Source organism: Xyrauchen texanus, chromosome 45 (assembly GCF_025860055.1).
Source record: "Xyrauchen texanus isolate HMW12.3.18 chromosome 45, RBS_HiC_50CHRs, whole genome shotgun sequence".
NCBI lineage: Eukaryota > Metazoa > Chordata > Actinopteri > Cypriniformes > Catostomidae > Xyrauchen > Xyrauchen texanus.
Window position 1 is genome coordinate 1,320,075 of NC_068320.1, and position 144,179 is coordinate 1,464,253.

Consider the following 144,179-nt stretch of genomic DNA (forward strand, 5'->3'; position numbering starts at 1 on the left):
TCGCCTTTTGAATAGAGCCTTTTCTCTAAGTCTTCAGCGTAAACTGCTGAAGTCGCCATGGAGACCTACGGGGGTTAATTTTAATAATCTGGCAGTCTTGCGTGAGGAGGCTGCACCAGCCTCGGCTGCACCGGTACGATTGCTGGAATCTGCACTGATAAATGTGCGCTCAATTAATAACAAAGCCTTGACTGTATGTGATCTAATTATGGATCAAAACTGGGATCTCATATGCTTAACAGAAACCTGGCATTAAGAGTCTGATGGTCTACTCCTTAATGAACTGTCTCCTGAGGGATATGGATTATGCGATCTTCCACGTTCAACTGGAAGAGGAGGTGGTATCATTGTGCTGTTTAAACAGCATTTAGGACTGTGTTCTGTGGATATCCCTTCGTTTACATCATTTCAGTGCCTTGCCTTGAGTGTTTCTGCTTCATCATCTACGGTCATTGTGACTGTGTACAGACCTCCCAAGGGTAACAAAGAATTTATATCTGATTTTGCTGAACTACTGTCTGTGTTGGTTTTAAAATTTCAGAAAATTTTAATTCTTGGTGATTTTAATATACACATGGACAAAAAAGATATTTCATCAACTAGAGACTTTACATCTTTATTAGACTGTTTTGAGTTACATCAAGTTGTGGATTGTCCTACACACAATAAAGGCCACATTTTGGATCTTGTGATTCAAAATGGTACACTTGTGTCTGGGTTGTCTGTATCTGATTTTGGGCTATCTGATCACTTAGCCATTCTTTTCAAGTTGGAGTTACCTGATTTACTTACTACTACTTCCCGTATTATTTATTACCGTAAGTGGAGATCTATTGCACCCACCGACTTCTCAGACTTTATTGACTCTGCTATTAGCTGTATTGTACCATCTGATGCATTGGATGATAAAGTAAATCGGTTGTACACAATTCTTTCATCTAGCCTGGACACGTTTGCACCTCTGATGTCACGTGCTGTATCTTTTAAACGATCTGCCCCGTGGTATAACGATGATCTGCGCGCAATGAAAACTCGGTGTCGCAAAATGGAGCGCAGATGGCGCTCTACCGGTCTAACTGTGTATCATCTGGCTTGGAAATGAAAGTTTGGGAGAATATAGGACTGAAATTGTATCGAGAAGGTCTGCTCATTTCTCCCAGATCATTGCAAGTAATCAAGATAACCCAAGAAAATTGTTTAAATCTATTAACAATCTTTTAAACAGAAATAGCATTCCCAATGTCCCTCCTTCTGTTCAATTATGCGATAAGTTTCTTGAGTTTTTTGGCAATAAGATTGAGGGGATAAGAGATCAGATTACTACCACTAATACAACTGTTACCCCAAAAATAAGTAACATGGAATTTTCTGGTGTTTGTTTTTCAGAATTCTCCATGTTAGATTCTCAATCCCTGTGTAATGTGGTTCTAAAAATGAGGGCTGCCACCTCAAGTGTTGATCCCATACCAGCTGGGTTGTTTCAGTCATGCTTTTCTTCTTTGTGTCCGGCTGTATTGAGTATTATAAATGACTCACTGTCTTCTGGTGTCATGCCATCTGCACTTAAAATTGCTGCTGTAACCCCTGTCCCAAAAACAAATAGCCATGACTGTGAGAATCTAGCAAATTTTCGTCCCATCTCTGGTCTCCCTTTTATTGCTAAAATCCTGGAACGTATTGTTGCTTCACAACTGCTTTCTCATTTGTCTGCAAATAACCTTTTTGAGCCTCTTCAATCTGGCTTTCGAAAAATGCATAGCACTGAGACAGCATTAGTCAAAGTCACAAATGACTTATTGATGGCTTCCGATGCTGGTTGCTTATCAATACTGATTCTGCTTGATCTCAGTGCTGCTTTCGACACTATTGATCATAGCACTTTACTCTCGCGCTTAGAGTCTGTCTTTGGTGTATCTGACTCTGCTCTGAGCTGGTTTAAGTCTTATTTTTCGGATCGCAAACAATTTGTTGTGCTGGGTGGCTGCAGATCTGAGGCTGGTATGGTAAAATTTGGTGTTCCTCAGGGTTCAATTTTGGGTCCCTTACTTTTCACTCTTTATATTTTTCCTCTTGGCCAACTCTTGAGGTCTCTAGGTCTTGATTTTCATTTTTATGCGGACGACACCCAGATATATGTTCACTCAAAATCTGATGTAAATGTGGCCATATTACATCTCTCTAACTGTATCACAGTTATTAAAAATTGGATGTCTGCTAATTTTTTATGCTTAAATAGTGATAAGACTGAGGTGATGCTTATTGGTTCGCCCCACCAGTTACGCAGAGTGCAACCTGTAGCGTTACAAGTGGACAGCTCTGTAATCCAGTTCCAATCAAAATTAAAAAACTTGGGAGTAATTTTCGATTCTAATTTAACATTCGATCTTCACGTATGTAATACTGTTAGAGTTTCTTTTTTTTTCATCTTAGAAATATATCCAGATTACGGACCATGCTGTCCTTTCCTGTAGCTGAAAAATTAATTAATACTCTGGTTTTTTCTTGAATTGATTATTGTAATGCCTTGTTAGCAGGAGCATCAAAATCTATTCTGAACAAACTTCAGTGGGTACGTATTCTGACTAGGACAAGACAAAGAGATCATATAAAACCCATTTTAGAGATCTTGCATTGGTTACCGGTTAAATTTCGTGTTGATTTTAAGATTCTGATGTTGACGTACAAGGCATTGAATGGACTCGCTCCTAAATATCTCGCCGAGCTTTTAATGCCCTACATCCCAACACGTAATCTTCGCTCTGCTGATGCCGGTCTTTTAGCTGTTCCGGTAATGAAGCTAAAAACAATGGGTGATAGGGCATACTCTTCAGTCACCCCAAAGTTATGGAACTCCTTGCCTTCCGAAATAAGATTTGCACCATCTTTGAAAAGGTTTAAAACATCCCTTAAAACTCATTATTTTACGGAAGCATTTGGGTAGAGGTGATATTGGTGGCTGTTAATGAGATGTATATTATGGTCTTAATCTGTCTTGATATTTATTTATAATTTGTTTTTAGGTTTGTAATCATGTGTGAAATATTTTGTATTGTGTGATCATGCCTTTTTATGTGTTTTTTTACTTTTAATTCTGCTTATGTAACTCGCTCTGAGAATTAACTTTTAAAAGCGCTATACAAAATATAGTTATTATTATTATTATTACATCAACTCCTAGAAACATCTGGGTAAACAGCCATGTCCCCATCAAATACTTTTTATCTTTGTCCTACATTTTCAGCGCATTCCCACAATGAGGCAGCCTTGTTTGACCATACACATTATCATTTGAAAGAAAACACCAGCTGCAAAGATATCATACATTCAGCTTATTAGAACGACACCATTCATTTATATGTAACTGATTAAAAGTATCTTTGAAAAGATACATGCCAGCACAAAGGAAACACACCAAGGACTCACATCAGAATACTATTAATTAACAGAACCACATTTTGTTTTTGAAGAAATACATATTTTGTTTTTGAAGAAATACACCTGTTTTTCAAGGTTATATACCATAACTGTCGGGGCGTTTACCATTTGCCTTGATCGTCTCAGCACATTAGCGTATGAATGGCACGCTCTGCCGGTGGGAGTGATAACATTAGCTATAATTAGATGAACCGTAAAAACTGTACATCGCTTTGTTTCATACAGTTTACACTGCAGGAGAATATTTGTTTGAATATTTGTATTGAATTGTTTTATTTAAAAGTACACATTTTAAGCTTTCTTTAGACATATGTTTCATGTTTGTGTGAGGAGTTTCAGTTCATTTTTGTGACGTGTTTCTGAAATATGCTTGTGAACACAGAGACTGCTGAAAGCTCAGCCTTTTTATTTTCTTTATTTTACAAAAGCACAAGATTTTGTTGTTATTGTGAGTGTACACAAATAAAAGTAGACCCTTTATAGTCTCTAATGATGTCTTACATTTATCTGTATGCCCCAAAATGACTGAGTATTTAAAGTTGTGACGAAAGTATCCAGCAGGACGTGCCTGCACCGGCGTCAGGTTCGAGTGGAACCCTCCGCTCTCCCCTGAACCCTCGTGGCTCGATGATTGGTTCCTGGGCCCGCGGCACCGCTTACAGCCATGCCCCACCTGTAGTAGTTTTTTCTGCCAATTTTGTGAAAAATCACTCAACATCTTTGGGGTTTTGATTTCAGAAGAATAGACTTTATTCATACCACAAAGCCGAGTTGCCTGCAGTAAAACCACAGCAACAACTGAAGCATCTCTGGGTTTGGTTTCACCTAAATACATCTCCTCAAACAAGGTGGGGCTTACACTTTTTTAAACATACATTATCTAGCATGCTTTTCATTGACTCTGGTCTGACCATATTAAGAAGTAACAGAACCACCTTTGGAAGAGATCAATTCTCCCAGTGGTCATGAGAGCACACATGTAAAGCTATTCCTGTTTCTGCACACACCTTCAAATAGTCACACATATGTTGAGCACACATTCCATCACGTCCACAGGCCTTTACACACACACAGTAAACTGCATGTTTGCCCGTCAGACATAACTGTGGTACAAATCAACAATGTTTTCATTGATTACACCTGATTAACTTGCTAAAAATATACTACATATCTCTCCTATGTGATTTTATAGTCACAAATTAACATATTTAAGCATGTGCTCCTGGTTCGGCCTTGTTTTTGGTTGTCACAGTTATGTAAAGTGTATCAAACAAAATATTCATCTTAATTTTAAGAGTTCTTGCTTGTAGTGTAGATGTCTTCAACCCAGATACTTTGCGCATCATAGAGGGTCACCCTTTGGGGAGAGGTTAGCCAGCACTTACACCCAGGGCGTGGTTCTTCATATCTTCTTATATATTCATTGAAGGAATCAATTTCCTCCCAAGTTGGTTTTTCTGTCCATTCAGGGTAGTTGCCATTGCCTTGGGCCATTCACATTAATCAAAGTCATCTGCTTTACTGTTGCTTGAATCCAAAATTATTTTATCAATGATCACACACAACAGAATTTTATTCCTTCCACAATGTTGTTATCCAAATATTATATTAATTTTAGTTAATTGTGCACCCCATTTCTTTTGGCAATCAGGGCATGCTAATTTTTAGTCACCACCATGTTTTCTTTTTCCCTTCTTCATTATTATTAAAATGTACATGAGTTCAATAACAGCATAAACAAAAATAATTTTCCAATCGTAATTCTTCATCATGCAAACAGTCCCAGATTTGCTTAATACTTCTTTTTAATTTAGGCACTTCTTTGTATGCATGCTTTACCTACAAAATCAATCTATAATTGGTCTTCTACACGGGGTGTGATTCCCTGATAACACAGTGATAGAATGCTTGTTATTCATTGCTGTGATAAAATATTTTAATAAAGCGGTTATTAAGACACAGTTGGGTTGAGTGGAACTCACAACTTCTGGCAGGTTTCTTCTAGACCTCCCTTTTGATGCTTCTTTCCTAAAAGCATCCATCCACTTCCTTAAACCCAGTTCACCCTTCTTGGGCATGTTTCCAGGGTGGTGGAACCCTGTCTTAGGCAGCTCTCATTTTGCAATTGTAGAGTCTTTACCCGTCATTGGTTCGTCGCCTCTTGCCACTGGAGAATTTTACCCATCATTGGGTTATCATCTCTTGCCTCTGGTCTCGATACCGCTCAGTCTTATTATCTAATCTTTAATAATTTGGTATCCGTAAACAGACATTTTCTTTTGTTGAGCATCACCTGAGAACCGTCACAGCCAATGGAGCCATCTACAACTGCTCAAACATTGAGACAGTCCAAAACAAGGTTAAATTCACAAAGCATTTATTCTTCCAGATGTACATTCAACTAATCTCTTATCTTTAGTATGAACACTTCACTTCAAATTGCCCTCTGAATATAACAAATCTTTAATCATGATGAGGAAAGCTGTTTGAACCTTTCCTTCATATTACTGTGTCTAACATTATAGTCAAATCACATCATTTTCCATATAAAAAAAATAAAATCAAAAGAAAATAAAACAATTTAGAGATATGGTTTTAGCCCACTTAAAAAACTGAGAGGGAAAGAATTTGGACAGAGAGATTCCACTCCTTCACACTGTTGTTGTTATGAATGTGGCAGCGAAGGCAGACGAGGAGATGCGGTTCCAAATGCAGTTCAACTTTTATTGATAACAAAACAAACAAGGCAGGTCCACGGAAAATACGGGAACAAATGAAAAACCCTCAATGGGGAAATAAACACAAGACTGAGGAAAAACACGGGCAGGGGAAACATTCCAGGCTAACAACAACATTCAACGACAGACAAGGACTGAACCAAAAACCAGGATATAAATACAAAACATAGGACAAAGGGGCCAATGAACAAACAGAACTCAAACTAGGTAACAAGGTGATTAACAGAAGCAAATGACAAATTAACAAGGGCAGGTGAAAACAATGAACAGTGAACACGAGGGAAAACAAGACTATGGAGTTACAAGGGTGCCAAAAGTGAAAACTAAGGAACTACAAAGGTGACAAAAATGACAAACAAAGGGCAACGGAAAAACAAGACAAGGTAACCGTTACAGAGCCCCCCTCAAGGATCGGATTCCAGACGATCAACAGAACAAAACAAGAAACAGGAAGAACAAATGACCAATGACTGGGGGAACAAAGGGCAAACAGGCAGTCCAGGGGGCAACGAGGGGCAGACAGGCAGTCCAAGGGGGCACAAAGGGCACTGGGTCAGGGGGCCTGGGAGGTGGCCACAGGACAGGGACCGGTTCAGGAGGCCTGGGAGCTGGCCACAGGGCAAGGACAGGTTCAGGTGGCCTGGGAGCTGGCCACAGGGCAAGGATAGGTTCAGGAGGCCTGGGAACTGGCCACAGGGCAAGGACAGGTTCAGGTGGTCTGGGAGCTGGCCACAGGGCAAGGACAGGTTCAGGATGCCTGCGAACTGGCCATAAGGTAAGGACTGGGTCAGGGAGCCCGGGAGGAGGCCACAGAACAGGGGCCGGGTCAGGGGGCCTGGGAGGAGGCCACAGGACGGGAACTGGGTCAGGGGCCCTGGGAGGAGGCCTCAGGTCAGGAACAGGGTCAGGAGGCCTGGGAGGAGGCCACAGGACTGGGACTGGGTCAGGGGGCCCAGGAGGAGGCCACAGAACAGGGGCCAGGTCAGGAGGCCTGGGAGGAGGCCACAGGACAGGGACTGGGTCAGAAGGCCCGGGAGGAGGCCACAGGACAGGGGCCGGGTCAGGAGGCCTGGGAGGAGGCCACAGGACAGGGACTGGGTCAGGGGGCCCGGGAGGAGGCCACAGGACAGAGGCCGGGTCTGGAGGCCTGGGAGGAGGCCACAGGTCAGGAACAGGGTCAGGGGCCCTGGGAGGAGGCCCTAGAGGCAGTGACCTGGAAGGCTCTGGCGGCGGGGCCGATGGAGGTGGCGCCATAGGAGGCTCTAGACGCGGAGGCCTGGAAGGCTCTGAAGTCTCTGGGGCCTGAGCCGTAGGAGGCTCTGGAGGCGGAGCCATAGGAGGCTCAGGAGGCTCTGGGGGCGGAGCTGTAGGAGGCTCAGGAGGCTCTGGGGGCGGAGCCGTAGGAGGCTCTGGAGGCGGAGCCGTAGGAGGCTCGGGAGGCTCTGGGGGCGGAGCCGTAGGAGGCTCAGGAAGCTCTGGGGGCGGAGCCGTAGGAGGCTCAGGAGGCGGAGCCGTGGGAAGTTCTGGAGGCTCAGGAGGCGGAGCCGTGGGAGGCTCAGGAGGCAGAGCCGTGGGAGGCTCAGGAGGCAGAGCCGTGGGAGGCTCAGCTGAGGAGGCTCAGGAGGCGAAGCCCTGGGAATCTCGGGAGGAGGAGCCCTGGCAGACTTGAGAGACTTGAGAGATGGAGCCCTGGGAGGCTCGAGAGGCTGGAGGGGCAGAGCCCTGGGAGGCTCGAGAGGCTTGAGAGGCGAAGCTCTGGAAAGCTCGGAAGGCGGAGCTCTGGAAAGCTCGGGAGGCTCGGAAGGCAGAGCTCTAAGAATCTCGGAAGGCGGAGCTCAGGAAAGCTCGGAAGGCGGAGCTCTGGAAAGCTCGGGAGGCTCGGAAGGCGGAGCTCTAGGAAGCTCGGAAGGCGGAGCTCTGGAAAGCTCGGAAGGCGGAGCTCTGGAAAGCTCGGAAGGCGGAGCTCTGGAAAGCTCGGGAGGCGGAGCTCTGGAAAGCTCGGGAGGCTCTGACTCTTGGACGGGGGTGACCACTGGCGCTGGCCTTTGGACGGTCATGGCTACTGGCGCTAGCTCTTGGATGGTCGTGGCTACTGGTGCTGGCTCTTGGGCGGTCATGGCTACTGCACTGCAAAAAATGATTTTCTAGACAAGTATTTTTGTCTTGTATTCCTGTCAAATTATCTAAACTTTCTTAAAACACGATTTATTTACTTGTCAAGCAAAATGGGATAAGATATTAAGTCTTGTTTTAAGATAAATCTAACTAAATTTAGTGAACTTTAGACTCAAAACAAGAAAAAAATCTGCCAATGGGATAAGCAAAATAAACTTGTTTTCCTTTTAAATTAAGTTTATTTTGCTTACCACATTGGCAGATTTTTTTTCTTGTTTTGAGTCTAAAGTTCACTAAATTTAGTCAGATTTATCTTAAAACAAGACTTAATATCTTATCCCATTTTGCTTGACAAGTAAATAAATCGTGTTTTAAGAAAGTTTAGATAATTTGACAGGAATACAAGACAAAAATACTTGTCAAGAAAATAATTTTTTGCAGTGTGGCGCTGGCTCTTGGGCGGTCATGGCTACTGGCGCTGGCTCTTGGACGGTCATGGCTACTGGCGCTGGCTCAGGGACGGTCATGGCTACTGGCGCTGGCTCACGGACTTCTGAGGCGACAGGCACGCTCACTGTGACATGCGTAGGCGCAGGCTCGCTCACTGTTACATGCGTGGATGCAGGCTCGCTCACAGTGACATGCGTGGGCGCTGGCTCGCTGACCGTGACAGGTGTGGGCGCTGGCTCGCTCACCGTGACAGGCGTGGGCGCTGGCTCGCTCACCGTGGAAGGCGTGGTCTCTGGCTCGAAGACCGGGGCAGGCGTGGCCCGGAAGGCGGAAGCCCATCTTCTCTCCCTCCTCTGGGCAGACGAAGAGGGCCGCGCTGGCTCATGGAAGGCGACTGACGTGAGGGTGACCTCGTTGACAGGTGGAGTTGGTGTTACAGGGGGCGTCGGGGGTGGCTGAAAAGATACCACTGTGGACGGTGAGGCAGGGTCCTTCTCAGCAACGCCCACCGCGAGCGGTGAGTCGCACACCAGTAGGGTCGCCACGCGTCCAGCCACGCGTCGCCTGTGGCAGCCGCTCCTTCAGTGCAGGGTGCAGATTGCCCCTGAAGAAGACCACCAGAGAGTAGTCCGGGAAATCCGAAATACTCGCCAGCTTAAGGAAGTCGTGGATGTGGTCCTCTATAGGGCGGTCTTCTTGCCTCAAGCAAAGCAGGTGGTAATTTGCTTGTTGAACCGCTGGATCCATGGTGGTCTGTCGTTCTGTTATGAATGAGGCAGCGAAGGCAGACGAGGAGATGCGGTTCCAAATGCAGTTCAACTTTTATTGATAATAAAACAAACAAGGCAGGTCCATGGAAAATACGGGAACAAATGAAAAACCCTCAATGGGGAAATAAACACAAGACTGGGGAAAAACACGGGCAGGGGAAACATTCCAGGCTAACAACAACATTCAACGACAGACGAGGACTGAACCAAAACCAGGATATAAATACAAAACATAGGACAAAGGGGCCAATGAACAAACAGAACTCAAACTAGGTAACAAGGTGATTAACAGAAGCAAATGACAAATTAACAAGGGCAGGTGAAAACAATGAACAGTGAACACGAGGGAAAACAAGACTATGGAGTTACAAGGGTGCCAAAAGTGAAAACTAAGGAACTACAAAGGTGACAAAAATGACAAACAAAGGGCAACGGAAAAACAAGACAAGGTAACCGTTACAGTTGTTACAGTTATTCCTTTTTTTTCTTCTCATTTTAGAATCTCGCAATAACACATTTGTAATTCTACAACAGTGAGAACAGTGATAAATGTAATCCAATGAAATAATATAATCAAATATATTTCATTATATTATCTGCTTTTAACCTTTCCCATTTTAAACCATCTTCAAGAAAACCTCTATAATTTTTACTTCTCGTATCTCTTCCCCCCTCACGCAATAAAAATAATGCGCATTTGTATTCAGACCATTGAGAAATGTACGTTTTTGTTTTTAAATCAATAAACTTTCTTACGATTACTTTCTCCCTTTTCTTACTCTTTCTCAGGAGAAGGAACTTTCATTATGTCAAATAAACCAACATAACTTTTTTAAATTAACAGAAAATAAATTTAAGATTTTAAACAAAATAAAATAGTAAAGTGGCACAATGGAAGTTCAGACAAATGTTTTGTGTTTTGCAATAATTGATCAGTAAAATACATGAAATCCTTTGAATTTCTTACAAGTCTCATTTTTTTTATATCCTAATGTTATCATCATTTAATAATATGATTTTTCAGTTATTATCCTCTTATACTTATCAGCATTTTCTGACAAATCATTTAGTTAAATAGCAGAGACAGATGTCACTGTGCATAAACTGTATACCTCTAAAATTGTATTTTCATGGATTTAACTAAAAATAAAAATAGCTTACTAGAAATAGACACTTAATTAACTCCTTGCAGCACTCATTAATCTTTTTCTTTAAAGCGATGGTAGTATTTGGAAAATTTAGGGGAGTAAACAATCCAAAATGTAACTCTTTGCCATTAAGTTTTAATATTTAACCTTCACATCAACAAATTAGCAATTAGATGCTGGATTTAAATTTAGACCCTCAGAACAATTTAGACATGGATATTGAACCCATGGATGGCAGTTGGAGAATCAAACATCCAATTAGTCATATATGACTGAAATCAACGTATCAAGAGAAATTTGAATCCACAATTGAAATGTCAATTCAGTAATGATTACCAGCATTCATGATATTAGGAGGGCCAATCATATAACAGCCCACATACTGTATTTCTCAGTCTTTTTTCTTTTCTCTGGACTTTCTCCTGCCATATAAGCTTCTTCAATAAATCAACTGGCCCAGCAATCTGCAATGGTGAGAGACTGGTCCCAGAATGAGTTATTGAAATGATTTACACAATGCTGACAACAGAGAGGGTACAACATAGTTAGCATCAATTTCACACAGAATAGACACATGAACATCAAGTTTTTATGATAATCAATTTAATCTTAATGTTTCTCCATGGGTTTCACCTAGTACCAATTACCAGTTTTTCTTTAGTATTATCAATATTTTTTCAATCAAATACACCACATATTGGGACTTATTTCAATTTTATCTGGCATGATTAGTCACTGAACAAACCCAAGAAAATACTTCTCTGAGCAAATTTGAACAATAGAGAACATGAAATGATTTAAATTATTCTTAAATTTCCATCCATCTTCAACCGCTTATCCGAAGTCGAGTCGTGGGGGCAGCTGCTCCAGCATGGGGCCCCAAACTTCCCTATCCCGAGCCACATTAACCAGCTCTGACTGGGGGACCCCGAGGCGTTCCCAGGCCAGTTTGGAGATGTAATCTCTCCAACTAATCCTGGGTCTTCCCCGAGGCCTCCTCCCAGTTGGACGTTCCTGAAACACCTCCCTAGGGAGGCGGCCAGGGGGCATCCTTACCAGATGCCCAAACCACCTCAACTGACTCCTTTCGATGCAAATGAGCAGCGGCTCTACTCCGAGCTCCTCACGGATGACTGAGCTCCTCAACCTATCTCTAAGGGAGAAGCCCGCCACCCTTCTGAGGAAGCCCATTTTGGCCGCTTGTACTCGCGACCTAGTTCTTTCGGTCATGACTCAGCCTTCATGACCATAGGTGAGGGTAGGAACAAAAATTGACCGGTAGATCGAGAGCTTTGCCTCTTTTCATGACAACAGTGCGATAGAGCGAGTGCAATAACACCCCCGATTCTCCGGCCAACCTCCCGCTCCATTGTCCCCTCACTCGTGAACAAGACCCCGAGGTACTTGAACTCCTTCACTTGGAGCAATACCTCCTTCCCTACCTGGAGTACGCACTCCATCGGTTTCCTGCTGAGAACCATAGCCTCAGATTTAGAGGTGCTAATCCTCATCCCAGCTGCTTCACACTCGACTGCCAAGCGATCCAGTGAGAGCTGAAGGTCACGGACCGATGATGACATGAAGACAACATCATCTGCAAAAAGCAGCGATGAGATCCCCAGCCCACTGAACCGCACACCTTCCCCACCCCGACTACGCCTCGATATCCTGTCCATGAATATCACAAACAGGATTGGTGACAACGTGCAGCCTTGGCGGAGACCAACCCCCACATGGAATGAACTCGACTTTGTGCCGAGGACCCGGACACAGCTCTCACTTTGGACGTACAGGGACCCCCCACCCCGTACTCCCGCAGCACCTCCCACAGTCTCTCCTGGGGGACCCAGTCATACGCCTTCTCCAGATCCACAAAACACATGTAGTCATGATGGGCATACTAAAGATCTGGTCCGTCGTTCCACAGCCAGGACGAAAACCGCATTGTTCCTCTTCAATCCGAGGTTCGACAATCGGCTGAACCCTCCTCTCCAGCACCTTGGAGTAAACTTTACCAGGGAGGCTGAGAAGTGTGATAGCCCTGTAGTTGGCACACACTCTCTGATCCCCCTTTTTGAAGAGGGGAACCACCACCCCGTTCTGCCACTCCTTAGGCACTGTCCCAGATTTCCACGCAATGTTGAAGAGGCATGTCATCCATGACACCCCCTCCACATCCAAGGCTTTCAGCATTTCTGGTCGGATCTCATCAATCCCCGGGGCTTTGCCACTGTGGAGTTGTTTGACTACCTCAGTGACCTCCCCCAGGGAAATAGAATCTGATCCCTTAAATTTATTTTCTTTAATACTAGTCTCAGTGACAGCTTTTATCCATGATCAACCAATGCCTACACTGTATATATAAAACAAGAAATAAAAGAAAAATATCTAATCTTAAAATAATTTTCTATCTATCTATCTTTTCTAAATTCGGGGCACCCCTATGTTTGAGTGGAGACATCAAGAGAGACACCGGGTTTAACCTCTCTGTTTTTGGATCTGTTTCTAATAAGAGCACTATCAGGTCTCACTCAATCTCTCCATTCAGACATTCCCTAGCAAAAATAATAAACACTATCTGTCTTATTTTTGTTGGTTGATCAAGTTTACACCAATAAAGTTGCACACACATGTACATTGTTCTCCAGACATATTTAAACACATCAAAAATAAAACATATAATCATGGGTTTTCAAATGTATATATCAGGACATTATAGTTTATTTTAATATTGTTAAAAATGTTATTCTCTCATATTGGACTAGACAGAACATAAAACAGACACATGAATGTGAAATTTTCACATTTAAGATTTACTTTTCATATTCCAATTTCAAAATCCTTCTTTTTAATCTCCCTTTCCCATTTTCTGTGGCTTTGATAACTACTGGCCTCACTAAGAGAAATACCATACACATTCTATCTAAAGTATTTGGAGCTGACCTTTGGGAGCTGACCTTTGGGGTCACATAGGGAGGTATTTTTTTTTAAAAAGGACCCTGTCATTTTACCTTCATCTGTATCCCTCAGCTTTTCTGGCCTGCCTCATATTTCTCAGTGAATTTTAAACTTCCTGGACAAAACTCTTACTTTATTCTTTTTAGTTTTCCTGTTTTTAGTTTTTACTCTCATCTTTTCATTTATTTATTTATTAACCTTTTAATCTAAATGTCTTTCTAAATCAATTTCCTTATCTTCTTCTAATATATGAACTATTATACCCCATACATGAATACATTTCCTATATGTTTGTCAATTTACTATTTAGGATCAGTCCTCATCTAGATCTTAGTTTTTATTTCTTCACTGGTTCTTTCTTCATTTTTACTTGGCATATAAAATGAACAATTATTTTAGCACCATTAATTTAGATAAATCAATACATTTAGAGACTAAATGAATCTCTTATTTTTTAAATGTATTTCCTTCTACACTAATCTTTAACGGCAATATTTTGAAACAATTTTTCCAACTTCTTTCACCTTTACTTTTTAATACACAAAGTTCATTCATGTCACTTTATTATTTATTTAGCTTTCTCATTTCTTTGAGATTTTACACAGTGGACTTCTAGATTTTAGTATTTCCACTGAAGCTTTACCTTATGTCATTTACATTTATGGATTTGGCAGACGCTTTTATCCAAAGCAACTTACAGAGCACTTATTACAGAGACAATCCCCCCAGAGCAACCTGGAGTTAAGTGTCTTACTCAAGGACACAATGGTGGTGGCCGTGGGGTTAGAACCAGTGACCTTCTGATTAACAGCCCTGTGCTTTAGCCACTACGCCACCACCACTTATGTAATATAACAACACTTATCTTAAATACAACCTTTGTTTAAATTCCAATTACTTAGTTGACTTCAGTTTAATGCAATACACTGGACTCAAAGCTTTATTATTTGTCCAGATAATGTGATTTCCCAAATGGAATTAAGTCACTTTACAGTTCTTTATCATTTAAATATTCTTACTCGTTACTTTAATATAAACTTTTTCTCTAAGCACAGTTATACCTCTTGAATGTATAGATTCTCTGTATGAAGTCCATTACTTTTATGTTACAGACTAGTTCAGAGGTCTGGCATATTTTTTACAGACAGCTGCCAGTCTATAATAAACCTCACAAACTAAGACTTAACTTTCTGTTTACGCAGTAAAAGCTGAGTCTCTCTATCTTGGTCACACACCCTACAATATCTCTTGAATGTATAGATTCTCTGCATGAAGTCAAATACATTTATATGCTACAGTCTAGTTTAGGAGTTATGTTCTAGCCCATTCCTATCAACAGCTGCCAAGACTAAATGTTTTCCAGCCAGTTGTGAGTTAACTTTTTGATTTCTTTTTCCTAATTTCGTTTTATATCTATATTATCTCACTGTTTTTATTCTTTTTCTTCTTGTTTGTTTATACTCTATTAAATGTATCTTTCTATCTATATATCTTTATCATTGGTTTTATCTCCACTTTACAACCAGAATATTTATTAGGTGCCTTCTCTTCCTGTAATTATCAGCTCTCCTCTGCCTCCATATATTGATGGAAGGTTGAAAATAGCCTAAATATATGTTCTCTGCTGTAAATTGCATATATTCACCTCACCAGTTATGCAGCACAGGCTGATATTTTGGAACATTTTTAGTTTTCTATATTTTAACAAAGTTAATTATTCCAAAGTTTCTCGAGACAGGCTTTCATTCCAATCTTTGTACTGGGCTTATATTTTTATTCAGTCATACTTTTTCACACACATTCACTCTTCACATACTTTCAAACACAGATAGAGATACTCTCACAACCACAGAAATGTCACACTTATTACAAACACAAGGCCTTCATAAACATAGGGCTCTCAAAAAATGCAAAACAATTTTGCAATTATTATTATTCCTATCCTAAGTAACCTGCAGGATTTATTTTTATTTATTTATTTATTTTTTATTCTTTTGCCTATCCGTGTGGACCTCTTCCTAATATAGCAGATCGGTATTGTAGTATTACCCATTCAGTCCTCTTATTGCTGTTCAATAGAGCGTTATCTGTAATACTACCTATTCAGTCCTCTTATTGCTATTCAATAGAGCGGTATCCGTAATATTACCTATTCAGTCCTCTTATTGCTATTCAATAGAGCCATTTGTAGTAGTTTTTTCTGCCAATTTTGTGAAAAATCACTCAACATCTTTGGATAGAATAGACTTTATTATCATACCATAAAGCCGAGTTGTCTGCAGTAAAACCACAGCAAGGTTTTACAGCCCCTACTGCGGTGGGTAAGTCCTTTGGGAAGCACAACCTGATCATCAGGTTCCTGAGAGGTACCAGGAGGTTGAATCCCACCAGACCGTGCCTCGTTCCCTCATGGGACCTCTCTGTAGTCCTTCAGGGACTTTGAGCAACCTTTGAATTTTTGTTGAAGGTTCAGAGTTTTATGTGTGACGTAATGGGCACAAATATTTTATTTATCCCCAGACTCTGAATTTTAGGTGATGGGGTGGTCATTAATATAGGGAATAAACACATCAAAAATTGGGTCCATACCAGTGTTATGATTGCCAGACTAATTGTTTTAAGGGGATGGAAGTAGTCTGGAGCACACCCATTTCAGAAGAGGTGCATGGAGATGGGGAGGGTGGCAGCTTTTGAGGAAGTGTCATCTAGAAGACTGAGGAACTTGGATTACTTTGTTGGGAAATGGGGCAACTATTTGGCATTTTTGGAGGGCTCTCAGGGAGGGGCATTGGAGAGAGATGTATAATTATAATATGTTATACGTAGAGAATGTTGATGTTAACAAATATCATGTCTCACACCGTTTTAAAGATATAAAAGTTCATGATTAAATATTGTCTGTGAAGACTCCCATTTCCCGCTCATAATAAGGAGGAGGGACAGAAATTACCATGTGCCTCTGAAAAGGCACTTCTTATTGTCTCAGGAAACTTTTGGGGTGTGGTCAATCTCAACATAAAACTCTTGTACAAAGGAGGAAGCTCCGAGGAAGCCCTTCTCTTCTCTGTGCTATAACTTACACACGTGATGGGAGTCGCGAGTCTTCCATGCAGAAGGCCTCGCTTCAAAGCCCGCCTCATTATCCATGACACAACAGACAACAGACATCCGTGATCTAAACAGAGGTCCAAAAACAGTTTAGCTTTAGTGTGTCAATAGGAAATATAAATGTTAGACTACTTTCACAAATAGAAAAGATTACAATACAAGAACAGGGAGCCCTGCAAAAAAAAACTTTGTGTCAGTCTGAGATTACATAAATAGACAGAAGCAACTGAGATAGCCTAAATAGATAGAAGAACAGTGGTGAATTCTCCAAGAAGCTTGGAACATCCTATCTGCCAACAATCAAGAAAATCCGTGTTCAGCTGAATCTAGGAGAATTGGTGCTGTTATAAGTCAAAGATGGTCACACGGAATATTGATTTAGCTTTTTTTGATAAATGAAAACTATTTATGTCATTATTTTTGAAGACATCCTCACTATGTAACATTTTCACAAGTGCCTAAAACTTTTGCACAGTACTGTACATCTCCAGGCTTTTTCTGAAAGTGCTGGTGTATTATTTAAATACTTTGGGTTATCCGATTGCAAATCAATCTAGACTCAAAGTATCAATTGTTCTTAAGGCATTGTCTACAGACTCCATAAAGTTCCTTTTCTCTGTATAGATAATTTCCATCAAAGTCACTCTGTTCACGTTACTCACCAATGTGGTTTATGTTTGTATGTGTTAGATTAGTTTTTATGTTTATATTAGCAATAAAGTATTGTTAGTATTCAAGATAATTTGACTGTAGGCCTAGTATATTTTGATAAATAATCTCGCCACTTGATTTAAAAAGAGCTTGCTTTAAAGCTCAGATCTATATCTAAAAGATTTGTGATATTATTTTCAATACGCCATGAGAATAATATTACCCCAATAAGTGAAGTAATAATTTGTAACAGTCTTAGCTGTTACCCTTGTATTTTGTATCATACTCATCACTAGGCTGCGCTTGAGCACTAAAACCTCTGGTATTGTATGATAGAAGAAGTCAGTTTGTTTGGAAGAGGGAAACATGGAATTATCCTTGCACCTCCAGCAAATCTCAATGGAGTCCTGATTGAGAAACTTTGTTTCTTCTTGTGTATGTGTTTTCACTTGATGTATATAGTCTGTGAGCACCCTAGCTAAGGCTAGATTCTTTTTATAGATGGACTCTTTAAATCTTGTTTTATATTTTGCCATCGTGAAACTTTATATGTAGTTGCAAAGGCTGTACATATGTGAATATCAAGTGGTTTCTCCCCAATGGATTGTTCTCACTGCATTGCCTTGTGGCTTATCAAATATCCAGAGTACAAGGATTTAACTCTGTGAACTTGGTTTTTTTGGATTATTGGAAGAGCACTTGAAGGATGATTTTCAATTTTTTGTATGAGTGAATTTTCTTCAACATCAAAGGGATTTGGACATCTTCCTAAGCATTGACCATTTCAAACTTTCATTGTAGTGATTCCATACTTCCCTAAAGAATCACTCATCTACAACTTGAACTGATCTGATAAGCCTTTTTTATCTTTATTGTCATTGCCATTCTTTTTCTATTGGTTACTTTACATTACTTTACAGACCATCTTTTGGTATATTGTTTTGACTGTACTGGTTTCATTTCAATTCATTCTCTTTCTCATGTACATGCATTGTTCTGTTTATTTCTTCTGATTTACCCAAAACCACAATTCATATTAAGGTATAAAAGTTATTTCTTGTCTTTAGTGATTATGACAACACACTGGAAAATGTAATAAGATATTAAATAGCAGCGTTAAGTTAATTGTTGGCAGGCCTCTCCTGTTATTCATATATATGTATATATATATATATATATATATATATATATATATATATATATATATATATATATATAGCTGTGTGCCACTATTGTGTGTGGTGGTTATAAATTTACTTATTAAAGCAAATTCTTTACAATATAAATTGTGAGCTGACACACAAAGACGTATTGCAAGTTTAATTGTGAAGAATTGTATTCAGACAAATAATAGATTTATTTGTCATTTATCTTTCTTATAATGGTTGTTGAACGCGACTAATTCAATTATCAATTCCACACATAATGATTGAGGTATACGGATACCTTAACCCATACCATGTACATTTATGGCATAGACATCCAGACAGTTTATTTTGATTCTTAACACACATACTGTTCCATACAATGATGTGACGGCAGCCATAGTGTGCCTGTACACTCACCACACACCAGCTATTATGGAGAGGAAAGAGTAGAGTGATAGAGCGAATTCATAGATGGGACTTAGGAGGCAGTGAATAATACTGGCAATGAGGGGTCAACAGACCCATAAAGGAGGCCAACAGACGCAAGAAGGAAATCAGGTATCAGAGCACATATGACAGGCAGCATGGTGTCTTTGTGGGCATGGTCTAAAGTGTGAAGCCCAAGAGGATATTTGTGTTCCAGCTGGTGGGCATCGCCTTACACTTTCTCCAGGTTTTATAACTTTGATGTCTCTCCTCTTGCTTCCCAGGTGATGGCTATGAACAGAGACGAGACTCTGTTAGTTCCTTTGTGATTCATGACCCTAACTTGCTGGTTATCACTGTTTTTCTGTGGATGCAAGCAGAAGAATAGCACTGTGCAATACAGTTCTCACAGTGTCAACTACTGACACTGCATCGCAGTCACCATAATGAAAGGGAACGTCTGGGTTTTGTACGCTGGTGGCCAAAAGTGTGGAATAATGCACAGATTTTGCTCTTATGGAAAGTAATTGGTACTTTTATTCACTAAAGTGACATTCAACTGATCACAATGTATAGTCAGGCATTAATAATGTAAAAAATGCACCTGCCAGCAGGCTTTCCCCACCTGGTCCTCGACCACTCCGCCCTCTGGCAGACGGCAGTGAGTCCTCAAACCCCTGGTGGATGGAATGCCCCTCTGTGTTCTGTTGGCCTTCCAAACCTTGCAGCAGCTCCACCACTCCAGGCAGCCGGCAGCAACCCCCTCCTCCCCTCGCAGATGGCGATCATACCTCTGCATCCAGGTGGCCGGCAGCGGCAACTCCGTCCCCCGGCAGACGGCCGCTGCTGCTCGTTTGGGTGGATGGCAGCTGCCGAGGATGACAGGAACCAATTTAACAGGGTTTAGGATGGGCAAGGAGGAGGCGGGAACTGGGCGAACCATCAAAGTAATGTTTAATGAAAACTATAAAAGACACAAACGGCAGCTGAACTGCTGTATTCTGCGTGGCTTTATCCCTCTCCTCGGCTGATTAGCCCAACTGGGGCCCCGCCCTCCTCGTCACATACCAAATTATCAATTTAGCATGATTACTCAAGGATAAGGTGTTGGGGTGATGGCAGCTGGAAGTGGGGTGTGACGTCCCTGAGTCGTGTGATTTAATTGGTTCTCCCCATACTAATTGATAATTAGTAGTGATATAAAATGCTGTGTGTTATTTGCTCAAGGGCTCATTGGGATAGCTCCATGTCTTAGGAGTGGCTGGCCCAGTGAGACCTCTTCGATTTATCCTCATGCTTTTCTTACTGTGTAGCGTAAAGTTTTGATATAGTTATATTATTTGCTAATGCTATGTTTTCCCTTTGTTAAACCCTAGACCCATGTTACCATCCACGGTTGTGGTGGTTTATGCTTACTGACAATAAAACAATTCTCTTTTGAATTTACTAAGACCTGTTGTCAGACTCCCCTTTTTATGTTGCGGCTTGTAACGAGCCAGTCGTGACAGGGGCCTGTGTAGATTTGATCAAAAATGACTTTTTTCAAATAATGATGTGCTGTTTTTTACATCAGTAATGTCCTGACTATACTTTGTGATCAGTTGAATACCACTTTGGTGAATTAAAGTGAATTAAAATTTCCTTCCGAAACAACAAAATCTGTACATTATTCCAAACTTTTGGCTGCCAGTGTATATAATCCTGGTTCCCAGAATAAGGAAACACACTACTGGGTTTCTTGCTACCAGGTACGTTTTCTTCTTCCTGCAGTAGAACATCTAACTCCCCTTTTTATGTTGCGGCTTGTAACGAGCCAGTCGTGACATAAAAATTGGGGGCTCGTCCGGGATTGCTACACGAGTAAGTAAATGCATGTTTTCAGCGTGTTCACCTGTAAATGAGGAGATTTCAGTGAGTTAGTGTGTCTCAGCTGGATTTAAAATCCTTCCATCGTGGCACTATTTGTTATTTTCTTTGTTATTTTGCCTTTCTTATTTTTGAAGGTTATTCTGGATGGAGGTTTTAAATCTCTGTCGGGGGTACGCTTCGAGCTTTTGGTTTGAAATGCCAATTGTCTTCGAGTTCAGCGTTTAATGCCGCCCCGAGTCCGGTACACCTTTGAAGAGCAGGAAGGATTAGTTAGTTCTGATTATAGGTAGGAACTGGAATCTCATTTTCATTTAAGGTGACACTGTGTTCTATTCTCTGTATCTGTGGTTTCTGATACCTGCCGAATAAATAGGTAATTTCGGGAATGACTTGTGGTAAGTCTTTGTTTATCTATTAACTAAGGTGGGGTTCGCACCCGGAGCGCGTATGTGAAGATTCCTGGCGAAGTGGCCGACGGGATTTGTATTTTCTAAGCTCTAGTTTAACAGCGTCTCACGCGTGTCTGTACTGCTGTTGTGTTTGCTCTGTTTGTTTTCGTTTGCAGAAATGTCGTCAGTAATTGAAGATTTCTTCATATTTCCTTCGGAAATCTTAATGGAGAAATGTACGAAGGAAGAGCTGTTGCAGATTGCCGAACACTTTGATGTGGAGGTAACCAGTAGTGATAAGAGACGTAAGGAAACTCTGATGGAAACTGTGAAAAGCGCACTTTCCGAGCGGGGTATTTTAGAGGTAAGGTCTCAACTTATTCATTCTGAAGAGACTGTAGTCTCTCCTCCTTCTGACACGGACAGTTTAAATGCAAAGTTTGGTGAAATGTCTTTGCTAGAGAAACAGTTGTGTGTTGATGCGGATAAACTTCGCGCCCAGCGTGACGCGTGTGCACTGAAGGAGAAAGAGCTAGAAAATGATTTTGAAATAAAGAAGTTACAACAGAATTTAGAACTACGTAAGCTGGAGTTACAGTTTGAGAAGGAAAGGGAAGAAAGATCGTTTCAGCTGAGGAAACTTGAGTTAGAGCTGAATGCACAAACTGTTGAAGTTCCACTTCACGTTGAACCAGTGCTCGCGACACCTGTGTTTGATGTTTACAAAAACATTAGACTAGTGCCGCCGTTCTTGGAGAAGGAAGTAGAGAAATATTTCCAACATTTTGAGCGTGTTGCACAGTGTTTAAAATGGCCTAAAGAATTTTGGACATTGCTGTTGCAATGTGTTTTAGTCGGGAGAGCACAAGAGGTGTATTCAGCGCTGACTATAGAACAGAGTAGTGAGTATGAAGTCGTTAAGTCCACTATTTTACATGCTTATGAATTGGCACCTGAAGCATACCGTCAGAAATTTAGGAGCAATTTTAAACCTGAGCAGTGTTCTTATCTAGAATTCGCTAGAGAGAAAGAGAATCTGTTTGACCGCTGGTGTGCCTCAGTAAAAGTAAACACTAAAGAACAGCTTCGAGAACTAATTCTGTTGGAAGAGTTTAAAAACTGTGTTCCAAGATCCGTCGCCATGTACCTAAATGAACATAAAGTAAGTACATTATCAGATGCTGCTCTAATGGCAGATGAATTTGTCCTCACCCATCACATTTTTGTCAGTCACTCAGATCAGAGTAGGTCTAGATTGAGTGTCTCTGCTAAAAATAAAAAGCTTGTGAATGTTGCGTCAAATTCTGCTGACAATACCTCAGCTACACGCACAAAAGGTGAGTTAGTTTGCTTTTATTGTAAAAAGGCAGGACATAAAATTTCAGACTGTATTATTCTCAAAAAGAAAGAGAAAGCTGCTAAACCTGTTGGTTTAATTTCCACGTCAGGTAGGAAACCTACTGGTCAAGTAAATAAGCAGGTCGAACAGGTGGATGTTGAACAGGTGGATGTGAAGAATGTTAAAAATGACTCTGATTTTTCACCATTCCTCTCTGAAGGGACTGTGTCGTTGCCTAATTCTGAGGAGACTGTGCCGGTACGTATTCTCAGAGATACTGGTGCAGCGCAATCCTTTTTGTCGAAAGGACTTTTGTCTTTGTCAGAACGTACTGCTACAGGGACACATGTATTGGTGAGAGGGCTAGGGATGGGGTTCATGGAAGTTCCTCTACACCGCATTCACTTAAATTCCAAACTAGTCTCAGGCGATGTAGTAGTTGGAGTTCGTGAGATGCTTCCTGTTCCTGGAGTCGCTTTCATTCTCGGAAATGATTTAGCCGGGGGAAAAGTCTGGGAAAAGTCAGATGCTGGTGTTCCACCCATAGTAGGTTCTACTGTAGAGAAGTGGGTTGCGTCTTCTGACCGTCCTGATTTATTTCCCGCCTGTGCAATAACTCGAGCGATGGCGAATAAAAATATGCCAGATGAAGTGGAAAATGTTCTTTGCGATACTTTTATGGTTTCTGAAAATGATTCTCAGCCAGAACTTAGTACAGTGTGTCCTGAAGCTGAAAATGTGGTCTCTAAGAATGAGTTACAGTCTGTTGTGGATCGTAAGATGAATAAGTCCGATTCAATATTTGAAAGTCTGTGTATTGGTGACGACCAAAATGACACTTGTTCTTTGTCTCCACTTTATAGTGTGACTCGAGATGACCTTATTAAAGCGCAGCAGTCAGATGATACACTTCAGGAATTATTCTCTTTAATCCGAGAAGTGGGGGATAAAACGTCATCTCCCTTCTACTTCCTCAAAGATGGTTTGCTGTGTAAACATCAACCTATGAACTCTGATTTTTCACTCGAACCGAGGATCCAAATTGTAGTTCCTCTTAGTTTTCGCCAACCCATCTTACAGCTATCACACCAAGGCATTGCAGGTCACATGGGGGTACGAAAAACCTGTGATAGGGTTCTAAGGAAATTTTATTGGCCTAGAATCAAGAGAGATGTGGTTAACTACGTTCGGTCATGCCATACTTGTCAAATGACTGGAAAGCCGAATCAAAAAGTTCCACCAGCTCCTTTACAGCCTATTGCTGCAGTTACCACCCCTTTCGAACACTTGATTATCGATTGTGTTGGTCCTTTACCACGATCTAAGAGTGGAAATGCTTGTTTACTTACGGTAATGTGTCAGTCTACACGTTATCCTGCAGCTTATCCTCTTAGATCGATTACTACTAGAGCTATTCTAAAGGCTTTATCAAGTTTCATGTCTATTTTTGGCATTCCAAAAATTATACAATCTGATCAAGGCTCGAACTTCATGTCTCGACACTTTTCTAAAGTTATGCGACAACTAAAAATCAAACACAATATCGCCAGTGCTTATCACCCTCAGAGTCAGGGAGCGCTAGAGAGATTTCATCAGACTCTTAAGTCACTTTTGAGATCTTATTGTGTTGAACTGGATTGTGACTGGGAGGAAGGACTTCCGTGGTTGTTACTATCTATTCGTGAGGTCGTGCAAGAGAGCATAGGCTTTAGCCCTAATGAGTTAGTGTTTGGACACATTGTTAAAGGTCCCATTGCTGTCTTGGCAGATGAGTGGACAACTTCCGAGCCTCCCGAGAATGTTTTGGATTACGTAAGTAGTTTTCGTTATCGACTCTATGAAGCCAGAGCTATTGCTCTACGAAAACTAGGTAAGTCTCAAGCGAAAATGCAGAGGTTGTTTGATCGCAAAGTAAAGTCCAGAAAATTTCAAACTGGTGATCAAGTGCTGGCATTGTTACAAGTCCTTTTCAGGCTAGGTTTGCTGGACCTTATACGATTGCGAAGTGCCTCTCCAATAATAATTATGTGTTAAACACGCCAGAACGGCGAAAGAAAATACAGGTTTGTCACATTAATTTATTGAAACCGTACATGAATCCCGTACCTTATTTGTCTGTTGGTATGGTGACAACTATTGAAATGGTTGAGCCAAGTGTTTTAGACACATCGGAAGAGATGGCTGACAGTCCAGAGGAGACGAAAGGTCCTTCTCGTGGAGAAGTGGAAGGACGACTGAATAACTCGGAAATTCTTGCTAACTTTGCTTACCATTTGTCTCATCTGTCCGAATCAGAGAAGACCGATATAATAAAGTTGGTAAGTTCGTTTCTCTCTCTCTTTTCTGATGTTCGACTCGAACTCACGTCGTTGAGCATGACATTGATGTTGGTGTAGCTCAACCAGTAAAGCAACATGCATATCGGGTAAATCCTATCAAAAGAAAATTACTCCAAAAAGAAGTGGAGTATTTACTTGCTCATAACTTCGCAGAGCCCAGTTTTAGTTCTTGGAGCTCTCCGTGTATTTTAGTGAGCAAGCCTGATAATTCATATTGTTTTTGTACTGACTACAGGAAGCTAAATACCTTAACAAAACCGGACTGTTATCCTTTGCCTAGAATCGATGATTGTGTTGACCGTGTTGGCTCTGCACAATTCATCAGCAAATTTGATCTTCTGAAATGATACTGGCAAGTTCCTCTAACATCTCGCGCTAAGGAACTTTCTGCGTTTGTTACACCCGATAACTTCCTGCAATACACAGTTATGCCTTTTGGGGTAAGAAATGCTCCCGCTACGTTTCAGCGGCTGATCAATCACGTATTGGCCGAACTAACAGGATGTGAGGCTTAACTCGATGATGTTGTCCTATATAGTTCTTTGTGGTCTGAACACCTTTGTCAGATAAGAAAACTTTTTGAACGTCTATTGAAAGCCAATCTGACAATAAACCTCGCCAAGTGTGAGTTCGGAAAGGCCACTGTGACTTATTTGGGTAAGGTAATTGGCCGGGGTTGTGTAAAACCGATCCACGCAAAAGTAGAGTCTATCTGTAGTTTTCCCATACCAACTACCCGTCGTGAGTTGCGACGATTTCTTGGGATGGTGGGTTACTATAGAGGCTTCTGTCAGAACTTTGCGGATATAGTTTCCCCGTTGACTGATTTACTAAGCCCCAAGAAACCCTTTAAATGGACAGAACAATGTCAGTATGCCTTCGAGAATGCCAAATCTCTGTTGGCGAATGCACCCGTATTAGTTACTCCGAACTTCGAGAAACCTTTTCTGCTTGCGGTTGACGCTTAGTGCTTATGGTGCTGGCGCTGTTCTGTTACAAAAAGACTCCAACGACATTGAGCATCCGGTCAGTTACTTTTCAAAGAAATTCAATCGACACCAACAAGTATATTCAACGGTAGAAAAAGAGGCTTTAGCTCTTGTTTTAGCCGTTCAACATTTTGAAGTATACTTGAGTTCACTTTATGGTCCCATTACTGTGTACACTGACCATAATCCTTTGACTTTCCTGGATCGGATGCATGGTAAAAACCAAAGAATAATGAGATGGAGCCTTATCTTACAACCTTTTCACTTGGATATTAAACACATCCGTGGCAGAGATAACATCATCGCTGATGCTCTCTCACGGATATAAGAAGACCCATTAGTGGTGGGCGTCTTTTTTTGGTTTGTTCTCTCTTCTCTTCTCTTCTCTCCTTTCCCCTCTCTGATGTCCTAGGGCCCAGGATTCTGGGAGCGAAATGGAGTGGAATGCAAAGAGATAAGTATCGATGTACAATAACATTCGCAATGTTTAACCGTAGGTTTGTATGTGTACAATGATTTTTTTTTTTTGTCGGTTCTCCAGGGGAACCTCCTTTTGGAGTGGGAGGTGTGACGTCCCTGAGTCGTGTGATTTAATTGGTTCTCCCCATACTAATTGATCATTAGTAGAGATATAAAATGCTGTGTGTTATTTGCTCAAGGGCTCATTGGGATAGCTCCATGTCTTAGGAGTGGCTGGCCCAGTGAGACCTCTTCGATTTATCCTCATGCTTTTCTTACTGTGTAGCGTAAAGTTTTGATATAGTTATATTATTTGCTAATGCTATGTTTTCCCTTTGTTAAACCCTAGACCCATGTTACCATCCACGGTTGTGGTGGTTTATGCTTACTGACAATAAAACAATTCTCTTTTGAATTTACTAAGACCTGTTGTCAGACTCCCTTTTTATGTTGCGGCTTGTAACGAGCCAGTCGTGACAGGGGCCTGTGTAGATTTGATCAAAAATGACTTTTTTCAAATAATGATGTGCTGTTTTTTACATCAGTAATGTCCTGACTATACTTTGTGATCAGTTGAATACCACTTTGGTGAATTAAAGTGAATTAAAATTTCCTTCCGAAACAACAAAATCTGTACATTATTCCAAACTTTTGGCTGCCAGTGTATATAATCCTGGTTCCCAGAATAAGGAAACACACTACTGGGTTTCTTGCTACCAGGTACGTTTTCTTCTTCCTGCAGTAGAACATCTAACAAAATGCCCCTGGGCTCTGTTTATAAGCACTGCGAAGAGCATGCTCGAGGCTACTTGAGCGCAATCTACCAATAAATTGCCGTGATTCTATACAGGCTTCAGTAATCGTCACACCTGACAGGTTTTCCTTAGTGTCAGCTAGCGATGCTGCATTTTGTTTTCTAATTCAGCAAACCAAAGTTATATACAGAACTCAGATGGTTTCCTTGGTGTCTAACTTGTATTGGTTGTTTCCTGGTCCCACTGAAATACTGAATATTACATGTACTATTTACTGATTAGAACTAAGAACAGTCTGTCATTGCATTTGAAGCTGATTTAATATTTGTTTGGACATTATATGTACATTTAAGACTATAGATGCTGCATCAACGTGTCAAATTAACTAACAAAATCTTAACCTCACAATCCTATCAGAGGGCCCATGATACAATCTTTATCTTTAATGACAGTAAGTAAACAATGTGACAGTTCGCTGAAGAAATATGCCTTTATTGTAGTTGGATATATAGCGAATATGTAATGTGAATTTAAGGTTAACTCTATTCATGTAAATATTTACAAAAAGAAACTTTTCTAACATGAAAAACCACAGTAACTTCAAAGATGATATCCACTTTCAGCTACAAAAGAATTAACATTTTTAAACAATCATACGTCTTGCAGTGATGTTCAAACATCTAAACATAGTTGACAGTAATGTTTCTGTAGTTTAATAATTGTTTAGCCAAGCAAAAATAACATTCCATCATTGCACACAGGTTAACATATATAGACAGTGTACCTGTATTGAATTGAGCACATTTCATGTCTCATCAGAGTACTAGATTTTCTGATAGATTACCTGCATGTCTAGTTACAACAATCACTTTTCTGTTTAAACATTGAAACTCTCTTGAAATTCTATTTGAAGTCCTACCCTACTCTTTGCTTTGTAATTAAATAATGAATTAATGAATCATTTTCACATGCAAATGAGCTTTGCCGCAAGTTGCCCATGGGTGCCAAAGGTTTTCCGGAGGTTCACCACTACTGGCGAAGCGCTGCAAACTGGCAAACATTTGCATATGAAAATAACGAGAGGCAAATTTGCTGCTAGTTTAGATTTTTTGTAAGGGTGACGTAACCTAAAGCCTACTGGCCATTTAAAAACACAAGGTACGATCCCTTCAACATGGCACGTCGTAACTTTCTGTTTCAATAGTAAATATGTCTGCACTTATTAAGCCACTTCATGAGGTATTGAAAATGTTTCCTTTTGATTTCAATACACCATGCACACAAGCATAAACTACTATCAAACATCTTTAAAAGAAAAAATGCTTTTTCCACCAACAATACAAACTCACTGACTAAATGACTTCTGTTCTGTACATTTTGTTTAGCTGTATGTTTAATAGATGTCTGGATGCTGCTTTGACAGTAGTTTCCAGTGATGTTGATCAGTCACAGTGGCGGTAGAACTGGAAGTGGTAGTCAGTAAAAAAAACCTCGGCATAGTTGGGATCAGTGTCACAATCAGCCAAACCCTGCGTGAGAGAAGCACATGAGTTTCCTACTAATAGTTAAAAGGCTAATCACACCATCAACAAAGTAATGCCTAAAGTCTGTTTACATTCAGGTCAAAGTAGACGTTTAAGATGACACTAACAGGGAAGTGCAGTCACGTGTATTTTCAGTGTTTCATTAGCTAGAAGATCGACAGCCACATGCATGACTCGGTCTTGTTTCTGTTCACATCATATTAAACATGTTCACCTTCAGATCAGACTTTAAGTGCTTTCCTGTTGTTTGTGCAGTGTGCATCAGGCGGTTGGACTGTGTGTATGATGGCTACAGTACCCTGACTAAAGCCTTTAAATAAAGACCTTTACAGATTATCAAAGAAGCAAGTAAGAACTCACAGCGACTGAAGAACGGAAGTTGTAAGAGGCATGATAGTGATTTGCCACCGCTAGTGTCCACATGTGTATGTAGCCCTTTGGAAAAAAGCAATGCAACCAATAACCTTTAATTTTCATAACATTCAATCTAATGCATCATCTTTGCATGTCAATTATTTACAGTGCAAAACGTTCATCACGGATGTGTTTCACATGATTAAGAATTTGTAGCAGCATGCCTATTTTATAAAGCATGACGGACGAGTTGAAATACTTTTTTGTGGTAATCAACGTTATTCCACAAAAGCAGTCAATTGACCTCAACTTGTATGGAACCTGAAACATTCCTTTAAGTTTGAATATTCTACAACAAGTAAAAGTCACATGAAATGTTCTGTTTGTAATCCTTGATGAGTGTAATAATTGTGCAGTACCTGTGTGTTGAGTGCAGTGTGTGACTGTGGGCCGTTGTAATCGAGTACTGAAGAGCACTGCTCTCTCTCATCATATGAACACAAATGAACGACCAGCAGCTCTGTTGTGCTGAAAACACACATTCAATGAGCTCATTTACATGCACACGATGTGCTGATAACTCACAAAAATCTGCTTTTTGAAAGGTGCAGTCATTTTTTCCCTCATTTAAAAGGTTTTACTCCTAAAGATGTGAACCGTCTTTTTGTACATGTATGAAATCATGAGCATCACATTAAAATGAAGACTCCAGTCATATCAGTAATCTTATAAAAGCTGTTTTATTCTACATGGAGAGGATCCGCACATGTTAGAATCACATGACCAGCTGAATACTACTCACTTAATCTAAATAACGTCCTGTTATTTCACTCATTGATTGTAGAAATATTAACAGTCAGTCATGATTACTTTAAAGGCATCTGAAACTGAAAACTATTGATTTTAAATGATGCTGCATCCACATCACGAGGTGTTACTGTAAGTCCAAGATGACACAAAGACAAAAGTTACCAAGTGCACCTTTAACACTGAATTAATCAACTCATGACACTTAATTAATTAATGTTAAGTGTGTCTGTGTCTGTCTCACTTTAGTAACGTCACATTGTTCATTAGCTTAATGTAGAATGACTCAATTCAATTAAATAAGAACAAAAGAGCAGTCCGGCAAAATGATGGGTCGGTGGCAGAAGACATGATCAGTCAAAAAGAACTGACCTAGAGTTCAGTGAAGAATAATCTAGATTGTGTGTAATATTAACAGTACTGAGGTTAGCAGGGTGTCATCCTGTATAAAACATGTGACTCACTTCATTTGAAGGGTTACAGGCATATTTGGTGGGGTGTGTTTACTGAGGGGAATGTGGTAGCTGTAGTTTCCCTTCCTACAAAACACAAACACATATACTTCATATTTACATCACTCAGTCATATACCGTTCATTCATTAATAAACAGCATTCATTGATGACTTAAGTGCTGTAGGCCAAAAACCTCCATTCCACTTGACATGTAACCTTTAATGGATTTACATGAGGGTCTAGCTGATGAATATAGCTCATAGTTCACCAGTAAAACGAGCTAGTGCAGCTAGTTGACCAAGAGGGTCTTGCCGGTTAAGCTAGTTTAGCAGCCTGGTGGGGACACCAGCAAACCGTCGTCCAAAACACAACTGGTTCTGGGTTAGCAACACTTGATGTGGACAACATAATTCATAAGCAAACAGAGATTCAAAATGCTACCTGATAAAATCTTTAAACTATGACATTAGAGATGAATCACACATAAATTAATGTGAATACGATGTTTGACAGGTAAAAGGTTCCAGACGTCTGTGTTAAGGCACGGCCACATTTACCTTTGAACAGTGAAAGTCCCTGGGCACAGAAGACATGGACGGATGTGAAGCGAGTGTGAAACCTGCTAAAACTACTTGCCTAGTAGCCTCTTTTTTTATGCTGAACTTCAATTATAAGTGAAAGTTAAAAAGAAACCAGCTGCATAAATGATAACCTTGTCCATTGTGATTATTCAACACAGCTATACACAAAACACTGACCACACAGAGGTCACTGCCAAAACAAGCAACTTCCTCTTTTGATCAACACTGCTAATTCATGTCAGAATTCACCAAACTTGAACCCCATGCAAAATTTCTCCCCCACTGGAAGTTTGACTGTATTTCACGCAGGATTTTTGCTGTGCAGAAGTCAATGTTACCATGTCTGTAGATGCACAACACACTCTATGCAAGTAAGTGAACGCAAAGGCTTCTACCTACACAACTTTGTACATTATTGCATTCCAAAATGTGTCAGACTGCAATTCATAACACAACTCAAATATGTTATGAATGAATGTTACATTTATATAGCGCTTTTCTGACACTACACTCAAAGCGCTTTTATCAGTGAACAGGGGTTACAGTTAAGTAACCAGAGATGTTCACTGTTTAAAGCTACACTTTGATGCTGCGCTGATTTAGCACTGTGGATGTCCAGACCCCTTACGGTTGTGTAGTTGTGCTCACAAGAGTGCGAGAGGTCTCAGACATGAGCTTGTGATGTAGTCTCAAGGTCATAAGAGCCTGGAGTGGCATGAACATTCAAACTATAGAATCTTATGAATGTATGAGGAGAGGACCAGCCTGCCGCATAACAAAAATGTTGCAGAGGGACACCTCTGGCCAAAGTTGGTACCCTTCAGGGGCCAAACATGAAGGTTCCACAGCTCGGGCCGGGGATGAAATATTGTCCCCTTCGCCTGAGACAGAAAGTCCCTCCTGTCCGGAATCGCCCAAGGTGAGCCGTCAAGGAGAGACATGATCTCCATAGAACCATACCCTGTTCGACCAACGCAGCTCTATCAGTAAGAGACCCTTGCTGGCGAACTCTGGTTTCTCTGCTCCCGGGAGCCTTGGCCAGAGTAACCGCATACAGGTGCATTCTGGGCCATGTGTGTGCCATCGCGTCCAGACCCAGGGGGGCTGGGTGACTCAGAGAGAAGTAGAGGGGACATTGCACTATCTGTTGGGAGGCGAAGAGGTCAACTTCTGCTCTGTAAAATCTCAACCAGATTTGTTCCACTCCCCCATCGGTATTTTCTGTCTGGATAGTAAATCTGCTCCTACATTCAGGCATCCAGGGATATAAACTGCTCTGATTGAGAGGAGCTTGCCCTGGGCCCAAAGGAGAATCTGCCGTGCCAGTCTGTTCAGCTGGCGTGAACGTAGACCTCCTTGATTTTTTATGTAAGAGACTACTGCTGTGTTGTCCACCCTGACATGGAAGCCTCTCAAATACTGGAGGAAGTATTTCAGAGCCAGAAATACAGCCATCAACTCGAGGCAGTTGATGTGCCAATCGAGCTGATAACCCTCCCATTCCTCTTGAGCTGGACGAACACTTAAGACTGCTCACCAGCCCGTCAGGGAGGCGTCTGTTGTTAGCAACTTGCGACGGCAAGATGCACCTAGAGTGGGACCCAAAATGAGGAACCGGGGTCTGAATCACATAGAAAGGGTACGAAGTGCATGGCACGTAACCCTTATCTGCCTTAGAGGACTGGCCCTTGGATGAAATCCCCTAGCTTTGAGGCACAACTGAAATGGTCTCATGTGCAGAAGGCCCAAAGGGATCACCGAGGACGCAGATGCCATGAGACCTAGTATTCGTTGATACTGACAAACAGTGCAACCTTGGCCTAGCCTGACTTTGCTCAGGGTGTCCTGAATGGACACGATTCAACCGGGAGACAATTGTGCCTGTATCATGATCGAATTCCATACAACCCCCAGATACAGTAGGTAATTTCAGAGTGGGAGAGAGAACGCATTTTTTGACATTGAGTCTCAGACCCAGAGAAACCAGATGAGCTAAGATGATATCCCTGTGCTGAAATGCCAGTTCTTGTGACTGTGCTAGTATCAGCCAGTCGTCTATATAATTCAGAATGCGGATGCCCCGGAGTCCCAAAGGAGCCAGTGCTGCATTCATGCACTTCGTGAATGTGCGGGGTGATAGAGCTTGGCCGAATGGAAGAACCCAATATCAAAAGCAAACCTCAGGAACTTCCTGTGTTGTGGCAGAATTTCTATATGAAAGTATGCGTCCATGAGATCGATCGTGACCAACCAATCGTGATGTTGGATTTGAGACACGACTGTCTTGACGGTTTGCATCTTGAACTTGAATGCCCTGATTGAGCGATTCAAGCTTTGAAGGTCTAAAATCGAACGCAACCCCCACCCTTCATGGAACCAGGAAGTATCTGCTGTAATAACCTGACTCTATCTCTGGAAGCGGAACATGTTCTATGGCCCCTTTGACCAAGAGATTTTGCAGTTCTTTCCACAGTAGACATGCTTGTTCCAGTTTCACGGTAGTGGAGACCAAGTGAATTGAATTCTGTAGCCTTTTTCTACTGTTCTTAGAAACCACATAGAAACACCTGGCAGTAGCTTCCACGCTTCCAGGTTCTCTGAGATGGGAATCAATTTTGACACTTCCTGTTGAGGGGATGTCGAGTATTCTGTGTCCTGGACTATGGCAGGAAGCAATGGAACACCCAACATTTTGCTCTCTCCATTCCCCTAACCCTGGGAATGGAGAGGTTTCGTGGGGGTATCGGGAAGGTACAGGTGGATGTTTCACATGCCCTGACCCGGGGGGGCTACCCCCACAAGGCTGGGCGCAAAATTGTCAGGGTTTTCTCTTCTTTGAGATGACTCCCCTGAGGTCCTGCTTTGGGGGCTGCTGAGGGCGACGAACCGGCCCCCAGTCTCTACGAGGGGGAGCACGATTCGCCATGCTTTGTTTTTGAGCCTCCCTTCTAGAAGGACCGGGGTGGGGCTGGGTGGCCGATGGCCCCTCTCCCTGAGTGTGGTGTGGAAGGAATTGCCCACAGGCCTCCTCATGACTCTTCGCTTCCTGGAATCTGGTGATAACTGTGTTCATAGTGTACCAAATAAGCCAGAAGGTGAAACTGGGGCATCGAGGAGGAAAACTTTGTTCTTGTCCATGATACCCGACAGGTTGAGCCATAAGTGTCTCTCCGTGCTGACCAAAGCAGCCATAGACTGGCCAATGGCACAAGCCATCTGTTTGGTCGCATAGAGAGACCGATCCATGGCTCAACGAAGCTCTGAGAAAGCCTCTTCGTCGACCGTGGTGCCCACACTCAGGTCCTTCAACAGGTCAGCCTGGTACGCCTGTAACACTGCCATATTGTGCAGGGCAGCACCAGCCTGACCTGCTGCCTGATAAGCCTTCCCCAAAAGCATAGAGGTGGTCCTGCACGGTTTTGTGGGGAGAGTGGGTCTCTTTAGTGATGATGCCAAGCCAGGCTAGAGATAACCCGCAAGTGTCTCTTCTACCGGCGGCATCACTGAATATACCCGTGCCTCAGCACCCATGATAGTGGAATATGTCGACGTCGAGGGCACGAAGACACGGGGAAGTATAAGGTTTCCTCCATGAATGAGAGAGCTTGTCACGGAGGTCATCAAAGAAAGGAAGGGACTGATGAGGCGTTCCCTTCCCTTTGCCACCAGACAGAAATCTGTCCTCCAGTTTGGAGCGCATGGGGGTCTCTTGTTTGCGTGGCCAGTACAATTGAAGCCTGGCTTGCCTTGTTTATCGGTCATTCTTCTTTTATGTTTTTAGAAAAGAGAAAGGTTTCTGTGCACTGCCTAACAAATTCTAACTTCTAACAGAGGAAAGTAGAAAGTTCTGACAGGTCAAAAAGCACAACACACACAGTGTGATCTGAAGACAAAAGATCTGATGATGCACCTGTGGCGCATCTATTTATAGCCCCTGTACCGGCGCATCCTGATGATGTCACCGGCAGAGGCTATAAATTCTACTCAATTTCAATGTGTTGCACACATATTCAGAGCTGGTCACTCCTAAAGACGTTCCCAAAGGGCTAAATCAGCGCAGCATCAAAATGTAGCTTTTTGATAGGGAACAGGGGGTTCTCCTCAACCACCATAATTGTGCAGCATCCACCTGGATGATACGACGGCAGCCATAGTGCGCCAGTACACTCAGCACACGCCAGAGAGTGGAGTGATACAGCCAATTAGTGGATGGGGATTAATAGGAGGCCATGATAGTGAAGGGCAAATGGGGGGAATTAGATTTTTTTTAATGGTCACAGAGAGTCAGGACCTCGGTTTAACGTCTCATCTGAAAGACAGTGCCTTTTTACAGTATCGTGTCCCAGTCACTATACTGGGGCATTAGGACCCACACAGACCACAGGGTGAGCGCCCCCTGCTGGCCTCCCTAATACCACTTATGTTGCCATAAGTTGTGCTATATTAAGCATTAGTGTAAACCGGGGTGGGGAACCCTGCTCCTGGAGGGCCACTGTCATGCAGAGTTTAGCTCCAACCCTATTCAAACACACCTTCCCTTCATTTGATCAAGTAATCCTGGAGACCATGATTACTTTCCTCATGTTTGTCTGATTAGGGTTGGAGCTAAACTCTGCAGGACAGTGGCCCTCCAGGAGCAGGGTCTTCTTGTCTGGTCAGTTTTCTCTTTCAGGTTAACTATGGTGGAGCAACAGTTTGAAGAGTATCTTGCTTAATGGTGCCCACATCTGAGGTTGACTCTAATGCCCTGTTGAGTACTGTGGATTGTTAATGCCACAGTAACTGAAAAAAACATATTAAATAAATGTAAAGGGACAGCACAATTTCAGTGTGTTGCCTGAGTACCTGCGTCAACTATGTTTCTGGCATTAAAATGTTGAATGAACTTCCTGTTGAATATTAGAGTATGTTAACAGTTTCGTTCCTGTAATCTGATGGCCGCTGATGTTCAGAACAACTCTGTTACATTGCTTAATTGAAGATGCTTGCCGTGAAATACCTACCCACAGTTCTCTCTCTGACAGTATTGCTGGTCTATAACCTGCTGGTTTTGTGTGATGAGGATGGACTGTATACTTGTGTTTGTCCCTGTGAAGAACACATGAACCAAGAGTTAGATCTAACACTGACAGAACTTTCATTAATATAGTTCACATAATCAGTATGAACAGGCCATCAATCAGTCTTTAACTTACAATCAGAAGAATTGATCATTTTCTCTGGCAGTTTATCCAGCCATTTCACTGAAGAGAATGAATGAAAATGACTTTAGATGAAGACAACAACAGAATGTGTTTTTGATCAAAGTATATTTTCAGATTTAAACACACTGCTGCTGTATTTTGGACCTTTAGCTGTATCTCTGGTGTTTACAGGTGACGGAGAGTTAAAGCGGGTGTTTGTGTCCGTCAGTATGGTGCTGTGATTACAATCTACATTTGCAGGACAGCAGTATATGTCATCTGAATAAAAGACATTGGAGAAATCGATGTCTGGAGGCCAGGGAGCAGGAGGTGCAGTGGTGAATCCTGCAAAGCGTTGAGATGAAATTCAAAATACTAAACAAACACCAATTAAAGAATGATCAGAATCCATGAGTATATACTGCCATGTCAATAGTTTTATGTGCACAATAAATATTGTATTGAGAAGTGCTACACAATACCTGTCGACAGTGTAGCTGTTGTTGTGTACAGTGGACTAACATTGGTGTTGTTCAGACTGTATGTGGAGAGAAAACCAGTAAGGAAACAAATGTTCTGACCCTAACTCATTAAACAATTAATATCACAGATTGCTCAACAATTTTTTCATTGTGTATCTGATGGTTACATTATACCTGTTATTGAAGTCCACGTCCTCTCGTACTGTTAACATATAGAGGGCAGTAATAGAAATGACACTGCAAAACAATGTGTACATTTATATTTATGTTTACAGTACATCATTATTATAATTACAACAGAACTGTTTTTTGTTCTGTGTTTGTTATCTTAGATATGCATTTGTCTAAATCATCCCACATTGCAAACATACACAAACACACACTCTTTCTTCAGAGCTCCTTTTTGCTACTTAAAGGGACAGCTCACTCAAAATGAAAATCCTGTCATTATTTACTCACCTTCATGTCATCCCAGATGTGTGTGACTTTCTTTCTTCTGCAGAACACAAATGAAGATTTTTAGATGAATATTTCAGCTCTGTAAGTGAATGTTGACCAGATCTTTGAAGGTCCAAAAAGCACATAAAGGGAGAATAAAAGTGATCCATATGACTCCAGTGGTCAGTGGTCTCCATGTCTTTAGATAAATATTTAAGTCATTTTTACTATAAATTCTCCTTCTTCCCAGTAGGTGGTGATATGCACAAAGAATGTGAATGTGATTTATATTAAAAAAAAAAAAAGACTAAATTATTGATCTGTTTCTCAGACATACCTATCATATCACTTCTGAAGATATGGAATAAACCAATGGAGTCTTCTAGATTACTTTTATGCTGCCTTTATGTGCTTCTTGGAGCTTCAAAGTTCTGGTCACCATTCACTTGCATTTATTGACCGAGATATTCTTCATGTGTGTTCTGCAGAAGAAAGTCAAACACATCTGGGATGACGTGAGGGTGAGTAAATGATGAGAGAATGTCTCTTCAACGTTTACTGTTCAAAGAGTGACGTGCAAAATAAAGCATTGAAGAAAATGTGTATTTGATAACATTATTTAACTTCATTAGGTAACATGAATTAACAAATGAATAACCCTTTTACAGCACTTGTTATTATTGGTTAGTGTTCATTTGAACATTTACTGAAACAAATTTAAAATGTAACCATTTTATTTGTATTAATTAACCTTATTAATAAATGCTGTAAATATTCTTCATTGTTAGTTCATAATACTTCATTCATTTAATAATGTTAACAAATAAATCCATTTTTAATTGATCTGGTGAAATCTCACCTGAGAGCCATAGTAGTTACTAACATGATGACACTAGCTTGGAATACTTTGTGTTGAAGACAGTGGTGATATTTCCCACAGATAGAATTCTGCAACAGAAAGATTCACTGGTCACATTCGGCATGAAATGACTTGTAGAAATGGAAAGTGTTAGTGATGTTCACTGACTGTGCTGGACTGCAGTGGAGATGATGGCTTTGGCTGTTTTGTAGGTGTTTTGTTGTTTTTGTTGATTTTCCTGTGAATGGCACATTTGAAATGACATCATATTTCAAACTGAAGTATCAGACATGGCAGCAAACACTCATGCCAGATCTTTCTCAAAGTAACAAGAGACTTAGTTTGCATTTCCATTTGTAGAATTTAAAAAGAGGAATACCAACAAATAGCAGTTTTGAAGTGGGAAGGGTTTATAAAATAATATTGTAAAAGGTGTCACTATGGGATTTGTTAATCGGGATGAACTGAGGTAAAATGTTTCAAATGACCCAATTGACCTCAATTCACCCCATTCATGTATAATTAATCAACATGCCACAGATTTCATCAGTCCCATTTAGACTGCCAAACATTAAAAACACTGCCAATACGGTGGAAGTGTTACGATTACCAGAATATTCAATGACAGTTTACAACACGTTGGTATGAAATTTGCTGTATTTTACTGAATATGTCCCAATTACATTTGTGTATTTTAGCATTACTGTTCAATGTTCAGCGTATCCAAATCTGGTACTTCCATTGGTTTCGGTTGGACAGCACTGCATACAGAGTGTAAATAATTTTGTGACACACAGAGAGAGAGAGAGAGGAGAGAGAGAGAGAGAGAGATACTCACCCTGGCTCATATCCCTTCGCTGCAGAGCTGCTGTTGGAGCGCATGCTGCCCAGAGTTTTCAGCTTGGCTAAACGACTGTTCCAGACCTCGAGCTCCTGAATACGAGTCTCCAAATTATCTGTAAGTTTACACAGCTGCTTCACAGCTCCCACATTCTCCATAAAGATCTGCTCCTGTAACACAAAACCACCGGTTGAGGAAATAAAGAACACATTACATTCACAACAGTTCAACCAGAGAAACATCTGTAGAATTCATAAAATCACTCATATTTGACAGAATTACTTTGTCCACCATGAGGAAATGATCAATCTTCTCTCCGTTTACACATGTGATGTCACCCATCTCTTTCACCGCAGACGGCAAAAGTTCTTTCACTTCCTGTGCTATGATACCTGAGCAAAGAGAGATGACTTTCATCTGTGAGATGTTCTGACCACGTGTCTTCACAATTTGTTTCAAATATTATTTGCAAATGTATATACTCTGTTAAATGGGTAACGTATGTAAAATGCAGTGTGTGCACTAATTTCACTTGTACCAGTTTCATGAACTTGGTCAATTCCCATCCTTGAGGCAAACTCTGGTTTATAATCATATTCCACGATTCTCATCTGAGTGATTCTCTTCAGCTGCTCCGTCGAGTCCACCTACAACATCAAACACATGATGAATGAACAGCGACACCACAAAAGTATTTGACCACATCAGTCACACTTCAAATGTCTGGATGTCATTCCATTACATGTAAAAACCCCAGCCAGAGTCATTTCATTAACCACAAGTTCACTTTACAGCCAAAATATTTGGCAAAAATACAGTTGTTAGGTTTGAAATGATAAAAATAAAGACAGATAGTATTGTGACATAGAGGTCTTCAACCCAACACAGGCCTGATGGGACCCGAGAACTGGTTCGGGTTTGTAATTAATGAAAAAATAAGATGGCTTACCGAACTTGTTCCACGCACTCTCACTCACAGACATGTACAAAGTTAGGGGCTGTTCACACTGAATGTGTTTTTGCGTGTGTCTGTTCTGTTTTCCCATTGTTTAAACACATTCTGGACAAATGTCATTGAAATTTGCACCGTGTCTCGTGCTGGATCGGCATATTTCAATGTCAAGTTAAATAGAACTTCACATTTTCAAAAACGCACGTTGAGACACCTGCGCTCTGTTTCATTCTTCGCACTGCGTCTAGATTGTTTTTAGTGCAGTTTGTCACAAAGATTCAACAATCTAAGGCTGCATAGAGGGGACTGTTGCAGTGTTTCATATTATTACAGAATGTTCTGCACCAAGTGAAGTTTCAGCAAATAAACGGTAAGTCAATGCTTTTTTCCCCTTCTGCTCAAGTGTCCTGAGGGGCTGCTCTATGTTTACTGTTTCAGTACTGTTACGAATGTTGCCTATATGCTTGCATACAATACAGCCTATTGCAACAGTACTTGCTAGGACAAGAAATTAGATAGAAAGCAATTTCGGTTCGGGAATCAAATCTGACGGTATCATTCGGGCCAAGCCACATGGTCTCGGGTATAGGTCGGGTTTCATTTTAAAGCCCACGCAGACCTCTATTGTGACACTTTTTTTTTGTCAATGTGTGTTAGTGGAACACATTAATAGTTAATGTGCTGCACTCCAACTGTGATTACTCTGCTAAGACCAGCCACATCTCTGCATTAGGGGCAAGTGGGGCTAATCCCTGTTGTGCAAATGATATGGCATAATCATACATTTATTATAAGAAATAATATATTTTCCACAACATAAATGTGTTTTATGTCTATTATACAAGACAAATTATATATTCTTTTGATAAACTCTATTAATATTGAGGTATAATGCATAAAATCCATTTAATCGTTCTCATTCGCTATACATGGGGCTAGCCCTTCCTCCGTTGACTAAACAATGTTAATCAACGGAGATCTGGAGAACGTCCTGTGCATGTGCAACGAGCGTTCAACAATGACCTGAGGGGCTAGTTTGTCTTTGCCCCTGAGCCAATTAAAAGCTTCAATCATATTTATGTCAAGCTGTTGTCATGAGCATCAGAAGTTACCGGTTACGGAGTAGACCTGCGTAGTTTACTTCATTTGTACGTTTTAAAAGCGATTTTCTTCCTAATATGCTGCTGGTTATATTAATTAAAGTGCACCGTTCATCAGTTCAATGAATTGGATGCCATTGCGTTGAGGTGTCGTGTTGTTGGTGCATTGGTTTGTATTAGATATAAATGACTAATCAAAATGACGACAGACTTCCAACATTTATCACTTTTGTTACGCTGTTCATACGAGCTAGTGAGATAATATGTACACTCTTTGATGATTTGCATATTTGTGGTTTACTTTCACGTTCACTTGAGCTTTTTGACGTGGATGTGCACGTCTTAGTGGTGTTTTGTGCTGGGATTAAATCAATAGGGATGTTTATGTGGCATAGTGTTTAGAGGTTGGTATTTGAATTTTGGAATACTGTTCATTTTAATAACATTAACCTTTCCAATCATCAATAAATGTACTGAAGCACACCTGTCCACATCGCTCGAAAACATTTTAATTAAAGGATAAAAATTTGCTCTAACTAAATCACACAAATTTGCTGTGAATAAAATACCCCAAATCTTTAATGTCCTGTTTGGGCCACTGGAAGGCCGTTACTGGACAGTACGCTGTCAGAGCCAAAGTTTCGGATTTAGACCAATTGACTTTGTATCCTGAGAACTTTGAAAAGGAATTAATAATTCTGTGGAGGCAAGGCATATATCTAGTATGGTCAGAGACGAATAATAAAATATAATCTGCGTGAAGTAGAAGCTTATGCACCACACCTCCCACCATTACCCCTGGAAAATCATCATGTTTTCAACCCTACCAGGTGCCCCTATACGGAGTAAAATAATCTGAAATTAATCCTTTTGTTTGTACCGCTGCTAAAGGGTGTCTATAAAGTAATTTAATACAAACAATAAATGTACTGAACCCATACATTTCCAAAATCTTAAAAAGATAATCCCATTCTACCATATCAAATGCCTTTTCAGCGTCATGTTGAGATGGCAGCGACCGGAGACTGATCATTTGCCACTGATCACATGATATTGATGAAATACCTAATGCTATAAGAGCTGTGGCCCTGAATAAACCCCACCTGATCTATATGTATAAGAGATGAATTTTTGAATTTTTTGAATTTTTGACAATATTTTTACATCTAGCTGCTGGATCAGGGAAATGATCTTTCTTTAATGGTTACCGTCTTCTAATTAAAGTTGTGCCTATTCTGTAGCATAAGATCTGAAAAATTCTGAACCATCTGGCCCCGGAGCCTTGCCTGTTGGTTACCTTAATTACCTCACCAAGCTCCTTATCTCAGAATCAAGAGAATTCTTTTGTTCAGTCATCAATTTAGGGGGTTCCAATGGTTCCACAAATTTTCTAATATCTTAATAAGACGACGAAGGCGTGGAACTATAAAGATCAAGATAGAACTCTTTTAAAGGCATTATTAATATCAATAGCTGAAGTAAAAATTTCACCACCAGCAGATTTCAAGCAGATGGAATGTTAGAAAAAACTCTCTCTGCTATATATATATATATATATATATATATATATATATATATATATATATATATTTATATTAGTCAAAAGCTTCCCTGCTTTGTCCCTGACTCAAGTATGCCTGTCTTGCCCTGAATAGCCAAAACCTTCCGTGACAAAATAGTATTATATCTTTATTTCAATCTGGTCAATTCTCTGAGGCCATCAGACATCATTCGGCGCTTCAGCTCTGCCTCTGCACTTTTAATATTCCCTTCCAACTCCACGAGTTCTGGTGCTTTTAATTTTTTGATGAATGAGGCTACTGTATGATCCGACCCCTAAGAAATGCCTTAAATGCCTTCAGTCTTTAACTTTTGTTGGACATCAGGATTTTGCAAAAGGGATATTAAAGTGCCAGCTATATGATTTATTTTTCTCCGTATGTGGCAACATCTCTAAACTCACCAGGGTGTGATCTGAGACTAAAATGTTCCCCTTCTGTCACTCACTCGACATGTCGAATGTCGAATCCTTGGGAGCCTTGCGTACCTCTGAACTTGAGAAAAGGCCAATGTGAAATTGGCAGACAGAATTAGCATGCCCCTCACACGGACATACGGGTATTAAGGGAAGCGGGCGTGTGTCTCTCAGTCAGAGTTTTTCTTCGGAGCCAAGCAGTTGTGCAACAGCAAAGCAGAGTTCACCACTGTTCCACGGGATTGAGGACGACCCGGCTGGTGATGAAGGCGATTTGGGGAGGTCAACGGGCTCGGTTTTGACGGGTAAATCCCCACGAACCACCCGCCCCCCAACACGCTCGTTTGCCTCCGTCCGAGCTCGGGATGAGTTCGGCTCGCTGAGTTGGATGACGACATCGCTGCTGCATCGGAGAACATCCCGACATCTGATGCGGAGGACTCGATTGGGCTCCCGCCTTTGGGTCAGCCCGCCCAGTCTTAAGTGGACACACAGATGGCCGACATGCTTTCCCGGGCTGCCATGAGCGTGGGCTTGGACTGGAACCCTCTGTCCTCCCCACAGCCTTCGTGGCTTGACGACTGGTACTTTTCGGCATTACAGCAGAATCAGCTTAAAATACTCCGTCATTTTTGGGTATACAGATAAGTGTAAGACATCATTAGAGACTATAAAGGGTCTACTTTTATTTTTGTACACTCACAATAACAACAAAATCTTGTGCTTTTGTAAAATAAAGAAAATAAAAAGGGTGAGCTTTCAGCAGTCTCTGTGTTCAGAAACACGTCATTAAAATGAACTGAAACTGCGAATACTTATCACACAAACATGAAACATATGTCTAAAGAAAGCTTAAAATGTCTACTTTTAAATAAAACAATTCAAATTTAAAACAAATATTCTACTGCAATGTAATCTGTTTCCAACAAAGCAATGTACAGTTTTTACTTGGCTATCTAATTATCTGTAATGTGATCACATCCACCAGCAGAGCGTGCCATTCATACGCTAATGTGCTGAGACAATCAATGCAAATGTACACGCCCCCGACTCTGAGGTTTGATTTAAACACATTTCATTCATTTTTCTTCACGTTTGCAATGATACACAGATGAGAAAGCTCCAGGATAGTAAGGAAGAGTTAACATTTTCCTCAGATGAAGAGCGGGACTCTGATGAACATTTGTATTTTGAAGAGAGACTTGATCCAGCCGAGGATACAATTTCAGACGAGTAAGTCATTTAGTTTTCATTAGTTGACATGTTATTTTATATAAACATGTACATATTTTACTAGTGGGACTGTTTCCAGACTTGCCAGCCAGGATTCAGAGTATTGAAAATTTGAAATATGTCCTAATAAGCAAGTTTTATTTAAATTTATGCATTTGGCAGACGCTTTTATCCAAAGCGACTTACAGAGCACTTGTTACAGGGACAATACCCCCGGAGCAACCTGGAGTTAAGTGTCTTACTCAAGGACACAATGGTGGTGGCTGTGGGGCTTGAACCAGTGTCCTTCTGATTACCAGATATGTGCTTAGACCACTACCACCACCACTCCAACATTTAAATGTTGTTTCGGCTAAAGCAGGTATTGAAATTGTATGCTGTATAATATAAATATGATATGTACTATGATATAAAAATAATATGAATTTTTAGATTATATTTTAACTAGCCTCATTATCATCAACAAAGCTTGTGCTTGCAAATATGTGTTCAAGTTAAATGAGTAAAATGCACTTTATAATATGCTGATTTTCTAATATGGGCATATTTAATGATTTCTGAAGGATCATGTGACACTGAAGACTGCAGTAATGATGCTGAAAATTCAGCTTTCATCACACATTGCATTTTACAATATATTTAAATAGAAAACTGTTCTTTTAAATTGTAAAACAAGTTCAGAATATCAATGTTGTGTCTGTATTTTGATCAAATAAATGCAGTCTTGATGAGCAGAAGAGACTTCTTTTAATGGTAATGTAGGTCTAAAATTAAGTAAAGTCTTTATGTAAAGAAAATATATAGTCAGATTACTTCTTAACTCAGATAACTTAAAACTTGATTTTGATCATTAAGTCTCCTCACATTCTCTATCTCTCATTGATAGTCCCAGGGGAGGGTCTTTTTTCTCCTCAGGTGTGAATTACAATCAATATTCATGATAGTTCACTCCTCCTCGCATATGACCTTTCAACACTAAAATTGTCTTACAAAAGTTAAATGACTATATTGTTTTGTATGAATGAGTGATCAGCATGGTTTTCACATAATATTGTAGCACAATCTGTAGGCTACAAGATCCAGTTCTCAAAAGTCTTGTGGACGAGTCTTCCCGTCGGAACATCGTTAGGATGGTTGCATAGTGAGAGAGCTCCCGGTTGAGCCAGAGAAATCTGAGAAATTCCCCCATACAAGCCAACTAAATAATTTCATAAAAAGTGTAGACAAGGGGGCAAGAGCCATAACACCACTTAGAGCAATAAAAATCATCCGAAGATGGGGTGAGAAACACGGAGCGCAGCAACATTAGCAGCTAAACGGTTTAAGATAGCAAACAACGTGGATAAATGGCCGACTTGGATCTGATTCTGCGAGAACTAAGAGAGTTTCGCCAAGAAAATAAGGAACAATTAGAGACAATAAAAGAAGAAATAGTGAAGGTGAATGCCAGACTGGACAAGGCAGAAGGGCGAATTGAGAAAGCAGATCCAAAACACAGAGGAAGTTATCACTGCTATGCTAAAGCTACACACCAAGCTGGAGGACAAGCTGCTGGATCTGGAAAGTCGCTCCAGACACGAAAATATAAGGATTTATGGGGTGCTGGAGGGAGCCAAAAAGGATTCAACAACGATGATCTCATTTGTGGAAAATGTACTCCGTGGGGTCTCGAGTTAACTGAAGACATGCCCGACCTGCAGATTGAAAGAGCTCATCAGTCGGTGGGACCGAAGCCGCCGGTGGATGCGCCGCCACGCTCCATCATAATCAAGTTTTTAAGTTTCAAAACAAAAGAGTTACTGCTCCGCAAGGCATGGCAGAAGAAGGGGTTTACCTGGCAAGAAAACCACATAAACCTGGACCACGACTATCCACCTCTGATACTCAAAAAACGAAGAGAATATTCAGAGATCCACAAAGTGCTGAAGGAAAGTAAAATTCCGTTCCAGACTCTCTTCCCAGCCAGGCTGCGCGTGAGAAACGATGACGAAACAAAACCTATGATACTATAGAGGAGGCATCATAGGACCTACAGAGAAGAGGCTACACTGTGCCAATCATTAGACCCCCGGAGACGCTCATGGAGCAGATGCAGCGGCTATCCTGGAAAGAGTGGACAGAAGAGCGAGGAAGGACACACTAAAAGCCGGGCGAGAGAACTACAGGGAGAAGCTCCGAGCCTTCAGGAGATCATCACCGGCCCCTTCCGGGACCTAAAGGATTCCCAAGCTCGAGGACAGCGGAGTCAATTGTGAAATCTTTTGAACTGTATTGTAATTAATGGTGGATTTCCATTTCAAGACTGGCTGGTTCGTTCGGGTAAAAATTTTCACCTTTAAATTTATTATTATTATTTTTTTATTATTATTTTTTTTTCCCTTTCTTTTTATTATTCCACCATGTGACTGTTGCAGGTAAGGGCCTCTCCCTCCGGAAAGAGGAGGGAAACTTTTCCCTTCGAGCCACCTTGGGAGGCTCAAAAGGGTCAGGTTATCAGAGCCCTACATAGGGAGTCCCACGGACAAATTGTGTTCGGTATTCGGTAAATATGTTAGTCGTTCATTCCCTGCCGGTTCTTGCAGGGAGGGGGAAGCGCACCAGGTTTCTGAGCGGGATGAAAGGGGGAATCATAGATGCAAAACAGGTCTTTAAAGGTAGCATCATTTAATATAAATGGAGTACTCAATGCAATTAAGAGGGGGAAAATCTTATCAAAATTAAAGAAGGATAGAATTCAAGTAGCTTTCTTGCAAGAGTCACATCTTAATGACTCTGAACATGCCAAAATAAATAAATCCGGATTTAAACATGTTTACTTTTCTTCCCATGGATCGGGAAGGAGGAGAGGAGTGGTGGCTCTGATATCCGGTGCTGTAAATTATGAACACATATCAGAACATAAGGATAGCGAAGGCCTCAGAAAAGCAGCGACAATCAGATTGATGCTTTTCTGGCCCAGATTAACCTCCAACAGATCACTGATAAACAAAATGGAAAATTAATATCTAAAATAACAAAAGAAGAAATTCAATTAGCAATCAGGAGAATGAAAGGAGGGAAATCTCCAGGGACAGATGGTTTTCCCACAGAATGGTACAAAACAATGCAAGATCAACTAATTCCAACATTATTAAAAACTTTTAATTCGGTTTTGGAAAATAAGAATAAGTTTGGATGCAGAGAAAGCATTCGATTCAGTGAGGTGGTCATTTTTATATAAAGTACTTTAAAAATTCGGCTTCCATATGACTATAATTGACACATTTGCAGCTCTATATAACAAACCAACGGCTAGAATCAAAATCAATGGAGATCTAACCAGTTCATTCATTCTGGAAAGAGGAATGACACAAGGGTGTTGTGCGTCGCCGCTCCTCTTTGCCCTGTTTATAGAACCCATGAGTCAACTGATTAGGCAAAGGTCGGATATAAAAGGGGTAACAATGAAATCGGGGGAGCAAAAACTGGCCCCATTTGCTGACGATTTATTGATAAGTATAATACAACCTACTCAGACACTCCCAAAACTGATGAAATTATTAGAGGAATTTGGTTCCATTTCGGGTTATAAAATTAATATAAATAAAACTCAAATATAAAAATTTAACTATGACCCACAAGCCTCAATTAAGACCAGGTACAATTGGAAATGGGAGGCTAATTCCATTAAATATTTGGGCATTTTATTACCTAGGGACTTCTCAAAATTGTATGACATCAATTATGGCCCATTAAATTCAAAGATAAAATCTGATATACAAAGATGGAATGTTATTCCCTTCTTAAGTTTAGGTTCCCGGATAGAGTCAATCAGAATGAATATTCTTCCACAGATGTTATCCCTTTTTCAATGTCTGCCAGTCAAAATACCATCTAAGCAGTTCTTAGAATGGGACAGATTAATAGCAAGGTATTTGTGGCAAGGGAAAAGGGCCAGAATTAAATTTAAGACACTGCAACTAAGAAAAGAGAAGGGTGGAATGGGCCTTCCTTGCCTACAGGATTACTACCATGCAGCCCAACTGAGACCTTTAGTCTGCCTGTGTTTACCAACTTACACTGCAGCATGGAAAGAAATAGAACGTACAATGTTAAACGGAATTCCAATGACAGCCCTACTAAGTGATAAAAAATTAATAGAGGAACAGGAAATCCCAGACGATTCTATAACGGATAGCTCTCTGAAGTCCTGGCAGGCAATAGTTAAAATTTGCAGATTAGGAGAAGCATCCAAAATTATGAGATGGTGTGCCTATGATTCAGACTTCGCACCAAACAGAATCGATGGCAGATTCAAGATATGGATCTCAAAAGGCTTAACTACCTATCAATCATTTATCTACAAAGGGGCATTCCAGAGTTTTGAAACCCTACAGAAAGATTATGGACTGGGAAAAGATGATTTCTTTAGGTACCTGCAAGTGAGGCATCACTTAACGAAAATCTTAAAGGGCTGTTAGGAACAAGCTGAACAGGGTTCCTAGAAGTATTTTTTATCAATAACCAAACCCGGACCAAGCAACAAAATTATCTCCAAACTATACAATGCTATACAATTATCTAAACAAGAAAATACAGAATACATAAAGAAGAAATGGGAAAGGGAAGTAAAAGTGATGATCACACGGGAGAGCTGGGGGAAAATATGCCAGTTACAATGGTTATCAACCGGTTCAAACCCATGGCGGGAGTTTTGCTGGAAAAACATTGCAAGATTTTTTATCACACCCATTCAGAAACGATACCAGGGCAGCGGAGATGCCTGTTGGAGACTTTGTGGATCTAATGGAGCCAACCACTTCCATATTTTTTGGGACTGCCAGACAATAAGACCTTACTGGGAAGAGATCCACAAACATATAAACAATGTATTTAATGTAAACATTCCATTTAAATGTGAAACTGTATATTTGGGCAATCTAGGGTATGAAACATGGAACATCAATGATAAAAAACTGCTGGGGATACTATTGGCAACCAGTAAGAAATCTGTTACGAGGAAATGGTTAAAAGTAGACCCACCCACCATTGATGAATGGATTGAAGTTGTCTATGAGATTTATATTATGGAAAAGATATCCTTTTCCCTTAAAGTTGAAAAAGAAAAGTTTTATAAGATTTGGACCAAATGGACTGAGTATGCAGCTTTGTGTAGACCTGCCCTCTTTTTATGTGATGTTTTCATTACCTGAAGTGGTGCGCTACCCGATTCTGTTATGCTTTGTTATTGTTCCCAACTGAATAAGTAGTAGTATGTGCAATAAAATTTCAGAAGGGCAATATGGACAATCTCATGTAAACTTTCTGAATCCACCCTTACATATGTACTTGAACGACCAAAGTTGTAATTAATGTATGATGGGTGTATTTGCTCTTCCAAATAAAAAGAGAATAAAAACATTTAAAAAAAAAAAAAAAAAGTCTTGTGGACAAATGTTTAGTATGTGTTATATGGCCTTATTTCAGTGACTTAAAATTTTAGTTTTTTCAAAAACCATGCATAAAAGTTATTTTCTCAAAAATACAAACCTGTACACACATGTTGCTCACATATTATAGTAGCCCAGTTTGAGCTGAATACAGTGTTATCAGACTTTAGACATTAATGTGTTTTTAAGCAACTGAAAAAAAGCACAAATGTCAAGGCATGTCAAAACTTCTCCAGGGCCCAAAATACCCTCAGACCCCAGAGGGTTAACTCTACAACTCCGGAATTCCAGGCTGAATGTAGGTAAACTCTGCACTTCAGTTGATTATATTTCTGGCCCCCCTTCCCTCTTCCTCCTCATTGCCAGCTTATCTTACCCTGTGGATGTGCTTGTGGCGTGTTGATGTCTACTGCCTATTGCCTTGGTGCTTCTATCACCTTCTCTGACGTAAACCGTCCTCCTATGTCTCTAAACCGGGCCTATTCTACCTATTCTGTTTGGCTCCAGTAACCAGTGACAGTCCTTATTATGTACTAAATAAAAGCTTTTGCGATCTCAAACAAGCTTCAGCTTCATGTTCACAACCCCTTAATAACAAGTTCTTCTCCATCTTGACTTATTTAGGAAAAATCCCCTCTGTATTTTTACATTACTCTATAAGCCTTCATCTCTTTCAAGTGTCTAAAAGCTGTCCTATCCACTGACAGCCAAGTAGATATATCTACCATGGTGAAACGATAAAACAAAATCTCTACCAGTTGACACATTTCTACCATTGCACGGTATATACCATCATACTGCCCAGCCCTTAATCAGGTCACCCATTTGAAAAGGACATTAACAATATTCAGTACATGTAAATCAGTGCCATTGTTATCCTAAGCTTGTATTCATGCAATCATTGTATTGATTATCAGAGTGACGGTCCTGAAGGAGATAAACTTACTTCTTGAATATTGTGTTTGGCTCTCTTGTCTGAGGGATGCATGATGCTTCCCATTATCTTTGCATTCCCACAAACAACCAGTGCCTCATCAGGGCTGTCTGTGTTGATGCCGATCTTCCCATGATGCACCACTGACTCCGGGACATGTCCTCTTTGCCAAAGTACGTCACTGTCATTCTCAAACTGTCCAGGATTGGATGCCTTTAAATGGAGAGATGAAGAAATCTAGTACTCAAACCATTATTAATTCTGATCCATTCAACATAGAGTATACATGTTACAATTAGAAATATACAAATAATTTAAAAGAACTTTGAATGGAGACTTTCCCTCGCTAAAGCTGAAGTCCTTGAGGAAAAAGGGAAATGTTTATATTTGTACAATATATTCATTTGGCATTTTTATCTAAAGTGATTTTATGATATAAAATAAGACTTTATACTGATAATCAACACTAAATAGCAATAATTCTCTACAATGTCATTTTATTCCACTATTTACCACTATTTTCCACAGGGTTATGGTAAAATAGCACTTACCCTGACAATGATTCTCTCTGATACATTGGCAACCAGCAGGAAACTCTCTTCTTTCACTGTAGCATACAGACCAACTACCATCTGAAAGTACCTAACAAACATAAACAGTCAAACTCTAATATACACACTGTCACAGTCAAAATATTCAAACAGAAATGTGGATATTTCTTATTTAAACATTCCAGCCTGTTGTAAAAATAAAGCTAATTATTATTTAACCTCCTGAGACACCACGTCCACCTGTATGGACATTACGTTTTGGCTTTGCTATATGCATTGCATAATTTTGTTTGAACTGAGACTAATTAAATCAGGAGACTCTGGGCTGTCAGTTAAGGGTTAAACCTTCGACGCACAGAGTCATATGATCAAACAATATGGCACCGATCACAGAGGAGCTTGTGCTTGGGAGAAAAGCCAACAAAACTACATCTGGTGAGAAACCTCATTTTTACATTGAAAACTGTTTGAATCTCTAGTTTCATACGATATGCCTTTTTTTGTGATTTATCGTGGAACGGCATGTTGTTAAACACAGTGAGCACATATGTGGACTGTATGCTCAGCTTCAGTTCAAATATCCTATATTTACTGTACATTATAAGATTGAGAATCAATGGATGCATCCAAAAGCTGAATAATGTGTCTTTCAGAGGCTTTAAATGGAATCAGGATAAAAATAAGATGCATTTCAAACTGTTCTGAGACCAGTGCAGGCAGACAGCACAATGGAGGTTAAGTCTTGCACTAAATAGGGAGCAAGGGAGCACCCTATAGCTCTCTATAAATGTTCTGAGACCAGTGCAGACAGACAGCACACTGGAGGTTAAGTCATGCACTAAATAGGGAGCAAGGGAGCATCCTATAGCTCTCTATAACTGTTCTGAGACCAGTGCAGACAGACAGCACACTGGAGGTTAAGTCATGCACTAAATAGGGAGCAAAAGGAGCATCCTATATCTCTCTATAACTGTTCTGAGACCAGTGCAGACAGACAGCACACTGGAGGTTAAGTCATGCACTAAATAGGGAGCAAGGGACCATCCTATATCTCTCTATAACTGTTCTGAGACCAGTGCAGACAGACAGCACACTGGAGGTTAAGTCATGCACTAAATAGGGAGCAAGGGAGCATCCTATATCTCTCTATAACTGTTCTGAGACCAGTGCAGACAGACAGCACACTGGAGGTTAAGTCATGCACTAAATAGGGAGCAAGGGAGCATCCTATAGCTCTCCTATTACTGTTCTGAGACCAGTGCAGACAGACAGCACACTGGAGGTTAAGTCATGCACTAAATAGGGAGCAAGGGAGCATCCTATATCTCTCTATAACTGTTCTGAGACCAGTGCAGACAGACAGCACACTGGAGGTTAAGTCATGCACTAAATAGGGAGCAAGGGAGCATCCTATAGCTCTCCTATAACTGTTCTGAGACCAGTGCAGACAGACAGCACACTGGAGGTTAAGTCATGCACTAAATATGGAGCAAGGGAGCATCCTATAGCTCTTCTATAACTGTTCTGGACTTCCTGTCAGGCAGATGTCAGGTGGTTAGAATGGGCAGCAACACCTCCTCATCACTGACCCTCAACACTGGAGCCCCGCAGGGATGTGTTCTCAGCCCACTCCTGTATTCCCTGTACACACATGACTGTGTGACAACACATAGCTCCAATGCCATCATTAAGTTTGCTGATGATACGAAGGTGGTAGGTCTGATCACTGACAATGATGAAAGAGCCTACAGAGAGGAGGTGCGCACTCTGACACGGTGGTGTCAGGAGCACGACCTCTCCCTCAACGTCAGTACCAAGGAGCTTGTACTTGAGGATCATCAGAGACTCCAGCCACCAGAGTCATGCGCTGCTCCATCACTGCTACCATCAGGCAGGTGGTATCGCAGCATCAGGACCCGCACCAGCCGACTACATGACAGCTTCTTCCCCCAAGCAATCAGACTTTTGAACACTTGATCTATCACGATCAATAATCAGCACTGCACTTTATTAATCTTATATCTCACACTGGACAGTCATAATTATATTCTCCAGAATACATCTACTGTATATATATTTTTAATATACTTTTATTTTATTGTATGTGTATTCTATATCTTGTTTACTGTACATTGTATATTATTATTGTGTAATTATGTGTACATTTGATATGTAAATTGTGTTGTGTAAGTATGTTGTTTATTGTAATTGGTATATGTCTCGTCACTGTCATGACTGCTATGTTGCTCGGAACTGCACACAAGACTTTCACCTACTGTTGCACTTGTGTACATGGTAGTGTGACAATAAAGTGATTTGATTTTGATTTGATAAATGTTTAGGTACTATTTGGTAAAAAAATATGTAAATAGTATCACCTAAGACAGCTGCAAAAAATAATATATATATATATTTTATTTTTGGATCTTTCTTAGGGGATACTATTTACAAATCAAAAAGGGGAATGGGAAAAGCACACATAAGTCACCTAGTGGTCTCAGGAGGTTAAAGGTCAAACTTGCAGGGATGTTGCAATTTTTTAAACATAAGATAAGTAGTGGTTCTCTGGTTTTGCTTCAGGACATAGGTTTTATATTGGACATGAAGTGGCGACCCAACACAATACCAAAATTTTTTATTGCAGTTAAAAATCAAACATTAATTGTATTTTAAATTTCTCTTGAATTTTGATGGTTTCGTGTTCTGTGCATTAATAACTGCAAAAATAATCAGAAAACATTGTGATCAATAAAGTGTTTATTCTCACTGTGCATGAATCTGTATCTAATGTGGTGTGGATTGTATTCCCTTTTACATTGAGCAGTTTTATTCAAGGTTTTGAGGATAAATGCATGTCACACATCTGTTAGATTTGACTAGGTGCTAACTAGTGAAAGATGAATTTGTGTCCAAATACTGTAGATTTTGATTGGAGACACAACATCTGACTTCAGCAAAAAAGATGTGGGAAGTGTTTTCTCTCCCCTTTTAAAAGTTGCTAACTCATTTTTTTGTTTCATTTTGCTATTCTAACAATTATATGCTCCGTTGAATTACATGATTTGCATTTATCATTGTTTGTACTCTGCTGTCTGTTAGAACAGACAAGCAATGCTTTAAATGACCAGTCTTTAAAACAGAATGCCCCCTGGACCCTACACTTCACCAGACACCAGTCACTATGGCATGTCCATCTGCAGAAGTTCCTGTGATTTTCCACTGTGTTGTCAGCCATGTTGCTTAGCTACTAATGCTGTAGCTGCACTACTAACATTACAATAAGTCACAACAATCCCTTAACAGCCATAAATGTGTAACCACCTGAATGATGCAACTACTCCAATGAACTGTCACCAGCCTATTCAACTCTGAGTCTAGGTTTATAGTCTAGGTCTTGGTTATAACATTTGTAAAGGTTAAAATGCTAAAAATAAGAATATGTCTAAAAGTAAAAAATATCTTTGAGATTTAAGAGTGAGAAACCCAAAGAACTTTGACATTGATACAGTTAGTTAGAATCAATATCACATCTGTATGTGGCGATAAAATGGTTTGACTCACCTCTGATCAGGATTGGGTTTGCCCTTCTTCCTCATGTTATTTGAAGTGGTTTCACTGAAGTGTAATCGGCCTAATGTTACCTTGGTGATGTTGTCTCCTGGAAGATTTAATCTAAAAAGAGGAGAATCCTCTGCTTTAAAACCTATTTTTACACAGGACATCACATGATTTGCAAACAACAATTGTTTTGGAACGCTCAAAAGGCGTCATCGATGTGTACGACCATGCGTTTATAACATATCCTGTATTATCTGTCTGACGTCAGAAACTTGCAGACTTTAATGTCAGAAGTGGTTTTTGCAGTCTAGTTTTAATATATGTGCTTTTTGGAAAGGGAAGAAAGTTTCGAGTTCTGAAAATGACTGTGTTTTATCTCCAACCATCCAGGAACATTTTATTCCTCATGATATAAACCCTTTAAATAAATGGAAAACCGAAACAAATGTATTTTTACTAAACTTTAACAGACCACAAAACAGGTCATCACTAGCATGCATTAAGTGTCATGAGACTCACTTGACTGGCAGGAATGGCTTCTTACTGCGGTCTGACTGGGACTGCTCTATGGTAATGAAGTGATTCTGCGCTTCCAGCTAAAAAAAAAAAAAAAAAAAAAAAAAATACAAATTCTGCATTCAGATGTTTTAATACAAAGGCCACAAATGCATACACATTTGTTGTGAAAACTGTGTGATATGTTGGATCTTTGGCCATGTTGTCATACCTTGATCCCAAACACCTTCACATGGAAGTTCTCCACAGGCATGGGTCCAGCTGCTGTTTGGACATATCTGGGATCCCCAACCATTCCGATGTGAACTGTCACCTGGAAGTGGTTCTTCTTCTGACACACAAAGGCTTCATCCGCTGTGGAGAAGCTGAAACCCTTATCTGTGTTCACATGGTAACCTGGAGGTGGTCTGCAGAATGTATGTGAAGGGATAAGCTTCAAACTTGGACTGTGTAGTATATATGAAATAAAACAATGTAAAATGAGAACTTGGTGGTAAATAATGGTAGAAAATACCTTCTAATTATCAAAATGTAGCACATTTTGTGCTACTGTTTTAATGTTTGCTAAAATACATGAATCGAGTTATCCAACACCAATATCACCCATGAGAAAAACGAACTGCCCCCTTAAACTTAATAGCTGGTTGTGCCACCTATAGCAGCAACAATTGTAACCAACCAGCTTCTAATAAATGGAGATCAGTCTTTCACAACGCTGTGGGGGATTGTTGGCCCACTCTTCTTTGCATGAACTGTCCTTTAAGATCCTGCCACAGCATCTTAATCGGGTTCAAGTCAGGACTTACTCCTATGCTTTGGTTCATTGTCTTGCTGCATAATCCAGTTGCGCTTGAGCTTCAACTCACGGACTGATGACCAGATGTTCTCCTTTAGTATTTTCTTGTAGAGAACAGAATGAATGTTTCCCGCACCCCCACATCATCACACTACCACCATCATGCTTGACCGTAGGTATGATGTTCTTTTTGTGGAATTCTGTGTTTGATTAACGCCAGATGTAACAGGACCCCTGTCCTCCAAACAGTTCCACTTTTGACCCATCAGTCCACAGAACATTATCCCAAAAGCACTGAGGATCATCAAGGTGTGTTTTGGCAAAATTCAGACGAGCCTTAATGTTCTTCTGAGTTAGCAGTAGTTTATGTCTCGCCACTCTTCCATAGATGGCATTTTTGGCCAGTGTCTTTCTGATAGTGGAGTCATGAACAGTGACCTTTATTGATGCAAGAGAGGCCTGCAGTTCCTTGGATGTTGTCCTTGGCTTTTTTTGTGACGTCGCTGTGCTCTTGGAGGAATTTTGGAAGGTCGGCCACTTCTGGGAAGGTTCACAACTGTGCCAAGTTTTCTCCATTTAAAGATAATGGCTCTTATTCTGGTTCTTTGGAGTCCTAGAGCCTTTGAAATAACTTTGTGATCCTTCCCAGACTCATGTATTTCAATCCCCTTTTTCCTCATCATTGCTAGAATTTCTCTAGACCTTGGCATAGTGTGCTACTGGGTGAGACCTTTTAGCCAAATTCATGCTGCTGAAAAAGTTTTATTTAGGTGTTGATTTGATTGAACAGGACTGGCAGTAATCAGGTCCAGCTGAACCCCATTATCAAGGCACTTTTATAGATTTGGGGATTTAGTTACTAAGAAGGGAAATACTGTTTCACAAAGGTCCAGTTGTTATTGGATGACTTTTTTTGCTTCAATAAATAACATTATCATTTAAAATCTGTATTTTTTTGTTTACTCATATTGCCTTTGTTTTATGTTATATTTAGTTAAAATTTGTGTTTCAATTTAGTGTGATATATACACAACAAAAGAAGAAATCAGGATGGAGCAAGTACTTTTTCAGAGCACTGCAGGAATCACTGAGAAAGTCTTGGTAACTACTTACAATGTTTCAAATCTGTTATTGTAGAGTGAGCACCAATGACTGGGCTGATATCTGTCCCATGACAGCAGCTGCTGCACACCACCTACTGGACTTCCACTGGGGACATCACTGTCATAAGCTTCACATGTTCCACTGTCTGAACCTGAACACATGAGACAACCGAGGCATACTCATGAGGAAAAATGCAAACTGCTAGCAACAGTTACAGGGCCAAGCACCACAGGAATATTGCCCTGTAACACTGAAGACATTTGTGGAATATATCTGGTAGGGCTGCACAGATCTGTGGTGGTGCTAGCTTAAAACTTTGCATTTTTAATATTTGATCATATTTGTGTGAGAAAAATACACAACATTTAACCAGACATATTCGGCTGCCAAAGACTCCCATTACACCAGAAGCAGCAGATTGATAGGACTACAAATTGTTTTTGGGGAAACTGTCATTATGTTTAATGTAATGGTTTTATTGGTCCTTGTTTTGCTGTTTGTTAATTTCTTCAACTTTGAATGTTCTTGTCGCCTTTTACTGTTGTTGTGTTCTTGATCACTAATTAGTTCTTTAGAAGTAGCCCATGTGTTTCCATTGTTTTACTCAACCTTGTCAGGTAGTTCTTCTACTGTGATTCATTGTCATGTCAGTTATGTACGTTTTATTGTAATAAATTGCAATAAATGTTACATTTGATTTATTTAAAGGAAGAGAAATCAGTGTCTGCTATGAAAGTTTTATAGATCATTTTATGGTGGATTTGACCAATACTGTATTTTGCAGCTTCAACAAACAGCTTGAAAAAATATTTACATAAGTAGTACTCACAGAGTGATGGCTTGACCAAAACTGGCTCAGCCCAACTCTGCTGCTGTGTGTTCCCATCGAAATAGTTTGACCGTCTTCTTTTCTTATTTTCATGTAAGGTATTTCTGTTAAAGCAAATATTACAAAATGTTAATATACTGAATAAGCTGCATAATTATAGTTTCACACAGTTTTGACAAGAGAACAATTTTCAGCATTCCTTATTAATGTGGTACAGGACAATTACTCTAAGCATTTGGTACACTACAAGGCCAAAAGTATGTGGACACCCAAATACCACATCCTTATATGCTTGTTGAACATTTAATTTCAAAAACATGGCCATAGGGAGTTGGTCTTCCCTTTGCTGCTATAAACGCTTCCACTCCTCTGGGAAGACTTTCACTACATGTTGAACATGAATGCAGGGATTTGCTCTCATTTAGACATGAAAGCACCAATGAGTTTAGGCACTGATGTTGGGTGATGATGGAGTTAGAATTAGCGATTGTAAAACTACTGATTTGTAATAGTTGTCTAGACGAGCCTTTTACTTTAGTCGAATTTGACTAGTCGTGACATCATCCTTCGCTAAACCTGGTAGAGCTTTCATTATCAATATGGATTTCATCCTATGCTTTGGAAATCCACCACAAGCTGTATTTCCTATAAACGCATTTTGTAAATTACATTGAAAGCGACTAGTTGACATCAGCATACCATCAGAATTATGTGTTGACTACATTAGTTATAGTCGACTAGTCTTTGCAACCCCTAGTCTGAATCATCTCAAAGGAGTTTATTGGAGTTCTGGTGCAGGACAGTCAGACTCAGTAAATAATTTTACTGGTGGCATCTTATGACAGTGCCAGGTTATATGCCACTGGGCTATTTAGTACACCCCATTCTCTTAAGAAAATGTCTAAGAAGATATTTCGGCTGTATGCTTGACTTTAGCACATATTAGCAATGGATTCAGCTGAAATAGCCAACCTGTTAATAACAAGGTGGTGTCCTCATACTTTTGGCAACATTGTTTGCCAGGGCAATAGGTTTTTAAAGACTTCTCTATCATGGCATAAATAAACAGAACAGAACATACAGCACACACCTATCCTTACCCTAGATGTTGGTCATGCTTTGGGGTCATATACACAGTCTCTGGGCATGTAGCATGGGGAACATTTGGAGAGACAGTAGAAGCATAAACAGGTTTATGCTCCCCTGGAAGACCCATTTGTGGGCCCTGAGACTGCTGCTGGACACCATGGTTAGGTGGATTAATGGATGTGTTAGCTTGTATGTAACTCTCAGTTGTGTTGACACACTGAGGCAGAGTACAAGAATCATAGGAAATGTGAACCAAAGCAGGTGAACTGGCTTTGATGTGATTCTTGTATGTTCTGCCAGCATCATACGTTCGTTCCTGTCCTGTACAACCACAACACTCTTGTTTCATGCCTTGGAAGGGAGAAGATGTACTTAAGGAGGGTTCTGTTTGATTGTATGTGTCCTGGTTAGTATGATCAGTAGACCATCTGGAATCTGCTGAAAAGAAAAATGGTGTAATGACAATACAACAATTTTGTTATAAGTTGGAAATATTTTGTGATATGGGATTTTAAATTGGAGAAGGAAGACGTCACCTGGTATTCGTGGAGGAGAACTACGTTCTGATCCGGAATCTGGCGGTGAGTCAGGTAACATGCTAAGAAAATTAAAAAACATTATGTGCTAAGACAAAAATAAACATTTTGTGTACTAAGAAGTATAGATTCTCATTTAAGAGAGGTATTTCATCCAAAAAAATATATACATAAACCAAAGGTACATGCAATCTTTGATGTGTCCTTGCAAAATTTGAAACTCACAAAGCGGTGTCTGTTTCATTGCTCAGATACTGCTCCAAAATACTGGTATCCACTACAGCACTCTCCAACACACCACTCACATCTTGCCCTAATAAAATAAACATATGTTACACTCTGCTATCTCAGCTTAATGTGCAGGGACATTCTCAAGTAAGCCATTGATAGAATGATTTCCCAAAGAAGTTTAAACACTGTGCTTTGTGTCACTATCAGACCACTGCTCTGTTTGTTTGAATGGCCCAACCCCAAACACTTACCACAAAGACACTATTAACCACGAAACAAACATGAGGACCAGAGAAACCTGCTGAGCCTTCTAAGCATTTGTGTCTGAAAATAGGGGTAACTGAATTGGGAAGAAAGATGTTGTAGGAAAAGGTGGATGTAGGAAAAAATGGGATGAGGACCATTGCCCACTTCTACCATCAAGGTGAGGTTGGAGTTGAGGAAGAGCTCCACTGACAAAGGAATCGACCCAAAAATGCACCTACAACACCAAAACAAATTCCTTGTATGCGTAAAAAACATACTTGGCAATAAAGCTTTTTCTGATCTGATTTTGTTCTGATTCTGATCTAGAAAGGTGTAGCTTGGCAGGTGGATTGTTTGTTTTGCCAATCAGAAGACTTTCTGCCTGTCAATCATTGTGCACGTTCACAAGGCTGTCCATATCTGCTTGAATAAGTGCCCATATGGTGCCCTGCTCCTGTGAAACACTCAGTGTTGGACAGAGAAATGCACAGGGTGGACCCAACATCTGCTCCAACACAACGGTCTCTAGTGCATTTGTGTGTGTATTTGGAGTGCAGGGTTTTGTGTATCTGGACCAGGAATGCCCATAGTTTATTTAACCAGTGACTTATATAGCCTAGCTATTTATAGATTTATTTAAACTAATGACCTAAGATAGTGATGTGTGCCAGTGCCTGATTTGGCCATGGGTTACCTTGATAAAGAAGCGCTTCTATATGTCATGGCCAAAAGCAGACTTTATCGTGCAAGCTGTTAGAAAAAAGCCCCAGCAACCACCTTAGCAAATTGCATTTTCAGAGAAAACTGTCGCAGCATGCTGCAGTAAACATGGCTTACTTGCAAACTTAGCTAATATACATTTTAGGCAAAAAGAGAGTATGCAAATTAATTGGTTAATCAATTGCACAACAAATGACCTATCAGTTAACACCATGTGAGCCGGTATTGTCACATGGCTTGCAGCTACAGGACTGTTTGTCTGAGATAGTAGTTTACAGCCGAGCATGTAAGATAACTTTTTCACAACAATAGATTTCCAATGTTTCCAATTTAACACTACCTTATGATGTCAGCAAAGTTGTCTAATGACTAGGGCTGTCACCATTACATCATAATTTGATTAAAAAAATTATTTGATTACAAAATGGCAGAATCTCAAAATTGACAACAAGGCGGAAGTGTCCACGTTGAGTCCACGGACAAGAGGTGTCAGCTTTGTAAGAGTACTTCACTTTAGATTTAAAAAACTATCTTGTTGTCTGTTGACTAAAATACTGTTGTATTCACTTCAGAAATACAACAGTACAATCTGGAAAGCTTAGAGGTGGTGCTGTCCAACAAGTACCTACGAGTCACATGTACAAACTGAGCAGAAACACCAGGGGTGCTTCTCTTTTCTAAAATTGTGTATCGTCATTTCCTTTCCTTGCTTCCTTTCCTTGCTTCCAAACTCCTTAAGGACGCAAATAAAGGATGCAAGGAAAGGAAATGAGGGCGGAGGAATTTGTAAATTGTGAAAATGTAAAATGTACACTTATTTGTGCTTCAGGTGCTTTGACAAAAAAGACTATCACATAGGATGCTCGACGCTCAAGCATCCTCATGAAACTTGCTCTGTCCTCGGCCTTTGACTCTTTGTTGTGCATTTATAGAATTGATATGTCCTTTATGATGGCAGACTTTAATCGTTTTCTTGGTCGAGGGCTCGAGAACTGAGAAACAAGGAAACGAGGATGCTCTTGGAGCACTCTTCACCAGTGCCCCGCTGAAAAAAACAGCATAGCTTGTCATCATCATGAGATACTAGCATACTGGTTTGCCCCCACAAGGCTGTTTAACCACAGACATCTGGCTTACTTAACATGCCGCTGTTAAACAGTTTTTCCAGAAACACCATGCTGGTCAAACAGCTTCACTAGTCTAAGTTGTCTAAATGTTACTATTGGTGTTAGAAGCTGCTAAAATACAGTTTGAACAAAAGACCAGCTTCCAGTAGCTATATACTAGTCAGAAAAAAGTGGGGCAGGGCTTGGAAAGTGTCAAGGCCCCCATCATAGATAAAACACACCCCAGAGTACTTCAGAGAAATGTTCCCCAGTAATAATGGGACTGAAAAAACTAATTTAAAGAGTAAAAAGGCAAGATGAACATGAGGTGCCTGGACAGGACAACCTTAATGGCACGTACCACAACAGGAATATAAAAGTGTTGATATTGGGTAATCCAAGTAGAATCTGAAATGGACTAAAGAAAAATTTCTTGTAATGGGCCTTGATCTTTTTGCTCTTCTGACTCTTTATGGATCCATGGCCTTGAACTGACGCTGTTAATCTGCACCAGTATGTAGATTACAACATTTTCCAGCAACCTCATACAGCTGTGAGTCTGCTGTGTTATCTTACTGTAAGGTTCTTTAGAAACACTATGAAGACTGTATAATAGACTGTAGAAACTCCATACAACGATATTAATCATAAAACACATGTTTTTTCATAGTCCAATTTGATGCGGGATGCTGTTAGCATATAATAAGAAGTGATGAATATGTATAGATTCTGGGGTTTGTCTTACAATTTGTAAGAATTATTTTAACATCAAATAATTCTGAAAGAAATAATGACTCCTCGCCTCCATGAATTGGAGGAATTAATATGTTCTTCACTGGTCACAGGCTCAAGGACAGAAGAGTGAGGAAACAAGGATGCATCAATTAGGGCAGGGGTACTCAATCGGCTGACTCCGGTACGGAGTGATTTGTAAGCATACGTGTATAAAAGCTTGGTGTGAATGGGCTTTTAAACTAGCATGATAAATATCTGCAACAGAATCATATAGTAAAAATAAAGCTAAGTACTTTCACTTCCCTTCTATTCTTAACATGTGACAACAATGTTAAGAATAGAACCCTTACACTACTGAAGTAAAATTGACTGTCGATCAGCAGTACTTATTGTAATGGTGTGGATGTGCTAACGGCGATCATTCGCCTTGCTTATAAAGTGAACGGGCCATCGACGATTCATCTCTTAATAATGTCTCATCAGTGTAAAAAGGCCTTTCGACAGTTAAAACAGATATATAACATTGTACGAGAATCAGCTAAATCATTTTTCATCAGGTATCTTACCATTGAAGAACTGCTGCAGAGCCTCATTTTCACCAAGAACATCCATTGGATCTTCTCCAGGTCTCCTAAAGTTCATCAAGAACAGGACAGGCTGGATGTTTGATGTGATTAGATAGCATTAACTGACCCAAATACTAATCTGTCAACCTTTCCCCAATTACAGAAACTGAAAGATGAAAAGGACTGATTCAATAGGTTTCTAATGCAATCTAACTGAGAAACACATTGGGAAGAAACACTATTATGATCCCACACATTAAAAGAATTCTATGTGGATCTTTGTTTTACTTTTGACATTTATTATTCATCTAGTGTAGTTTTGGATTAGATTTTTCTATCCACTTTAGGAAATTACACTACTGTGCCATTTTAAGCAATATTGAGTGGTATTATTATGATCGGGTTGCATTTATTCATTTTGTCTTTTGCTGTGGAATTTGCATACGAATGTCAACAATTCTTAAATACTTCTAAATTTGAACTATATTTTGCTTAAACATACATTTTCAAAAAAGTATCAAAAGTAAAAGAAGTGCAAAACAAGCACCCTATCTATACAGGCTCCTGCTCTGTGCTTATGGCCTGGAATTATGGCAGCCATTTTAGTTGATCTAACTGAGATCAAGCTTCATGTACAAATCAAATCAACATAAATGACTACACAAGGGAATATATTGCCCTTTCTTTTAAATCCTTTTTGAAATGTAAATCTAATTTAGGTGCAAAAATGTATAATTAAAGGATCATTGTGCTGCAAAAAAACAAACAAAACGTAGCCAGTGGAATAACAATTGTTTCATCAGAATACCTGAGGGTGAAGGAGGACAGGATTGTGTGAAATTCCTAAATGGGCTCCTTCTGAATCTGCTTGACATAGCAGGCCATAAGCTGGAAATTGAGTGAGTTCAAAAGATTCTGGCTCGGTGATCCGCTGTGGGAGACCGATCAATTCTGGCCAAATTTCTTAGATCATCCGATAAAGATCTCGTGTTACATGAGGTGAGGAGTAAAGGAAGGCTTTCTTGGAAGAACCACAACATTTTCTTGTGAGAAATGTGATCAATTCAAGGAATGCAAGAAACTCTTACATCAACGGAAGGTTGCTTTTGCACTAATGTTCCCAGCATAATTGAGAATAGAAACTAAGGATGGCCATAACAATTTCACGTGTCCCCAGCCATCGATGTCCTTCATAAAGTCAATGGAATGAGTCATTTTGTGGTATTCAAATTGCAGCTGAGTGGACCAGCTCACTGATCATTCACTTGACTGTCCGAGGAAACTGAGAGCATTTTTTTTTTGTGCTGGTTCCGCCTAGCGGCTGGAGTTTGTTTTGTGTAGCAGCACTCTTTCAGGACAGTGTTGTGGATGAATCGGCACTTTCTAAGTGCTTATGCCTCCTATTGGCTGGAGTTTGTTTTGTGGAGTATTTCTTGCAAGTTATTGGAGTGATTAGGTAATTTGTTGCACTCATGTAGCAGCCAAATGTTCCGGCTCACTGAACATTCGTTTGACTGTCCGAGGAAACTGAGCACCCTTTTTTCTTTTTTGTGCTGTTCTGCTTAGCGGCTGTAGTTTGTTTTGTGGAGGAACACACATTCGGGACAGTTATGTGGATTAATCTACACACCCTTTGTGCTTAGATTTTGTTTTATAGATTTTCTTCTGTTGTGTAATTCTGTCTCACTAAATTTGTATAGAAACACCGGACTTGAGCAATCCAATGGCAAATATGTCGCAAGAACTCTTGTAGGCATGCATAGACTGTTTGAGATTAGAGGGATGGATGCCAGCTGACACTGTCGTGCTCGGGTTTAATGTGATTTTTTTTGTTATGGGGAAACCCCATAAAAAGAAGGACGTTTAGGTCTCTTCTTAAGTGTAAGAAATATGATATAGTGTTTCTTTAAGAAACATATCTTTCTCCACAGGAAGCTGAACAATTTGGGAAGATATGGGGTGGACAAGTGTTCTTTAGTGCGGGCTCGAGTAAGAGCAGGGGAGTCATTACATTGATAAGAAAACATCTACGATTCAAATGTCTCAAACAGATTAAAGATAAATTAGGAAGAGTCATTAAAGTTTTAGCAGAAATTCAGGAGCAAAAGTTGATTATTTACACACCTAACGCTGTTGATCAGGTCTTTTTTATAAATCTTAAAGGGATGTTGCAAGACACTGGCATGATATACCCTCATGATATAATATTGGGAGGAGACTTTAATCTTTTGATGAACTCAGTCCTTGATCATAGTTGAAGCAAAAGTGTGCAAGCCCCCTAGAGTAACAGTGACGCTTCACAGGATGTGTAAACATCTTGGTTGGACTTTTGTACCCATCTGGGAGGGACTATACTTTTTTTTCCATCAGTCCATAAGATTTACTCTCAAATAGATTTTTTATATCTAAGTCCCTCATTTCATCTATTGTTGATTGCTCAATTGGAAACATTTTAGTGTGTTTAGAGGTGTTGCCACAAAAACATTTTTTATGTACTTTTTACATTAATGTGCGCTTTAATATACCCCTTTTGTAAAACCCTGAATTCCAACAAATGTTAAAGGTTGAAATCAATGTTTATATGGAGACCAACTGGTCCTCAGTGTCCTCTGTGGGCGTGGCTTGGGAGGCATTTAAGGCGGTTCTTAGGGGTCGGATCATACAGTATGCCTCATTCATCAAAAAATACAAAGCATGAGAACTCGTGGAGTTGGAAGGGAATATTAAAAGTCCCAAAGCAGAGCTGAAGTGCAGAATGTCATATTATGGCTTCAGAGAATTGACCCGATTGAAATACAGATATAATACTATTTTTCCACGGAAGGTGGAGCTTTGACTATTCAGGGCAAAACAGTGATACTTTGAGTCAGGGGACACGCAGGAAAACTTCTGGCTAGATATATAAAACAGAGAGAGTCTTTTTCTACCATTCCCTCAGTGAAATCTGCTGGTGGTGAAATATTTACCTGTGACATTGATATTAGTAATGCTTTTAAAGAATTCTATCTTGATCTCTATAGTGCCACATCTTTGTGGAACCATTAGAACTCCCTAAACTGACAATTGAGCAAAACAATTCTGTTGATTCTGAGATAATCTTGGAGGAGCTTGGAGAGTTAATTAAGGCCTTGCTTACAGGCAAGGCTCTGGGGCCAGATGGCTTTGCTGCAAATTTTTTTAGATCTTATGCTACAGAATTGGCTCCACTTTTGTTAGAAGTTTATACAGAATCATTAAAGAATGGAAAGCTTCCGCCAACCATAACACAAGCCCGGATCAGTCTGATTCTTAAAAAGGACAAAGATCCAAGCGTGTATAAGAGTTACCATCCAATTTCCCTGATCCAGCTAGACGCTAACCGATTAAGTAAGGTTATGACATCTCTTCTACATATAGATCAGGTGGGGGTTATTTTTATGATAACATTAGGCGTCTCATCGATATCATGTGGTTAGTGGCGAATGATCAGACTCCAGTCACTGCTATCTCACTTGATGCCGAAAAGGCATTTGATATGGTAGAATGGGATTATCTTTTTAAGATTTTGGAAATACTTTTATTGGATGGATTAAGTTAGGGTATTGGCTGTACATATTAAAGGATTTATTTCTGATTATTTTACTCTGGATAGGGGCACTGGCAGGGTTGCCCTCTTTCTCCATTATTGTTCTGTCTTGCCCTGGAACCATTAGCAGCCACAATAAGAAAGGAGGATGAATTTCCAGGGGTTGTGGTGGGATGTGTGGCACATAAGCTTTACGCAGATGATATTTTATTATTCGTCTCCGACCCTACTAGATCTATGCCTTGCCTCCACATATTTATTAAATTCCTTTTCTAAGTGCTTGGGATACAGAGTTAATTGGTCAAAATCTTAAGCTTTGGCTATCTTGATCTCTATAGTTCCACATCTTCATCTACTGATGAGGATATTAGAAACATTGTGGAACCATTAGAACTCCCTAAACTGACGACTGAGCAAAAACATTATTTTGATTCTGAAATAACCTGCTCTGACAGCGTTCTGCCCAGTAACGGCTTTCCAGCCAGGTATTTTATTCCCAGCAAATATGTATGATTTAATTAGAGTTATTTTGACCCTTTAATGAAAAAGGTTTTCGAGCAATGTGGGCAGGTTACATTACATGTATCTATGATTGGGAAGGTTAATGTTATTAAAATATATTGTATTCCAAAATTGAACTACCTGCTACAATCTGCCTGTAGATTTCCCTCTCTCTTATTTCAAGCAATTTGATAGTATAGCGAAGTCCTTCACTTGGAATGATAAACGTCCTAGATTACATTTAATTAAATTACACAGGCCGATTGACAACGGTGGGCTAGGCCTACCCAAGATTTGAGTGAAGTGTTGAGATCCTTGGAAAATTTGGTTCAATATTTTGGGATTCCCAGATCTGTTCTTTAGGTATTTACAACTGTGCCACCTGCTCTGTACTATTTTTGGGAGTAGCACACACACCCATAAAACTATACAGATACTCTGGGAGTGGTGATTACTGCTTTTGGAAAAGGTCATGAGGCATCAGTGTATTACTCCCTGTTAATTCAGAGTCTGGGGGATGGAGGTTTAACTTCTCTCAAGAGATTATGGGAGAAAGATTTTAACTTGGTTTTGGAGGAGGGAGTGTGGGCTAGGATTCTAAAAAACGTCTAGTCTACATCTAGAGATGCAAGGGTGCTCCTTATGCAGTTCAAGATTTTACATAGATTCTATTGGACCCCCTCTAGATTGTATAGACTTGGTCTCAAAGACGCACCCACCTGCTGGCGATGCCAATCAGAAGATGGAGACACAACCCATGTTTTTGTTTGGTGTGTTAAGATCCAAGAACTTTGGTTGAAAGTTCAGGGTATATGTGTGATGTATTGGGCACTCAAATTTCATTTTGCCCCAGACTCTGTATTTTAGGTGATGGGGCGGTCATCAATATAGGGGATAAACACATAAAAAATTGGGTCCTCGCCAGTGTTATGATCGGCAGACAGATTGTTCTAATGGGATGGAAGTCGGCTGGAGTGCCCTCATATCATGAGTGGTGCACAGAAATGCAGAGGGTGGTGGCATTCAAGAAAATGTAATGTAGAAGGCTGGGGAACATAGATTTATTTGATAGGAAATGGGGCAGCTGTTTGGCCTTCTTCAAGGGCTCACAGGGAGGGGCAGTGGAGAAAGAAGTATAGTTTTAAATGTGTGTGATTATTAAATATAAATATATATCTTTTTTTATTTTTGTATACTCACGTGTGACCACAGGGATGTTTGTTGAGGGTGGGGTTGGGGATTGGGAGGGGTAATAGTGGGGGTTAAATGTTGATTCTGTGAATATATGTTTTGCTTGTCTTTGTTAATTGTATGAACTAATAAAAACTGTTAATCAGAAAAAGAATGGTTAAATATTTTTACTTTAATCTTTTTTTTGTTTTGCAGTGTACTACTATTCGCTAATAAACATGAAGACAAAATAAATGTATTATACAAATCAAATAGACAAATCTGAGAGATGAATATGTGCTATTCAGTGGATGACTGTTGAAGAGCAATTCATCTGAAAAGCATCACAATCTCATTAAATTCTGCTAAACGTCTTTACAAACATTGAAAATCATAAACGTTTCAAACATTGCAAAAAAAAAAAAAGGATTTTCAAGACAAGTATTTTTGTCTTGTTTTCCAGTAAAATTATCTAAACATTCTTAGAACACGATTTATTTATTGTCAAGCAAACTCTGACAAAATATTGTTTTAAAATGAATCTGACAAAATTGAGTGAACTTTAGACTTGAAACAAGGAAAAAAAAAAATCGGCCAATGAGGTAAGCAAAATAAACTTGTTTTCCCTTTGAATTAAGTTGATTTTTCTTACCCCATTGGCATACAGTTTTTTTCTTGTTTTAAGCATAAATCTCACTAAATGTGATTAGAATTCTCTCAAAACAAAACTTTAAATCTTATGCCAGTTTGCTTGTCAAATAAATCATGTTTTAAGAATGTTTCGATATTTTTACTGGAAAACAAGACCAAAGTACTCAAATAAATTTTGTTGGAGTGAAGATGTCTGATAAATGTCTAATTGACATCTGAGAGTTAATGTTTAATAGACACATTGCAAATCAACATACGACGTTAAAAATACGTCTTCCAGATGTAAACACACACATCAAATAGACTTGATGTACATGTGCTTTCAGGGTAAGGCAGTATATTTTTGTTTTTATTTAAATTCCTGTAAACATTTAAATTTATGTGCAAAACGAAAGTGTATCATAGACAGTTCACTGCTACCATTGGCTAATCAAATAAACATGAACACAATAATATATTATTCAACTCAACTTAAAAGTAACCATCTGCCATTTATTACAGAACTATCAAGTGATTAAAATGACTTTCTTTTTCCAGTTTATACAAATATAAGCTTTAGTTCTACCTTTTCCCCCAAATGTAGATGTGGGTTCTGTTGGTTTCAACCCATTAAAGTGTAGATCTCATGTGCAGTCCATCTGTAACTCCAGTGCAGAACATTCCTCAAACTCCACTTACTTCATATATTCTCTGGTATAGCTCTCTAGATATGCTTACAATAAAACAATCATTAAAAATCTATATCAAAAGATTCTTGTTCTATGAAAATGGCAGTCGCTGTGCCTTCCGGGTGTAACGTGAACTTTGAACACTGACCCAAGAGACAAAATCCAGCCACAGCCCAGCAAACACCTGTGAATATAGATATACAGTATAATGACAGTTTCTGTCCTTGAAGGAAGTCATAAAGCTAGTGTTCTACATGAGGTCATCTTAGAGAAATGCACACACTTCTGAAGCATTTATCTGCCTGTTTCTAAGCAAATAGATCAATAATAACCTGGACACCTGTTATGTAAGACAGGAACAAATAGTTTAGCAAAAATTTATTTACTCGATCTGCATTGTGCATGGGCCAGCATTAATAGAGGCAACATTTCACTACCAGACACAATGAGTGCACAATTAAAGCCCATGAATAAAGATGGTTATATGGCTTTGACATATTGTTTTTATGGTTGTCATAACTGTTATGATGTGTGTGCAACCCTGAGAAACATTTTATTAGTTTATGACATATAACAATGTCTTAATTCATAATTGTTTGAAAAAAAATAAAAACGTTACTAGTGTAACCCCCATTCCCTGATTGAGGGAACGAGATGTTGTGTCGATTGTAGTGACACAAGGGGCTTCTTTCAGGAGCCTCGGACACCTCTGAATACGAAAAAGGCCAATGCCAAATTGGCGAACAGAATTTGCATGTCCCGCCCCCGGACATACGGGTATAAAAGGTGGGGATTGTGCATCTGTTTTGTCAGGTTCTGCACTGAGGAGTCGAGAATAAGGTTCGGCCATTACAGCGGCTTGGTACAGTGTTGTGGCAAGGGGGATACAACGTCTCATTCCCTCCATCAGGGAACGGAGGTTACACTAGTAAGCTAGACATTCCCCATCTGTCACTCACTCGACATTGTGTCGATTGTAGTGACACAAGGGATCCCTATTCATTAGTGCCACCTACACTGAACCATGTTACGTGATCTGCTGATGCTGGTGCAGCAAGCTGTAGTGTGCCAAATGAGCATGGGCATCAGACTGCACATAACCTTCCCCAATGCCCCACTAAGACGTCATATTATTGTTATTAGGTTCCCGGCATCTGTCCAAGGATTTTCCTTAAGGGGGGGAACAAGTGACGTGACAAGCATGGGAGCAGGCCGCACCAGCCGCTGCCCTTTTCTCTCTCTATGTTTCTCCTCATAGAGTGTTAGATGTGGCTGGGGCCATCTAGCTATAACACGCATTGGGGAAGGCTTTCTTTTCCAGTCCTATTCTTTCAGGGGGAAAAGACCCCGCGGAGACCACGTCCTGCCCAGGCTGGGGAGATGAAAATTCAGCAAATACGTCACGTAGGCCTGTTATGCCACACATGGAAGTGGCACGGTGGTAGGTCCTGCCTAATGAGGAAGGAGCTCTACAAACATGGTGACTGGGGCAGAGGGAACTGGCCAAGGGAGACGCGGGTCCACCTGACAGGGGGACCGTACTGCGGAAAATACGTCACAGGGGGTTACCCCTCAATGTGCTATCATTGAGACTGAGTCTAACTCCATGCCAAGATAAGAGATGCTCTGAACCGGGGAGAGCTTGCTGTTTTCCCAGTTGACCTGAAGCCCTAGATGGCTGAGGTGCCTGAGCACCTGGTCCCTGTGAGCGCATAGTGGCTCTCGAGAGTGAGCTAAGATCAGCCAGTCGTCGAGATAGTTGAGTATGCAGATGCCCACTTCCCTTAGCGGGGCAAGGGCGGCCTCTGCGACCTTCATGAAGACGCGAGGGGACAGGGACAGACCGAAGGGGAGGACCTTGTACTGGTACGCCCGGCCCTCGAACGTGAACCGTAGAAAGGGTCAGTGTCTGGGTAAAATTGAGATGTGAAAGTAAGCGTCTACTGCTGCGAACCAATCTTGATGCCAGACGCATGTTAGAATGCATTTTTGCATGAGCATCTTGAATGGGAGTTTGTGCAGAGCCTGGTTGAGAACCCGCAGGTCCAAAATTGGTCTCAACCAACCTCCTTTTTGGGTACAATGACGTAAGGGCTGTATAAACCCTTCTCCATCTTGGCTGGAGGGACAGGCTCTATTGCATCCTTTTGCAAAAGGGTAGCGATTTCTGCACGCAAGGCGCTGGCCCTTTCATCGTGCACCAAAGTAGGGCGGATGCTGCTGAAACGGGGCGTACGCCTGGCAAACTGAATCACTTAGCCGTGTCAGATGGTCCTGGCCAGCCAGCGCAACAGGTTGGAAAGCGTAAGCTACACATCCAAGATCTGTGTGAGGGGCACTAAGGCGACTATCGTTTTTTTACATACCCGGTGGGGCTTCGCAGCGGCGGGGAGCAAGTAGTGTTGCGTTAGGAGGCAAAGCGGCGCCTTGACCCAAGGAACCAATCGTCTAGCTGTGAGGGTTGAGGAGTGGACGGAGGGTTCCCGGGCAAGCGTATCAGACATCTGGATGTCAGCCTTGAACTAGGCGGGCAAACCCGAAGGCAGCAGCCCAGCTGAATCCTCCACGTCAGATGCTGCGATGCTCTCCGATGCAGCAGCAACATCATCATCCTGCTCCATGGTGCCAACGGAGACATCAGACTGGCCATGAGGCAAGCCCGGACGGAAGCAATCGAGCCTTCTGGGGGGGGTGGTTCATGGGGATTTACCTGGCGAAACTGCACCCGTTGAACCCCCATAATCGCCTCCATCGCCAGCCGGGTCATCCTCAATCCTGTGGGAAGAAGGAGCAAAGCGGTGGGTGGCTTGAGTTGCGTTCCCCTTGAGAAAGGAAAGCTGCGACCGCAATGCCATGGTCAAGTTCTCGCAATGAGTACATGAGCCATCCATAAACGCTGCCTCAGTGTGATCGCAACCCAGACACACAAGGCAGCACCTATGACCATCAGAAGCGGTGAGATATCTGCCGCATCCAGGAACAACGCAAAGGCGGAAGGGCATCTTGACAGACACAATGCGTTAACTCTTTTAAAGAAAATACTGCTCGACACAATGCATTCGACACAATGTGAGTTGTTGCTCTTTTAGGAAGCTGTCGAAGCGCCCAGGGGTGTCGACTGCACTGGCGTGCAGAGGAGGGAGAAAGCTGCTGGCAATGCGCCTTCGATCCAACAGCAAAGCTCTCTTAGAGGTGAGTGGAATAGTGAGATTTTCAGCTCGCTAAACACACAACCGCTTGGCTCCGAAGAAAGAATTTGACTGAACAGATGCACGATCCCAGACTTTTATACCCGTATGTCCGAGGGCGGGACATGCGAATTCTGTTCGCCAAATTGGCAATGGCCTTTTTCATATTCAGAGGTGTCCGAGGCTCCCGAAAGAAGCCCCTTGTGTCACTACAATCGACACAACGTCAAGTGAGTGACAGAAGGGGAAACAAATGTGGTTAAAATGGTCAAATCTGATGCTTGTATTATATAATAAATAAATGCAAGTATTTGTGAGAGAAAATATTCTCCTGCTCCTCGCTTGTCAAAAAATTTTCAAAATTCTAAACTTTGCTTATTTCCATGTCTAAATTTTAGATTACGGTTTAGATTTTGAATCCCAGATATCCAATGTGGCCTCAGACTGTATAGCACAGAGAAATCAAACACTGCAGCACTGAGGGTCAAAGGTTAAAAGTTCACCAGGACAAACAGCAGCATTGTTTTCTCATCTAGATGTGTCAAACTTTATTTCAGAAAGGCACTCAAATCAAAATGAAGAAGCGAAATGCATTTGGGGATTTCTGAGGAAATACATTTTTGCACACATACATACACAGAACATTCCCGATACACAAAAACAACACAACACACAACTAGCTAGCATTTAACATTTCATTGTCAGAGACTTTGAGACAGCTTTATTAGTGTGTTTACAACTTTCATTGGTTGAATGAAATTCAGATTCTACAGAAAAAACAATTTTCAGGTACCACTTATGTTTTCGTGTCACTGCTCCATGTTTCATATATGTCATCTGCTACAATACAAATGATGTAATGGTGGAGTTCAGGTGTGGTGGTCCATATGAAGCCACTTTAACAGGACTGGTGAACTCCATTTCAAGTACCAGTTGGTTATAGTTAGATGACACTCCCATGACCCTGAGGGATTGGTTCACAGTTCATCTTTGTAGTAACCCAGCTTGGCATTTGACATCTCCTTCCGTAGCTGCATGACCTCCCAGAACATGTGCTCTGCTTATGAAAACACAACATTTCACACGTGTTATTGAGGAAACATCAACAAGAACAAACATTTATGTGATTATTACTTCAAAATATCCCCTCCCATGACTGTATCTTACAAAATATAAATAATACCCTCATGTATTGTAATTTACATTTTGTGAGGTTTGAGATGGCCATTGACACTGTAATATATTTGAGCAAATCAAACAGTAAATGCCCCAAAAAGACTTAAATGTGTATAAATATATATATATATATATATATATATATATATATATATATATATTACATAAGATGTCCAGTATACAGCAGCTATAAAATCATTCACTTCCTAGGATTTTTCAAATTTTATTGTTACAGCATGAAAGCCAGAATTAGCATTCAGAGATGATATTCTTCTCATCACAATTGTACAGAGCGGTTATCTGAGTTACTGTAGATTTTATCAGTTCAAACCAGTCTGGCCATTCTCTGTTGACCTCTCTCATCAAAAAGACATTTCCATCCACAGAAATGCTGAGTAAATTCTAGAGACTGTTGTGTGTGAAAATCCCAGAAATACTCAAACCAGCCCATCTGACACCAACAATCATGCCACGCTCCAAATCACTGAGACATTTTTCTCCATTCTGATAGTTGATGTGAACATTGACTGAAGCTCCTGACCCGTATCCACATGATTTTATGCACTACAACGCTGCCATATGATTGGCTGATTAGAATTTACCCCATTGGAATAAAGATATAATACTATTTTGTCGCAGAAGCTGGGTTTTTGGCTATTCAGGGCAAGACAGTCATACTTTGAGTCGGGGGACAAAGCAGGGAAGCTTTTGGCTGGTTATATAAAACAGAAAGAGTCTTTTTCTACCATTCCCTCAATTATATCTGCTGGTGGTGAATTATTTACCTTGGCCACTGATTTTAATAATGCTTTTAAAGAATTCTATCCTGATCTCTATAATGCCATGTCTTCATCTACTGATGAAGTATTTAGAAATTCAATGGCATTGGAATGGAAGCTTCTGCCAACCATGACACAAGTCCAGATCAGTGTGTAAGAGTTAACGTCCAATTTCTTTGATCCAGCTAGATGTTAAATTATTGTCCAAAATTTGGCTAATTAAGTAAAGTTATGACATCCCTTACACATATAGATCAGGTGGGGTTTATTCTTCCGATAACATAGTGTTTCATCAATATCATGTGGTCAGTGGCGAATGATCAGACTCCGGTCGCTGCCATCTCACTTGATGCAGAAAAGGTGTTTGATATGGTAGAATAGGATTATTTTTTAAGATTTTGGAAATATACAGGTTTGGGAATACTTTTATTGGATGGATTAAGTTACTTTATAGACACACGGTAGTTGCAAACAAATGGATTTATTTCAGATTATTTTACTGGCAGGGTTGCCATCTTTCCCCATTACTGTTCTGTCTTGCCCTGGAACCATTAGCGGCCACGATAAGAAAGGAAGATGATTTTCCAGGGGTGGTGGCGTGAGGTGTGGTGCATAAGCTTTTGCTTTACGCAGATGATATTTTATTATTCGTCTCTGACCCCGTTAGATCTATGCCTTGCTCTCAGTATAGACCAGGAGTCAATTGGTCTAAATCCGAAGATTTGGCTCTGACAGCGTAACTGCCCAGTAACGATCTGGCCCAAACAGGGCATCGAGTATTTGGGTATTTTTTATTCACAGAACATTTGTGTGATTTAATTCATTTTGACCCCTTAATAAAAAGGTTTTCGAGCGATGTGGGCTTCATTACATTTATCTATGATTGTGATGGTTAATGTTATTAAAATATATTGTATTCCAAAATTCAACTACCTGCTACAATCTCTGCCTGTAGATGTCCTCCTCTCTTATTTCAAGCAATTTGATAGTATAGCGAAGTCCTTCATTTGGTATGGTAAATTACTCAGATTACATTTCAACAAATTACAAAATTAGATTGACAATGGTGGGCTAGTCCTACCCAAGATTTGGTTTTATTATTATGCATTCAGACATTTGGTTCATTGGTCGCTTCCACCTGAGAGAGCCCCTCCCCTGGTTTTGTATTGAACAGGAAGTTCTTGACCCTATTTCGCCATTGCAAAGCCTTTCTATCAAACTAATCTGAGACGTTATACCCAGTTATCTCGCATTTGCAAATGGAATGGACAAGTGTCTAGAGTGTTTAATTTGTATATTTATTTAAATGTTGCCTCGACCTTATGACTGAACCCAAAATTACATTTGAATAAGTCCCCTTTCTGCTGGTCAGAGTGGATTGTGAGGGGGGTTATTACACTCTGTGAGTGGGGTGTTGAGATCTTTTGAAAATTTGGTTCAACATTTTGGGATTTTCAGATCTCAGTTTTATGGGTATTTACAGCTGCGCCACCTGCTCTGTACTATTTTTGGGAGTAGTTTACACCCCCCTAAAGTGGCAGATACTCTGGGAGAGGTGATTACTGCTTTTGGAAAAGGTCATGAGGCATCAGTGTACTTACTACTCCCTGCTAATTCAGAATCTGTGGGACGGAGCTTCATTAATATAGGGGAGATATATAAAAAGTTGGGATATATATAGGGGTAGATATTTGGTCTTTTTGCAGGGTTCTTGGAGAGGGGCAGTGGAGAGGGATTTGTGGTTTTAAATGTGTATATGTATTCTTATTGTTTTTTGAAAGCACACTTTTATGTTTTTTTATGTTCTAATTAATTATGACCACTGGAGTGCATGTTTGTGTCGGGTGAGGGATGGGAGTGTTCAGGGGGAAGGGCTTATTGTATATCATTTTATTCCATATTTTCTGCTATGCTTATTTATTTTGTGAATGGAATCAATAAAAATAGATTTTAACAAAAGAATATAGCTGAGCTGAAGCCATTCTGTCAAGAAGAATGGTACAAAATTCCTTCTGAATGTTGGCAAGTCTAATCCACAGTTGCTGGAAATGCTTGGTTGAGATTATTGATGCCATATGAGGATCAACAAGTCATTAAATGCAAGGGTTCACTTACTTTCTCCACAGCACTGTGAATTTTTGGATTTGCTAATGTTTGCCCATTTCATGGCATATAATCTTAAATAGCAATACTGTATGTAATAATTAAGGCTGTCGATTTAACTCGTTAATAACGTGCGATTAATTTGACAAAAAATAACACGTTAAAAAAATTAACGCATTTAATCACAATGCTTAACTGAGAAATGCAAGCTTGTAGTACCACCTGTTTACTCCAGAGGGCAGTAATTGAAATTTCAGCTGTGTGAGCAACACACAGTTTATACAGTGAAGAAAACAATTTCTTGCGTTCAAAACACTTGATGGAGCGCAAATGCAAACTAAAGGATCTCAAGATGCATTTAAAGATTGAGTATTTAACTATATTTAACTCGACACAGTGACCTAAACATTTAATATTTATGACGCAACACACCCGAGACGCAACACAAGCATGTCCTTTAAACTGTTACACCATTTTTACCCAGTCAATCTTTATTTAAGAAACATGCTCCCTGAAAAAGATCCACTTTGCACCTTCTGTAATGCTGTAGATGAAAAGTTTGTTTGTTTGTACGTACCTCTATTTTAACTAGTTATTCTTTGCTTAATAAAGACGTTTTATTTGGTTTTCACAGTTTTGATAACTTAAGTTAATATTTTCTGATGAATCTGTTTATTTTGCTTGCCAAGTTTTTTTTTTATACATAAGTGTAAATGTATGTCTATAAAGCCCCTATTTGCACTTTTTTTTGTAAAGACTTGACATATTATTTAAATACTCTTTGTACCTCCAACAACTCCAAAGCATTGAAAACCATTGCACTATGTAATGAATATAATGTCTTGGCATTATTGTAAAATATATCTGTAGTATTGTGTACTATGTGGCTTGTTTCTAAAAAAAAAAAAAAAAATGTCTGACACAGGTGTAGATTGACGGGCTCTTAAACAAGCCCTCATAATAAATCTCCAACTGATTGACAAATTCACTTGTGAAATGGATTGCTGTGAACTGTATGTCAATGATTGACTTATGATCAATAATATGGTAGTAAACAATACATTGTATTCTAAAACTGCTTTTTATATTGTCTTATCAATGATTAACTCTTCTGCCACTAGAATGTAATGCATTGTAATTATCTGAATATCTTTTATTATATAATTTTTTTATATTTCAAAGAGAACTATGTATAATTATTTCATTAATATATATATTGAATTATTGTTATATGAGGGGCTTTCTCAACAGATATTTGTATATGCGATTAATCGCGATTAATTAATCGGGACACCATGTAATTCGATTAAAAAAAAATTATCAATTGACAGCCCTAGTAATAATATAGTCAAGAGTTCATTTGACACCTTTGAGGTCAGGATTGCAATGTTTTTTTGTACTAAAGTAAAAATGTTAAATGTGACTTTTGTCCTTTACATTTCACTGATATGAGTGTACAAGAGAACTGAGTTAAATCTTACCATCTTGCTGTTTGACTAGTCCTTGAAAGATGTAACGGATGTACGTGAAGAAGTTGCACACGGATGTGATCTAGAGTGTATAGAGAAGTAAATAATTATAGACAATCAATTGTATTTTATACACAAGCAGGATATTCCTATAAACACCAGTATGCCAACAGATGAGAACATTGCTATAAAATCATTTAAGATCAAATTAAAATAATAAACTGTTCAAAAAACGAAACGGGTAGACTTGTGAATCCCATGAACATGTCGGGCTTATATTTCATCTTAAATCAAAAGAAAGAAGAAGATATTATATTTGAAACAAAAGCTAATAGGGTAATGAGTGCATTACAATAAATACAATTCAAATGTAATTGTCATGACAATGATGCAAACAATCTTAATGGTCCTAAATAGAGATTTATTTTCTTTATGCTTTTTATTACGTGGTGAAATATGAGTATAGATGTTTCTTCATGATATTCAGTCAGGCAGTATGAGCTGATATTATCAATATTGAGGAGAGATTGTTGTTGGTCAAATTGAAATTTATAGTAATACAGTCATGTGTTCTACTTAAAGTTTTGGTATTTTGTTTCTCTCTGTTTACAAATTTTAACATTCTATTTCAGTAACAACATTCTCACATTTTCAATACATTTATGAATTGATTAGTTTTTTCTAATCATTAATCTAATCACACAAGATCATTAATTTCTTTAATTGCTTTATTTTCAGTCCAAAGAGTTTAATGCTAGTCTCAGTATTTTATTCAAAAACATTTCAGGTGCCACGCAAGAAAAATACAGTTCAAGTCAGAAGTTTACATACACATTAGCCAAATACATTTAAACTCAGTTTTCACAATTCCTGACATTTAATGGTAGAAACATTGCCTGTCTTAGGTCAGTTAGGATCAATACTTTATTTTAAGAATGTGAAATATCTGAATAATAGTAGAGAGAATGATTTATTTCAGCTTTTATTTCTTTCATCACATTCCCAGTGGGTCAGAAGTTTACATTCACTTTGTTAGTATTTGGGAGCATTGCCTTTAAATTGTTTAACTTGGGTCAAATATTTTGGGGATTCTTCCACAAGCTTCTCACAATAAGTTGCTGGAATTTTGTCCCATTCCTCCAGACAGAACTGGTGTAACTGAGTCATGTTTGTAGACCTCCTTGATCGCACACGCCTTTCCAGTTCTGCCCTCAAATGTTCAATCAGATTGAGATCAGGGCTTTGTGATGCTACTCCAATACCTTGACTTTGTTGTCCTTAAGCCATTTTGCTACAACTATGGTCCATTTGGAAGACCCATTTGTGACCAAGCTTTTACTTCCTGGCTGATGTCTTCAATATATCCACATAATTTACTTTCCTCATGATGTCATCTATTTTGTGAAGTGCACCAGTCCCTCCTGCAGCAAAGCACCCCCCACAACATGATGTTGCACCCCCATGCTTCACGGTTGGGATGGTGTTCTTCAGCTTGCAAGCCTCACCCTTTGTCCTCCATACATAGCGATGGTCATTATGGCCAAACAGTTACATTTCTGTTTCATCAGACCAGAGGACATTTCTCCAGGAAGTAAGATCTTTGCCCCCATGTGCACTTGCAAACTTTAGTCTGACTTTTTTATGGCAGTTTTGAAGCAGTGGATTCTTCTTTGCTGAGCAGCCTTTCAGGTGATGTCCATATAGGACTCGTTTTGCTGTAGATCTAGATACTTGTCTACCTGTTTCCTCCAGAATCTTCACAAGGTTCTTTGCTGTTGTTCTGGGATTGATTTGCATTTTTCGCAGCAAACTACGTTCATCACTAGGAGATAGAATGCGTCTCCTTCCTGAGTGGTATGAGGGCTGTGTGGTCACATGGTGTTTATACTTGTGTACTATTGTTTGTACAGATGAACGTGGTACCTTCAGGTGTTTGGAAATTGCTCCCAAGAATGAACCAGACTTGTGGTGGTCCACAAATGTTTTCTGAGGTCTTGGCTGATTTCTTTTGATTTTCACATGATGTCAAGTGACACTGAGTTAGAAGGTAGATCTTAAAATAAATCCACAGGTACACCTCCAATTCAGTACACCTCCTATCAGAAGCTAATTGGCTAATTGCCTCAAGGCTTGTCATGATTTTCTGGAATTTTCCAAGCTGCTTAAAGGCACAGTTAACTTAGTGTATGTAAACTTCTGACCCACTGGAATTGTCATATAGACAATTAAAAGTGAAACAAATTGATCTTTAAACAATTGTTGGAAAAATTACTTGTGCCATGCACAAACTAGATGTCCTAAACGACTTGCCCAAACTATAGTTTACTAGTATGAAATCTGTGGAGTGGATAAAAAATGAGTTTGAATGACTTCAACCTAAGTGCATGTCAACATCTGACTTCAACTGTAGTTCAGCTTCTAGGACTTGATGTTAATATCCCTAATAATCAGCACTTCCTTGTTTTAAATGGGGAGAGGGGTAAAAACGTCATCAGGGTCTTCAGGTGGGCACCCTCCTTCACCGGTGTTTTGTTGATAGGCCCACGACACCTCCAGAGGGCTCAACAGAACACCTGGCATCCCAGATGAGCCCCCTTCTGCTTTTACTCCTCTTTATTGTTCTTTGCAGTCCAGTTGGGGTCCTTCCTCTTTATCCAGATCCAGCTGCTGCTTCGCTCTGCTGCCTCAGACAGTGATTTGATGGCTTTCCTGTTGGCCTGTCCCCAAACTCCAACCCCCTTCAGGAGCCTGGCTATAGATGTGGCCACAAATCCTCTACATCCAACTTCTACCGGAAGTACCTGTGTATGCCAGCCTTGTTGTTTTGCCTCAAGAGCTATATCGGTGTACTTCAGCTTTTCCCATTCATACGCTTCTCCAACCGCACCCTCCCATGGTACAGTTAGTTCCACGATGAACAGGGACTTCTGTGAAGTTGACCACAATACAAGATCTGGCCTGAGCTTGGTGTTTAAAATCTCAGGTGGAAACTTGAGTTGCTGATCTAGATCCACTTGCATTTTCTAGTCCCGTGCAACGTCCAAGAGGGTGCTATCCACTTTTGCAGCTGGTTTCACTGGGCCCTGCCCTGCTCTCACAAAGAGAATAGTGGATGAGTGTCCAGATGTTGGGTGAGGGAGGGCATTAATGGAAGATCGCCTTCCTTCCAGAATTAATGCCAGTTGGCGTAGGACTTGGTTATGCCTCCAGGTATAACGGCCTTGGGACAGACTGATTTTGCAGCCAGTGAGGATGTGCCTGAGAGTTGTTGGGGTTTGGCAGAGAGGGCATGCTGGATCATCTCCAAGCCACTGGTTAAGATTCTTGAATGTCGGAAGAACATCATAGGTGGCCCTGATGATGAAGCTGATTTGGCTTCCTTCCATCTCCCACAGATCTTTCCAAGTGAGCTTATGGTGCTCCAGGTTTTCCCAGTTAGTCCACTGGCCCTGCTTGGCTTGTGACACTGCCTTTGCACATCTCTCTGCTTCCTGTTGGTGCTGGACCTCCGAAACTACCATCTCTCTCCTCTCTGCAGGTGTTGCCTTGTGCCATGCAGGTGAACTTGTCCCTAGTCCAAGCCCACCTCTTCCTTGTTGCACCTGTCCTACTATGTCTCCATGTCTGAGTGCGGATTGTGCTTGCTTTACAGAATCAGCTGGGGTCCACTTCCTCCCAGTTGCCAGTCTGGGAGGAGCTGTTCGTATGGCTGCATCTTGAGACTCTGCCAGGGTCATGCTCAGCCTCACTTTGGTGCATTAATTTTTTCGGTGAGGCTAGAGAATTCCAGTGCACCATGTCCGTACAACCCGATGTTACTGAGGCAGCGCGGGAGTCCCATCCACTTCTTGACGTATACACTGACTGTCCTCTCCAGCTTCTCAACTTTGGAAATGGGAAACTCATACACCGTTAAAGGCCACATTAGGCGAGGGAGCAACCCAAACTGCAGACCCCACAGCTTCAGCTTGCCCGGAAGTGAAGTCTTATCAATACTGACAAGGCCTTTGATGGTTCCCTCAGTTGATCACACTGCTCTGCATCTTTGAGACTTGCGTTATACCACCGTCCTAGGCTCTTGACAGGAAGCTCTGTATATTACATTTAATTTTAAATGTAATAATGTTTGTGTTCTCTGTATTCTTTTTCTGACTGGGAGTCTACGGAAGCCAATATACCTGTATGGTTAGAAGTAGGTTTGCAGCGGTATACCGGTTTCACGGTATGAAAATTTACGGTTATCATACAATGTACATTTGCTTATCTACAGTATTGAGAAAAAAAATGCAACCGGACGGAGAATCTCACATGCGTGTACGCATCTCCCTACCTCCTCGACTGTCTCTCAGACTCGTCAACTTGCGCTACACACACACACACACATGCAGCGGAGAAAATGTCTGAGAGAAGCGAGGTGAGGGGGTCTGACATGAGTGTGAGTGTGAGTTAAAGCAGTGTTTCTCAACTGGTCTATTCGGACTGGGTCGCGGACAGCAGGGAAATAACAATGCCATGGTTCTCCCATTGAAGATATTTCGGTGGTCGCTCAAGAGATAGACTATTTATGTCCTGACATGCCAAACAGCACTGAGGAGGAAAAGAGCATTACTGTGTTATGTGCTAAATTAAAAAAATATATATTATTATACACCATCAACTATACAAAATTGTTTCAAGATTTTACATGAGTAAAAGTAACTGTTACTATCATTACTATTATTTAAGACTAGCTACACTCACCTAACCATGGTCATGAGGAGTCTTTCCTCCTGTGAAATATGAATGTTCTGTTTGAAATTAGGAAACAAACGGGATAATAATGGTCTCATGTAAGTAAATATGCTCTTCAATTTTTAAAAGGGGAGAGAAACTTCCTGTAGATGATGTAATTGACAACAAAAATAATGTCACTTGATGCATGTCCTTGTACTGGAAAACCATGAACAAAACTATACAACATAAAAGGAAATGTGACCCAGGATACATTAAATACAGGTTATGTTTAATCTATGACAGGTCGACACTTGATTTAGAATGTAAAATCTGTCCTGAAGCAAAACCAGTTGAGAACACTGAGGTAAAGGTACAGACAGGAGCAGTCTGGCCTCACAGTCACGCACCTACAGTATATATTCATTATTAATAATCATAGGACATTACTTCAGAAGCTCACACAGCTGATGTTATTTTTCATTTAGTAGTTCATTTAACATGTAAACTAACATGCTTTAGTATATAACATGTTATAGTTACATGTTTATTATTATAATTCTGCTTTCTTATTTATTCTATTTATTTTCAAAAGGGAGACTTTTTTTTTTACACATACTTCAATTTAAAAAAATGGTTTCAAGTTTCAATAATAATAAAGCGTTTGTTCAACCAAAAACACAAAAAACCCTTCTGTTTCCACTCCTTTAAGGGTCATTGTATAACCATGTCCACTTTAGTGGCATGCAGCTATCTGAAATACTAGGAGGGGCCCACCAACTAATAAATTAATGCTGCGAAATCTTAATATTTCCAAGTGTATAGCCAACAAAAATATAAAGACAGGAATTAACTTTGTAAACCTTTATATAGGATTTAGAAAATCCAGCAGAAATAAACAAAACAATATATATTTATATGAACATAAATTTAAAGGAAATCAGTCCAATGAATGACAGCAGTATCCACACAGATGTTCTGTAAAATAAGACTTAATCAAAAATGGAAAAGGAATGACAATAAATAATAAAATCTAAATAATAAATAAAATCTAAACTGATCAGTTCAAGGTTGTAGTTTAGTGATGATGCTCAAGTCCCAATAGTCCTTCAAGTGCTCTTCCACATCTCCAAGAAAGACAAAACAGCCCACAGAATCACATTCTTGTAGTTAGGATATTTGATAACCCACAAGATAATGTAGTGAGAACAATCCATCGGGTAGAAATCACTTTAACCATATCATTACAGCCTTAGCAACTCATCTGGATCCAAACCCCAAAAATAGAAAGTAACATTTAAAGAGTCCATAGATTGATCTGGAAACACAGTTTCTCAACCAGGACTCCAATAAGTGTTGCTGGAGGTGCTAGGATAACCCCATGCTTCCCTCTTCCAAACAAACTGACCCCTTCTCCTTCTTCTACCCGTTTTAAATACCAGAGGTTCTGACGCTCATGCGCCCCCTAGTGGCAAGTATGAAAATAAACACCAATGTAACAGCTAACACTGTTACAATTGTAACTGATATGAATAATTGTGTAATCTCGTACCGTTGCAACCCTAGTAAGAAGATTTATTAAAATATAAGAAATATTTTGTGAATTAGTGCCACCTACTGATCCTAAAAATCTGCTATTTATTTGTAACGTTTTGTGTTTATCCATTCAATACATTTCTCATTACATTGTACAATCAGTTTACATTCTTTTCAATACTGTAGATACACTTCTTTATTTTTCTCTTTGTGTGTGTGTGTTTGGCATTCATTTTCTCCCACCACTATTACATCATTCAGCAAAAAATAAAGAAATATATAAGTGAATGCATATGTTAACCCATCGTATACACATACAGTACATACAAATATATCTTCGATTTTGAGTCCATGTCAATAACGCATCATAACTTGTGTTGTTAACTCATGAGTCTGTGTTTAGATAGTTTTGCTCATATAGAGTGTGATGATATCAGTCATATCTTAAACATCACTGCACATTTATCATTACACTGTCCAATACTTCATAAAGTATGTTGTGCTAACTATTAGAAGATATCAAGAATTACTGTAGCTGAAACAAGCCATTAACAATGATTAAAATACTCACCCGATAGCGGCAGAACGGAGACACGTAATAATAATTGCTTGAATCACCAAACTTGATTCTGTGCTTGCAGGTTTTGGTTTGACCGCAGAGGGCACACTTCCTGCACAGCCAAAAAACAAATGAAAGCTTGAAGAAAAGGACGTTTTTATAGCTCTCTGAAAATTGAAAACTAACAGACAATTCTTTTACGTGTACATCTAAAGACACAACTGGCTGTGAGGGACATACGGACAGCAGGACATTTAACGGTTTGATATGATCACGATTATCCACTTACACGACTGTTTGTGCCATTCTGCTATAGCAAGAGAACAAAACAAAAGAGTGCAAAGAAAGAAATGCTGACAAACAGAGGCAGTGCACACGTGAACAAACACAAGCTTTCGAAAAAGTATTTAAATGAGTGAAAGCTGTGAAGCTGCATTACAGAGAAACAGGGCATTTCTGGTCTGTCAATCTCACAAATAGATACACTATATCTAAGGGATGATGTACTGCCAACCGGTTGTGTTTGCTAAATAAACCCGACAGGGTGATTAGAACGGCGATGCGAATCGGATTTTCATATACATCATTTGAACGTTTTCCTTTGTACTTTGGTGAATAAAACACAAAATGTGTTTCTGGAGCAGGTCAAAAATACAAATATGAATCTAAGTATAAGTTATATTTGAAAGCACTTTTCAGTTCATAGAGGCTGACGTTTAAACAGTGTTATTCTGCAGCATATGTGGCACATGCATGCAATATAAAGAGATCTATTTGTAAATACTCACTTGGGTCCCCCACACTCGACGGCAGACGCTTTGACCACCGGCAGCGTCTGAAACCCCACCGGCTCCACACTCAGTGTATTCTGCTCCACCGCGTCCAGTATCGCTGAGCCCAACTACACAAACACAAACTTTACATTAACTCTACAGGAATCAAATACAAATCTGCACATTATTTTGCATTAGTCTGAAGATGATTTGTTCAATCATTTCATTTAATGGGTGATATATTTATATATTTATTATTATTATCAATATAATTATTTTCAAGGTTTTTGGTACTTTTGGGGTACTTAACATACATTAAAAATTTTGCACACACAGAGCCGTCACATTTGGGGAATGTCCTGGGGGATGGGGGTCTGGGTCTTGGGCCATGTGCACCTTGTGGTGTGGCATGGGCGTGGGCCTAACTTATGACGTGGCCACAGAGGGATCAGAGGCAGCCTTATAATAATTTTATATTATTATAATTACTACTACTATTACTATTATTATTAGGGATGGGCAAAGTTACAAGGGGAGGGGGGAGTGCAGAGGGGGCTCTGTAGCACCCCCTTGAAAATGGGCATGTAAGGAGGGATTTGTAGCACACCCATTTTCACCAACAGTCACCAAAATTAGTACATATATAATTCTCATCAAGCCGAAAAACTTTCATACTCACAGTCCATAGGTCCACCCAACAGGAAGTAGGCCATTTTGGATTTTCTGAAAATCGCAGGCTCTATACTTTTAAATACTTCTCCTAGGGGATTCATGTGACTGGCACCAAATTTGTGCAACATCATGCCAAAACATTTTTATATTTTCAACTTTGTCGCCATGGCGATCAATACATTTATGGCAAAAAATGGTAAACAGGAAGTGCCTTATATCTTCTGTGTGCATTGTGCGATTTTTATGAAAGTCCAGCTGTATGCTTGGTAATGGGGCTGATCACATGGATGCAGCTATTATGGGTCACAGTCATAGTGCCACTTCTATAAGCCTTTAAAATAGTCCTCTTATATTTACCCAAATTGCTTCAAAATTGTTTAAAATATTTTCAGATGTCAAAAGCATGTGTTCACCTTACATTGTTTTCAAACGCCACTGGGTGAAATGGACCCATGGTGCTTGGGCCTAGCATCGCTGCTTTATTACAGGTGAAACTCGAAAAATTCGAATATTGTGCAAAAGTTAATTAATTTCAGTAATTCAACTTAAAAGGTGAAACTAATATATTATATAGACTCATTACAAGCAAAGTAAGATATTTCAAGCCTTTATTTGATATAATTTTGATGATTATGGCTTACAGCTTATGAAAACCCCAAATTCAGAATCTCAGAAAATTAGAATATTACGTGAAATCAATAAAAAAAAAGGATTTTAAATACAGAAATGTCGGCCCTCTGAAAAGTATAATCATGCATATGTACTCAGTACTTGGTTTGGGCCCCTTTTGCATTAATTACTGCCTCAATGCAGCGTGGCATGGATGCTATCAGCCTGTGGCACTGCTGAGGTGTTATGGAAGACCAAGATGCTTCAATAGCGGCCTTCAGCTCTTCTGCATTGTTTGGTCTCATGTCTCTCATCTTTCTCTTGGCAATGCCCCATAGTTTCTCTATGGGGTTCAGGTCAGGCGAGTTTGCTGGCCAATCAAGCACAGTAATACCATGGTCGTTGAACCAGGTTTTGGTACTTTTGGCAGTGTGGGCAGGTGCCAAGTCCTGCTGGAAAATGAAGTCAGCATCTCCATAAAACTTGTCTGCTGAAGGAAGCATGAAGTGCTCTAAAATGTCCCGGTAGACGGCTGCGTTGACTCTGGACTTAATAAAGCACAGTGGACCAACACCAGCCGATGACATGGCTCCCCAAACCAACACAGACTGTGGAAACTTCACACTGGACTTCAAGCATCTTGGATTGTGTGCCTCTCCATTCTTCCTCCAGACTCTGGGACCTTGGTTTCCAAATGAGATGCAAAATTTGCTCTCATCAGAAAAGAGGACTTTGGACCACTGAGCAACAGACCAGTTCTTTTTTCTTTAGCCCAGGTAAGACGTTTGACATTTGAAGCCCATGTCCAGGACCCGTCTGTGTGTGGTGGCTCTTGATGCAGTAACTCCAGCCTCAGTCCACTCCTTGTGAAGCTCCCCCACACATCTGAATGGCCTTTTCCTGACAGTCCTCTCCAGGCTACGGTCATCCCTGCTGCTTGTGCACCTTTTTCTTCCACACTTTTCCCTTCCACTTAACTTTCTATTAATGTGCTTTGATACAGCACTTTGAGAACATCCAACTTCTTTTGCAATTACCTTTTGAGGCTTTCCCTCCTTGTGGAGGGTGTCAATGATGGTTTTCTGCACAACTGTCAGGTCAGCAGTCTTCCCCATGATTGTGAATTCAACTGAACCAGACTGAGAGACCATTTAAAGGCTCAGGAACCCTTTGCAGGTGTTTAGCTGATTAGAGTGTGACACTTTGAGCCTACAATACTGAACCTTTTCACAATATTCTAATTTTCTGAGATTCTGAATTTGGGGTTTTCATAAGCTGTAAGCCATAATCATCAAAATGATATCAAATAAAGGCTTGAAATATCTTACTTTGCTTGTAATGAGTCTATATAATATATTAGTTTCACCTTTTAAGTTGAATTACTGAAATTAATGAACTTTTGCACGTTATTCTAATTTTTCGAGTTTCACCTGTATATTGCTTTTGTAGGGGGTCCTTGATGTCTATCACATTTAAAACAGGGATTACTTGTGTACAAGGTTGGTAAACACTGCTCTAATTCACTGAAATCCAGAACAAAAATAATCCCTGAGTTGCGTGATGTTGTGGTTTATGGAGGGGTGAAATACTGCAGAATCAACATATTCCTGAAGTTTTTGAAGCCATCTAGATGAATATGAAAACTGTAATGTAACAAAAAATTGTTTATATAATGAAATAATTAATTAATATTCATATTCTACAGTGAGCTGTATGCACACATTGTGCTGTGATGATGTCACTCAATAATACTTTTATTTGATTTCAGCTGGTATATTACCCCTAGCTGTATTTTTTAGATCAATTTCTGTTAAATAGTTCCTCGAAACTTATGGCCAAAATCAGTAGAAAGAGTTGACTATAGTCCAAATACCCAAATAAAAACACAGAATGATACCTCGCTCTTAGAGAATGTCAGACAGGGATAAATATCCTCTCTATAGATGCGCTCCAGGAACAAGCAGCTCTTCTCTAGACTCGGTTCTTCTTTCCAAGCTTTAAACTCAGTGAAGAGCAGTATGTCCACCTGATAAACACACATACACATTTACTGAGGCACACTATAGGGTTAGGATTAAGGGTAAGGTTAACAGTGTAACTAGAAAATGTATTAAATCCAGGTACTTTAAATGTAAGTAGAAGCAACAACAAATTTATACATAAGAAGTATAGGAGTCTTTAAGTACATACAGTCAGGTCCATAAATATTGGGACATGGACACAATTCTAATCTTTTTGGTTCTATACACCACCACAATGGATTTGAAATGAAAGGAACAAGATGTGCTTTAACTGCAGATTTTCAGCTTTAATTTGAGGGTATTTACATCCAAATCAGGTGAACGGTGTAGGAATTACAACAGTTTGTATATGTGCCTCCCACAACAAACTGTTGTAATTCCTACACCGTTCACCTGATTTGGATGTAAATACCCTCAAATTAAAGCTGAAATCTGCAGTTAAAGCATTCATTTCATTTCAGATCCATTGTGGTGGTGTATAGAACAAAAACATTAGAATTGTGTCGATGTCCCAATATTTATGGACCTGACTGTATTAGTTAAAAGCACCTAATATAAAGTGGGCCCCATTTTGATTCAAGTCAAGTCAAGTCAAGATCAAGTCAGATAATCCTAATTCTAGGATTATCTGAAGGCAGACCAGTATATTTCCAAATATTAAACATCATCAGAAAAGGAAAAGTATTCAAATATTACACATTACTTTTTTCATCATTTATAAAGGTCCAGACGTTTATTCTACATTGTACTTGCCCTTATGTTTACCATAGTTATTCATTGTTTAACAGTTGCATTTGTAATGCCATAATCACAGGAAAGAACATAGATGGCTCTTCATTACTGTGGTTAGATACAGTATGTAGTTAGTCTCTTAAACATAAATTGTTGAAAATATAATATCCTAAACGCATTTAAAAACAGAACTTTTTATCATAACTGTCACAGTTGTATTGAACATTTCTGTTACAGTTTACCGTGATAAATGTTAGTAGGGGTGTTGATGTGTAGATGTGAAAAGTCTTGTAATTAATGCTGGTGCAGGGCAGAATGTTTTCTCTTTCCCTCATCAGTGCTTTTAAGAATGCCAGCGCTGTAGTCGTTTGACATGGTTGAAATGCTCCAAGAACTACATTCTCATGTAGAATTGAAATGAGTCGCATAAGTTTTGTGGTGTGCGCCACAATATCGATGGAAGCCCAGTTTAATCGTGCATGTGATCCCCACAGCACTACCCTGTCACCGGAACTCACATATTGAGAAAAGCTTGGTAGGATAGAGCAGAGCTCTTCAATTGTGCGAGTGATTCCCGGTGGATTGCGCAACACACATGCAAAACTAGTCTTCAATCAACCCACACACATCCGCGTACACATGAGAAGCATATTTAGCACTTATAAAGCACTGAAAGTGAGATGAAAATCATAAAGTTTGCTTCAGAGGGCTGAATGAACAAAGGGATTTTTTTAATAAAAGCGACATGTATAGGTCCAAACCTCTTTGGATTCACGTATAATGTGTTGGGTCACTGCAATCTCCTGGCTGCCCAGCATGGCACTGCTGGTGCTCTTGTTGCGAGCATGGCCTTTCCTAAATGGGGCTTTGTGTCCGGGTGGCATCTCTTTACAGGGTGAGGTGGGTGATGTGGACAGAACTAGTGTCTTCAGAGCAGACACCTCTGCCTGCAGAACATCGATCTAAAATACACACAGGAAGACCTGGTGACACCACACACTTCATCACAAGGCAAGATACATCAAGTAATGTTTCTGTCAAAATGTCCTCAAGAACTCATATTTACAAGAAGAGATGAGCTTTATTAAACGATCCACAAAGCTTAAAGTCAGCGTAACAGAATTTGCAACTCTTTTTGCCTCTTTAATGTGATGTACTGAATCTACAAGTGAAACAGGATCATTAACAAGAAACAATGTAAGGTTGGACAACATTTTTGGTGAAGCTGACATCAATTATAGTGGAACAAAATAATTTAGTAAAGACTTTTTAAACTGGAGATATTAACACAATTCGACAATAGAGGTCCCTGTTGCCCCAAACATTACTAATGTACAGTTCTATCCTTCTAACTGTAAATTGAACTCATGAGAGAAAAGTTCTCGTGAACCAGAAGACAATGAGCCTTGACCGAGAAACCCTGTCTTAGGCCATGCTAATATATTTTCGGCCACCAAAAATGGAGAGATTCAAAAACTCTCTTCATTACCACATACTTTGGAAAATGACAATGTTTTCAAACTAATACGAACTAGTGTGGATATGTCTTTACACATCTTTACAAAGGTAATATAGATGATGATGTATAGATATCTGGTAGAGATAACTATAACTCACAGTTGAAGCTTTATACAGAGCCATTTTTTAATGACACAAGAACAGTCCTCAAGTCTTTATTACCTAGTTCTCTTAGGTATTCTCTTATTTAGCTAGTTGATAAAAAGCGGAGGAGATACCAGAACTTCAGTATTCAGTACAAATACCAGTAAAATTGTATGGCTCTCAATACCAATTTCGATACCACTGCAAAAATGGGTAATATGATATTTAACACACTGTTAGCCTTTTAAAAATGTAAATAATCAATTAAAACAACATGTATCCTTCAAGTGTTTCTCAATTATGAAAAAAAAAGTTTTATTAGTGGGCCGCTAAAAAGAAAACATAATTTTCATATTGCCACAAAGACACAGTGTTTAAAGTTTTCCAGAAGACTAACCTATGAGTGGCTTATTTATGTTTGTCTCTGCATATTAATATGGCATAGAAACAATTATTTTAACACTAAAAAAGTTACACACTTAAGCCTTAAATTGCCTCAGCAGTTTGCAGTTAAGCCGTTTTCACTGCACCGTGAACCTTCCTCCTCCCCAGCACCACCTGTCAAGATCTGATTCGGGGAGATTGAATGTATTTCTAATTGTGCAGCAGCATAAGCAGATCTAGTATGTTAAGACCATACCTTTCAATTCGTCATCTCCGTTATAACACTGTACATTTATTCCAAAAGTTGTCAAGACTGAAGTGCGGTAAGCTAGTTTTTGTTAGTTGTTTGTAATGTGACAAAATCATTTTCCAAAAGTGTACCTTGACTGAAGTTGAACTACATTTGATTATGAGTAGCTTGTGGTTTGACAAACTCAGCTTGACCAACACTGATCCAAAGTAGATAGAAAACTGTGATTTGTTTTTTCTTGTTAATTGGATATTCAATTCAAGTTTAAGCGACAAACATGTTAACCGCTTCTTGTAAAAGTTGAGCCTCTCTCTTCGTGACATCATGTCATTCTTAACTAGAACTGAACTCACCTTTCCCAGAGCTTCCTTCAGCTGCTTCTCTGCAGTGGCCTGCTTCAGATTCGCCTCATGCACCATCTTATGAGCTTCCTGTAGAGAACATCACACTCAAACTCATGTGTAAACAACCCACACCACCAACAGACCTCCACCAGACCAGACCAGACCAGAGCCACCGCAGTCATACATGATGTTGATAATCAAACACTTTATAACATAAATAACGGAAAACAGAAATATTGAAATGAATCAAAAGTATGAAATGCTTAACAGAGGAGGGGAGGTGGAGCTAACTCGAGTTATCCAACCACTCAGCACATCTGTATTGATTTTGGAATTGTGAAGATCTATGGTTCCCTGTCTGTTGCTCAACTGATGTTGTGTCGAATGAAGCGACACTAGGGGACTTTCTTGAAGGCCTCGGTTACCTCTGAACTTGAGAAAAGGCCAATGAGAAATTCAAGCATGGCAATATTGCAGTCGCGGGTTTCTTTCCTCCGAGAGAAAGCCACTTCAGCCGCCCCCCCGTGCCGCACCTCCTTCCTACGAGATTGGGGACTGCAGCAGGCCGTAGAGGGCACCTTTTACTGCCTGAAGCCGGCTTCCTCGCTCCTCCAGTCTCACTACCCTCGACGGCAGAGTGGCCCCTCAAGCTGTCTCCGCCCTGCATGCCATGGCCCTCCTGCAAGTCCTCCAGGCCAAGGCACTTAAAGATCCTGATCCTGATGTGCTGCAGGAACTGCGCTCGACGACCGACCGTGCCCCCCCGGGCCACGGAGGTCACAGCGCCGGCACTCGGACAGGCAACACCTACATACGTGGTCCAGGAATGATATCTGTGGCTGAACCTGGTCGAGATGCTGGACCCCAACATAGCCCGCTTTCTCAATGCCCCTGTCACCCAGTTCGGCTTATTCGGCGACACTGTTGAAGACTTCAGCAGTGAGGAAGCAGACAGAGGCCATCTCCCACATCATGCCTTGCCTCCATTCCAGCACTAGCCGTGCTCCATCTGCTCACCGACGGCGTCCCCCTGCGGCTTCTAAACAACAGGAACCTCCGCTTCAAACTGGGCCCAGCTCTCAGCCCCAGCATAGAGCTCCCCGCAGCAAGCTGATACCCCCGTCTCACGAACCACTACCGGGACCCAGAAGGCTCCAAAGCATTCCTGAGATGAAAAAAACAAGGAATGAGATGCCCGCTACGGAGTTGGTATCTGGACCACTCCATCCCCCGGTGGAGGGCCAGGAGGGAAACCTCGCTGCACCCCGCCCGGGCCGCGGTACCCACATTGCCAGGAAAAAGGGAGTGGTTCCCTCACTCCGTCGGTCACCTAACCGGTGCCCCCACAAGACGTTCTCACGGCGGTCTGGCGCAAACACCTACAGTCACGGCACCATGAACGTGAACCCTCGCCTCCACGCATTCGACTGTAGACTCCCGGTGGGCCGGCTCTGACACGTCTAGAGGACGCATCCATAATATCAACTCTTCAGTCACTATGGAGCAAGGTAAGTGCTTTGGGTTTTTTTCTCAGCACAACTGTTTTGGAATGCAACTGTACATCATACATGATCGTCCCCTTAGTGCCCCCTGCTCGGAACTTGAACGTGTCGCTTACGCTTCTAACCCGTTGCGCTGGCTGGCCGGGACCATCGACTTGGCGACATGATTTAGGTCTCCAGGCACTCGCCCCACATCCCTCCAGCAGAGATGAAGCCAGGGTTCTACGGCCCTCACTTCATCATACCCAAGACAGGCGGTGCGTATCGGCCAATCTTGGACCTGTGAGTTCTGAACCATTTGGCTCGTCCCTGTCCCCTTGCGTCTTCACGAATGTTGCAGAGGCCGCCCTTGCCCCGCTAAGGGAAGTGGGCATCCGCATACTCTTTGACTATTTCCTCGATGACTGGCTGATTCTAGCTCGCTCTCGAGAGTCTCTGTGCGCCCACAGGGACCAGGTGCACCTCAGCCGTCTAGGTCTTCAGGTCAACTGGGAAAAGAGCAAGCTCTTACCAGTTCAGAGCATCTATTTTCTCGGCATGGAGTTAGACTCAGTCTCAATGACAGCGTCCCTCACAAACGAGCGCACGCAGCCAGTGCGGAACTACCTAAGTTTGGTCAGACAAGGGACATCGAGTCTGAAGCCAGTGCTGTGGAACTGAGTCCCGAGATGGATATGGCGCCGCGGCACATACTAGAGCACACTCGACAAGAAGTGTCGCATCCTTGTGGGCACTGGCCAATGGCACCTCCCTAGCAGACATCTGCAGAGCAGCGAGCTGGGCAACACCCAATACCTTTAAGAGATTTAAAAAAATCTCAGGGTTGAGTCGGTCTCGTCCCGTGTTCTCCCAGGTCCGAGCATGTAGAACTCGGAAATACAGAACGTCTGACCAGGTCTTCCGCTTGCACATAGCGCCTTTCCCCTCCTCTGAGGTGATCATGTGTGCTCTTTCACCCAGGAGAGTCCACTAAACTCGCACTCCCTGGATGTCCTTCCTCCCTAGCAATCTGGTCTGCAAATTCAGCGGAGGTATTCTCCGACCAGACCCACTACGGGTACTAATTACTTTGTACTGGAATAGGTGATCCACAGGATGGGCCTTCATGGATTAATCCCACTGTGTGTATTTTCCGTGGTACGGTCCGCCTACTGGCGGACCCGTATATCCCTTGGGCAGTCCCCACTGCCCCCCAGTCGGCATGTTTGTAGCAATTCATCCCTCGTAGCAGGTAGGATCTACCACCGCGCCACTTCCACATGTATTTTGCCACACTTTACCACCCCCCAGCCTGGACAGGTTGTGGTCTCCACGGGGTCTTTTCCCCCTGAAAGAATAGGAGTTGGAAAAGAACGCCTTCTCCCGATGCGTGTTATAGCATTAAATGGCCCCAGCTACTTTAACTCTATGCGAGAAACATAGAGAGACAAAAGGCTTGGCTGGCACGGCCTGCTCCCATGCTTGGCATGTCGCTTGTTCCTCCCCTTTGGGATGCCGGGAACCTAAAACGTTTCTGATGTTTTTTATGGGGTGTTGGGGAAGTGTATGTGCAGTCCGCACCTGCGTCAGCAGCTCACGTACATGGTTCAGCATGTGGTGTGATTGAATAGGGACCCCTAGTGTCGCTTCATTCGATACAATGTCGAGTGAGCGACATACGGGGAATGTATAAGTTACTCTTGTAACCTCCGAATCCCTGATGGAGGGAACAAGATGTTATGTCCCCCCGGCCATGACGCTGAACCGAGCCACTGTAATGGCCGAACCTTATTCTCAGCTCCTCAGTGCAAAACCTGAATGAACAGATGCACGATTCCTTGCTTTTATACCCGTATGTCCGGGGGAGGGACATGCAAATTCTGTCTGCCAAATTCTCATTGGCCTTTTCTCAAGTTCAGAGGTAACCGAGGACTTCAAGAAAGTCACCTAGTGTCACTTCATTCGACACAACGTCTCGTTCCCTCCATCTGGGAACGGAGGTTACAACAGTAACTTCCATCAGACTGGATTGAATCATAGTGCTGAGTGTTCAAAGTAACTCCATGTGAAGAGTTATTAACCAGCACCAGATGCTGAAGAGCTCACAAACACACAAAGATCTACACCTATATTCTGGTCTGATGAATGTTAAGAAAGCAAACGAACCTCAAACAGGCTCGCAGTGAGATCTTCCAGCTCCTGCCCCAGCTGATCTCTCACTTTAGAAAGTCTCTCACACTCCTCGTCTTTTAACTTAAGCTCCTTCACACACATGCAATGACATGAACAAAACACAAATGAAAAAACTCAACAGAAAAACGAGGGAATATGTGGCTTATTTTCTTATTTAACCCATAAAATGAAAGTAAGAAATGAAGGGGTGCATTACAGACTGAAATATTCTTTTACAAAGCAAGAGAGTGTTGTTTGAAGATAAATGTGTTGAGCTGGTTTCTACAACTAGTTCTTGACTGAAGTGCACTGGTTCATGTCAACTGAACATCTGACTCATCTTACCTGTCACTATTCATGTGTTTCATCATTCTATAACCCTTTCAATCTAAAGGTTTAAATTAATTTTATAAACATATTTGAACTTTATCGACAATTGTACGATTGAGTGGATAGTGAAGGAAAAAACGAACTTTATGAGAAAATATCTTTTGAATATCCAATGTAATTACAATCACATATTTTCATGTGAGACTTGACAGTGAACAAATACATTTGGAGCCGTTGAATGTGAGAATATGTGGATGTGTTTGTTTCGAATTCACCGCAGTAATGTGTTTGAATGAAGAGCTGACCATTAATCACAAAAACATTATTCAAATCTCAATGTTTGTGGAGCACTGAAATTCAGATCACAGAAACCACTGTGAATGTACTGTACAGCAGTCTGCTTTGAAACACATAAAAGATGTTAAATCTGTATTCAAACACAGGCACTCCTCTGTGTTTGAATTTACTGAAAGTTGATAACTTAAAGCATGTTATATTTGATTATTTTAAGCACAGCACTAATTCAACATTACTCATTTTGAACTATTCCCCCTCCACACACAGTTTCAGTCCCTCTCTCAACTATATTTGATCATTAAAGTCATGAAACAGGGTGCACAATTAACTAGTTAAAAATCGAAACTGCAAAACTGTGCGATTATTAAATTGCAAAATGTTCAAATGAACGCAATATTACTCAAATGAATCATGATTCGTACAAACAGCATTTTAGAAGGTTCGTTGAGTTTGGTCCTGGTGTGGTACACTTGAAAAAGTGTAATGTGATGGGAATGTGCTCCAGGTTGACTGTATTTATACTTTTGTGTAATTTAACATGTTTGGCCATTACAATACCAGTCATATGTAACACAACGACACTGGGGCATAAAGCAGAAAGAGATAACAGAATTTCACCAGCTTTGAAATGAAGAGCATTAATTAAAACTACTATCAATTATACAGTGAAAATCAAAGGTCCCCAATTGTTGGCCAAAATACAAACTTAAGGGGTTTAAACAGACTGCCCTGCCATGCTACATAAAAGTGAATCCATTCCAGCTGTATAAAAAGACAATTCTGTAATCAATATCATATTTAACAACAGTTCTGCATATTCAATTATGAATACATAATGATTATTCAATAATACTGTACAGGTGAAACTCGAAAAATTAGAATATCGTGCAAAAGTTAATTAATTTCAGTAATTCAACTTAAAAGGTGAAACTAATATATTATATAGACTCATTACAAGCAAAGTAAGATATTTCAAGCCTTTATTTGATATCATTTTGATGATTATGGCTTACAGCTTATGAAAACCCCAAATTCAGAATCTCAGAAAATTAGAATATTACATGAAATCAATAAAAAAAGGATTTTAAATACAGAAATGTCGGCCCTCTGAAAAGTATAATCATGCATATGTACTCAGTACTTGGTTTGGGCCCCTTTTGCATTAATTACTGCCTCAATGCAGCGTGGCATGGATGCTATCAGCCTGTGGCACTGCTGAGGTGTTATGGAAGACCAAGATGCTTCAATAGCGGCCTTCAGCTCTTCTGCATTGTTTGGTCTCATGTCTCTCATCTTACTCTTGGCAATGCCCCATAGATTCTCTATGGGGTTCAGGTCAAGCGAGTTTGCTGGCCAATCAAGCACAGTAATACCATGGTCATTGAACCAGGTTTTGGTACTTTTGGCAGTGTGGGCAGGTGCCAATTCCTGCTGGAAAATGAAGTCAGCATCTCCATAAAACTTGTCTGCTGAAGGAAGCATGAAGTGCTCTAAAATGTCCCGGTAGAGCGGCTGCATTGACTCTGGACTTAATAAAGCACAGTGGACCAACACCAGCCGATGACATGGCTCCCCAAACCAACACAGACTGTGGAAACTTCACACTGGACTTCAAGCATCTTGGATTGTGTGCCTCTCCATTCTTCCTCCAGACTCTGGGACCTTGGTTTCCAAATGAGATGCAAAATTTGCTCTCATCAGAAAAGAGGACTTTGGACCACTGAGCAACAGACCAGTTCTTTTTTCTTTAGCCCAGGTAAGGCGTTTGACATTTGAAGCCCATGTCCAGGACCCGTCTGTGTGTGGTGGCTCTTGATGCAGTAACTCCAGCCTCAGTCCACTCCTTGTGAAGCTCCCCACACATCTGAATGGCCTTTTCCTGACAATCCTCTCCAGGCTACGGTCATCCCTGCTGCTTGTGCACCTTTTTCTTCCACACTTTTCCCTTCCACTTAACTTTCTATTAATGTGCTTTGATACAGCACTTTGAGAACATCCAACTTCTTTTGCAATTACCTTTTGAGGCTTTCCCTCCTTGTGGAGGGTGTCAATGATGGTTTTCTGCACAACTGTCAGGTCAGCAGTCTTCCCCATGATTGTGAATTCAACTGAACCAGACTGAGAGACCATTTAAAGGCTCAGGAACCCTTTGCAGGTGTTTAGCTGATTAGAGTGTGACACTTTGAGCCTACAATACTGAACCTTTTCACAATATTCTAATTTTCTGAGATTCTGAATTTGGGGTTTTCATAAGCTGTAAGCCATAATCATCAAAATGATATCAAATAAAGGCTTGAAATATCTTACTTTGCTTGTAATGAGTCTATATAATATATTAGTTTCACCTTTTAAGTTGAATTACTGAAATTAATGAACTTTTGCACGATATTCTAATTTTTTGAGTTTCACCTGTATATTAGACCAAAAAGAGAGTGCAATCTGAATGCAATGAGAAAGAGATTCGCTTTCATTTGAACATTGATGAACTGAAAAAGATCCAGTTTGATTCTTTTAAGAAGGACTTTTGTTGGTTTACGTTCATGAGTGGGTGAATGTTTATTTTTTATCTAAACATACAAATGACATTCACCCGCTCATTAACATAAACATACAAATGACATTCACCCGCTCATTAACATAAACATACAAGTAAAATAAACCCTCTCATTAACATAAACATACAAATTACATTCACCCACTCAGGATCTTCTGACATACAATGTGTACTGTCCTACCAATAATAACAGAGTTTAACATAAAAATGATTACATATTGCCATTTTTTAAACCTTAACATAAATGTGAATGATTGGTGCAGAACTAGGGGGTTTCATGACACTTGAATGAGCAGTTGAATGTGATTTGTTTGTTTATGTTAATGAGTATGTTTATTGTCTCACCTGTTGTGCTTTGGTGAGCTCCTCCTTCAGTTTCTCATAGCCCTTCTCTCTGACTTCCATTACTGATGGACTTCTGAGACGTGACAGACTGTCAGTGTTCACGCTCAGAACATCATTTGCATCACATGACAGGACACCACCATTCACCCCGTCCACACTAACCGCAGGATCATGTCCACTGTCAACACAAACATGTGATGTCAATTCCATCACACTCACTAGGATACAAATCACAAATACACTATCCATCCATTTTTACTGTGAGTTTGTTAACCAATCAAAGAATCACGGAATTTGATTCAAATGCAAAAGCGTTTTTTATACAGAGCATGAGCGTAGGTTTGGTTTGAAAGTTGAAAGTGGCATCTTGCATGGCAGGACACAACCCAGAGGTTATGATTTTACAAACAAACCAGCAATCATATTCCAAATGTTGGTATTGGTGGAGAGAAAATGCCATTACATGGAAGTCCATCAGGAAGCATACGTTTCTAAGATTTAAAGTTTTGTAGATAATACATTATGAACTAGCATGAAGTAACAATGGAAACTAGCATCTTTATAAATTAGCATTAACCAATATTAATAAATGCTGTTGTTCATTGTTAGTTTGTGATAACTAATGCATCAACTGATATAAAGATGAAGGGTTATCACAAACCTGCTGTTGTGTGTGTCATCTGAGGTCAGATGGCGTGGGGTGGAGTACACCGGCTGTGTGGGCAGCTGGTCAGCTGTCAGAGCGTTGGAGGTCAGGGAGTGTGTGCGGTACAAAGCGCTGGGTGGAGCGTTGTGCTTCGGTAGAGTCGGCTCAGAAATGCCATGAAGATCTGGAGTTGTGGGTGACGCCAGATTCACCTCGTGAAAACCTTCGAGCGGTTCACTGGCCATCGCTGCTAAGTATATTCATATACCTATCTGTGAAAAGGTAACAAAAACATACAGTTAAATAGAAACAACACAGGCTATGTCTGTGACTGTATCATTATGTTAGGATTAAGGATGTGCAAAACGACATCATATCCAGTCAGTGGGTTGTCTAAAAAATGAGTCCACTAGTTGTCTTCAGGAAGGCTGTTCCCACCAGACACAGATCACCAATCAATCATGCTTTTCTTAAGGGGTTTGCACACGAGACACACTCGAGAGAAGCGTTTATTGCTAAAAACAACACAAGTTCTCATGTGAACACGTGTGCCGCTGTGAACAAGCTTCTCTCATAGTGCTCATGAATGCACACATTAAGATTTCCACTGAAAAATGACTTCAATTTTGTAATATTGCATTGTTTTAGAAGACTTGGATTATGACAAACAAGTCACACAAACTACTTTTGGGTCCTTTTTAAGGTTTAACGTGAGTCACTATCAACTGCCATTATCTTGAAAAGATGGACTGGGACAATCACTAAAACATCAACTTTGTTTTGTGGTGAAATATCATCTTCAAACAATCATACCATTCTGATGACGAGATGTTTAAAGCTTGAGAACATATATCAGCAACGAATGAAGCTCCAACGTCATAAACAGTGTTTGATTCACCTAACACAGACAAAGAAAAACATCACAAATGAATGAAAAACTAAGCTCTAACACATTGCAGTTAGCAGTTGAGTGGATTGTAAGAGAACTAAACAAAAGTCTAACAAACGTTCATATCACAGAGCTTTGCAAATCACATGTTCATGCATACTGTAAGTTAATACATTTTGATCACACTTGCATAAAAATAGAAATGCATAAATCATGATAAAAGACAACAAGCAGTGCAGGTTAAATTTGATGCATTTAGAAATGCTTCCAAAAGATAATAGATAAAGAGTATCTCTTGGAGGAGATGTGATTGAGAATGTCAGTTTCACAAACTCTCAGCCTGCCTGATTTGACCTGTCTGTGCAGAGAGCAGACCAAAAACAGAGCTTTCCTGAAATGCTGGGAGAGTGCTTGCTTACTCATCATTGCCACCTTAACAGCTCTGTGTAAAACTGCACTGAATTGAAACCACAGACATGGTTCTTCTAAAAAAAAAACCTGCTGCTGGCAATTCTTACATAACCAAAATTGCAAATACATCACGTGGCACAGTATCAGTATTGATGCATGTGTAATAAGCAAGCATTGTCTTACTGGCAGCCAGAAGTGTGGAATAATGTTTAGATTTTGCTGTTTCAGAAGGAAATTGGTACTTTAATTCTCCAAAGTGGCATTCAACTGATCACAATGTATAGTCAGGACATGACTGATGTAAAAAACAGCATCATCACTATTTCAAAATATACTACATGTCGTACTGTGTATGGTTATGTATGTGACAAATACAACATGAAACTTGAAACTAATCGTGTTAAATTGATCATTTGATACTAGAAAATCACTTGCCATTATATCAGATGCAGTTGAAAGCTATTTGGTACATTAAATGAAGCTTAATATTGTCTTTGTGTTGTTTTTGAGTTGCCACAGTATGCAATAGACTGGCATGTCTTAAGATCAATATTAGGTCAAAATGGCAAAAAGAAACAGCTTTCTCTAGAAACTCAGTCAATCACTGTTTTGAGGAATGAAGGCTATACAATGTTTGAAAAATATTTAATATAAAAGCTGTACACTACATTCTGTACTACAAGACAAACCACAATTGTCTCTAACAAGGACAGAAAGAGATGTGGAAGACCAGATGTGCAACTAAACAAGAGGAGAAGTACATTAGAGTCTCTAGTTTGAGAAATAGATGCCTCACATGTCCTCAGCTGACAGCTTCATTGAATTCTACCCGCTCAACATTAAAGAGAAGACTCTTATGGGAAGAATTGCAAAGAAAAATCCACTTTTGAAACAGAAAAACAAAAATAAAAAGGTTAGAGTGGGCAAAGAAACACAGACATTGGACAACAGATAATTGGAAAAGAGTGTTACGGATCTGTGAGAAGTGCCCGACAAGACCGTCACATCTATGGCAAGTGCTACAGGAAGTGTGGGGTGAAAGGTCAAGTGCTACAGGAAGTGTGGGGTGAAAGGTCAAGTGCTACAGGAAGTGTGGGGTGAAAGGTCAAGTGCTACAGGAAGTGTGGGGTGAAATGTCACCTGAGTATCTGGACAAAGTGACAGCTAGAATGCGGAGGATTTGCAAAGCTGTCATTGCTGCACGTGGAGGATTTTTGATGAGAACTCTTTGAAGTAGTTTAAGAAGTTCTGAATTTGTCATTTGAATTGTAATTTTTTACGTTATTAATGTTCTGACTATACATTGTGATCAGCAAAATGCTACTTTGGTGAATAAAAGTACCAATTTCTTTCCATAAGAGCAAAATCGGTACATTATTCCACACTTTTGGCCACCAGTGTATATATTCAAAACATAAAAAAATACAAAAAAACAACTTATGATTTCAAGAAATGCAGAATAAAAAAACTTAGCAGAGCTGTAGAACTGCTTATATTACCAATAGGTGGCGCTGTCACCAAATTTGATATGGTTCTTTCAGGGTGTGGTGAAAATGTCAATACACCAAAAAGTTGCCAAGATACAGCCTCAGAATTTGTTGATGCATTATTTGAGAACCGTTTGTTCTATAAAAAACATTTTATGAGAAATGGACTTACATCCTAGGAGGAGTTAAAGGAGAAAATTAAAAATGGTGGAAACTATAGTGGGCGGAGCTTTGAAATTATGCAATTCATTGGTACTCAACGTTAGCCAAGGAATCCGAAAAAAAAGGTTGTTTCTAGGCCTTACGGCCCAAAAGTTATAGGCTGACATGTGCAAATTTGAACAGTTGGGTGGCACTACAGAGTTTGTGTTAGAGACCCCAAATTTGGTTTACTTACATATGAGTGTCCTCTATCAGTGTGCCAAATTTCATAACTTTCCAATGGACAGTTATATGCCTTACCACAGACATCAAGAGAGGAAGAAGAAGAATAAAAATAACAATAAAAAGATACAATATAGAGGGTGTTCATGAACTACTGTGCTTGGCCCCTAATAATAACATACACTGAATGCTAGGCTTTATCACTTTAACCAGTTATCACATGAATGCATCAATGATGATATATCCAGACACAGCACACATATGCAGAAACACACATGTATATTTTACTCATGTTCTGCTCTCGGGTCATACTACTCGTGCTTGTGAACTCAGTAATAAACTCAACAGATATCCGAGAGGCTCATAAAATATTGAGTCCAGGCAGAATGCGAACCTGCCCAGTCATTTACTTTCACCGGTGGAAAATAACCCTTACAAAATGTGTTATTGAGTTTTTGATCTGTTGCAAGTTATTGGCAGAAATTTGCAGCACTTCAGCAGCAGTAATAAACCTTCAGCTAACTTTAGACAACATTGGACACTGTGCCAATACTGCCAAACACTTCTATGGCAAACCTGTGGCACAAACCTCATTTGCATGTGAAAATAATGATTGACAAATGTGGACCATGTTTGCCAGAACCCTAGATTAGTAGAAACAATCAGAGTGCATTATAACCTCTTAAATGATTACAGGTGAAACTCAAAAAATTAAAATATTGTGCAAAAGTTCATTAATTTCAGTAATTCAACTTAAAAGGTGAAACTAATATATTATATAGACTCATTACAAGCAAAGTAAGATATTTCAAGCCTTTATTTGATATCATTTTGATGATTATGGCTTACAGCTTATGAAAACCCCAAATTCAGAATCTCAGAAAATTAGAATATTGTGAAAAGGTTCAGTATTGTAGGCTCATAGTGTCACACTCTAATCAGCTAAACACCTGCAAAGGGTTCCTGAGCCTTTAAATGGTCTCTCAGTCTGGTTCAGTTGAATTCACAATCATGGGGAAGACTGCTGACCTGACAGTTGTTTAGAAAATCATCATTGACACCCTCCACAAGGAGGGAAAGCCTCAAAAGGTAATTGCAAAAGAAGTTGGATGTTCTCAAAGTGCTGTATCAAAGCACATTAATAGAAAGTTAAGTGGAAGGGAAAAGTGTGGAAGAAAAAGGTGCACAAGCAGCAGGGATGACCGTAGCCTGGAGAGGATTGTCAGGAAAAGGCCATTCAGATGTGTGGGGAGCTTCACAAGGAGTGGACTGAGGCTGGAGTTACTGCATCAAGAGCCACCACACACAGACGGGTCCTGGACATGGGCTTCAAATGTCAAACGTCTTACCTGGGCTAAAGAAAAAAAGAACTGGTCTGTTGCTCAGTGGTCCAAAGTCCTCTTTTCTGATGAGAGCAAATTTTGCATCTCATTTGGAAACCAAGGTCCCAGAGTCTGGAGGAAGAATGGAGAGGCACACAATCCAAGATGCTTGAAGTCCAGTGTGAAGTTTCCACAGTCTGTGTTGGTTTGGGGAGCCATGTCATCGGCTGGTGTTGGTCCACTGTGCTTTATTAAGTCCAGAGTCAACGCAGCCGTCTACCGGGACATTTTAGGGCACTTCATGCTTCCTTCAGCAGACAAGTTTTATGGAGATGCTGACTTCATTTTCCAGCAGGACTTGGCACCTGCCCACACTGCCAAAAGTACCAAAACCTGGTTCAGTGACCATGGTATTACTGTGCTTGATTGGCCAGCAAACTCGCCTGACCTGAACCCCATAGAGAATCTATGGGGCATTGCCAAGAGTAAGATGAGAGACATGAGACCAAACAATGCAGAAGAGCTGAAGGCCGCTATTGAAGCATCTTGGTCTTCCATAACACCTCAGCAGTGCCACAGGCTGATAGCATCCATGCCACGCTGCATTGAGGCAGTAATTAATGCAAAAGGGGCCCAAACCAAGTACTGAGTACATATGCATGATTATACTTTTCAGAGGGCCGACATTTCTGTATTTAAAATCCTTTTTTTTTATTGATTTCATGTAATATTCTAATTTTCTGAGATTCTGAATTTGGGGTTTTCATAAGCTGTAAGCCATAATCATCAAAATTATATCAAATAAAGGCTTGAAATATCTTACTTTGCTTGTAATGAGTCTATATAATATATTAGTTTCACCTTTTAAGTTGAATTACTGAAATTAATGAACTTTTGCACGATATTCTAATTTTTCGAGTTTCACCTGTAATGTTTTGCTAGCTGGATGTTCTGCTGGATTCATAAAAGAAACCAGTTTTACTGAGACGAGAACACTCCCCCCAGCACATCAATCTGTTGTCGTCACTGGCTGTCTTTTTTTGTTTACACTAGAGGTCAACCAATTGTGGATTTTGCCGATACTGATAACTAAGCTGGTGGGAAAAGCCAATAACCAATATATTCTTAGTCTTTCTGACAGGCAAAGTAATTCATTCAACAACAGTGTCATATGAATTAGGCTTAATCCCAGATGCAGTTTATTGTACAACCAAAATCCCAATAATAATCAGAAATTATACCAATAACAGTTGATAACAGAACAATTACAGTTTGCCCATAATGTCGAAAGGTTTAAAAAAAACTCCTCCTGAGAGTGAAATATGTGTGAAATAATTCACCTCCATCATCATCTATATTGTGTACATAAACACTCTGTAATTCCTACAACAAAACTGACCTTAAACTCACTTGTTCATCTAGAATAACTGGAGTCATATGAACACAATCACTAACATATAACATCATGTGCTGAACTACACAACACAGGAGTTTATCACTGACACAGACAGACAATATGTCTAATCTCTTGTCTAAACTAGCCTATAGCTAAATTCACAAGGTGCCGTTGTTGAAATGCCCACAAATCTTCTCAGACAATTTCCCATCATAAGAAGTTGTAACATTGCCGGAAAAGTTAATACAGTATTGATGCTATGAATAAAGCTGTAAGATTACCGGTTTGACTGTGAATGATGTTATGATGCTCTGAGGTCAGAAGTCTGCTGTCAAAGACCTCGTTTCCACCTGGAATTAAGATGTGGTCAGCCCTAAATACAGGTCTAAATGGGGTCTAAAACATTTTGTGATCAGATCACTAAAACCCACATATGAATGTGGACAAAAACACATGTGACCACATCGCATTTGAGGTGTAAACACCACCCCTCATCTCTCAGTCAACCGCTGCGTTCAAACACGAGTTTAAACATTGCAGGTAAGGTTTGCAGCTTTTAAAGGAAATAACCATCCCATTTAAAAAAGTGGATACATACATAAACAAAAGAAATTCACAGATCTTTAGTATGTCTGATATCAACTCAGATGAGAAGTACGAACAGCTGATAATGGATGCTTCTGCTTGACATGTTGCGTTTGTGCTTAGATTAAATTTTACAACATCTGGTAGAACCAGTGCACATTTTTTCCACGCTTGTTTTGGACTTTTCTGGCTTTATATCATGCAGTAACACTCTTACATAGTGATTGATGTATGTTGTCATGAAACAGAGACCCTAGGTCAGCAAAAGAGCCATTTTGTTGTGTCTCGCACTTTGATTTCAACATGAAAATCACTGCAGAGAACATCTTGTTTTGATTGTAGTGCTGGCAGCACCCATGTAACAATACATTTTTGGAACTGTCACTGGCTCTCGAAAGTTCAGAGGCAATGAGTTGAAATTGTTTTTTTACGTTGGGTCATAACAGAGTCTAAGGGGAGGTCATTCCCCCATAGATTTTTCTTGTACTCCACTAAAACTTCTGACACACCCCGCACCAATGCTAAAACATGATCAAGGGGGGCCAACCCAAGTGAAATTATCAAGGAAGAGCACCTCCTGGTCTGACAAAGAGATAAACAGTTACGCAACCTTATGATTAAATTATCCCCCAAAGATCACATCTTTGTGTCTCTGCAGAACAAAAATGGGTGCTTTCCAATCAGTGGGCATTTTCAAACCAGGATGGGCGTTTTTCAACCGCTATACACGATTTGCCTACTACACTGAGATTCCCAACTTTCATTGGATAGATTACAAATGCCTATCCTGGATTGAAGACAGATTGGGAAATGCCCATTATTGTTCCCCAGAGGCCTAACGCTTCACTCCATAGAGTTCATGTATTTGGCAATGCTCACTAGAGTCATGTGGAAGTCCTTTTAGAGATGTTCTTGTGAGGAAATAACTATCCTCCTTTGGGACAGCTATTTAAAAGGTAACCTCCGCCAAATGACATCAGATTTAATGGCATTTTGGTACTGATGTGTGAATGGTAGCAATAAGGATAAAAGACAAAGTTGTTGCATGTCTACCTAAAGATATTTAAGCAATATCCAATTCTCATTTATTCTGGAGTTCTGAAAATCGCCACGGCTGCGATTGGCATCATAACGGTTGTCTTAACATTGTGTGCAATATTACCTGGTTCCGCGGTAGCTGTAAAACAGTACTAGCTGTGAGTCTGTCTGTCCAGGTCTGCATGTCATTTCATTCCCTCACCTATCGACAACAGCACACACTGACTCAATATCACAACAGCACAATCAGAGCTTTATTTTGACTTCTACATTAATCTCCTTCAGGACTGATCTATAAAGTCTTATCAGTGCCACTCCTGCTCACATAACATAACACACCTATATTATCTCATTATATCTAGATGGAACTGGATTTACTGCATTTCAAAATTGTATTAGCACCATATCATTAAAGTCAACATGAAGTAAAAATGAACTATTAATACAAGTTTCAGAGTAGTTAGAACCCGTAGTGGGTCTGGTCGTGAATTTCAGCGCCTCAGTGGAGGAGAAAAGCGCTAGTGCAAGCGGTACACCCGGTCAGTCAAGTCAATTTTATTTGTATAGCGCCTTTCACAACACACATCATTTCAAAGCAGCTTTACAGAAGATCAGGCATTAACAGAAGATAAAACTTTAATTTCTAAAATGTCGATGAATCATTGTGTAATTAGATAAAATACGATTGTTTATCGTGTTTAAAAATAAGTAATTAAATAATAATTGTATTAATTAACCCAGTGTGCAAGCTGAAAGAGACTGTGGCATGGAACACAAAACTCCATAAGATGTTGCTTAATGGAGAAAAACAACCTGGAGATTGTAGAATCTCCCAAAGGTATTGGGTGTTGCCTAGCCCACTGCTCTACAGATGTCTCCTAGAGAGGTGCCATTGGCCAGTGCCCACGAGGATGCGACATTTCTTGTAGAGTGTTCTTGAACCCGCAAGGGGGCGGGCATGGTCTGGGTCTGATAGGCCAATGCGATGGCGTCAACTGCCCAGTGGGTAAGCTTCTGTTTGGAGACAGCACTCCCTTTCCGCTGTCCACCAAAGCAAACAAAGAGCTGCTCAGAGAGTCTAAAGCGCTGTGTGTGGTCAAAATATGTACGTAAAGCATGTACCGGACACAGCAACGACAAGGCTGGGTCTGCCTCCTCCCGGGGCAGCGCTTGCAGGTTCACTACCTGGTCCCTGAAACCACATAGTCGAGGTCTTAGGACGACATGAGCATCTGCCAGACTGAACTCCAAGCAAGTGTCGCTGACAGAGAACGCTTGCAGGTCTCTGACCCTCTTGATGGAAGTGAGCGCAATCAGGAGGGCCATCTTCTGGGAGAGGGCACTTAGCTCGACTGATTCTAGAGGCTAAAAGGGGGTCCTCTGGAGGCCCGCAAGGACCACGGAAAGATCCCATGAGGAGAACAGGCATGGCCTGGGACGGTTCAACCTCCGGGCGCCTCTTAGGAACCTGATAATCAGGTCGTGCTTTGCTAGGGACTTACCACCCACCGCATCATGGCAACATATACCTTTAAGGTGGAGGGGGACAGCAGCCCCTTCAGCTTTCCATGTAGGAATGAAAGCACTGGCCCGACTGTGCACCTCTGCGCTTCTTTAGATCGGGAAAAACACCAATTTGCGAACAGGTGCCACATTAAGGCGTAAAGCTGCCTGGAGGAGGGAGCTCAGACTTTGTTGATGTCCACGACAGCTGGTGGTAGACCACTCAGATCGCTTCCCATCCAACGGATGCCAGAGGGTGACCCGTCCCTGAGAAAGAAGGTCTTTCCTCAAGAGGATTTTCCAGGGAGGTGCTGTCACGAGAAGCGTGAGATCCGAGAAACAAGTCCAGGTGGGTCAGTAAGGGGCCACTAGAGTGACTTAGAGTTTCCCATCCTCCTGACCTTGCACAGCACCTAGGGCCAGCTGTGTGCCAATGCATCTGTCTCGAGGGGACTTGCCTCTGAGCTGAGGGAGTACCAGAGCGGGCAATGGGAGTTCTCCTGGGAAGAGAACAGGTCTACCTCTGCTTTGCCATAATGGTCCCAGATCAGCTGAACCACCTGGGGGTGGAGCTTCCACTCTCCGTTGGGCGGAGCCTGTTGCAACAGCGCGTCCGCTGTCGTGTTGAGGCTGCCTGGAATATGAGTGCCGTGGAGCAATCTCAGTCAGTGCTGACTCCAAAGGAGGAGATGGCGGGCGAGTTGTGATGTGACAAGAGCGCACGCGGCCTTGCCGATTTATGTACGCTACCGTCATGTTGCTGTCTGAAAGGATCAAGATGTGCTTGCCTCGGATCAGCGGGAGAAACCTCCGCAGGGCAAGAAGTACAGCCGTGGGCCCGACCATGAACCGGAGGCATCTGTGGTAACCATGATGCATCTGGACACCTGCTGCAGAGGGACTCCTGTCAGCAGGAAGCAGAGGTCTGTCGAGGGGTTGAATAACTGACGACAGAGGGAGTGACGATCACACGATACGTGCCACGGCGCAATGCCCATCTCGTGACTGGAGTTTGAAGCCAGTGCTGGAGTGGTCTGATATGCATCAACCCTAGCGGCGTGACTATGGCTGAGGGGCCATATGCCCCAGGAGCCTCTAGAACAGTTTTAGAGGGACCGCAGTGTCTATTTTGAATGACGAGATGCAATTCAGCACTGACTGCGTGCGCTCGTTTGTGAGGCGTGCTACCATTGAGTCTAACTCCATGCCGAGAATGAGATGCTCTGAACAGGGGAGAGCTTGCTCTTTTCCCAGTTGACTTGAAGCCCTAGACGCCTGAGGTGCCTGAGCACCTGGTCCCTGTGGGCACATAGAGCCTCTCGAGAGTGAGCTAGGATCAGCCAGTCATCGAGGTAGTTGAGTATGCGAATGCCCACTTCCCTTAGCGGGGCAAGAGCGGCCTCTGCGGCCTTCGTGAAGATGCGAGGGTACAGGGACAGACCGAAGGGGAGGACTTTGTACTGGTATGCTCTGCAAGGTTCAGTGTCGGGGCAAGATTGAGACGTGAAAGTACACGTGCTTCAGGTCTACCGCTGCGAACCAATCTTGATGCCGGACGCATGTTAGAATGTGTTTCTGTGTCAGCATATTGAACAGGAGTTTGTGCAGGGCACAGTTGAGAACTCGCAGGTCCAAGATTGGCCTCAACCAACCTCCTTTTTTGGATACGATGAAGTAAGGTCTGTAGAAACCCTTCTCCATCTCGGCTGGAGGGACAGGCTCTATCGCATCCTTTTGCAAAAGGGTAGCAATTTCTGTACACAAGGTGCTGGCTTTTTTGCCATGCACCGAAGTGGGGTGGATGCCGCTGAAGTGGGGTGACGCCACTGAAGCGGGGCAGACGCCTGGCGAACTGAATCGCGTAGCCGTGTCAGATGGTCCTGTCCAACCACCACGATGGGTTGGAAAGAGTAAGCCACGCGTCTAAGCTATGCGCGAGGGGCACTAAAGGAATGACATACCCGGTGGGTCTTTGCAGCGGTGCGGAGCAGGTAGTGTTGCGTCGAGAGGCATAGTTGCGACCTGAGACATGTGTGCTGAGAAAGAACTCAAGGCACATACCTTGCTCCACATACCCGGTAGGGGTCAGGTTAGTGACTGAGGAGGAGGTCCTAGTGAGGCATCCTCTGGACTCATCAGAACCGGCCAGCCGGGTTGTGAATGCTGTACAGATGTGGACAAAGAGGTGAAGTTTCTATGTCCAGAGTGCCATTTCGCCTGTACGGTTCTGTTACCAGCTAGGTGACCCAGAGAATGAGTAAATCACTCATTTATTGACACTAGCTGACAAGGTGGGTACCGCAACCCAAAGGGGGTGTGGCAAATAAAAAAACAGAACCCAAGGATTTTCCGTCCGGGCCTCCACCGGGGGAAGGATTGGTCTGGCTAACAGCTCCTGAGTGAACATCTCGTCCCCTGGGTGGCCCATCTCAGGAAAGCTTACGAGCCTTCCGGGTACTGGATGAGGTTCGTGGGACGGGGGGTTTCTTGGCACCGCAGAGGGACGCCCTCGGCAAGCAGATGAGGCTCGGCTGAATGAAGACCGTTGCCGAGGTAGGATGTGTTGGATGGCCTCTGTCTGTTTCTTCACCACTGAAAACTGCTGGGCAAAGTGGCTTCGAGAGGCACCCTGAACCGAGGAACCAATCGTCTAGCCATGAGGACCGACGGAGACATCAGACTGCCCGTGAGGCGAGCCAGTTTCACGTCGAGCCCGGAAGCAATCGAGCGTGCTGGGTGGCGGGTGGTTCGTGTGGGATTTACCCGGCGAAACCGCACCCGCTGAACTCCCAAAATCACCTCCATCTCCAACCGGGTCGTTGTCAATCCCGTGGGAAGGAGGAGCAATGCGGGGGGCGGCTGGAGTGGCGTTTCCTTTGAGAAGTGTGCTTTTTAAGTTGAAAACTTTTGATATCTTTATATGAGGAACATATCAGATATAATTCACAGAAAATCTTTAACAAGTTGCTTAACATCTAAAGTCACCATTCACGTTCAATGTAAAAGAGCAGCTTGGACACTCAATATGAATAATGGTAGCTCAACTGATAGTGTTGCACTTGAGCTGTAAAGGATCGAGGTATGAGTCCTGAAGAGCATGCAAGTCAAAACGTGAGCCAAAATTGTAATAAAAGCACCATAAAAAGACATTTGCTTTTACTATCGGTTAGGTTTAGGTTTTACGGTTTAGAGTAGGGAGGTCAGTTTTGGGAGAACATTTCACTCACTTTTAGTGCCACACAGTGGAAATTTCACCTCAGATACGTGTAATGAACAGCATAATATTTCAAGTCATATTGTCACGTTATTTTCATGAGATCTGGTTGAAATAACTACTTTTGTCTGACAAAGAAGAAAGAAATTCATACAGGTTTTGATTGACATGGATGATTAACAATTTATTTGACTGACTTACATTATATTACCCTGACACTTGACTCATCAGGTCAGTTTAATAGTTTATTATCATTTTTTGTCACTTTCACAATATGCACTCTTGCTTTGAGAGCATTTTCCATTAATTTAGCAGCATGTCTCAATGTTTCTATCAATGCATTGAGGAGTTATTCTTGACAGATGAAAACACATCTGACTATATCGAATGATGAAGCATGTTGAATTAGTCTTCTGTAGGTGATGCAATAGCTGGAATTTCAACAGGCAACAATGAGTGTCACCATGCGACAGATCAGGTGTCAGTCTGACATGAAGGTTTTCTCCCTTCACAGGCTGATCACTAAGCAGGGCTCATTTATCAACCTCATCAACTCCCTTGAGCACAGTTAGTACAATACACTATAGTATAGTACATACATTACAGATGGACACAGTGGCAGATTTTCATCAAGCAATATAGATCCAAATACATAATAAGTGCTAATAATACTTATGTCATTACACAGAAGCCTGAACATTTCAATGAATACTGTTACAAACGTATTATTATCATGAATATGCATGCTATATTTATACATATGAATGCATGTCTGAAAACAAGCTGTCATGTTATTACATTTACCCTATCAACACACACTTCATCTATTGGAGCACTGCTGGTTTGATACTACAGAAACGCCTTGTAAATAATTAATCAAAACCTCATTAACATAATGCCATAATACATTGACATTCGTGTTAATGCGATAAAAGCATTAATTGCTGTTTTAAGCTCAAGATGGCTGTCTAATGTATAGATAGCATACTCACATATCCAGAAGTGATTGTGTGTCTGTCATATATCCCGCTAATCCACAACAGAAATGCACATAAATAATCAATATTAATGCTTTAACGCATGCATGAATACAGTTTTCGATTCTCCTCTCATACTGCATGTGTTTCTGGTGACGAACTAGTCTTCGGTTAGCGACAGTAACCAGGGCCGGACAAAGACACAACAACGCCGCCGGTTGCCATCATCCCGTTTCATGATTGTGCTGCTAAATATCCCATTCCTACTATTGCGAATGTATAGCTCATGAATATTAAGTAGGTTGTGTTGACATGTTCCGAAGACAAGACTACTGTAGGATTCGTTGATTCGTCAGACGTCTAAGTGCCCACCTATCAACGTCTGTCCGTCAGCCAATGAAATAGGCCTGACGCGCAAACATGACGTTCCGTAATAAATATTCATAGGCACAGCCTTTACTATAGTAGAATTTGTAACGTCTCGTACTGTATCAGTAGACTTTATCCTGGCAGATAAGGTCAGACGATTCACGAAAGCGCTTTTATTATATATAAAAAGAAAGCACTTTGGAGTTGGATCATACCACAAACAGCTTAATTACTCAATCGTGAAACTGTTGCACCCCAATCAGTAGTGCCTACGAGGCTGGCCCCCCCATCATGATCCTTATCATTGCTTAAATTTAGCATAGAATCATATTTTTAATGTTCAGCAGCAAGAAGCATTTGTTTATGTACAATTTTTCATTTTAAACTCCATCAGACTTGTCTCATGTATGCTTGTTGTTGCGCCCCTTTGAACCATCAGCAGTGTTTGTAAAAGGAGCATTATGCATACAAAGGATTTGTGATCAGAACAAACTAATGTGAACAGAGCTAGATCCAAGATACACCTCAAAATTTTGTAAAGACTCACCAAATGTTTGATCGCCACAATAGCACCATCACACTCAGGGTTTAAACACACTTCTGGGTGGCACACAGGAATCTGTAAGAGGTGAAATTGTAACAGAGACATTTTTACAGAAACGTATCAGGCCATCCCCAGAAAACAACAACCTCAAACTTGGCAGTTAGAGCTGGAAAATCCCTTAGAGCTTGAACTTTAGCATCCACAATGAACAGAACACTGGCCACCAGCTTACCAAAGTATGTAATAGTCCATTTTGCTTGATGGGTACAGTTTTTCTAACATCTATGTCATGCATCAGTACTTTGCTTCAAGAGGGGTTTTCAGAAAAGAAGTGGGGGCCCTCCTGAAAAGACCAGCTTAACCAGCATGAAATTCCTATTCTGGTCTAGGCTGGTTTATGCTGGTTAGTCCTGGTTTGGTGCTGGTCTAGCTGGTTGACTAGCATAGCCATACTTTTCACCAACTAAACCTTGCTGGTGAAGCTTGTTTTTCCCACAATATGTTCTGTCATTTTCTTGTTTTATAACATCACATCAAAGAAACATACAGTAACAATACAACAGTTTAGGAACTGAAACATGTACATTACACAAATACACATTACCCCATACACACACACTCAACCCGCATCCATAAAAAAAAAAAACACAAAAAATCCCTACATTATTTACAATTTATTTTCAGGTAAAGCCTACATTTCCTACATTTCATGTATGGTTCCCAGAGTTGAACATAGTCTTCCCCCTTGCCCGTGGCAATGTAAGTTTAGTCTTTTCAGACCTATACAGTCCGATAGATCCCTTATCCACATTCTCAAAGATGAAGTGTCCATACTCTTCCAACCTAGAACAATAGCTCTCCTGGCTAGAAGGAGTTTCGATGTTTGTATGAAGTTGTGTATATTCTCCAAGAAAACAATGTTTAACATTCAAAGGGACTTTGGTGTTAAACATATCCAACAGACATTTTATAACCTCCTTCCAGAAGTTTTGGATCTTTGGACATTCCCAAAGACCTTGATATAGAGTACATTTCTCATCTAAACATTTAGTACACGCATCTGGAATATTAGACATATGATGAAGTTTGACAGGAGCTATGTACGTTCTCATTAACCACTTATATTGGAGAAATATACATTTGTATTTATTGTCTGTGTTTGCGCTTTTAGACAATCATTCCAAACTGCCTCGCCAGTGTCTTCTTGTATATCCATTTTCCAAACATTTCATTTGTCTAGAGTTGATACAGTACTATAGTTAACCATATACTATAATATATAGATACATGTCCTTTACCTTCTAAATTCCCAGGTGTTGTTTCCTCTAATTTTGATAAAGGTAATATACACGTTATCCATTCATATTGTGATGACATGTAGCTTTCTAACTGTAAATATTTAAATAAATGTTTTTTGGGAATAAGATATGTCTGGCATAATTGATCAAAAGAATGTAAAACTCCATCTTCATAAAGATTCATCATTTTCTAAATACCTTTTATATTCCATGACTTAAATCTTCCATCTTTCTTACCAGGCGTAAACTGTTCATGACACCAAATAGGAGTAAATTGAGACAGTTCGTGCATGTATATGCGCAGCATGCCAGACTGAGATTGTGTTGTTAAGAAAATGATTTTTTTGTGCACTTCTTCAATGACTTAATATCTGAGGAGTATAGATACAGATTTAATGGTAGATCTGGAACGGACTCTTGCTCGATACCCTGAATGCTGGGGGTGCTGTTGTACAGAAATAATATGATGCTGAGGTCAGTTGGGCAGCCATATAATACCATCTGAGAATGGGAAGTTTCTTTCTTCTGCCCGGTTCTACAGGTCATCTGTTTTGGATTCAAGGTAATTGATTCGTTTGATGGCCAAGTCTATTGCTGCTTCTGTTTTTTCAAGCGTTTCTTTCTGTATCGTATATGCGGCATTCAGCTTCCTCGATACATGTTGCTTTTGAAGCAACATCTCGTTTTACATCTGTCACTTTGCATTCCAAGGCAGCGATTGAGTTCGCCATGTCAGTCAGACGGGTATCAATATTGTCCAACATTTTTCAGAATTCTGCTAAGAGTGATTTCAGCTCGCTTAGAACTTCGGCTAAGCTAGCCATGTGATTAGCTACTGCTTCACTCGGTGTATCTGCCAAAGTTGTTTTAGTCCCAGTCTTGCATCCTAGAATAAAGATATCACACTCTTTGGTTGCACGTTTTGACATATAAAAGCTGATGTTTTATTTAAAAAGCTATCAGTAATATTAGGGGATTTTGTATTAAATAGTGCACGGTTGCTCGGAGCGCCCCGCTAAGTTGCCATCCGTACCCACGCTTTAAACTAGTGGTCATTCGCTTCAAAAGGGATATACATCAGCAAATGGCAAATATCAGTCAGTGTATAGAGGTAAACGAGAACGATTCTTTCTAAACTAAACATCACTCATCTGTAGCATTATGTCACATATACCTTGTCTTGTTTCTCTGTTGCCCTTTGTCTGCCATTTTTGTCACCTTTGCATTCCTTAGTTTTCACTTTTGTCCCTTGTGTAGCTCCTTAGTCTCTTTGTTAGCTTTCTTGTTCACTTGTCATTGTTTAAGAACTACACTTCCCAGCATCCACCTGCCATCATCACTGCCATTTTGTTCATTGTTCTCACCTGTGTCTTATTCAGTCATCACTCACTGTGTATTTAAGCCCTGCTTTTTGTTCACTCCTTGTCGTTCGTTGTTTGTTGTTAGCCTGGTTTGTGTTCCCTGCCCGAGTTCTCTGTCTTGTTCCTTCGTGTTTAGTTTTCAGTTTTCAGTTCTATTTTCCCCATTGAGGGTTGTTCCTTTGTGTTTTTCTTGCTTGTTTATTTAATAAAGTGAAACTGCATTTAGATCCGCATCACCTCGTCTGCCTTGCTGCTCAAAGCGTTACAGAGCGAATGACCACACATGGATCTAGCAGCCTATTCGCGAATTACGGCTCCTTAGCCTCCAGCAGGGGACCGCCCTTTGGAGGACCACGTCCACGAGTTTCTGAAGCTGGCAAACATCTCTGACTTCCCGACTACGCTCTGGTGGCATTCTTCGGGGTAGCTAGAACAAGTCCCTGAGGGAACTGTTGCCGCCGGCGGCGTGGCTGGACACTCTTCAGTTTAGTGGAGGAGACCCTGCGAGTCAGCGGATCGCCACTGGCGGTGGAAGTTCTGGAGGATGATGCTACCGCTCCTCCCACAAGGATACTTCCCTCTCCGCCCGCGATTCGTCTCTCCACGCCCGTCCTGACCTACATGCTGCCAACTCGTTACGCTTCAGAGCCGGCGCGCTCAACTTCGTCCGCCCGGAGGAGGAGGAGAAGACAGGCTTCTGCCTCCCGGTCCACGCCTGCCCCGGTCTTCGAGCCAGATCCCACGCCTGCCACGGCCATGAGTCAGGGCCCACGCCTGCCACGGTCAGCTAGCCAGAGCCCACGCCTGCCACGGTCAGCGAGCCAGGGCCCCCGCCTGCCACGGTCAGCGAGCCAGAGCCCACGCCTGCCACGGTCAGCGAGCCAGCGCCTGTAGCCTCTACTGTCCCAGAGCCAGCGCCTGTAGCCCCTACCGTCCCAGAGCCAGCGCCTGTAGCCCCTACTGTCACAGAGCCAGCGCCTGTGGCCTCTACCATCCAAGACACAACACCTTCCGAGCTTCCTGAGCCTTCCAGAGCTCCGCCTCCCGAGCTTTCCAGAGCTCTGCCTTCCGAGCTTCCTGAGCTTTCCAGAGCTCCGCCTCCCGAGCTTTCCAGAGCTCCGCCTCCCGAGCTTCCCAGAGCTCCGCCTCCCGAGCTTTCCAGAGCTCTGCCTTCCGAGCTTCCTGAGCTTTCCAGAGCTCCGCCTCCCGAGCTTTCCAGAGCTCCGCCCTCCGAGCTTTCCAGAGCTCTGCCTTCCGAGCTTCCTGAGCTTTCCAGAGCTCCGCCTCCCGAGCTTTCCAGAGCTCTGCCTCCTGAGCTTCCTGAGCTTCCCAGAGCCCCGCCTCCCAAGCCTCTCGAGCCCTCCACGGCTCCACCTCCCGAGCCTCCTACGGCTCTGCTTCCAGAGACTCCAGAGCTTTCTAAGGCTCCGCCTCTCGAGCCTCTTACGGCTCTGCCTCCCGAGCCTCCTACGGCTCTGCTCCCAGAGACTCCAGAGCTTTCTAGGGCTCCGCCCCTCGAGCCTCCTACGGCTCCGCCTCGTTTGACTCCGCCTCCCAAGCCTCCTACGGCTCCGCCTCCCGAGCTTTCCAGAGCTCCGCCTTCCGAGCCTTCTACGGCTCTGCTCCCAGAGACTCCAGAGCTTTCTAGGGCTCTGCTCCCAGAGACTCCAGAGCTTTCTAGGGCTCCGCCTCTTGAGCCTCCTACGGCTCTGCCTCCCGAGCCTCCTACGGCTCTGCTCCCAGAGACTCCAGAGCTTTCTAGGGCTCCGCCCCTCGAGCCTCCTACGGCTCCGCCTCCTATGGCTCTGCCTCCTGAGCCTCCTACGGCTCCGCCTCCTGAGCCTCCTACGGCTCCGCCTCCCGAGCCTCCTACGGCTCTACCCCCAGAGACTACAGAGCCTGCCAGGCCTTCGCCTCTGAAACCTCCCAGGCCTCCTGACCCGGCCCCTTCTGTGGCCTTCTCCCAGGGCCCCTGACCTAGTCCCTGTCCTGTGGCCTCCTCCCAGGCCTCCTGACCCGGTTCCTGTCCTGTGGCCTCCTCCCAGGCCTCCTGACCCAGTCCCTGTTCTGTGGCCTCCTCCCAGGCCTCCTGACCCAGTCCCTGTCCTGTGGCCTCCTCCCAGGCCTCCTGACCCAGTCCCTGTCCTATGGCCTCCTCCCAGGCTTTCTGACCCTGTTCCCATCCTGTGGCCTCCTCCCAGGCCTCCTGACCCAGTCCCTGTCCTGTGGCCTCCTCCCAGGCCTCCTGACCCAGTCCCTGCCCTGTGGCCTCCTCCCAGGCCTCCTGACCCTGTTCCCCTCCTGTGGCCTCCCCCCAGACCTCCTGACCCGGTCCCTGTCCTGTAGCCTCTTCCCAGGCCCCCCAAACCTGTCCTTGCCCGGTGGCCAGCTCCCAGACCACCTGAACCTGTCCTTGCCCTTTGTGCCCCCTTGAACTTCCTGCCTACCCTCTGTGCCCCCTTGGACTTCCTGCCTGCCCTTTGTGCCCCCTTGGACTTCCTGCCTGCCCACTGTGCCCCCTTGGACTCCCTGCCTCCCCACTGTGCCCCCTTGGACTTCCTGCCTGCCTTCTGTGCCCCCTTGGACTTCCTGTCTGCCCTTCGTTGCCCCCTGGACTGCCTATCTGCCCTTCGTTGCCCCCCTTGGTCTGTCTGCCCACCACAAGCTTCCCCCCCAGTCAATGGACATTTTTTGTTTTGTTTTATGTTTCTGTATCGTCTGGTATCCGATCCTTGAGGGGGGGGGGCTATGTTACATATACCTTGTCTTGTTTCTCTGTTGCCCTTTGTCTGCCATTTTTGTCACCTTTGCATTCCTTAGTTTTCACTTTTGTCCCTTGTGTAGCTCCTTAGTCTCTTTGTTAGCTTTCTTGTTCACTTGTCATTGTTTAAGAACTACACTTCCCAGCATCCACCTGCCATCATCACTGCCATTTTGTTCATTGTTCTCACCTGTGTCTTATTCAGTCATCACTCACTGTGTATTTAAGCCCTGCTTTTTGTTCACTCCTTGTCGTTCATTGTTTGTTGTTAGCCTGGTTTGTGTTCCCTGCCCGAGTTCTCTGTCTTGTTCCTTCGTGTTTAGTTTTCAGTTTTCAGTTCTATTTTCCCCATTGAGGGTTGTTCCTTTGTGTTTTTCTTGCTTGTTTAATAAAGTGAAACTGCATTTAGATCCGCATCTCCTCGTCTGCCTTGCTGCTCAAACGTTACACATTATTTATACTGTGAAATATTAATACATTTTTATATTCAGAATTCAGAATATTCAGAAGCCACCAACCTGAACTTCAGCTGTGGGGATCCAGAAACCATGTAGCGCATTGTCAACAAGTGTCAGCTAACTTGTTTCAATGGCGGACTCAAGGCTCTACACCTGGCTGAACAAGATGCTGTTCTGTGGCTGAGCACGCAATGCAAACTCTAAGAAGAAGAAGAATTCTTTTTTCAATCACACCAAATAAAATAATCAAATGTTATTTAAAACTATCAGTTAGGGGAGTCACGTGGCACCATGCAAGGTTCGGATGTGTTCGGAATACTTTTGTGTCATAAACCGGTGAGATTTGATACACCCTGATCCATAACAGTTCTAGGAGGACAATATGTCAAATAATTCAATCAGAAGTGAAGGAAATTCGGCGAGAATTGAAGAACGTGTCTGCAATGCTGATGAAGGTCATTGCTGACTTGGAAGATCTTGCTAAAATATGTCAATCGATCACTGATATGGAGGTGAAGTTCACTGAGGTGGTTACAAGAGTGGGTGATGTCGAGAAACAGATTGATTATCTGGAGTCATCAGAGAGTGAATTAGCTGCTAATCCACTATAGACCAAGATGGATTTGGAGCGCATCTGAGTGAAGCTGGAAGATTTGGAGAACCATAACCTTCGGAATAATGTCCAAATTGTTGGAATTCCTGAGGATGAAGAAGGTCAGGATATGGTGAAATTCCTGGATGGCTCTGCGTGGAGCAAGCTCACAGGGTTCCAGCTCAGCGATCCACTGAGGGAGACAGGCCCCTATCAATTCTGGCCAAATTTCTGAGATCATCCAATAAAGATCTAGGCGTGGATTAAAGGAAGAATTTCTTGGAAGAACTACAGCATTTTCTTGTTCTCAGACTTTGAGAATTTGACAAGAGAGAAACGTGATCGATTCAAGGAATGCAAGAATCTCTTACATCAACGGAAGGCCGCTTTTGCACTGATGTTCCTGACCAAATTGAGAATAGATGCTAAGGAAGGCTGCAGAATATTTACATGTCCCCAACAAGCGATGTCCTTCATTAGGACATTGCTTGTTTTCTTCTCTGAGAAAATCAATAATATCAGAAAGGTGATCAGCACATCCTTGAGTTGTGCTGAGGTCAGACAAATCAAACCACAACCTGAGAAAGTAGTTATTATGTCTGATTCAAAGAAATTGATGGCACAATTTTGGAAGAAACCGTACAGCACCTTAAAACATCAACCTGCGCCCTTGATGCACTTCCCACATCTCTTTTCAAAAGTGTGTTCAACTGTTTAGAAGCAGATCTCCTAGAAGTGATAAACTCCTCACTTCTCTCGGGGAGTTTTCCAAACTCCCTGAAAACTGCAGTTGTCAAGCCCCTCTTGAAAAAGAGCAATCTGGATAAGACCATCTTAAGCAACTATAGACCGATCTCAAATCTTCCTTTCATAGGCAAGATCATTGAAAAAGTTGTCTTCAATCAGCTGAACAAATTCTTAAACTCAAATGGATACTTTGACAATTTTCAATCTGGTTTCCGATCTCATCACAGCACAGAGACAGCGCTCATAAAAATAATAAACGATATTCGCTTAAATACTGATACAGGCAAATTATCAGTACTGGTACTACTCGACCTCAGTGTTGCATTTGACACTGTTGATCACAACATACTTCTTGACAGGCTGGAAAACTGGGTGGGGCTTTCTGGGATGGTCCTAAAATGGTTCAGGTCATACTTAGAAGGGAGAGGTTATTATGTGAGTATAGGAGACCATAAGTCTGAGTGGACGTCCATGACATGCGGAGTCCCTCAAGGCTCAATTCTTGCGCCACTCCTGTTCAAACTGTATATGCTCCCAATGAGCCAAATAATGAGAAAGAACCAAATTGCTTACCACAGCTATGCAGATGACACACAGATCTACTTAGCCCTATCACCTAACGATTACAGCCCCATTGACTCCCTGTGCCAATGCATTGATGAATTAAACAGTTGGATGTGCCAAAACTTTCTTCAGTTAAACAAAGACAAAACTGAAGTCATTGTGTTTGGAAACAAAGATGACGTTCTCAAGGTGAATGCATACCTTGATGCTAGGGGTCAAACAACTAAAAATCAAGTCAGGAATCTTGGTGTGTCTCTAGAGTCAGACCTTAGCTTCAGTAGTCATGTCAAAGCAATAACTAAATCAGCATACTATCATCTGAAAAATATTGCAAGAATTAGATGCTTTGTTTCCAGTCAAGACCTAGAGAAACTTGTGCATGCTTTCATCACCAGCAGGGTGGATTATTGTAATGGACTCCTCACTGGCCTTCCCAAAAAGACCATAAGACCGTTGCAGCTCATACAGAACGCTGCTGCCAGGATTCTGAGCAGAACCAGAAAATATGAACATATCACACCAGTCCTCAGGTCTTTACACTGGCTCCCAGTTACATTTAGGATTGATTTTAAAGTATTATTACTGGTATATAAATCACTCAATGGGCTAGGACTTCAATATTGCAGATATGCTCACTGAATATAAACCCAACAGATCACTCAGATCATTAGGATCACATCAGCTAGAAATACCAAGGGTTCACTCTAAGCAAGGAGAGTCTGCTTTTAGCTATTATGCCAGCCGCAGCTGGAACCAGCTTCCAGAAGAGATCAGATGTGCTCCTACAGTAGTCACATTCAAATCCAGACTCAAAACACATCTGTTTAGCTGTGCATTTACTGAATGAGCACTGTGCCACTGTGTCCCCGACTGTTTGTACTGTATTTTATTTTATTTTATTCTAAACTGAAATGTGCTATATAAATAAACTTGCCTTGCCTTCATTAAGTCAATGGACTGAAAAACTCATGTTGCAGCCAAGTGAGCCTGACTCACTGAACATTCACCTGACCGTCCAAGAAAACGGAGCGTCTTTTTGTTTCTTTTTGTGCTGGCTCCGCCTAGTGGCTGAAGCTTGTTTTGTGGAGGAACACACCTTCAGGACAGTTATGTGGATGAATCAACACGTTCTTTGTGTTTATCCTGCCTATTTGGCTGGAGTTTGTTTTATAGATTATCTTCTGTTGTGTAATTCTCTCTCACAAAAGTTGTATAGAAACACCAGACTTGAGCAATCCAATGGCAAATTTGTTGCGGGGGTTCTCATAGGCATACATGGACTGTGAGTTTAGTGGGATGGACTTTTTTATTTTTTCTGCTTGTTTGGTTCGGGGGGAAGATCAGGGTTTGACTGTTGCACAAATAGTGAAATCTTTATAAAAAAAATTGACACACAATCTATTTTTTCTAATATGTCAAAATGTTAAATGTTAACAGAAGAAGATTGTCTCCCACCTTGTGGAATGTGAATGGGCTGGGGAACCCCATAAAAAAGGAAGGTTATTTCTCTTCTTTAACTTAAGAAATATGATATAGTGTTTCTTCAAGAAATGCATCTTTCCCTGCAGGATGCTGGAAATTTGGGAAGATATGGGGTGGACATATTTTCTAAAGTGCTGGCTCAAGTAAGAGCCTGGGAGTCATTACATTGATAAATAAACATCTACAATTCAAATGTCTCAAACAGATTAAAGATAAATTAGGAAGAGTCATAGTTTTAGCAGAAATTCAGGAGCAAAGGTTGATTTTGACGCACCTAACGCTGATGATCAGGGTTTTTTATAGATCTTTGCATAGGATGTTACAAGCCACTGTCACCCCTCATGATATAATATTGGGAGGAGACTTTAATCAATTAATGAACTCAGTGCTTGATCAGAGTGAAGCAAAAGTGTGTAAGCAATATAAAAGATATTTGGAGACTTTTGAACCCATCTGGTAGTGACTTTACATTTCTTTCATTAGTCCATAAGATTTATATATATATATATATATATATATATATATATATATATATATATATAAAAGTCCCTCATTTCATTTGTTATTGATTGCTCAATTGGAAACATTTTAGTCTCAGATCACACCCTAGTGAGTTTAGAGATGTTGCCACATACGGAGAAAAATAAATCATATAGTTGGTGCTTTAATGTATCCCTTTTAAAAATCTTGAATTCCAACAAATGTTAAAGGCTGAAATCAATGTTTATATGGAGTATCCTCTGTGGGCGTGCCTTGGAAGACACTTAAGGCGGTTCTTAGGGGTCGGATTATACAATATGCCTCATTCACAAAAGTTGGGAGGGAATATTAAAAGTGCTGAGGTAGAGCTGAAGTGCCAAATGTCATCTGATGGCCTCAGAGAATTGACCCAACTGAAATACAGATATAACACTAGTTTGTCGCGGAAGGTGGTGTTTTGGCTGTTCAGGGCAAGACAGTGATACTTTGAGTCAGGGGACAAAGCAGGGAAGCTTTTGGCTAGATATGTAATGCAGAAAGAGACTTTTTCTGCCATTGCTTCAGTGAAATCTGCTGGTGGTGAAATATTTACCTCGGCCATTGATGGTAATAATTCTTTAAAGAAGTCTATCTTGATCTCTACAGTTCCACATCTTCGTCTACTGATGAAGATATTAGAAACTTTGTGGAACAATTAGAACTCCCTAAACTGTCAATGGAGAAAACAATTCTCTTGATTCTGAGATAACCTTGGAGGAGCTTGGTGAAGTAATTAAAGCCTTGCCTACAGTCAAGGCTCCGGGGCCAGATGGCCTTGCCACTGAATATTTAAGATCTTCAGCAACAGAACTGGCTCCACTTTACTTAGAAGTTTATACGGAATCATTAAAGAATGGAAAGCATCTACCAAGCATGACAAAAGCCTAAATCAGTCTGATTCTTAAAAAGGCCAATGATCTAAGCGAGTGTAAGAGTTACCGTCCAATTTCCCTGATTTAGCTAGACGTAAAAATATTGTCAAACATTTTGGCTAACCGCTTAATTAATGTTTTGACATATCTTATACATATAGGTCAGGTGAGGTTTATTCGGGGCTACAACTCTTCTGATAACATTAGGCTATATCAGTATCATGCAGTCAGTGGCGAATGATCGGACTCCGGTCACTGCCATCTCACTTGACGTGAAAAGGTGTTTGATATTGTAGAATGGGATTATCTTTTTTACATTTTGGAAATTTACTGGTTTGGGAATACTTTTATTGACACGGTGGTACAAGCAAATTCATTAATTTCATATTATTTTACTCTGGATAGGGGCACCCGGCAGGGTTGCCCTCTTTCCCATTATTGTTCTGTCTTGTCCTGGAACCATTAGCAGCCGTGATAAGTAAGATGATTTTCCAGGGGTGATGGCGGTGTTGCGCATAAGCTTTTGCTTTACGCAGATTATATTTTATTATTAGTCTACGACCTCACTAGATATATGCCTTGCCTCCACAGAATTATTCATTCCTTTTCTAAATTCTCAGGATACAGATTCAATAGGTCTAAATCTTAAGCTTTGTCTCGGACAGTGTACTGCCCAGTGACAGCTTTTGAGCCGGGCATTTGGAAAAGTGCTTTTGGAAAAGGTCATGAGGAATCAGTGTATTACTCCCTGCTAATTCGGAGTCTGGAGGACAAAGCTTTAACTTCTATCAAGAGATTATTGGAGAAAGATTTAAACTTGGTATTGGAGGAGGGAGAGTGGGGTGGGATTCCAAAAAACATCAAGAATGCATCTAGAGATGCCATTCAAAATACATTTTCATTGCTTCTATTGGATCCTATCTAGATTGTATAGGCTTGGTCTTAAAGACACACCTACCTGCTGGTGATTGTGGTCTTGAAGACACAACCCAGGTTCCCCCATCTGTCGCTCACTTCGACGTTGTGTCGAAGAAGCGACACTAGGGGTCTCTCTTGAGAGCCTTTCGCATCTCTGATCTATGAGAAAAGGCCAATGAGAAATTGGCAGACGGATTTTGCATGTACCACCCCCGGACATACAGGTATAAAGGGAGGGAAATGCATCTGTTTCATTCAGAAATTTTCTTCGGAGCCGATCGGTTGTGTATGCAGCGAGCTGCGAGTCACAGTCTGTTTCCTGCCATCTCTGAGCGATTGCTGTTGGATCTACGGCACATATCAGCGGCTTTCTCCTTCTCTGCACAGCAGTGAAGCTTGCCCCTGGGCACTTCAACAGTGCAGTTAACAGAGTTTATTTCTCTAAAAGAGCAAAATACACAGTGGCGTTGAACGTCCTTTTCAGGATGAGTCTTGATAAAGATGCCTTTCCACCCCTGTGTAGTTCCTGGATGCGGTAGTGTGCTCTCCACTCCTGACGGTCACAGGCGCTGCCTCGTGTGACTGGGCATCTTTGTGGATGGTTTGTGTTCTCACTGCCAGAATCTTAACATGGCAACGTTGCGGTCACGGCTTTCCTTCCTAAGAAGGAACACCACTCCAGCCACCCCCGCGTTGCTCCTTCTTCCCACGGGATTGAGGATGACCCGGCTGCCGATGGCAGCGGGCTCTGTTTCGCCGGGTACGTCCCCTCGAACCACCTGCCCCCCCGAGACACTTCCGTCCAGGCTCGAGGCAACAGCAGCTCGCCTCACGGCCAGCCTGCCTATCCTCTTGAGCCCCCCAAGCCGGATGAGCTCGCCTACAGTGCCACCGGACAGGCCGCTTCCGCCCTGCATGCCATGGCCTTCCTGCAATTCCACCAGGCCAAGGCACTTAAATATCTGCACTTGGGTAGTCCTGATCCCGACGTGCTGCAGGAACTGCGATCAGTGACCGACCTCGCCCTCAGGGCCACGAAGGTCACAGCGTGGTCACTCGGGCAGGTGATGGCCACTCTCATGGTTCAGGATGTCATCTGTGGCTGAACATGGTCGAGATGCGCGAAGTGGACAAAACACACTTCCTCGACGCACCTCGACGCACGTCTCCCAGTTTGTCTCCCAGCAGTTCTCAACTGTCTCCCAGTTTGTCTCCCAGCAGTTCTCAGCAGTGAAGAAGCAGACGGAGGCTATATCTCACATCATGCCCCGTCGCACCTCCAGCCCCGTCTGCCCGCCGAGGGCATCCTCCTGCGGCGTCCAAGAAACGTACAGCTCCGCCTCAACCCGAGCCCAGCTCTCAGCCCCAGCGTTGAGGACCCCGCAGGAGGCGCACACCCCCCGTCTCACAAACCCCTTCGAGGACCCGGAAGGCTCCCAAGCGACCCAGGGACCGAGACGTTTGCTCCAAAGCTGGTAAGCAGACCACTCCGTCCCCCGGTGGAGGGCTGGGAGGAGAATCTTCAGTTAAGCTTATTTACTTTGCCGCAGCCCGAAGTACCCACATTCTCAATAAAAGAGCAATTCCCTTTGTCTCTGGGTCACCTGGCCTGCAAATGCTGTTCTCATGGCACTCTGCCGCCACACCTCAACAGTCCCGGCACATTGGACGCAGACCTCTCGCCTCCAGCCCCACGACTGTTGTCCCCCGGCTGGCCAGTTCTGACGAGTCTAGAGGACGCCTCCAAGGGACCTCCTCCTCGGTCACTAACCCACCCCCTGCCGGGTGTGCGGAGCTAGGTAAGTGCTTTGAGTCTTCTTTCAGTACCAGACACATTTTTGTCTCCCAACGCCGCATTACCTTCTCCGCCCGCTGCGATGCCCCACCGAGGTACGTCAAAAATAATCGTCCCCTTAGTGCCCCTAGCATGGAGCTTGGACGCGTGGCTCTTGCTTCCCAATCCGTCACGCTGGCTGGCCGGGACCATTCAACTCGGTTATGCAATTCAGTTTGCCAGCCCCCCCTTTGGGGGCATCCACTTTACCTCAGTACACGGCAAAGATGTCAAATCCCTGCGCCCTGCGGAGGTTTCTCCCGCTAATTCAAGGCAAACACGTCTTGATCCGATCAGACAGCACCACCGTACGCTCCCGTCACATGTCAGAACTCACCTGTCGTCTCCTCCTTTGGAGCCATCAGCAACTCAAGTCGCTGCGTGCCACTCACATCGCGGGCAACCTCAACGTGATAGACCCAGGTAGACCTATTCAGCTCCCAAAGACCTCCCACTGCTCGCTCTGGTACGCCCGAACAGAGGCTCCCCTCGGGGCAGACGCACTGGCACACAGCTGGCCCGCGGAGTTGCGCAAGTACGCATTTCCCCTAGTGAGCCTGCTTGCACAGGCGCTGTGCAAGGTCAGGGAGGACAGGGAACAAGTCATTCTAGTGGCTCCCTATTGGCCCACTCGGACTTGGTTCTCGGATCTCGTACTCCTCGTGACAGCCCCTCCCTGGCAAATCCCCCTGAGGAAGGACCTTCTTTCTCAGGGACGGGTCACACTCTGGCATCCACACCCAGACACCTGGAACCTCCACGTTCGGCCCCTGGACGGGATGTGGAAGATCTAGCTGATCTACCACCTGCTGTCAAGGACATGACCAACCAAGCCGGAGCTCCCTCTACCAGGCAACTTTACGCCCTGAAGTGGCGATTGTTCGCAAAGTGGTGTTCTTCCCGGGCTGAAGTCCCACAGAGGTCAGTGCTTTCATTCCTGCAAGAGAGGTTGGATGGGAGGCTGTCCCCTCCACCTTGAAGGTGTATGTAGCTGCCATCGCAGCCCACCACGACACAGTAGACGGCAAGTCTTTGGGTAAGCACGACTTAATTATCAGGTTCCTAAGAGGCGCCCGGAGGTTAAATCTCCTAAGACCTCGACCGGGCTACATACCCAAGGTTCCTACCACTCCTTTCAGGGACCAGGTAGTGAATCTGCAAGTGCTGCCCCGTGAGAGGCAGGCCCAGCCCCTTCGTTGCTGTGTCTGGTACGTGCTTTGCATATCTACTTGGACCACATGCAGAGTTTTAGACGTTCTGAGCAGCTCTTTGTCTGCTTTGGTGGACAGCGGAAAGGAAACGCTGTCTCCAAACCGAGGCTTTCCACTGGATAGCTGGTCCGAGCACACTCAACAAGAAGTGTTGCATCCTCATGGGCACTGGCCAGGGGCACCTCCCTAGCAGACATATGCAGAGCAGCGGGTTTGGCAACACCCAATACATTTGCGAGATTTTACAATCGCAGGGTTGAGTCTGTTTCGTCCCATGTTTTCTCAGGTCCGAGCCGGTAGAACTCTGTACATGCTGACAAACTGACCGGGTGGACCGCTTGCACCCCAGGAGATCCCACGAATTCTGAATGACTCCAGGATGACTCCTCCCTAGCCCTCTGGTCCGCAAATTCAGCGGAGGAATTCGCCGACCAAGACCAATGCGGGTACTCTATTTACCCTGTACTGGAATAGATGCTCCACAGGACGGGCTCCCACGTGGACTTTTCCCCCGTGTGTATTTTTCGCGGTACGGTCCCCTTGCGAGCGGAACCAGATCTCCCTTATGGAGGGAAAGAGACGTTTTGTCCTCCCGGTCACGTCGCTGAACCGAGCCGCTTTTGCGGCCGAACCTCATTTTTGGCTCCTCAGAAAAATCCTGAATGAAACAGATGCATTTCCCTCCCTTTATACCTGTATGTCCGGGGGCAGAACATGCTAATTCTGTCTGCCAATTTCTCATTGGCCTTTTCTCATAGATTAGAGATGTGAAAGGCCCTCAAGAGAGACCCCTAGTGTCGCTTCTTCGACACACGTCTCGTTCCCTCCATCAGGGAACGGAGGTTACATCCGTAACCTAGACGTTTTTTGGTGTGTTAAGATTCAAGATTTTTGGTTAAAGGTTCAGAGTTTTATGTGTGACGTATTGGGCACTCAAATTTTATTTAGCCTCAGACTCTGTATTTTGGGTGATGGGGTGGTCATCAATATGGGGCATAAACACATAATTGGGTTCTGACCAGTGTTATGATAGGCAGACAGCTTACCTTAAGGGGATGGAAGTCGGATGGAGCACCCTAATTTCTGGAGTGATGTGCGGAGATGGGGAGGGTGGCAGCTTTTGAGGAGGTGTCATGTAGAAGGCTGGGGATTTGTTTGATAGAAAATGGGGGAGTTATTTCATGTTTTTGGGGGACTCTCGGGGAGGGTCTGTGGAGAGAGAGGTCAAGTCAAGTCATTTTTATTTAAATTATAATTTCAAAGAAGCTTTACAGAAGATCAGGCATTAACAGAAAATGAAACATTAATATCTATAATGTCTTAGAATCATCAGTGTGTAAGTTTGACAAAATACGATTGTGAATTGTGTTTAAAAATAAGAAAATTAAATAATAATTGTATTTATAACCACAGTGAGCAAGCCAAGGGGACTGTAGCAAAGAACACAAAACTCCATAAGATGTTGGTTAATGGAGAAAAATAATCTTGGGAGAAACCAGACTCACTGTGGGGGCCAGTTCCCCTCTGACTAACCCCACCCTAACCCTAAACCAGACTCACTGTGGGGGCCAGTTCCCCTCTGACTAACCCCACCCTAACCCTAAACCAGACTCACTGTGGGGGCCAGTTCCCCTCTGACTAACCCCATCCTAACCCTAAACCAGACTCACTGTGGGGGCCAGTTCCCCTCTGACTAACCCCATCCTAACCCTAAACCAGACTCACTGTGGGGGCCAGTTCCCTCTGACTAACCCCACCCTAACCCTAAACCAGACTCACTGTGGGGGCCAGTTCCCCTCTGACTAACCCCACCCTAACCCTAAACCAGACTCACTGTGGGGGCCAGTTCCCCTCTGACTAACCCCACCCTAACCCTAAACCAGACTCACTGTGGGGGCAAGTTCCCTTCTTGCTAACATCATGAATATAATGACAATATTACTTATGTATAGTGCAAGTCATGGTTTCAAATTATTAAACTAAGTAAGTGTTAAGAGACAGTGTTTAAACAAAAATTTGTATGAAATGTAAGATTAATGACTAATGTCTTTGAAGTCCATCCCGGATTAACTGCAGAAGTTCACATAGATGCAATTGTCCTCGTTTGTTGGCTGTTGAAGGGTTTTGTTGGCAATTAATTGATAGTCAATGTATTCCATTTCAAGAGTGGAGTCCATCATTAGACTGAGGTGATGCAGGCAGAGATCAGTGAGGTGCATCACAGATCAACCGGACAGTAATTTTGGTGAGGTCTATCCTAAATCCAAGTGTTCAGGCAATGGCATATGAAGTATCCCATGTCTTATGGTTGGAGTTGGCATCAGTTCATCCTCCGAAGTCAGTTGAGACAGGGAAACAAGTAGAATAATATTTGCATAGATGCCATTCAATTTATTGCAGAGTTATAGATCATGATCAATGTTTCTGGATTCTGGTTCCGTCAGACCAAACTAAAACAGCCTAATTGTGGGTTGGAGGATAAATTAGGTGTATGCCTGGCTAAATAGATTAGCTTTAGTCTAGACTTGAAGTGTGTCTGCATCTAGAACGGTGTTAGGGAGACTATTCCATAGTTTAGGAGCCAAATATTTTGTGATCGTAATGAACATGATGGAATATAGCATGGTAGAAGGTCACTAAAGTATTGCAGAGCTAGACCATTCAAAGCTTTGCATGTAGTTAAAAGAATTATAAAATTAATACAAAATGTAACAGGTAGCCAATGTAACGATGATAAAATGGGGCTTATATGATCATATTTCTTGGTTCTCGTTACCACTCTGGCTGCTGCATTTTAACCAAGTGTAGTTTATTTATTGATCCCAGTAATGCATTACAATAATCTAGTCTTGAGGTCATGAACGCATGAATTAATTTTTCGGCATCAGCAACAGAATTCTCCAGCCTATTCAAGAGAATGTCGTGATCTATCGTGTCGAATGCGGCACTAAGATCTAAAAGCGCTAGAAGTGAAATGCAGCCGCGATCAGATGATAAGAGCAAGTCATTTGTAACTCTATGTGCAGTCTCTGTACTGTGATGGGGCTAAATCCTGACTGAAATTGTTCATATATACCATTTCTCTGTAGAAATGAAAATATTTGGGAGGATACTACCGTTTCTAGTATTTTTGACATAAACGGGAGATTTGAAATCGGTCTATAATTAGCCAGTTCTCCAGGATCAAGTTGTGGCTTCTTAATAAGCAGTTTGATAACTGCCATTATAAAGTTTCTTGGGACATGACCTAAAGATATTGAGGAGTTAATATTATGAAGGGGTTCTAAGATTACAGGAACTACCTCTATTAAGAGCTTTGTTGTTATTGGATCTAACAAACATGTTGTGGCTTTAGATGTTTCGATACGTTTTGTTAGCTCTTCATGACCTATGATAGTGAAGCATTGAAATTGCACGTGAGGAAAATTATGAGACACTCTTTTGTGAGGTACTGTGACAGATGATTGCATAATTCTTATTATTTCAATTTTATCATTAAAGAAATTCATGAAGCCATTACTATTGTGCTGCGAATATCTGGTTCAGTTGAGGCTTTATTCCTAACCAATTTAGCCACAGTACTGGATAAACATCTAGGATTGTTGTGGTTATTTTCTATGAATTTGCTAAAATATGCTGACCTGGCAGGTTTAGTGCCTGTCTGTAGCTACAGACACTATCTTTCCATGCACCTCTAAATACCTCTAATTTTGTATTCTTCCACTTGCGCTCCATTTTCAGAGCTGCTCTATTGAGAGCATGAGTGTGATCATTGTACCATGGTGCAGGGCTTATTCTTAAATGTTCTTTAACCGAAATGGGGCAACAATATCAAGAGTGCTAGAGATGACTGTATTTATATGTTCTGTTATTTCATCAAGTTCTTCTGGGCTTTGGGGTTTATTGAGTATATGAGATAGATCTGGAATAGTATTAGTGAAGCTATCTTTAGTGGTCGAAAGAATAGTTCTACCTGAATGATAGCGTGGTGTAGATTGAGGAACATTAGCTGATTGCAGCATACAAGAGACAAGGTAATGATCTGAGATGTCATCGCTCTGCTGCAGAATTTCTATATTATCAACATGAAATCCATATGACAGCATTAAATTTAGCATATGATTATGGTTGAGTGCGATGAGTTGGTCCTGTCACATTTTGTCTGACTCCAAGAGAGTTGAGAATATCGATAAATGCTAATCCCAATGTGTCATTTTCATTATCAATGTGAATGTTGAAGTCACCAACAATTAAAGCTCTATCTACAGTAACTCAGAATAAGGCCCGGGTGATCTATATACTGTAGCAAGGGCAAAAGACGACAGAGGTTTTTTATTTATATATGACGGTGTCACATTAAACATTATTATTTCAAAAGACTTACATTTATATCCTGTCCTCTGAGTAACACCAAAAACTTCACTGTAAATTGTAGCAATACCTCCTCCTCAACCCTTCAGACGAGGCTCATGTTTATAACAATAACCTGGAGGAGTAGATTCATTTAAACTAATATATTCATCTGGTTTAAGCCAGGTTTCAGTCAAACAGAGCGCATCCAATCTATGATCTGTAATCATTTCATTGACAATTAGTGCTTTGGTAGAAAGAGATCTAATGTTTAGTAGCCCTATCTTTATATTTATGCATTTGGCAGATGTTTTATCCAAAGCGACTTTTATTACAGGGACAATCCCCCCGGAGCAATCTGGAGTTAAGTGCCTTACTCAAGGACACAATGGTGGTGACTGTGGGGATCGAACCAGTGACCTTCTGATTAACAGTTATGTGCCTTAGCCCACTACGCCACCACCACTCCAATATGATGTTTATCTTCAACTTGTTTTTGTTTTGTTCAAGTTTGACCTTAATCAGATTTTTTCTAAATGATTTAGTGAGAGTTTTTTGTTTGGTAGTTCGGGGAACAGACACAGTCACTTTATAACATCTAGCGGTGCTTTGAGATCGATGCAATAATCCGTGTAAAAAGGAGGAGAAAAATAGGTGCACGCTGTAAAATGCACACAGTTTAATCACGATAAAAATAGAAAGCGAATGCACATGGAAAATGCAAGCAGATGAATTGCGATAAGAGAATAATGCGGGGGGAAACCTGATGCACACTGAAAAATGGCAGATGTTAAGGAGTAATGACTGAAAACAGATAGATAAGCGATGCTAAAAAAGCTAGCAGGCTACAAACACAGACTCTAGCTAGGCGCCAGCAGCAACAGGTGACATACACGCAGATGAAACAGTAGAAAAGTGGAAAAACCTGAAATGCGGTAAAATGACAAAGGATATAACGATAAACGATGAATATAACGATAAACATTTGAGAATAAGAATAAGCAAAGCAGGCTACAAACACTCGTGCAGTGTGCCGTCAGCAACAGGAACAGGAAGTGGTTTGCACAGTACCAAAAAAAGGTTTGTATTCTTATATAGCTATAGGTAGAGTTTTGGATGTGTACGAGTATTATATATTTTTTGTTGTTGTTGGTGTTTGTGTGTGTGTGTTTATTCTTATGTGGGACCACAGGGGTGTTAGTTGGGGTCAGGGTGGGGTTGGTGACCTTTCTGTGTTATATCTACGAATCAATAAAAATGTTAATCAGAAACAAAACTGTCAGTTTAAATGAATTGTTCATTATCAAATTATTCAACAAAACCTTTATGACCATTTGCTATATAAAACGTTAGTGAGTGGAAGAGTTACTTAGGCCTCAGATGTTTTGCATATCCAGATTGTATCCAGATGAGTTTTTGATAGAATCTGATTCAACCACATCGGGAGGTGGTTTCGATTGCGATTGAAATCAGATTTTTTCAGATACGTCTCCGTCCGGACTCTCTGGCTGCTCGATTCGGATTTCAAATGGTCTTTTGCGTCTCTCTTAACACGACACACAACGATGACGTCAAAAATCAGTGACTTCAGCACAGAACATCACAATATTTAGCAGTCTCCACCGTCGCTGAGTTTTTCTTGTGCGACGGAGGAGTTTGGCACCGCTACTGGACAGGGCGCTTATTTGGAGAGTGAGATGTTGCACCTCCATTTTTCCCACATCTGTTGTGAAAGCATCATCATGTGGGTACTCCTACGTCATTAACAAAGCAACCCATGCAGATAGGTTGGTTATGTCTGAATGCGCAAATCTGATTTGATCACTTGCAATTAATAGTGCGGACTGTCTGCCTGAAAATATCTGATTTGCCAGCAGTCTGAACATAGCCTAAGATTTCCTACTTAAATAGAAATGAACAAAATAACATGAAAACAGCAGCATCTGATCTAATCGTCTAATCTTACTTATGTGAGTCTTATATACATGTAAATCTTCATGTGAATGTTAAGTGTGTGGTGCAGTTCACACTGCAGTGTGTGAAGTTAAGAACTGGACATCTGGACACAGTTACTTTATGAACTGTATTACAGACTGCTGGAATCAGGATGATCTGAAGGGAGTCTACAGCTGCCCACAGTGCAGACAGACCTTCATCCCAAGACCTGCTTTATGTAAGAACAACATTGTGGTTGAAGTGGTGAAGAAACTGAAAACTAAACTCCAAACTTCTGTTCTTGCTCACTGTTATGTTGGAGATGGAGATGTGGAGTGTGGCATCTAGACTGGAAGAAAACACAAAGCTGTCAAGTCCTGTCTGGTGTTTCTGAACTCATAAGCCATATTTCTCCTCCTATTGGTAGTCAAGATGAACAGTTTATTTCCTCGCAATGGATTTTCAATTAATTAGTCGGTATTTATAATTTTTTATATTATCAATACTGTTTTTATAGTTATATAAATTATTGTTAATAATCAACAAGAATAATTCAGCAAATAGGAAGTAGAAATTCATAGATATGATTTTAAATATGATGATTTTGCCTATTCAGAAATGAATGTGTACACATTTAATCACACATTTATTGTTAATACGAAAGCCTTTTATGGTATATTTGCAACCTAAACAATCATTTCTGACTTTTATATTCATAATTGTCTTATAAACAGAAGTAGCAGGCATTTAGAATAAAGTTTAGGTCAAAATACATGTTTTTTTTTCCCTCCCCTTTTCTTCACAATCTGGAATGCCCAATTCCCAAAATTCCCTTGGTGGCGTAGTGACTCGCCTCAGTTGCCTCCGCGTCTGAGACCGTCAATCCGCACATTTTATCATGTGACTTGTTGAGCGTGTTACCGTGGAGACGTATCGTGTGTGGAGGCTTCACGCTATTCTCCGCGGCATCCACACACAACTCGCCCCACGAGAGCGAAAACCACATTATAGCGACCACGAGGAGGTTACCCACGTGACTCTACCCTCCCTAGCAACCGGGCCAATTTGGTTGCTACGAAGACCTGGCTGGAGTCACTCAGCACGCCCTGGATTCAAACTCACGACTCCAGGTGTGATAGCGTCAATACTCGCTGAGATACACAGACCCCCCGGCGCTCATAGTTTTTAATAAATACATCACATTTGGTTGGGTGGTTGCATACGGTCTAGTCACACAAGTTGAAATACAGTATTTCAATGCAGCTGAAGCTCAAATTTCAAAGTGTAGTATCGTCCCAAATGGAACACTTAATGGTTTACTACATGCAAGCATTCGCTGTTTAACAGCTGACGAAAGTGACGTTTCAAGCGCACATGTGTTGCCACTGGCTTTAGCACGTTAGCCAACATCAGTTCAACATGTGTATCTTAAACAACGTACATACACACAGTGTGAAGGTGATGGTAAAGCGTTTAACTCACATTTGTCAGGTGCTGTTTCCATTGAAGTTTCGCTAGCTGCTACAATCTTCATTATTTACAATTGTTTTGCCAGACCAGCAGCACAGCCAGGTAACTCCGCCCCTTCCACTATGTACGGATTGCACTGAGTGCACAAAGTGTCCAACATTCCACACTCCGTATCATCCGGGTACTTAAACTACACTTCATTTTGTTGCATTTTCAGTTAAAAAGTACTACTCGCACTACGTACACTACAAAATTATATAAAATAGTGCAGAAGTGTGCGGTTTGGCAAGCACCTGATGATTATTAGCAGCTATTTCTATGGACTGCTATACATTAGTGTGTCCGCCATATTGGATAGGTCAGGAGTTGTTTGTCAATGCATGAATGTAAATTGATGGATATGTCTGCAAAAGTCAATGGTCTTTCCCAGCCAACTTTTAGATTATCTGATTTTCCATAAACATTAGGCAATATTTCAGATTAAAACATATAAGTATGTAGCAATGGCAAAAACAAAACACACAAAAAACATTTTAGATATATAGGCCTAATTGGCGCAGGAAAGAAAAGGCCATTTGTATTGAGTTTTTTTTATTCTTCATTGTATCTACAGTGTGCAAGGTTAAAATAGCTTAATGTTTCCTTGGGTCCCAATCATTATGAAATGATGAAAAGTCCATATTAAAACAATAATTTATTTGCATTTCATTTATTCTAAAAGTAATCAATCAGCTAACCCTTGTGTAGTATGGGATGCAAGTGTGCCTTTAGGTGCATTGTAGGAAACATCCGTTGATAAGAGATAGAAATCAGATAAATGTTATTTCACATGCTATGGCTATGGTGAGAGAGGAATTAAATATTCACTTGCAGATGAAAAAAAAAGTTATTTAAAAAAAAATAATAATAATAATAATAATATTTTCGTTTTGCAGTTCCAGAAAAGGAATATCATGTGTAAAAAATATGTCAAGGTTGGTCTTTTGTATCATCTTCAATGAAGACATTAAATGCCTTACAAAGAAAAGTAGTTTTAGAATATATACTCTGATCTGCTGATATCCTCATCCGAAACTTCATCCAGAACAGCAAGAATGTGAAGGTCTTATAAGAGAAAATGAATTCCATCTATCCATCCATCTTCAACCGCTTAACCGAAGTCGGGTCACGGGGGCAGCAGCTCCAGCAGGGGCCCCCAAACTTCCCTATCCCGAGCCACATTAACCAGCTCTGACTGGGGGACTCCGAGGCGTTCCCAGGCCAGTGTGGAGATGTAATCTCTCCACCAAATCCTGGGTCTTCCCCGAGGCCTCCTCCCAGCTGGACGTGCCTGAAACACCTCCCTAGGGAGGCGCCCAAGGGGCATCCTTACCAGATGCCCAAACCACCTCAACTGACTTCTTTTTTCGCAAAGGAGCAGCGGCTCTACTCCGAGCTCCACACGGATGACTGAGCTCCGGCTCAGCTCTCTTTTCATGACAACGGTGCGATAGAGTGAGTGCAATACCGCCCCCGCTGCCCCGATTCTCCGGCCAACCTCCCGCTCCATTGTCCCCTCACTCGTGAACAAGACCCGAGGTACTTGAACTCCTTCACTTGGGGCAATACCTCCTTCCCTACCTTGAGAACGCACTCCATCAGTTTCCTGCTGAGAACCATGGGCTCAGATTTAGAGGTGCTAATCCTCATCCCAGCCGCTTCACACTCGACTGCCAAGCGATCCAGTGAGAGCTGAAGGTCACGGACCGATGATGACATGATGACAACATCATCTGCAAAAAGCAGCGATGAGATCCCCAGCCCACCGAAGCGCACACCTTCCCCACCCCAACTACGCCTCGATATCCTGTCCATGAATATCACAAACAGGATTGGTGACAAAGCGCAGCCTTGGCGGAGACCAACCCCCACATGGAACGAACTCGACTTCGTGCCGAGGACCCGGACACAGCTCTTGCTTTGGACGTACAGGGTATTGGATCGCCCTAAGAAGGGACCCCCCACCCCGTACTCCCGCAGCACCTCCCACAGTCTCTCCCGGGGGACCCGGTCACACGCCTTCTCCAGATCCACAAAACACATGTAGACCGGATGGGCATACTCCCAGGCCCCCTCCAGGATCCTTGCGAGAGTAAAGATCTGGTCCGTCATTCCACGGCCAGGACGAAAACCGCATTGTTCCTCTTCAATCCGAGGCTCGACAATCGGCCGAAACCTCCTCTCCAGCACCTTGGAGTAAACTTTACCGGGGAGGCTAAGTGTGATACCCCTGTAGTTGGCACACACTCTCTGATCCCCCTTTTTGAAGAGGGGAACCACCACCCCATTCTGCCACTCTGTCCCAGATTTCCACGCAATGTTGAAGAGGCGTGTCATCCATGACACCCCCTCCACATCCAAAGCTTTCAGCATTTCTGGTCGGATCTCATCAATCCCCACTGCGGAGTTGTTTGACTACCTCAGTGACCTCCCCCAGGGAAATAGAATCTGATCCCCCATCAGCCTCCGGCTCTGCCTCTAGCATAGAGGGTGTGTTGGGATTTAGGAGTTTTTCAAAGTGTTCCTTCCACCGCCCAATAACCTCCTCAGTTGAGGTCAACAGCGTCCCATCTTTGTTGTATACAGCTAGGATGGTTCCCCGTTTCCCCCTCCTAAGGTGGCGGACAGTTTTCCAGAAGCACTTTGGTGCGGACTGAAAGTCCTTCTCCATGGCTTCTCCAAACTTTTCCCACACCCACTGCTTTGCCTCCCTCACGGCCGAGGCCGCAGCCCTTCGGGCCTGTCGGTACCTTGCAACTGCCTCCGGAGACCTCCGGGACAACAAATCCCGGAAGGCCTCTTTCTTCAGTCGGACGGCTTCCCTGACCACCAGTGTCCACCACGGTGTTCGAGGGTTACCACCCCTTGCGGCACCTAAAACCTTGAGGCCGCAGCTCTCCACGGCGGCTTCGGCAACGGAAGCTTTGAACATTGCCCACTCCAGTGCAATGTCCCCAACCTCCACAGGGATGCCTGAAAAGCTCCGCCGGAGGTGTGAGTTGAAGATCTCGCGGACAGGGACCTCCTCCAAACGTTCCCAGTTCACCCGCACTACTCGCTTGGGCTTCCCAGGTCTGTCCAGCGTCTTTCCCCACCCCGACCCAACTCACCACCAGATGGTGATCGGCTGACAGCTCTGCCCCTCTCTTCACCAGTGTCCAAAACATATGGCCTCAGATTCGACGACACGATAGGGTGCTCTGGTACCACGTACACCTATGAGTATCCTTATGTTCGAACATGGTGTTTGTTATAGATAATCCATGACTAGCACAGAGTCTAATAACAAACATCCACTCGAGTTCAGATCGGGGAGGCCGTTCCTCCCAATCCCGCCTTTCCAGGTGTCCTTGTTATTTCCCATGTGCACGTTGAAGTCACCCAGCATCACTATGGAGTCCCCTACTGGGACCCTATTCAGGACTCCATTCAGGGTCTCCAAAAAGGCTGAATACTCTGAACTGCTGTTCGGTGCATATGCACAGACAACAGTCAGATTCCCCCCCCCCAACAACCCGTAGGCGTAGGGAGGTGACCCTCTCGTCCACCGGGGTAAACTCCAACGTAGCGGCGCTCAGCCGGGGGCTTGTGAGTATCCCCACACCCGCCCGTCGCCTCACACCCTGGGAAACTCCAGAGACGAATAGAGTCCATCCCCTATCCAGGAGTACGGATCCAGAGCCAAAACGGTGCGTCGAAGTAAGCCCCACCAGATCCAACTTGTAACGTTCCACCTCCCTCACCAGTTCCGGCTCCTTTCCCCCCAGTGAGGTGACGTTACACATACCTAGAGCTAACATCCAAAGGCTTGCTGCCCGGGTCTGGTCCGTCGAGGCCCATTGCCTTCACTGCCAACCATATGGCAGCGCACCCGACTCCTGCGGTTTCTCCAATGGGTAGTGGGCCCAAGGGATGTAGAGGGGGGTGTCACGTCGCTTCTTCGTGCTGTGCCCGGCCGGGCTCCGTGACAAGCCCGGCCACCAGGCGCTCGCCGACGAGCCCTCCATCTGGGCCTGGCTCCAGACGGGGGCCCCGGGCTTCCTCCAGGCAGGGTAACTCCTACTCTTGACGTTTTTTTTTTTTCTTTGTGAACCATTCTTAGTCTGGCCCCTCACCTGAGACCACTTTGCCTTGGGAGACCCTACCAGGACCACCTGGCTCCAGAAAACACAGCCCTCAGGATCATAAGGGCACACAAACCTCTCCACCACAATAAGGTGCTGGTTCCTGGAGAGAATTAATTATTTGATGTAATTTGCTTCAAATCTATTAAGAATGATAAAGCTGTAGGTTTTGATGGTATCACAATTGAAGTTCCTCAAATATATTTTTACAGAACTCAAGGAACTTCAGCTCACTTGCTTCAATTATTCCTTTTTTATTGGTCATCAATGTATGTGATTATCTTACATAAACCTGGTCAAAGATAGAAAGTCTGATTAGTTTGATAAATACATCTTTAGGGTTATATTCGTCATTCAGCAGTGACTGCACTATCGACCAATAAACCATTGCTTTGGTGAAATCAGCAAAAACTCTGGACATGTACCATGTTAATACCATGTCATTCTTTAAGGTTTTTACAGTAGCATGCAAATGTAATACAGGATTATGGCAATCATTCAGACTTCAGTATATCTATTTATTTTTTACCATTGAAAGGAAATAAGACTCCCACTGATAGTGTTGGAAAGGAAACATTCAAAGGGCAAAACTGAATTACACCAGACTATACAGAACAGAGAGAGTACATTATGAAGTATAATGATATAAATGATATGTAAAACACTCTCTACAGACTCTAATGTTCATGTTTAGAGATGATGGAGCATCACGCCACCATGAGCCTATACGACGGACTTCGAAGTTCCTGAAAGATGAGCAAATCCAACACGGTTATTGCCTCTGTCATAGATACTGTAGACCTGTGACAGGAAGACATCGCCTAGAATCCACACAGATGCAGCTGGAGACGGGACATCTATCGACTGAAACCCACTGAAGCACATCTGCTTATCATTTAGTGTCTCCTGCAGAGAAAACCATTCAATTAATGACATGGAAGTGAACAGATTTTTAGTAAAGAGAGAGTCAATTCTATATTAACCTTGTGTGACCCGTGAACACATGCATGGACGTTGTATTTTGCATTCACTATATGCAACACATTATATAAATGAATTTAAACTGACTGATCTCAGTTCAGAAGACTCTGTGCTGTCAGTAAAGGTCATGTGACAAAACAACACAGCGCCAACCACAGAGCTTGTGCTTGGGAGAAAAGCCAACAAAACTACATCTGGTGAGAAACCTCATTTTTACATTGAAAACTGTTTGAATCTCTAGTTTCATACGATATGCCTTTTTTTGTGATTTATCGTGGAACGGCATGTTGTTAAACACAGTGAGCACATATGTGGACTGTATGCTCAGCTTCAGTTCAAATATCCTATATTTACTGTACATTATAAGATTGAGAATCAATGGATGCATCCAAAAGCTGAATAATGTGTCTTTCAGAGGCTTTAAATGGAATCAGGATAAAAATAAGATGCATTTCAAACTGTTCTGAGACCAGTGCAGGCAGACAGCACAATGGAGGTTAAGTCTTGCACTAAATAGGGAGCAAGGGAGCACCCTATAGCTCTCTATAAATGTTCTGAGACCAGTGCAGACAGACAGCACACTGGAGGTTAAGTCATGCACTAAATAGGGAGCAAGGGAGCATCCTATAGCTCTCTATAACTGTTCTGAGACCAGTGCAGACAGACAGCACACTGGAGGTTAAGTCTTGCACTAAATAGGGAGCAAGGGAGCATCCTATAGCTCTCTATAACTGTTCTGAGACCAGTGCAGACAGACAGCACACTGGAGGTTAAGTCATGCACTAAATAGGGAGCAAGGGAGCATCCTATAGCTCTCTATAACTGTTCTGAGACCAGTGCAGACAGACAGCAGACTGGAGGTTAAGTCATGCACTAAATAGGGAGCAAGGGAGCATCCTATATCTCTCTATAACTGTTCTGAGACCAGTGCAGACAGACAGCACACTGGAGGTTAAGTCTTGCACTAAATAGGGAGCAAGGGAGCATCCTATAGCTCTCTATAACTGTTCTGAGACCAGTGCAGACAGACAGCAGACTGGAGGATAAGTCATGCACTAAATAGGGAGCAAGGGAGCATCCTATATCTCTCTATAACTGTTCTGAGACCAGTGCAGACAGACAGCACACTGGAGGTTAAGTCATGCACTAAATAGGGAGCAAGGGAGCATCCTATATCTCTCCTATAACTGTTCTGAGACCAGTGCAGACAGACAGCACACTGGAGGTTAAGTGGTTCACTAAATAGGGAGCAAGGGGGCATCCTATAGCTCTCTATGCAGTTAAGTGCGTTCACTCCTAAAATCGGATCAAAAGTTCAGTTTCAGGCTGCAGATGATGTTTGGACACTCAATGATCATCAGTACATAGATTCAACATTTATAATGTTTTATTTGAACATGGTTGACCATGATTGGATGATGCTGGACATTACTTTCAATCTGATGATCATTTATGATGTCTGTAACATCTCAGAAACACTCTTGGACACATATGTTAACAGTACATACACCGTTACAGGTGAATAAATAATATGCATGTGATTGAACTGTACGTACCCTCCTGATGTACATGTCTCCAGACAGTGAATACTCTACATGATTTATGATGAAGGTCACAACAGGTAAACTGCTGATCCTGGCACAGTCGATCAGATACTACAACAACACAACAAAGCAGTTAAACTAATGCCATGATTAATCAGGGTTTCCTGCTCAGCTTATGGAAATTCTCTTGAATATCCATTCATTGAAATATATGATATATTACTAAAGGTGCATTCTATGTTCGTATTACTTTTGTTTGAAACAGAATGCACCAGTAATAGTCTAAAGCATATGTTTGAAATGATGTACCCTCATATGAGATGAAGGTTCTAGTGATATCAATCTACATGTGGTTCTCGCGCTCGGTGGGGCGTGTGGTGAGTTGTGCGTGGATGCCGCGGAGAATAGCGTGAAGCCTCCACACGCGCTACGTCTCCGCGGTAACACACTCAACAAGTCACGTGATAAGATGCGCGGATTGCCGCTCTCAGATACGGAGGCAACTGAGATTCATCCAGAGTCACACGGATTGAGGCGAGTCACTACGCCACCACGAGGATTTAGAGCGCATTGGGAATTGGGAGAAAAAAAGAATGGCATACTTGTCTTTACTCAAAGAATTTGCTGTGCATGAGACACTTTCCCTTTGATGCTTATAGCACACAAAACTGGAAAAGGCTTTCTCGAACAGTAAGCACAAATCTGATTGGCTGGTTCGATGGAACTTCTGTGAGTAGAAGCACACAGGACTTTTTTTTGTCCAGTTCACAAGGTTGATAGAATGGGAATGAGTGTTTTTGAGGACGAAATAATCCCAGTTTATCAAATTAGTGACATCAAATCTTTAAAGATATTCAAAAAATGAATATCTTTATATT

At 41.5% G+C, this 144,179-nt stretch overlaps 3 protein-coding genes across 5 annotated transcripts in view; all 3 read right to left on the reverse strand.

The window, feature by feature from the left end:
- Window positions 1-27,565: 27,565 nt before the first annotated feature.
- Window positions 27,566-69,496, reverse strand: LOC127637276 (myelin regulatory factor-like protein). Its single transcript, XM_052118237.1, has 26 exons — window positions 69,288-69,496; window positions 62,836-62,900; window positions 59,457-59,544; window positions 59,232-59,293; window positions 58,707-59,130; window positions 57,607-57,710; window positions 56,787-56,928; window positions 55,089-55,284; window positions 54,881-54,957; window positions 54,365-54,475; window positions 50,804-50,894; window positions 50,265-50,465; window positions 39,168-39,276; window positions 38,912-39,021; window positions 38,627-38,799; window positions 37,957-38,026; window positions 37,789-37,877; window positions 36,666-36,728; window positions 36,492-36,547; window positions 36,175-36,354; window positions 36,022-36,069; window positions 35,830-35,914; window positions 30,256-30,330; window positions 29,404-29,512; window positions 28,991-29,065; window positions 27,566-28,615 (listed from the first exon to the last, which is right to left on the reverse strand). The coding sequence occupies exons 2-26, from the start codon at window positions 62,879-62,881 to the stop codon at window positions 28,529-28,531; spliced, it is 2,871 nt and encodes a 956-aa protein (XP_051974197.1). The 5' UTR covers window positions 62,882-62,900; window positions 69,288-69,496; the 3' UTR covers window positions 27,566-28,528.
- A 3,495-nt stretch (window positions 69,497-72,991) lies between these two features.
- Window positions 72,992-113,553, reverse strand: rab3ip (RAB3A interacting protein (rabin3)). 3 transcript variants are annotated; one of them, XM_052118251.1, is made up of 12 exons: window positions 113,344-113,553; window positions 100,936-101,020; window positions 100,138-100,394; window positions 99,477-99,654; window positions 95,945-96,040; window positions 92,307-92,384; window positions 90,479-90,679; window positions 88,862-88,990; window positions 85,699-85,811; window positions 84,923-85,022; window positions 78,118-78,187; window positions 72,992-73,635 (listed from the first exon to the last, which is right to left on the reverse strand). In XM_052118251.1, exons 3-12 carry the CDS (start codon window positions 100,365-100,367, stop codon window positions 73,556-73,558), a joined length of 1,275 nt encoding a protein of 424 aa, XP_051974211.1. In that variant the 5' UTR covers window positions 100,368-100,394; window positions 100,936-101,020; window positions 113,344-113,553; the 3' UTR covers window positions 72,992-73,555. The 3 variants fall into 3 exon arrangements, with proteins under 3 accessions (XP_051974211.1, XP_051974210.1, XP_051974212.1); XM_052118250.1 differs by having other exon boundaries at window positions 72,992-73,638; XM_052118252.1 differs by lacking the exon at window positions 95,945-96,040 and having other exon boundaries at window positions 72,992-73,638.
- A 27,524-nt stretch (window positions 113,554-141,077) lies between these two features.
- nots (nothepsin) overlaps window positions 141,078-144,179 on the reverse strand; it is a 27,323-nt gene continuing 24,221 nt past the window's right edge. The window contains exons 8-9 of the mRNA XM_052118255.1: window positions 143,314-143,412; window positions 141,078-141,682 (exon numbers count right to left, since the gene is read on the reverse strand). Coding sequence (XP_051974215.1) covers window positions 141,500-141,682; window positions 143,314-143,412 — 282 coding nt within the window. The 3' untranslated portion in view covers window positions 141,078-141,499. The remainder of the gene's footprint in view (window positions 141,683-143,313; window positions 143,413-144,179) is intronic.

What these genes read in the sequence shown, in the direction of transcription:
- LOC127637276 (XM_052118237.1), bottom strand. Translation starts at nt 62,881, where the DNA reads ATGGATGTTCTTGGTGAAAATGAGGCTCTGCAGCAGTTCTTCAATG. An exon ending in GCGAAGGGATATGAGCCAGG is followed by an intron (nt 38,027 to 38,626) that starts GTGAGTATCTCT and finishes TGCCATTCACAG; the next exon opens with GAAAATCAACAAAAACAACA. An exon ending in CACCAGAGATACAGCTAAAG is followed by an intron (nt 36,070 to 36,174) that starts GTCCAAAATACA and finishes CATTCTCTTCAG; the next exon opens with TGAAATGGCTGGATAAACTG.
- rab3ip (XM_052118250.1), bottom strand. Translation starts at nt 100,367, where the DNA reads ATGGCCAGTGAACCGCTCGAAGGTTTTCACGAGGTGAATCTGGCGTCA. An exon ending in TGAAGGAAGCTCTGGGAAAG is followed by an intron (nt 90,680 to 92,306) that starts GTGAGTTCAGTT and finishes TGTGTATTTTAG; the next exon opens with ATCGATGTTCTGCAGGCAGA. An exon ending in TTATACGTGAATCCAAAGAG is followed by an intron (nt 88,991 to 90,478) that starts GTTTGGACCTAT and finishes TGTGTTTATCAG; the next exon opens with GTGGACATACTGCTCTTCAC.